The sequence below is a fragment of the Ursus arctos genome, unplaced genomic scaffold, assembly GCF_023065955.2.
Source record: "Ursus arctos isolate Adak ecotype North America unplaced genomic scaffold, UrsArc2.0 scaffold_6, whole genome shotgun sequence".
Lineage (NCBI taxonomy): Eukaryota > Metazoa > Chordata > Mammalia > Carnivora > Ursidae > Ursus > Ursus arctos.
In genome coordinates, this window is record NW_026623078.1 from 35,237,204 (window position 1) to 35,381,382 (window position 144,179).

At 42.4% G+C, this 144,179-nt stretch overlaps 1 protein-coding gene and 1 pseudogene across 3 annotated transcripts; one reads left to right on the plus strand and one right to left on the minus strand.

The window, feature by feature from the left end:
* Window positions 1-382: 382 nt before the first annotated feature.
* Window positions 383-98,931, minus strand: TPD52 (tumor protein D52). Of its 3 annotated transcripts, none has more exons than XM_026495843.4 (6): window positions 98,720-98,931; window positions 25,507-25,622; window positions 19,558-19,706; window positions 17,923-18,024; window positions 6,699-6,747; window positions 383-3,143 (listed from the first exon to the last, which is right to left on the minus strand). In XM_026495843.4, the coding sequence occupies exons 1-6, from the start codon at window positions 98,736-98,738 to the stop codon at window positions 3,024-3,026; spliced, it is 555 nt and encodes a 184-aa protein (XP_026351628.1). In that variant the 5' UTR covers window positions 98,739-98,931; the 3' UTR covers window positions 383-3,023. The 3 variants fall into 3 exon arrangements, with proteins under 3 accessions (XP_026351628.1, XP_026351627.1, XP_057163669.1); XM_026495842.4 differs by lacking the exon at window positions 98,720-98,931 and adding an exon at window positions 37,511-38,131; XM_057307686.1 differs by lacking the exons at window positions 383-3,143; window positions 6,699-6,747; window positions 98,720-98,931 and adding exons at window positions 8,220-8,280; window positions 37,511-38,139.
* Window positions 98,932-104,127: 5,196 nt separating this feature from the next.
* On the plus strand, window positions 104,128-104,502 carry LOC113252655 (40S ribosomal protein S24-like; annotated as a pseudogene).
* The last annotated feature ends 39,677 nt before the right edge of the window (window positions 104,503-144,179 follow it).

Below are 144,179 nucleotides of genomic sequence, written 5' to 3' on the forward strand. Positions count from 1 at the left end.
AGTGATAATGCTTTATATTAACTAACCCAACATGGTCTCTATAATTAATCCGATTACAATGGGACAGTCCTGAATTAATCGCCAAATGTTTCTTTGCTATGGGCAAAAAAATCTGATTTTTCATTTGGGTTTTAAGAGCTATAAAGTAACACACGTGATGCTGACATAGGACCTTATGCAGCATCTCCTCTACATACATAAAGCAAATAGCCACTTACAGTCAGCATGTAGCTTGTTCAGTTCTGATACACTAATTCCATATAGCTACTTATGGGTTGTTGTTTTTTTTCCCATATCTAGGATATGAAGTGTCTGGAGACAAGTTGTAATAATGAACTCACCTCCTTCCTTGACATGTAATACATACAAAAGAACCCATACCCAAATTACAGAATTTTTATTGTTTTCAAATACTATACAAAAAAAAATACAGTGTGCATTTCATGATAAACAGATCCAGAAACAGTGATTCCAAATTAAAGGTGTTTTTTTTCTTCTCTATTTGAGTAACTAAAAGAATAATCCAGTGAATTCTCTTTTCCATTATTTCGACCTCACAAGCATGAGAATTCTTGCTTTATTTTCCATAAACTCCATCAATTGAAGAGATTCCTTTGTAAAAAGGGTTCATTTCAGGGATTATTTTCTTCTGTCACACTTCTTGAACTCTTAAACATCTGAGATTTCACTCTCAAGTTACTGTTTTCTTACAGTGTCAAACACAAAATTCAACAGAGTGACCAGGACCTCTCTGGTGTTTTTAGTAATTACTGTGTTCCAAATTTCTTAAATATCTGTGAGTTCGTAATATTGAATCTTCCACAAAGACTACTTTGAATAATATTTCTAAGTCCATATGTTTGTTTTTCTAAATTCAACCTCTCACTACTTTTTACTACTACTTTTAAGATGCAGAGTACTTTGCAAAAGATTAAATCATTTAAAATTAAGGATAGGTGTGTCTAGAAAAGCGATTCTCCCAATTTATTTCACAACCATCACCAACACCCACACACTCCCATCCGCATTTTCCACTCCTTATGCTATCATTTCTCATTATAAAGTAGAAATCTGAATATATTTCACTCAGCTAAAGTTGAAAGATAGTAACAAGGCAGGACACCCAAGAAACAATGTGATGAAAAGATGATGTTGTGATTTAAAAAAAAAAAAATGAAAGACTAGTTGGAAAAAATAATTTAACAGTTATGATGAGTAACCACAGTATTTTATAAAAAGACAATTTTTTACAGATCCACTCCTCCAGGACAGCGCTTCAACAACTGGGCAACTGCCTTAAAGTCTCTTCAAGGAAATAATTTATACGTTAGTCTGACACCATTAAGCAGTGATTTAAAGCAGACAGTTAAAAAAAAAAGTTTTTTTTTTTGCATAGACACTAGCTGATTATTTAATACAGGTTGTTTCCAGACGACTGGTCTCACAATAAATATTGAGACCTACACTACTGATATACAGAATTTATTAGGCTTTTCACATTTAATAGAGCGTATTTTCAGTTGCGTCTAAAGTGCTATAACAAAAGCTCTAGCAATCAAGAATGGCAGCATGTTACTCATAACAATCAACACTTGTGGCTTTTCAAATTTGGTTTCCAGAAGATAATTTAACCTGAAGTAAATCTAGTCATGCTTTAAAAAAAAAAAAAAAATGCCTCAGGTCACTCCAAGCTTGGCAATTAACATTTGGCATAAACAATACCAAAAACAATCACAATTTGATAAATAACAAATACAACATTATAGGCCATAACCATACACAGAATGAAAAGGGAATAGTGATGAATACGTAGATATTAGAATAGAGTACCTTGGCCTCCATGCAGATACTTCTAGAGGCTTTGGTTCATTCAGCCCTGCCATTTTTTCAAAGTAGGGGGGCAACGTCTACAGTATCATTTTATAATTTCTAACACACTGAAAACAAATTAAGTAGAAAACAATGAGTTTTGATTTTCATTAATGCATTAAATCCTCAGGCATTACCACCAACCCCTTAGTATAAAATCTGTTCAAGTTATATTAGTCATACAACTTTGTGTGCTTATTTTTAAATGGTGCTAAATGAATTAAATGAAGACAGCAACGTTTCCCCTAATGTGATTGATTTTAGCATTTGTACAGCTACTGAGACCTAAAAAACGTGCAGGCTTTTGAATGGAACATGAGATGAGAGTGTTCATACGTCAACCTACTGGTAATGACAATATGCCTGATTCAAAATGTTATTTTCCAACTTACTCTGAAACTAGAAATTTAGTCTCGTGCAAAGTAAGTTGAGGGAAGTGGCATAATAACAAATACGCTGACATGGTTACTGTCACAAATGGTGACAAGGATGTGAGGGTTCCACTCTCAAGTCACCAAGGACTTTGAACCGCTGCACCTGTTGTCACTTACCAAACTGTAACAAACTGCACACAGAGCGGATTGATTTAGTCCGCTGTCTTCTGACACACAAGATACAAGATACCTTCTACCAGAACAATGTTTACTCAAAAATATTTTTGTAGCTCGTCGTTCTTCCCTCAGAGATAAAGAAAATTATGCCAAAACTTTTAATAACCAGGATTCAGGAAATGTTAAAGAAAATTTTAGTTAGCAATCAAATACACAGAGGTTCAAGAAGGAAACAAGAAAATCGTATTGAAGACAAAGATCAAAGTGGCATCCTGATCCAGAGTGATTTTGTCAAGTAGGAAAGCAATTACGATAACCTGAAGCTTCTTAGAGCATGCTAATGAGGATCCCCAGGGATTACGTGTGTTTTTATGACGGTGTCTCCTAAATCAGGGGCCTTAAATGCACAGGAAAGGGTGTTTCCCAGGAACAGAGGTGAAGATATTTTTATTTTGTCCAACCCACAAACTATTTGGTCAAATGAATATGTAAAGCTAAGGAAAAGCACATCTGGTGGAAATTCACGGCAACAACTGTCAACACAATGTGCCCGGATCTTGCTTGCAGCATCTGGCAGTGGGTAGCGGGACACCGGCGAGAAGCTCACGGGCTCGCCTGCGTCTGTTCTGGAAGAGGCTCCGCGGCGCTGGCGCTGGCATTTGCAGTTGAATTCAAGACATCTCCAAAATCCCCGCCGGCTGGCTTGGTTCCCCCTACTTTAGACTTTAAAAAAAGTTCAAAAAGGACAAGACAGCATGAAACAGAAACTCAGCTGATTCTGCAAAAAAGTAACTCAATTGTACTTTGAAGAACACACCAATCAGGAACGTAGTAGCCCCGTGACGGTCAGGTATACACAGAATTCAGTACTGTCGCTGTGTTCTGTGCAATGTAATAGAAAACCGTGCCGCCTCCTCTGCTGAAATCTTCCGATTGGTAGATTCTACCCCTCCTCTTTTTTCCCCACCTGTTCATAATTCTTCCCGGGAAAATCTGTCTGGAAAGCTTCGTAAGACCTATTATTCTAAAATATCTATTGGAAGTCTCTCTGTATTTGGGTAACACTTTGCGTTCCATCAGATTATTCATTCGGCTACACTCATTCAAGAAATATTGAATACGACAAAGCAAAGAAACAGATCCATTTTCCCAGTTACAGTGTAAACTTTCTAACCAGCTGCTACTTCAAGTGTGGTGCAAGGACCCACAGCCTGACTCAGCATCACCTGGGAGCTTGTTAGACATGCAGGCTCAGACCAGCCTCCCCACCTCCATCTACAGAGATCTCCAGGGGCTTCCTAGACAAGTTATAGTTTGTGAAGCACTACTCCAATTTATCTGGCCTGAAATTTTGTCAATAAACATCTGTCTGCATGAATAGGTCCGCCTTACATTTGTGTAATACTTCATGATTTTCAAAACACTTATTATGTCACTTCATCCTTAACAACACTGATATATCTACGCTCTCTCTGTTACATCTCCTTACTGACCAACAGGACAGCCGACTAACATTAGGAAACCGGTCAGTAACTCACAGTGCAACTCACAGGAGGTTTAACTTGACCCCACTCTTAGCTCAATCTTAACTGACTAGCCACAGACACACGATATCAGTTGGAATCCAGTTGAAATTTTCTCTCTTTGGTTTCCCATCCTGATCTTTGAACTGTTTGGAAAATCTGCACAACTCATGTCTACTGTATATTTATTAAATTTATTAAAACACATTTCTTAATTGGAGGAAAATATTAAGACCCTTGCAATTCAACATGTCTCACGCTGAACTCCTCCCACAACTGGTCCCGTCTCTATTCTTCTTTAAGACTTTAAATGGCTGTAGCACCTACCTCGTTGGCCCAGTCAGATCCCTGGGAGTCATCCTTGATCCCTTCCCTATCTTGTGCCACATCCGATCAATCACTGACTTCTGGGCTGTCATTTCTAAATTCTAAATATCGCTCAACTCTGTCCCATCAGCACTACCTTAATTCACTCCATCACCATCTTTGGCCTGGATTACAACTCCTTCCTCCTAACTAGTCTCCCTGACTCCAATCTTCCTCCCCCCAGATCTGCAGGGCACGAGTGATCTTTCTAAAAGGCACAGGATACACTACCCATACTGTTTAAAATCCTTTAAAGGCTTCCCATTGCCCTATGTCCCAATTCTTTATTGGGGCCTACCCTTCACCTTAGCTTCATCTCCTGCGCACAGTGAAGTTCCTGGTATTCCTCAAAAGGGATCCAAAGCTTCAAAAATTCCCCTCAACCTAAAGGCCTCCATGTATATTATTGTGTCCTGGGAGAAGCCCTCTCCTACCTTCCCTCCTAGCCTAGGTCACACATTCCTGCTACTGGTCCCACTGCACCCCCGAGTTTCCCTGTCATGGCACCTTACCTCACTTTATTTTCATTGGCTATTAAATTGTCTACACATCTTGCAGAAACGGTCTGTGTCTCTTGCTCACCACGGTATCTCCATGGCCTACCCCCGGTACAAGGTAAATGCTCGGTAATCAGATCCATGAATCAATCCAAAATCTAAATCTAAGTACACGTAGATCCGATATTTAACTGAATATAAATGTACTTAAGCAAAATCATATCCCGAGCATACAACTATATTGTACAGCCTTTTGGGGGATGTTTCATAAACTTTACTTTTAAAAATTACAAGTTTTTATCTGAATGGTGCCTAGTCATGTTTCAAAAGCCAAGTTTCACCACAATTTATATAATCTAAATATACTCAGAGGGAGGGTATATAGTAAATGACCCGGACATTTCTCCTCACCTTCGGTGTCAAAAGAATACGGTTGTCTCGTTTTTCAACCTGTCATTTCAAAAACTAATGCTTAAGGCAGATCTCAAGGAGAGGCTTACAGTAGACCCCAAATAGTGAGAACTGAATTATAGCAAGCCTTGACTTCTACAACGTACAGTTTGTTTTCAAATACATGACAAGGCATTAAAAAGAATAAAGCAGGTCTCATACTGACCTAGAAGAACAACTAGGATATATATTTGCTCATCAAATATGTATTAAGGAGCTTCAATGTGCCAAGGACTATTCTAGGCCCTTGAGAAGCATCAGTGAGTAAAAAGAACAGGTCCCCATGTCTGTGGGATCATAGAGCATATATGCTAATGGGGGCTGAATGACCAAGTTATAGGACTGTGTGTACAGTGTGATTCCTTTCTAAAAATGTTTACACATTTATGTAGAAAGACAAAAGGTGTGATTCGTGTTTGTGCAAGAAAAAAAGATCCAGGTCATGGGACAGTGTTTGGTTTTCTTTTTATAAGCATCCCCTGCTTCTGCAATTTAAGAAAGATGCAGTTAGAAATAAGTGACTCAGTTACAATTTTGAAAGACTAAATCTGAATATTTGTTTTTAAGCAGATTTCTATAAAGCATTTAAGATAATGCTTTTAATCCTTAAAAATATGTACAGTACTTATCAGATTTAGTTTAAGAAGAAATTAAATAGTGGCTTTGCACAAACTCTGTAGAGAAGGCTGGGCAGTGGTTGGGAACTAGACAACCTTTCTGGTCACCTGTGATCCTAAGAGTTAGTCATTTTATAGTTTTGAAAATAATCTTAAAAATACCATTTACAAATTAATAAAGCTAGTCGTGGAAAATGTCCACCTTCACTGAAATCATAGCCATCAAAAAATAAAACCATGAATCAACGATAATGATCACCATGATATCATCATCATCATAAAAATGCCCAATAACTGAGGACTGAGCAAACAAGATCTGTCATAGGGTACATGCAAGCAACCATTAAATATAATATTGAGGAAGAATATTTAATGACACAGGAAAATGTTTATGTTCTATTTGGTTAATTCTTTCTCAAAGCACAAAGGCGTAGTCCTACTACATACATATCACTGACTCTACGAGGTAGGACCAATTTTTTTTGTGTTACTTTTTTGTGCTTTTGTAATGTTCTTGTTAATTTTCTACAATAAAATTTGTATTAAATTTTGTCCAATTATAAAAGTATTTGAGTTGCATAAAGTTCTCAAGTACTACTGCTTTTTAAATTATACACTTCCTTTCAGCATTTAGCAACTACCATGCTACAACATACACTGAAAAATATTGATTAAAAGAGTACATATCACCCATAATAATGTAGAGAATAAAGTTACTAAAGCTCTTTAAATACTTTTAGAAGGAAAGAGTAATGAGATAATTTACCCGCGGCAAAGAAAATTAAGGTACCAAGCAGCAAGACATCACTATTCATCTCTACTTGCCTTTAAGTTTTCAACCTTTTCTTCAAATGACTTGAAAGTTGGGGAGTTTCTATGGAGAGAAAGAAGAACAAAGAGTTGTTAGAAACATTGAAAAAAAATTCACCAATTTTGCAAACATCATTAGTTGACTGTATTCCTCTTCGCCATTACTCTCAATCAACGGAGAGACGGATGTATTTAACTGTACATATGTGAGCAGGCATACACACAAATCTGAACTATTAGGTAAGACATGACTAGGTAAGATGATCAATTTCTGGTCTAAGATTTCTACAACAATGCTTTCAGTTCCACAAACAGCCCATGTCAGACATATGGGATAACAGAGTCAAGTACGTGTGAGGAGAGGGAACATAGGCAGGTAACATCAATTCTGTCACTTCAACCATCTAGTCGTGCCACTTTAATCCTGGTGAAGGTACTATACTCTAAGACTCGAGTTCAAATTCCCATGTTGCCTGGCAAGAGTCCCACATGAACCCACATCACCAAGCAGGGGTTCCGTAACAGGGATCCTGGTTCCCAGGGAGCAGCATCAGAGACGAGGAAAGAGAGACCGAAAGAAAGGGAGGCACGCAGAAATGTGGTTTTGCCCGCATCACAAAGCTGCCCCAGCTGACAGAGCTCTCTGAGCCCAGGCAAGGCCTCACCCACGCCTTCACATTCACCCAAATTAATTAAGGAGGATCACAGCACCTACATTGTTCACATCTGGGTTTCCGAAACTTCTAAACTATCCATCTGACCTCGAATACCCTTCCTATTTCCTAGATGGAAAAGGTGAAGAAGGGAACAAGGGGTTTCCTCCTTCGCACCATGGTGATGGGCAGCCAGTCCCAAGGGGCGGTCCCCAGATGCGTCAGGAGCTCCTGGGAAGCTGCTGGCAGTGCAGGTTCTCAGGTCCCCCCCCACCCCCCGATGCCGACAGAAACCAGAGCTGGGGCCCAGCAAGCAGGGGGTTTTAACGAGCTCTCCAGGTGGTTCTGATGTACACTAAAGGTTAAGCCAAGCATGTATTGTTAAAAATTCTCACCTCTCTAGAGAGGTTAAGTGCAGTAATAATAATACTACCACTTGCATGTGTTTCCCGATGAAAGGGGATAGCAGAATTAAATCGCAGTTGGCTCCAAATGTCACAGTGGGGTGAGGGAAGTGGAACTGGGAAGGATGGAAGAAAAGTGGGGCAGCTAAAGCTAAGGCAGACAGATGTGGTGGGACGCCTATTAGAGCTGGGAAAGGCAGCTTTATTAGATGAGTCGGGTTCACTTTTTCAATGAAACAGACTAAAGACATGAAACAATTGTAGAGGTTTACAAAAGAAAACAGAGATAATTCTTTTCTTTCAGCACAAATCTTTAATGGCTCTCTTGCACCTATCTTAACATCACAGGAAGAGAGCCCGGGACAACTGATACCGTGGGGCTGTGCAGCTGATTAGAGCTGAACCCTACGTCCCTACTTCAGAACTGTTCAAGTTAAACATCTAAAGGAAGAGTAAGAAAGCAGAAGATCAACTACATTTTGTAAAAAGATACTTTACCTCATAGCAGGCATGCTAATTGAATGTTGAATGGAGCGGATACTAAGAGGCAGCATTAAAAAGAGACAGACACCAAGTTAGTACAGTGATAAGACATTATAAAACCTTGCTTTCTAGGAGCTTATTCTCTTGACACCATGAAGACTTAATCTACTTTTTGAGGTGGAGGGGATCAAAGTTATTCCACGTAATTTATTTTTATTCATGAGCCAATTTTTAAAAATTTTTATATTCTTTTTTTTAGTTTATTTGTTTATTTAAATAATCTCTACACCCAACGTGGGCTTGAACTCCTGACCCCCAGATCAAGAGTCACATGCTCCACCAACTGAGTCAGCCAGGCGCCCCTTCATGAGCCAATTTAACCCACATAGTTAATAGAACTAATAATTCAACCTTGCATTTTATAGCACCTCGAAACGTCTCCAGTGCTTTCCCCTGTATCTGTAGGGCGTCTAGCACCACGGCTCAGATGTTAAATGACTTACCCAAGGTCACAGCAGAATCAAGGCTGGAACCTAGGTCTTCAGGACTCCTAATTCAATGTTCACCGCCTCCCCTCAAAAAACGAAGCACACATACAGGTACACACACACGCACAAGTGAGGCCAGTGAAGGGCTCCAGCAGCTGCCTTTCTCCCACAAATTTGTGACCAGACCAAAATAAATCACCTATTTAACAACTTCAAGTTGAGATTGACAGATTACTCCTTAGTGGTAGTATCAATTTTCTAATAAGAGACACTTGTACTTTACCCAATTAACTAAATGTTCTTGATGGTCATTCAAACAGTATTTGGCCCTTTGTTTTACCAGGACCAACTTCCTTCTCTAAAGCAATGCAGTTCGCTGACCGTTCAGGTTCAAGGTTATCTACTCTCCGCCATCTCCCATAGAGACCACCTCACAAGATGAAAGCACTTTAATTTGGGGGCTCACAAAGTCCCTGTAAGCTGCTCCTGTGGTTGCTGTCCTTGAAATATTCCGACCACTGACACAGCATTTTTGGTAGGGAATCTTTCCTTCGGTTTAAGCTGAACAGCCCAAGGTGTTCTCAATTATATTTGAGTATTGCGTGTGTGATTTAGTTTTCTCAAAAAATCTGTTTTACAAATGACGATGTGTTTCTAGAGAAGCTCCCCCCATCTAGTTTTGCACTAATATGTAATAACATGGGAGTATGATCTTGATATAAATCAAAATATGCTGGCAGTTCACACAGTCAAGATAATTGGTAAAATATTTGGACATCTCCACACTTAATGTCGTACATGACACGTGCAAAGATCCACATAGCTCACCATTCTCTCTAGACTATAAGAGTGGTAGATACCTTGGGCATAAGACTATTCTAGGAGGAATTTGCTAATTCTTTTCCTGCTTGATCTATTGCAGTAGGCTGGATCCATATTTGAAGGATAGAGATGAATAAATATCATCCTTCTTAGTTTACAATTCTAATTGTATTCATTACAGTAGTTTACAATAGTTTAGACCCTTCTAAAGAGTCTGTCTGCATAATCACATTTCCACAGCCACTTTTCATCATCATCAGTGATGACAACTGGATCAGTAGAGCTCCAACCACCAGAACTAACCTCCTGCTTGTCTACAAATTGTTTGGACTGAATGAAAAGAAAAAAAAAAAAGGACAATTAAGGCTCTAATCCTAGGATTTTGTAATTAGGACACTAAGCCACTGGTCAGTTAGCAGCTAAGTACATGAGCTAAAAAAGTTATGTGGGCTTAGATGTTGAGGAAGACCTTTTTTGGGACCACGAAGGGCAAAGCTCAAAGAAAGCAGAGGAAGCCAGTTCCCAAAGAAAGGACTGAATAGAAGCATAGAGGGAGGTAGAGGAAAGGAGGAGAGAGGACCATGTGGGGGTTTGCGGGGCAGAGTGGGAGAGGAGCAATGGTTCCCTTGGCTTCTGGAAGCGATCTTGATGTCTACCAGCTTTCCAATCAGCAGGGCTAGTCTGGGTGGGTCCGGGGCTTGCTTCCTTTCCTCTCCTTGGATTTCAAAAGAACTCTCCTTCCGTGCAGCACATTCCCCTTCTCAGGTCAGCTAATTTACACAATATTTTGTTCCTCATAACCAAGACTCTTTGCTAGAACATTCATTTTGGCAGAAGTTACCAAATTCCGGCAAAAGAAGGAGAGTTATGGCTGAATGTGTGATAAACTGCTTGTTCATGCGACTCACAGACAGTATGGACAAAATGAGGAAACAGGTGGAGAAAGTACAAATTTCAGAAATTCACAGCTAATTCTAGCCACTGTCCCTAAGCACCCGCGTAAACGCTCATTTCCTTCCAATGGCCATTTGGGGAGCTCTGTGCCCCTTGAACCAGCATACAAGCCAGTAAAGAGGGAACAGGTCAAAGGCAAAGTGGAAGAAATAATCATAAAATGAATGATAAATGCATCAAGTTGACCATAGTAAATTCAACATCCGGGGCACTAATTACTTCAGTATTATCCTATGTAAGAAATCAGCCCTGGGGTCATAAAGGTTGAAAAACTGAATCGTAAACATCACCTGGAATTATCAGGGGATGGAGAATGCAAACAAGAAGGCAGTGGAGAGCTATCATGAGTCTAATCAAGGGGTCTCCCCTGGTTAGGTGAGAGATAGAGGGTAGTGGAACCTCAATGCAAGATGTCAGGAAGGGGAAACTGACAAATAAGGTAAATAGGAGAAAACAGTAATATTGGAAATACAGATAATTTTTTTAATGTTTGATTTTCACAGTGTTACTACAGGAAAGGACTTCCTGTCTTCCAAGAAAACCAAGTCAAAAGTTGATAATTTGGGGCACCTAAGTTATGAAGTACCTCACAGGCCCCAATGATTTCTGCAATGTGACTTTAAAAAGAATGTTAAAAATGATCATTCTGAGAAATCTAAGAAACAATGTAGTATCTCTTGTAAAGGACTTTAGGGTCCTACTTGCTAGTGTTGAACTTCCATTAGCAGCAAAGACAAAGTGAAGAATATACACACTTAATGTTTATGTGGGAATATAGATGGAAAAGCAAGGAAGCGATAATGATAAGGTGTTTATTTTGTGATAAATAAACTCACTAAGTTGAATTTGGTGGTGAGCACTTTTCTGTAGGTTTTATATTTCACAGTAAGAAAAATACACCCACCGAACAGAGAATGAAATCAAATTAATTAATTACAGATGCATACAAAGTATAGGTCTCCCTGTGTTTTAGGTAGCCATTTTAGTAGGGAGAACAAGGAGTACCTAGCAATTTCAAGTCCATTCAGTTATCTGAACTTCTCTGTAATCCATATTTAGATGAAATTCCATTTGGTTGGTGGCTAGTTTATAATTCAACTGTAGGGCAGCTGTTCTTGCACTCCTAGCTTCCCTATGGAAAGTTACACAAAGCTTCAACTTGCCTCAACTTACCTAACATCTCCAATTTCACTGAAGTTTAAATATAATATGGAAAACTTCAGAACCAAAAAGCCATGTTGCTGCAGGACCAGAACTATCTCTAATAGATATATTGTGAGGATTAGTTAAAACGATACAGCAAATTTTGTTAACATTTTTCCAGCTTGGTTGGTAACCCTTAAATATGGTAATAAAAGTAGGAATGTAAATCTGGGTTCCTGAAAACACTGACCAAAAAAGAAACCAGACGGGAGCCAGGTTCTCACTAAATGCTTATCCATCTTATATTTACTCCTACTTTAGAAAAGTTATTCTTTTAAAAAGTTGATTTTTTTTTAAAGATTTTATTTATTTCACAGAGAGAGAGAGAGCCAGTGAGAGAGGGAACATAAGCAGGGGGAGTTTGGAGAAGACTAGGCAGGCTCCCAGCAGAGCAGGGAGCCTGACGCGGGGCTCGATCCCAGGACCCCGGGATCATGACCTGAGCTGAAGGCAGACGCTTAGCTACTGAGCCACCCAGGCTCCCCCGAATTGATTTTTTACATTTTCCTTGTTTCTTACACAGTTACTTGATCTCTTCACTCCTAATCACAATTAAGGTGGAGGCATAAAGGGAGGAAGGAGGAGGAAGGAAGGAGTAGGTAGGACACAGAGAAAGGAGGGGAAGTGAATTGTTAACATGCTTACTATGTGCTAGGTGCGCTGTGTATTATTACTCCATTTTGCCCTCATGGTAATTTCTTGACTGAACCTGATAAACCAAGGTAACTGTCGGGCAGTGGTTAGAGAAGCACATTCTTCAACTATCATGGCTTTGGGGAGGTGAAACAATGCAGAGAAGAGGAAGGCAGGCTCCAGAACTGGGGTGCTGCCTGGGTTCAAATCACGGCCTTCAGCCACTTAGCTGTGTGACCTTGGGGAAGTCACTTAATTTCTCTGTGGCTCAATTTCTTCAACTTCTTCATCCCCTAACAGTACCTACTTCGGAGGGACTAGACAGAGCCTTGCCTGGAACATAATTACCCACCATTATACTACAATGGATGACTTTAATGGAAACACACGTTAACAGTTATTTCATATTAGATTATATTCTTTAAAACGTTCACATTGCACCCCTGTTGTTATCTCAGTGCTACGAACCACACCGTCCAGACCAGGGACTGGCACATGGTTAGCATTCCAACAAATACTTTTGAATGAAAGAATGAATGAATGAACAACTGTGGGAACTAAAATTAGGAAATACGGGCATGAGAGGTAGAAAAGTTCAATAAAGCTTCCCAAATTCTAATCAAGAAGTACTCTCTGGAAGAGAAGACGTCATTTCTTTTCCCATTAAGTGGTGGAAATTTTCAGCAAAACAGAGTTGTCTGGAGTAATTTTAATGAGCCCAAAACAAAACATGTAAAGGTTTCTATGAAGAAACACACACATAAAAAGGAGAAACTTCTTTTGGAAATAAAGGCAAAGTTAATGAGCACTTCCTCCTAACTGTATCCAAGGTACGTGGCTAACGAGGCTGAGTTACTGCACTACGCGTTTACACCAAAACTGAGGATCAATACTGGCACCAAAGGGGGCGCCTGGGTGGCACAGCGGTTAAGCGTCTGCCTTCGGCTCAGGGCGTGATCCCGGCGTTCCGGGATCGAGCCCCACATCAGGTTCTTTCACTATGAGCCTGCTTCTTCCTCTCCCACTCCCCCTGCTTGTGTTCCCTCTCTCACTGGCTGTCTCTAACTCTGTCGAATGAATAAATAAAATATTTAAAAAAAAAAAATACTGGCACCAAGGACAACGAGAAGGCTCTTTCAAAGTTTCTCTCAAAAAAGTAAAGGCATGAGTCAATGCTCAGCATGTATGTGTAGAAAAAAAGCCAACAGGAGAGGAGTGGATAGGAAGACACCACCGGGGGGGGGGGGGGGGGTTGGGGGGGGGAGCTGGCTGTCCCTACAGGGCCTCCCAGGAGAGTTCTCATCACCCTGTCCCAGATCTGGCCCCCAGACACCTAATTCTCAGGGCATTCAAAACAGATCTCTCTGTCTCTCTTGTTTCCTCTGCTTCCTCCTCCTCCTCACACACCCACTTGAGGTGTAAGACAAATATCTAAATCCCAAGTGCCAATTTATTAATTGACAACGTGGCATAAAAACTGCTGCCAAGTCTAATAATTCACATCAGCAAATCATCCACAATCCTGTCAAGAGAGTGAAGTCATTGCCTCAAGCTTGCTGGCTAAGCACCGACTCAAAACAAAGGGTAGTTGACAGGATTAACCAACTATTTCAAGCACTTGGCAAAAAAGGCCTCTTGCATCCGTCTCCATGGGAGCAAAGGCCTTGCTGGGATGGAAATCCTCAAAATCTACTGTCTGAGCTCCCTCTTCTTGGACAGTTTCTGGGGCCAGTATTTGCTCCCTTGACTCACTGATGTAAAAGATGTGGGCTTTCTTTATACAGAGTTCTCTATGATGTATTTTTTATGTATTTCTCTTATATATGTTTTCATATATTTTTGATATATGAACACACTAAATCACATTATGATCAAGGCTTCTTGGCCTAGAAATGATTTCAGTGACTTCAGCCAACTTTTAATCGGTGAGAATTATAAAACTTAGCTTCCAGAAGATAATCTCATGTCTCTAATTTCCAAGTTTAAATCAAAAGCCTTACTCTTACCTCCACTTATCGATACATGATATATTATTAATGGAGGATAGTCAGAAGAAAGGCAGGCAGGGGCAAGGGGCCCATCCTAAGAGGATTATTCTACTCCACCCTGGAAAGAGCCCTCCACCCTTCCCACGTGAACAACTACCCAATCAGTAGAGGAGCACAGGGACAAAAACCTGATTGGGTGACAGGTGCAGGGAAGGTTAATCAGATTAAAACAGCCAACAATCTCATAAAAACCCCTGGACTTCGAAACTCTAACCCTCTTGGGTCCCTTCCTTCTTCTTTGGGAGCTTTGTACTGTCCCTCAGTAAACTTTACTATCACTCAATAAACTTGGCTTTGCTGCCCACCACTCTTCGTCCGGCCTACCTCTTCATTCTTCGAAGCAGCATGACCAAGAGCCATGGGCACTGAAGGAAAAGAAATCCTGAAACACTATTAAAAACAGGACTAAACATAGTAGAGAATAATCTATATATATATATATATATATTTTAAGACTTATTTACTTATTTTAGGGGGGAAGGCAGAGGGAGAGAATCAACTAGCAGACTCCCCACTGAGCATGGAGCCAAATCCAGGCTCCATCCCAGGACCCTGAGATCATGACCTGAGCTGAAACTAAGAGTCAGACGCTTACCAAGTGAGCCACCCAGGTGCCCCTCAATTATATTTTTTAAATGAAATGAAAAGAGTGACTGCCTAAGGAGCTAGAAAAGAGTGGCAACACTCCATCTGTTCCTGGTCAATTAATACGACAGCACATACTGACCCATCTTTGCCATGTACCTTTGCTTCATCTTCTTCAAGATATACAGCAAGAACGGGGACATGTACTGATGAATCATTCCTCAAAAGCACTTACATAAATATGCTTAGATTTTTGTTTCTATCACATCTAACATTGTTTTACATAATCCAGTGTTAACAGGGCTCTCCCGCCTTCACTGATTTCTAGTCCCCACTTCCATCCCCCAACTCCATCCGCTCAAAGATTTTAAGGTCCTTCTGTACAAGAACCGTATCTGACTTATGGTTGTATTCTTTGGACCTGTCCACAAAATGCAGTCTAACGTTAGCAGAATGGATCATGTGACTGAATACCTATTCACTCAACTCAACCTTGGATAAAATGGTCCTAACAGTTGCCTAGAGCACTTGGGACATTTTTAACTGAATACCAGAGATACAGAATACCCTCCTATTGTTGATTTGATTTTTTTTTTTTAAAGCATCGTTTTAACTTTAAATAATTCAGCATTTAGAGTTGATTTATCCCTATGATTTCCTCTGACTTCCAGGGCCAAGTGTCACTATGACAGAAAGACCTGAGCTGTAAGTACATGTTTCCTTACTCAAGAAGACAAATGGACTATAGCGAGCGGCTGCTTGAGAAGACAGTTGGCATTCACGGGAACAGAGATGGAGACTACCATGTTGCCTTTCCTGCTTACACTCTAAAGTCCTTCCTCCAACTTCCTTTTCTCTATTAATCGGATAAAACAGTCTGTATGGGTTGGGGCGCCTGGGTGGCACAGCGGTTAAGCGTCTGCCTTCGGCTCAGGGCGTGATCCCGGCGTTATGGGATCGAGCCCCACATCAGGCTCCTCCGCTATGAGCCTGCTTCTTCCTCTCCCACTCCCCCTGCTTGTGTTCCCTCTCTCGTTGGCTGTCTCTATCTCTGTCTAATAAATAAATAAAATCTTTAAAAAAAAAAAAACAGTCTGTATGGGAGACAGAGAAGAGGTTTAACATCACAAAGATTCCTTCTATAAGGCATGGTTCGGGCTGACATCTTTTTAATGTGCTTTTTAGCCTAGCAGACTATTTTTCCTTTGGCAACCATGAAATTTCCTTATATGTACACTTAAAGACTATAACTAGTGTAAAGAAATTTAAAAATAGTGAAAACTATAAGCTAGTAAAACAAGTATTGAAATTAAAAAATAGCAAAAACTAGAAGCTAGTAAAACAAGTACTGAGAAGTGGTATATTTTACCTTATGTATATTTTACCACAATAAAAAAAATATTCAGAGTAACCTGTGTAAGTCGGGAGACTTACATCAAGAGGCAGCACATATGCACTCTATTACAGATACATAATGGGACCCACGTGAAGGAGAATTCCAACATCCTTACAAAAGCACCAAAGAAATTAAAGCATCAAAAACAAACAAAGTCAGACATTAAAAGGGAGGAATTCTGTATGCCATGGTTAAGCTGCTTCTTTTTACCAAAAAAAAGAGTTAAGGAATGTCAAAATCATTTCCATATCCCTGAACCACAGTGTCAAATTATTCTTTTAATTTATCCATTACCCATGGGATACAAGAAAGCCTCCCTTAAAAATAGGTATGCACCAGAGAAAAAGATATTCCAAACGCAAGAAAAAGTACGTAGTGGACAAACACAACCATCCAACGGGTCGTAAGAGTCTAAGTAAGCACACTTGTCTTAGACACGGGCCAAGCTGCAGGGAGGGTTCAAGCTCTCCTTACCTAAAGGAATGTGAAAAGGCTTGCAATCTGCAAGAAGCCACAGTAAGCATTAAAAAAGAAAGGAAGTTCTGGTAAATCTAAAACAATGAAATCACCTGCTTTTTTAAAGTTGTGTAAGGTTTTAACTGGACGCTAACGTGCTATACGATGAAGTCGGCATAAAAGCAAGGAGAGCACCTACGAGATGTATATAAATTGCCAGAAGAATCCCAGTGAGTTATGTTTAGTACACAGTTCTTACAATGATGATAGTCCAGACTGAGTAAACAAGTCATTTGGTTTTTTGGTACAGAGTATATAATATAATTGATTGCTAAACGTGTTCAACCGACAGAATTCTGGTTGTAAAAGCTACATTCCCCACAAATGAAAAACACAAAGTCATGCGATCTGCGGGTTTTGTTGGTAAAACAAAAGAACTTTCATGCTAACAGAAGCACAGCAAATTTAAACCATGTTTGTCACTTTCAGCGCTGTTCTACTCCACATGGGGGGGGCGGAGGCAGGATGGGGGACACACAAAAGCACTGTGAAGTGGTTTTATTGAAATTGCCACAAAAATTCTGCAGACTCATCTAAAATATAAATGCAAAATGAAAAGCAAAGCTCAACACCAAGATTTGGGCCTAAGCGTGGATGTAGAGAGAGCTTACAAATTAGTACACATCAGTCCACAGATGAGCGTGTTGTAATCACACCACAGTACAACAATGTCCCACACAGAACCGAAGGCAGGTCTCAGTCCAAGCGTGCAGTCAGTGCTCCTGGACGTGTCCCCAGCAGGACAACAGGCTCGGCCCACAACCACAGACTTGCAACTATGAGAGACGTACTTACCCTGCGTGATCAGGAAGGACTAAAAGGACAAAAGTACACAGCCAGAATTTCCAACAACCTTAAATGTACTCGTAAGATGATTATTTTGAATGCTATGCCTAGAAGTCGGAAGGCTACAGCTAAGATCATCTAGGCAATATTTCAGGTCCCGTTCGAAGGCGTGGCCGCCTTATCCACAGGCAAAGTCGGGAAATACATGTAACCACGGCATACTTTCATCTGCCTCAGCTACAAGGATCAAGGAAAAATGAGCACATACTTTACGTCTTCCAGCTTTTTGGTGATGACTGATCCAACAGATGAGAAAGCAGCTGATGCCTTCTGTCCAGCTTGAGATAAGGTTTCAGACGTCTTTTTGTATCTACATTGAATTGTAAAAGAACAAAGAAAAGTTCAGCTAACCTTTCCTAACAGCAGTTATTTAAAGCACGATCACCATCTCCTGGAGAGCTCTCCAAAATTAAACAAATTTTGTTTTTGGAACATCCGAACTCCTCCCAACCACCAGGTGGGCATGATCACGTCACCCGATCCTTACCCCTCATTCGGGCGCTGTCTCGGGCAGCGCCTAAGGACGGCCACACGGACAGACGCCGTGGAGCCGGGGGCCAAGGAAATCAGGGTAGGACGGGGCAAAAACAGTCACGGAGAAAAGAGGAAAATGAGCCAGAGGCTGAAAGAAATTATACCCCTTATTCTTTTCCATCGAAGCCAAACAAAACAAAAATGAAATCAAATTCCTCACATGCCTTTTGTAACTTTATCTCCTAAAAAGGGACCAGAAACAAAGTAAGGCCCATGTGTACTTTATTATTCAAATAAATCGTATGGGCTATAAAGAATTTTTTTTAAATTTTGCATGTCTACAGAGCTACCAAATAAGGACTTGAGGACTCTCAGCAGAGCACGTAAAAGGTGCGACACTCAAAGTGACTTCAGTGTGATATTTGCTAGAACATAAAGCTATCATTTACCAGCCCCGCTCTTCCCATCTACCCAGGGATCAGTGAAGGGAAAATAAAAACAAACGAATACGGTAGCCACGAAGAGGTTAAGATCCTCGTGTTAGAGAAAGGGATGCTCAGGCCTTTTTACTTAAACAGAAAGTTTATGGTGATACACAGTCACAGAATAGTTTCCTGGTCTTATGTGGGTAGAAAGTGGCTCAAAGGGGGTGGACACCCTCGTGCTGTCATGTCAGGATGCCGTCAGCCTCACTGCTACTGGTCACCAGCTCAGCCCAGGGGACTAACGACACAGATGAGAAAGAACACACTTCAGAATCTGTTCCCAGAGGCCTGCTCCTCCTTGTGCTGGGAAACAAAACTGCATGGTCGTAATGCCTTATCACAATCCGTGTGACCAACAAGACAAGAAGATTAAGGGGTGGGCCTCTGACACCAGCCCCTGTCAGAGGTGATGAACTAAGAGTCTTATGCTTTCTAGAGAGCAGGCTGAAGAAAGACTGGCTCTGTACTTGGTCAAACCTGAGTTCAAATCCTGCCCCCACATTTTTGAGTTCTGTGACCTCAACCCTTACCTGATCCTGCTTCCTTATCTCAGGCTACGGGCTCACCTCCCACCCTCTTCAGTCATTCTGAGGACTGTGTGACCCGTGTGCATTTCTGGCAAGTCAATATATAAGACTGCTGGGACTTAAATGTTATTACTTCCACTCACAGACGAGGCTGGTTTTCTTTCTATCCCCTAGAACAGTGTGGAAGGCCAGTTAGAGAAGAGTCAGGTACACTTGAGGGCTGGGCGGGGAGAGCCCTGTGTAGTACAAAGGAAAGTTGCAGAAGCATCCTTATCCCTTTTCAATTCTCCTGCCCAGACAAAAGAAGCCAAGTGTCCTTTACATTCTCTAGAAAAATGTATGATCAAGGGAACGTACGCAGATGTTGCTGTCACATCCTGCCAGCCTTTGGCAATGTTCTGTTTTAGTTCCTGTAGTGAATTGATCCCAAGTTTCCGTTTGATCTCTGCTAGATGCTTCTCTTTTGCTGCTAACACCTGAGACAGAGTCTGGATTTCTTCTTCTACCTATGAGGAAGGGGGTTGGGGTAAAAATACAGCAAGAGTCATTCAATAAGTGAAGATTATTAGTGCAAAACTGTACTCAAAATTCTAGAGTCATTTAAAAACATTTTTTGATTCAATTATCTGTCTCTTTTAAAAACAACATATAGCACATTGTTAAGTAAACTAGTTACATGCTGATCTCTCCTTCAGAGTTTCTCTTTCCTCTTCTATTTTATTTTATTTTATTTTATTTTATTTTATTTTATTTTATTTTATTTTTTGGAGAGAGAGAGAGACAGCACACAAGTGGGGATCGGGGGAGGGGGCAGAGGGAGAGGGAGAGAGAGAATCTCAAGCAGGCTCCACGCTCAGCGCAGAGCCTGACGTGGGGTCCCATCTCACAACCCTGAGATCATGACCTGAGACAAAATCAAGAGTCGGACACTTAACCAACTGAGACCCCCAGGTGCCCCTCTTTTCTCTTCTTTATATTTCTATCTTGAGTTGTCCTCAGGCTTCTCCTCTCTCTCTCTACACTTCCTTACTCAGCTATCTCATGGAAGCTTAGGGCTCGAACCTCCACACAGATAATATTCAAATTATCCTACCATCCACTCTTCTGACCCCTGGTCTGCATTTCCAGCTGGACACTTCCACTTGAATGCCCACAGAACTCGTATTTCTGAACCAAATCAAACTACTCCCCACTCCCCACCAAAACATGCACAGCCAAGCCAAAGTCCAACCTTCCTGTGTATTTCATGAGTTTATACTGGAATGTCTGTCCCAGGGCCTGCCAAAGCCACAGCCAGAAATAAATCAAACCGTCTCCCCCAGACAGCCCCACAGAAGTCCCATGTGGACCCCCTGATGCTGACTGACCAGCCTTAGCTGGACGGTTAGAGGTAGGCCCCTGACCCAAGAACAGCCAACCCATCAAGTGGCCACTACCCAGTGACGTGCCTGCTGTTAAAAGAGATGCTCCACTGATCATGGTCTCTCTCATTCAGGAATCCAGTTTGAGAAACTGAGATAACACCGGGAAGACTTGGATAAAGAAGCCCTAAAGTACAGGTAAGGCACAATGAGATTAGGAGATATGGAAGCTTAAATATATTTGAGGCAGCCAAAACTCTAAGCAGAAGCTAGGGAGAACAGAAAACGACTCACAGAGCAGAAGCAAAGCCCGAGTCTGAAAAACAGAGGGCAAGGGGCAGACCCGCAGGGAGAAAGAGAGCTCACTCAGAAGAGACCTTTTGTCCCAGGAAGTTGAAAAAGTGGGATGGTCATTAATATTCAAGACCCTTAGAAAGATGCTTCTCTTGGCTTGTTGCAAAGCCATATTCTCAGCCTCGACCTCACAGTTCAGTGATTCCAAAGACAGCATGGCCTTTGAAAACAATATATAGTGGGGGCACATGGGTGGCTCAGTCGGTTAAGTGTCCAACTCCTGGTTTCAGCTCAGGTCATGCATGATCTCAGGGTCCTGATATCAAGCCCCGCGTTTACAAGAGTTTGCTTGTCCCTCTCCCTCCGCTTCTCCCTCTGCCGAATAAATAATTTAAAAGATAAAATAAATAAAAACAACATAAAGGGTTGTTAAATAAACTGTTTTCACTGATGATTAAATCTTTACGGAACACAAAGTGAAGAAAAATAGTACTCAACAAAAGGAGAGAAGAATAAATCAAATGTGAAGTGGCTAGCAAAACAAACAGTTCTTCTTCATAAGATTTTACTTTTATTTGAGAGAGAGAGAGAGAGCTCATGCGCACACAAGCAGGGAGGAGGGGCAGAGGGAGAGGGAGAAGCAGCCTCCCAGCTGAGCAGGGGATCTGATGATGCGGGGCCTGATGCAGGGCCTGGTGTGGGGCCCGATTCCAGGACCCTGCGATCATGACCTGAGCCAAAGGCAGATGTTTCACCCACTGAGCCACCCAGGCGCCCCAACAAACAGTTCTTAAGAGGGCATTACTTAGAATGTAGGTCCAGAACAAGGATAACCCTCCCTGCTTGTCAGACAGGACCTCTCATTCTGGGCCAGTTTTGGAAGTCACATTTAAGTGGAATATGAAAAGAAAAAGGCAACAATGGATGAATGAGGTTCAAAATCAAGTAAATTAAACGATTTGCCCTAAGTCATCGAACTAATAATGTAGGAACCAGAATTTCAACCCAGGTCTTCAGGCTCCACTTCTCAGTTTACTGGTTAACTCTCATTGCACACTATTTGCTTTCCAATACCTCCTTCTCTATCCCTACTCCAACTTTTCAAATACTCCAAAGAACAGACTTAAAAGATAAATATCCCTTGACACTTCTCTGAAGTTTCCTTTCCCTACTGACAGTTGGGGAGAAAGACCACTATAAATCTTACTGAACAATACATGATCCAGTGCATTCCCCACCTTTGTTGGTTAGATTGTGCTGCCAACATACCCAGCTCAGCACATCATAGCTACCATTCCTTAATGCAACATATATATTACATATTATGTATATAAAATACACATATTTTATCATGTGTCTGTTAGCCATCAGGGAAATTCAAATCAAAACCACACTGAGATACCACCTTGCACCAGTTAGAATGTAAAAAATCGACAAGGCAAGAAATAACAAATGTTGGAGAGGATGTGAGGAACAGGCAACCCTCTTATACTGTTGATGAGAATGCAAGTTGGCACAGCCACTTTGGAAAACAGTGTGGAGGTCCCTCAAAAAAGTTAAAAATAGAGCTACCCTATGACCCAGCAATTGCACTAGTGGTTATTTACCCTAAAGATACAGACATAGTGAAGAGAAGGGCCACATGCACCCCAATGTTTATAGCAGCATTGTCCACAATAGCCAAACTATGGAAGAAGCCGAGATATCCTTCAACAGACAAATGGATAAAGAAGATGTGGTCCATATATACAATGGAATACTACTCAGCCATCAGAAAGGATGAATACCCAACATTTGCATCAGCATGGATGGGACTGGAGGGGATTATGCTAAGTGAAATAAGTCAAGCAGAGAAAGACAATTATCATATGGTTTCACTCATTTGTGGAACATATGGAATAGCAGGGAGACCGGTAGGAGAAGGTAGGGAAAAATGAAGGGGGGGAGGGTAAGCAGAGGGGGAAATGAACCATGAGAGACTATGGACTCCGGGAAACAAAACTGAGGGTTTTAGAGGAGAGATGGGCTAGCCCAGTGATGGGTATTAAGGAGGGCATGTACTGCATGGAGCACTGGGTATTACATGCAAACAATGAAGCATGGAGCACTACATCAAAAACTAATGATGTACTGTATGGTGACTAACATATCATAATAAAAAAAATTAAAAGTACCATTTCAAAAAAATAAAAGAATAAAATAAAATACACATATTTTAAAAATAGGAAAATATATATATATAAAAGAAGGACCTTTAAAGCACAAAGAATATATCTGAGAAGGATCTAGTATCCATAACATATGGATAAAATACTTGGGAATAAATGTAAGGAAATAATAGACTTGTACACTGAAAGCTACAAAACACCGCTAAAGAAAATTAAAGACATCTTAGATAAATGGAAAGATATTCCATGTTCAATGACTGGAACACTTTATATTGCTAAGATGCCAATACTCCCCTAGATCAATCTACAGATTCAATAAAAGCCCTATCAAAATCCCAAGGGCACATTTTATGGGTAGAAAAGTAGATTCCAAAATTCATAAGAAATTGTAAAGGACCCTAAATAACGATTTTGAAAAAGAAGAAAAAGGTAAAGAACTCATACTCCCCAATTTCAAAACTTACTACAAAGCTATAGTCATCAAAATGGTGTGGTACTCTCAGAAGAATAAACACAGAGATGAATGTCATAGAACTGAAGGTACAGAAATAAACCCTTATATCAATGGCAACTGATTTTTCACAAGGATGCCAAGAGCACTCATTGAGGGTAGTATCTTCAACAAAGGGCACTGGGAAAACTAAATATTCACATGCAAAAGAAAGAAGATGGACCTCTACCACAAACCATTAAAAAAAATTAACTTGAAATGGATCAATGGCTTAAATATAAGAGCTAAAAGTCTTAGAAGAAAACATAGAGGTAAATCCTCATGCTCTGAGCTTTGGAAATGGGATTCTTGGATATACCAAGAGCACCAGCAACTAAAGAAAAATTAGATTTCATCAAAATTTAAAACTTATGTGCATTAAGACACTATGAAGAAAGTGAAAAAACAACACACAGAACAGGAGAGAATATTTGCTAACCATATATCTGATAAGGGTCTAATATCCAGAATATGTAAAGAGTTCTTATATCTCAACAAAAACAAAACTAAACCAAAAACAATTGAAAGAAAAACTGGGCAAAGGATTTGAATAGACATTTCTCCAAAGAAGATATAAGAATGGCTAATAAGTATATGAATGCTCAATATCACTGGTCATTAGGGAAATACAAATCAAAATTATAACAACATACCACTTAACACTCACTAGGATGGCCATAATCAGAAAGACAGAAAACAAAAATATTGGCAAATATGTAGAGAAATTGCAGACTGGGATGAAAAATAGTGTCCTTGCTGTGGGGAATAATTTGGTGGTTCCCCAAAAAAGTTAAACATGGAATTGCCATTTGATTTAGCAATTCCAGTCCTAGGTACATACCCAAAGGAACTAAAAATAGGTATTCATACAAGTACTTTTATACAAATGCTCCTAGCTCAGTATCTACAAAAGTAAAAATGTGGAAACCACCAAAACATCCATCAACACACAGATAAACAAAATATGGTAAACACATATAATGGAATATCATTCAGCCATAAAAAAATAATAAAGTACCAGGCACGCCTGAGTTGCTCGGTCAGTCCAGCCTCCAGCTTCTGATTTCGGCTCAGGTCATGATCTCAGGGTCGTGGGATCAAGCCCTGCATAGGGCTCTATGCTCAGCACAGACTCTGCTTGTCCCTCTCTCTCCCCTTCTGACCCTCCCCCTAGATCATGTTTGAAAATGCACACTCGCTCTCTCTCTCACTTTCAAATAAACTAATAAATAATAAAATCTTTAAAAAAACCTGGGAAGTACCAATACACAATACATGCCGTAAGAATGAACCTCAAAAACATTATGCCAAGCGAAAGAGGCCACATACAAAAAGTAACATGAATGATTCCACTTAAACAAAATATCCAGAATAAGTAAATCCATAGAGACAAGACACAAAGCAGGTTATTATTGCCAGGGGACCAGGGGACGAGGGAGGTGTGATTCAGGGTGCCAGTTTAATGAGTACGGGTCTCCCCTGGGTGTGATGGAAACGGGAAACTACACAGAGGTGACAGCAGCAAAAGGCTGCGAACGTGCTAAATGCCATGGAATCCTACACCTCTCAATGGTTAATTTTAAGAAGAAGAGAAAGAGAGAGAAAGGGAGGGAGGGAAAGAAGGTTCGAAGTGCCGACTTACATCCACAACACAGCAAAGGGGAAAACAAAGTCACTGGTGCAGCTGAAATGCCAAGTGCATTAGACTCAGGGCAGCCCCTCTGGCGATATTCACTAGTGCTCCTCTCATCGTTTCGTCCTTCACATCCGACTTCTCACACCCACGTCACTCATTAGATCCCTTTATTCATATAGAAACAAACTGACAGCACGCTCTTCTGTTTCTCCTCCCCCACTCCAGACCTCTAGGACAAGTAAGTGTATGTTGCTTTCTCTCCCCAGGAACGGAGGATGAGATGTTACCATGTGCTTCAGAAACACAAATGATGGTTTAAGCGCAAAGCATGAAGTTCCAAAAGGAATGCTGCTTTACCTTTGCAAGTTCTTTTCTTAGCTCTTCTTGCTCCTCCTCCGATAGGGTCTCTGTGGCACTGATCGTGGCAGCAACATCTTCTCCTTCCTCAGGTACTGGGTCTGTTCTCAGCAGACCTTGTTGGGGATTAAAAAAAAAAAAAAGGTCTGTAAGGTACAAAAGCTAAGTAAAATTCTCCTTTAGGCTCCTCCACTGCCCCAGTGAGAAAAAAACCAATTCGACTGGACCCACGTATCAACTTTCTGTACCTTCAAATGATCTGGCTCTTCCTGCAAAGGACAAAAAGAAAAGTCTGAGCTACCACTAAAAACCACCAAATTATACTCTGCCAAAATATGAATTTAGAAAATACAGCACTCGCGTAGCTTCTGGTCTTTTGCTCAGTCACAATATAGTTACTGCAAAGCAGAAGAGTTAAGAGCCAAGAATGGGATCTTGCCAAGGCTTTAAATGCTAACCTAGTAAATCAGCATGACTAATAATTCACACTAACAAGGAAAGGGGTTTGTAAATGTCTATAGCTTCCTGTGCTAATCAAATCCAGTACTTAATCTCAGTTAAGAACTGAACAAACTCAACACCTACAGAAATTTTATTCCAAAGAAAGAAAGAAAGAAAGAAAGGAATTTTATTACATTTCTTTCCATTGTTAGTGGAGGTAGGAAACCCTTTCCTGAAGTTAAAAAAAAATTATATATATAATCCAATAACCCTGAAAAGTCCTAACGTATACAGAAATGACCAACAGCAACACAGAAGTTTTCCACATTATTTAAGACCAACAAGGCACAGCCACTCCCCTGGAATAGAGTCAACCACTATGGGTCCTTCAGCTTGAAGAACCTGGTACTTCTCGAGTGGCCAGGGAGGGACCTGACCTCCAGCAACTCTCCCCTCTCTTCTGCCCAACCAACCATGCATAAGGCTAGGGTGAGGTCAACGAGCACCCCCCCCCCCGCCCAAATCTTGGGTGCAAAATTTAAGGTGGCACCAAAAACTCAGTATAATTTTAATACTTTAATGCAATATTTTGAAAAAAATCAAAGTTAATTCAAAGAATCTATAATGAACAAAATACCAAAATTTTAAATAGGCTCAGTATCATTGACGTTTCCTTCCGCCTCAGGCTCCAAAATGGCTTTGCACAGTGCCGTTCCTGATCTTGTCTCTGTTTAAAAGTTGAGCATTTTGTTCATCATGCTTTCATTTTAATTTTTCTGAAAATTGCATTAACGTATTACTGGTCTTGATGGCAGAGCATTTTGGTGCCCTCTTCAATTTTACAGCTAAGGCCGGGGCTGCTGGCCCCACTTGCCTTATCCTAGCCAAGTTCTGCCCATGCATTCCCACGTCACAGGGGTCTGGGTTTTCACAGTCTCCTCTGGCAACAGATTTTTTGCGTAGGGAACCAGAGAAAGGTCTCCTCCTTTTCCTGCTCTTCGCCTCTTTCTGCCAGTGGGCACCGCAGACCCCCACCACCCCCACGTCCACTTCTGAGACGTGCTAGTGCAGCCATAGCAGCGACGCGGCGTCCCGCCCAGAGCAAGGTGCCAGGCAGCAGATGCCAGACTTCCCAGGCAGGCGGAAAGGAAGGAGGGGGAGAAAAACCACGCGGTTCAACAAGCAGCCAGCGCCACGGCCAACCTAAAAGAAGTATACGAATCAATGACACAACCTGTATGTCCACTGTGTAAGAGGTACGAAGACACCTGTTACAGGCTCTATGCCATATTAACCGCTATGGCGCTTAATAATTATAACAGCAATCATCATTAGCATAACAGTACCAAAACAGTGCCGACCTGAAAGGTGTTTACAGAACTGTTAAAGGAATAGAAGTAACACAAGTAAGAATTCAAAAACACACAAACTGGAGCGGCACACAGAATATGACTCAGCCTTCTAATGCGCAGACGATATGTGACGGGTACGGTCAGTAGATGGAAAAGCTCAATGAGTAATTGCTTCTGTAGGGCCCCTCTAAAATACCTTGAGACTGCCCAAGTAAGACTTCTGTGAGAGAAATCTGATCGTGTCACTCTCCAGCTTACAATCCTTTCGCGGTTGGTTCCCTGTTGTTTTCCAGACAAAATTCAACCGTGAGGTTTAGCACGCGGCCTTACTGGACCCATCCCCTGCCATCTGCCACCAGAACCTCGAACTCCAACTCCAGCCAAATCGAACTATGGATAAGGTATGTACGGTCAGAAATCACAGAGAAAGGCCCGTGTATGCTTGCTAATGTATCCCCTACGCTAGATTATGTGACAAGAGAGTATGAGATTGAGGATGGGAGAGGAGTATATGGTAACAATCATATAAGACAATATAGTAAGAACCACAACAGAGTTAACTATAAACATTCTTTATTTTTAATGTTTTCTTCAGACTTCCCATCTCTCCAACCAGAACAGGACTCAAAAAAAAAAAAGTCCAACAAAACTCTGGTGCTAAACCATGCCTTAAAAAACAAAGGCTCTTTCATGCTTTTTAATAAATACTAGTTTGCAAATCTGCTTAAGGAGAAAAATGTAATATCTAATTACTAATAATGCTTTATATACAGCTGCCCAATTCCAGAAAGAATCTAGGGGGATTCTGCTACTATTCAAGTACTTAGTTAGGCTACCAGGGAAAATAAATGTCTCAGAAAAGGGGGTCATGTAGTTGTCCACAGGACTTCCAAGATGACCTTGAGATTTTATATTCCTAGTCATTAGTAATTTATTAGTTACAGGTTCTACTTTTTCCACATCAGCCTGTAGGCGGCAGCAAATTATCAACATTCAAATTTTAAGGTGCGGTTTGTTTTAGGGTCATCAAACTGGGGGGGCGGTATGAAAAATGAAGACTACAAAGGAAGAACAGAAAGGCAGATATCAAAATCACTGGCAAAACATGACAGTCACGACTTAAGAAAATTATTAAGAACCACAGCCTCCACCACAGAGTGCACTCTACGTATATTCCAATCTGAACTAAGTGGTCCAAATACATGACATCATTTATGCATACTTTTTCTTAGAGAAATTCCAGGGAGCAGGGAGGACAAAGGGCAAGCTGGAAGCAGAGGGCTGGGGCCTTCTCCCCAGGGGCTTCCAACGTCCCCTGAGGGTCTAAGAACACATGTGGACCCCTGGCTGAAAGTCACGGATATCGGATATCGTTATAGAGCCAAAGTGATGGAAAATTGGGGATAATTTGCTCCTTCTGGTTGTTACCATTTTAGCCACCTCCTCAATTCCTGTAGTTGTGCAAGCAAACAGAGCCGCCTGTCTCCCCTCTGAAGAGTTATGTAGCAGACAGAGCCTGGAACCCACCAACAGGCAAATGGCTGGGTGCCCAGGTGAGAGTCCCACTGCCAGGGGAGCGACAGGGAAGATGAACAGAGGCGTGGGGATCATGCCCCAGCAATCCTAAGACACTTTTTTTTCCCTTTACATTTACAACTTTGAACTCGAGATGCACTCAACAGCCAACTGGTTAAGCAGTCCTTATGGCGTAGTTGTTTGTCACCTGTACACGTGCTCCAAAATGTGCAAAATGGGTGTCAGGGACTGAGAACTTCACAGACCTCTCTTTCGAGAAAGTCTGCATCACACTTTGTGTGAGGAAAATAAAGCAAGACATGGATTATTCCCAGTTGAAAAGCAATTCCAGTAAGTTAGGCCATGCATGGGAAGGTGTTTCAGGAAAACTGTTAACTTGGTTTACTCTAAAAAATAGGCACAGGAGTGTTATGGTCAACATATATGTCTGAGTAAATTGAAAAGAATGTTAATAAGCATAAAAAACTTTAAGTAAAATTAAAGCAGTGTCTTTTAATCTTCGAACTTGTAGCAATTTTTCCCCTTACCGAACAAATACTATAATGGTACACCCTAAAATCCACAGTGTCCTGGAAGACATGAAATGTGATACTCCCCAATTCTGAGAACTTGTTAGTAATCTGAGCAAAACGAAGTGCTTATTGGGTCTTTGACGGCAGTGGAAATGTGTGTGACGAGCAAGCACTGTGGGGAAGGACACGTCCCTAGGTCCAGACTATAAAGTCCTGATGTCATATTCTTATCTTTTCATCTCGGTACTCACGGTGCCAAGAACAGAGCAAATGTTAATGCTGTATTTGAACCGATCTACTGGTTAAAGATTTATTCAAATGAAGTTTCTCTTTACTTTCCCAGGCATGCCCACCTATTTGACGTATATTCCCAAAAATTTCAACAAGAGAAAGAAGCAAAAAAGCCTTTTTAAAATACAAATTTTGAACCTACAGTTAGAATCAAGGCATAATTAAAAGTTCGACGAGGACCATTCTGCTCAGGAGCTAAGGAAACAGCCCATGCCACCCCACCCTGGAGCCCCCACCCAAACACTTCCCTTCGGCTCACCTTTGACCTGTTACCCAATTAAGACCAACTGCTTCTCCTCAAGACTTTCTATAACTATCGTTTAAAAACTTTTTAGCCATTTTCATATAATTTCAGATCTGAAAAAATTTTGCCTCATATTATTTAAACACTTTATTGAATAAGATGAGGAAATAGGAGGCAGACACTTTTTTTTAAAGAGTAGATAAAGCATGAACTTTGAAATTAGATGGCTCTGTAGGTTGACCTGTGTCCCCCAAAAAGAGACATTTCATTTCCTAACTCCTCAGGACCCACAAATGTGTTTTTATTTGGAAACAGGTTTTTGAAAATACAGTCAAGATGAAATCACAGTAAGTGAGGGTGGGCACTGATCCAATGTGTCCTTATAAGAAGGAAAGCCAGATACAGAAACCCAGAGAGAACAACATGGAAACAAACAGGCACACAGCGGCCGAGACTACTCCCCGTGATAATGGAGGCGGAGTGGAGGGACACAGCTGCAACGCACGGCACGCCAGGATTGCCAGCAACCACTAGGAGCCAGGATGACGCAGGGAAGGGTTTCCCTACAGAAGGAACATGGCCCGCTGATGCCTTCATTTTGGACTTTGAGCCTCCGGAACAGAGATAGAACACGTTTCTGTTTGAAGTCACTCAGTTTGGAGCACTTTGTTATGGCAGCCCTAGGAAACTGAGCCCCCCCCAAAACCCATTACATATTTAAAAAAACAACCCGCAATACCACCTGGCTCTCCAGGTTCTTGTAAGAACAGTTTAAAGGATTATGAACATGGAGGGTGGGCACATATTAAGTGTTCAGTAAGGATGTGCTATTGCCCCACTTTTCCATGTGCTCTAAGTCTTCCCAGTTACTTCCTGTCTCCTCCTCCATGACGCACGGCTCACAGGTCTCTTCATTTCCCATCTCTTGTCAACCCCGTCACCTGGCATCCGCCTCCCCTCTTCATCGTCAACATGAAAAAGTTGTCAGTCATGACGTCATGTGACATCTCCAAGGCATCAGCACTGAACCTTGGTCTGGAATCTCCTCTCCTGTGATACCTCCCGGATTTTTCTAACCGCTGAGATAAGGCTTCGTCTCACTCCTCCATTTACTTCATGCCTCCCCTCCAAACTCACCACTCCTGCCTTGACTCGGGGCTCTTGCGATTTGTTGCTCAGATTCTTGCCCCTAAAGCTCCCTAATGGTGTCCGTCCCTCCAGTCCACTCACCACCCTGTCACCAGAGTGAGCTTCTAAAGCCTGACTGCGACCGCGGCACTCCCTTGCCTGAAATCCTTCTAGGGCTTCCCACGTCCCAGTTAAGCTCTTGCTCTGTGCAACCTGGAGCCCACCTACTTCATCTCCCACCACTGCCCTTACCCGCCCTGCACACTCAAGACATCTTCCAACCTGCAGTTCCTACGAAGACGTGCTTTTTGTAAAGTAATATATTAATTCAAAAAGTAAGATAAAGTGCCTCCCATATATTTTTTGCCCATTTTATTTTTTGTGTGGTAAAATATACAACATAAAAGTTGCCATCCTAACCCATTTTTAAGCATACAATTCAGTGGCATGAACATTCACAATGGCGTACAGCAACCTCCACCGTCTCTTTCCAAATTATGCTCTCTCTCTCTCTCTCTCTCTTTTTAATGTCTTTGTACATGTTATTTTCTCTTCTGGAAACCCCCTCCTTATTTCCAAGTCCCTTTCATGTCAATCAATCAGTTTTAAGTGTCTCCAGCTCTTGGAGGCTTTCCCTGGACCCCGTGCGCAGGCCTGGCTCTGGGTATAACACTCTGGAATGTCTACTGTCCTTAGAACACAGCCTGATGGGCTGCGCAACATTTGACCTTAGCACTGTGTTCCGATCCTGCCACTTCAGCCCAGCGCAGTATCTGGTGCACAGCCGCTCATTAGCACTCTCCGAATAAATCGATTACAGGAAGGTACCCAGCTGAGTTGGAGAGAGAAGAATGTAGTCTCCCTTCACTGTCTTCCTTCTATCTTGAGCTTTTTATTTTATATCTCATTCCCACTTTATTGGTTTCACTTACATAGGTTTTTCTATTTAAAACAGACACAAAATTTTTTAATTTTTTAAAATAAAATAAAAATAATAAAACACGTGAAATGACATTTTTCTAAAGAAATACAACTTCCATTTCATACATAATCTATACAAAGATTCTTACATTTGGAGGTCATATACCTTCGCGTTACAAGGTGTGTTCACAATCAAAAGCACCATGCTTTTACGGGGGGGGGGGGGCGCAAGTGATATTACAGAGGGAAGAATATGATGTCAGCTGCTCCCAGGATATGCAGTTAGGAGGGAAGAAGTGGCAGAAGAGGAGTCTAAGATATATGCTATTTAGTTAACACTGGGCCTACTCAAGAGAGAATTTGATAGAGTATAATTGAGCCCTAGAAGTTTCTCTAGGAAATAAAACTGTATACACCTCTCTTACACAGTCTTTAAAGAGACAACAATGGTTTTAGGACCAGGGTATGAATAAGAAAACTTCAGGCTCTAAGAACTGTTTTACTTAAGCACAAGCAAGAGGAAATGTGTGCCTTTTTAAAACCTAGAGACACAAGAAGAGATAACAACATTTAGTTCAAAATGTCTTTAGTGGTACCAGCCAAAAAGATCACAAGATAATAAAGTTATTTTTCCTCTTTAAGGCTGTGCTTGGGGCTCCTACTCTCTGAATCTTCTGTTTCCGAATGCAATAAAATGCCAGCGGACGCAGAGGAATATTTGGAGGTCCCCACAACAAAGGAAGATCCTTCTCTCTTTAAAAAAACTCTAACAACAAAGGATCTACTTAACACAGGGCTTCTCAATCACGGCATGAGGGGCACTTTGAGCAGGTGAATTCTTGTGCTGGGGGCTGTCCCGGGCATCATCCCAGGTGGCATGCAGGCATCTACCCGCTTGATGTCAGTGGTAGTCCCACCCCAAAGCCAACTGCAGTTGTGAAAACCAGAATCATCTCAAAATCGGCTCAAGCTGTGGCCAAAATGCCAGCGAGAGAGGGAGCACAAGCAGGGAGAATGAGAGAGGAAGAAGCAGGCTCCCAGAGGAGGAGCCGGATGCGGGCTCGATCCCAGGACCCTGGGATCACTCCCTGAGCTGAAGGCGGACACTTAAAGACTGAGCCATGCAGGCGCCCCCACCAGTATTTTCAAATGCTTTACTCACCTCCTCCAGAAATTCCTAAACTGACCCTTAAATCTTTTTCTCTTAAAAAAAAGGGGGGGACCCTTCAGTTGATAACTTCAGAACCATCTGTCCTCCCAACCCCAATCAAGTGTAAAATGAGTAACTAGGGCACTCCACAAAAGAGAGATCAAAGGTCAGCCATGGAGAAATTTGGGGATCCCCAGGGAGGAAGTCACTTCCATTCTTAAATTTCCTCTGTAGGAATAAGGAAGTTCTTCGTAACTTCAATTCTGCTCTGATTTTTATTTTGTAAACCATACATTTGCTATTTAAGACCTTCACAATTAGGGGAGCCTGGGTGGCGCAGTCATTAAGCGTCTGCCTTCGGCTCAGGGCCTGATCCCGGCGTTATGGGATCCAGCCCCACATCAGGCTCCTCCGCTGGGAGCCTGCTCCTTCCTCTCCCACTCCCCCTGCTTGTGTTCTCTCTCTCACTGGCTGTCTGTCTCTGTCAAATAAATAAATAAAACCTAAAAAAAAAAAAAAAAGACTTTCACAATTAATTACACCTAACTTTGAAGAAGTAATAATGACTTCCCTAAAAAGAAGTGAGAATGACACAGAGTAGAAACCAAAAAGGGTAATAAAACAGAATGAAAAGAAGGACTCTGAGCTAAGAGAACTCCAGTTTTATTTATTTTTTCAGTGTTTTAGAGTTTCAAATATGATAGCATAAAATTAAAAGGTCAGATTCTTTTTTTTTTTTTTTAAGATTTTATTCATTTGACAGAGAGAGACAGCCAGTGAGAGAGGGAACACAGGCAGGGGGAGTGGGAGAGGAAGAAGCAGGCTCCCAGCAGAGGAGCCCAATGTGGGGCTCGATCCCAGAATGCCGGGATCACTCCCTGAGCCGAAGGCAGACGCTTAACGACTGAGCCACCCAGGCACCCCTAAAATGTCAGATTCTTAAATGGCTCCTGAACCTATTTCCTGAAGTCATTAGAAATAACCAAAGGTGTTTTATACAACAGGGCTGCATCTTTCTGTACATTAAAAAAAAAAAAAATGGTAAGAGGAAGAGTGGGTCTACATTAATAGGGCTTGGGAAATTAACTTTGTAGGTGTTCACCGAAGGGCAGAGAAAATGCAGCAAGGGCCACGAGCTGAGAGACAGCTGTGCTGACCAGCGAGCGCAAAGACAGAATGGACGTACACACCCAAGTGGTACGTGAAGAATCCACACACTCCCTCCACGGTAAAGCCCTTGACGGAGGAAAGACCACACCTGGAATGACGAACCTGTTGTGTAATATCCGTCGCCAAAGAGGCCAGGAGAGTGTGATCAAAAAACAAGAAAACACTGGCTTGAGGACCGAGGGATGAGCGTGAGACCCAGTGGGGCTAACTGAGCTTTGTGATGTGGGGGCTTCACAACATCTCTCCTGGCCTCAACGTTCACATCTGGAAAATGGACTAGAGTGTGAATTAGTTCTTGTCAGTTTCATTTCATTCATCCATTCATTCGCTCACTCATTCATTCATCAAGTATATGTTGAGCCACAGATGTGAAGCACTACTTCGGGTGGTAGGGAAGACCAGTGAGCAAAAAAGACTAACGTCCCTAATGCAATGTACATTCCAGATTCTGAAAAATCCGTTTTTCAAACCAGGGGCTGTGAAATCCACTTAGCAGTACCAAATGAGCATTTTAAAAAGAACAAATGGAATAGTGTAAGATATCAGAGTACATCACAAAGAGTCAAGGTAAGTTCTGTTTTCACAGAATTCTTCGGTTACTGATATTTGTACTGATGAGGGTTGTGGGTCAAGACGTATAAGGTGCTCTGAATGTAGGTTGGTTATATCAAAGCGTTTAAAAATCCCTAATAAAAGACCTCTCTTTGTTCCAGCTACTGGCCCTCATCCTCTGCTTCACTCAGACTGCTTCTTAGGAACATTCTGCCCACAGATTAAATCTCATTACTTTCTCATTTGCCCCATGATGGCCTGGATAAATATCAAAGAATATGTTTCTCAGATCAGTGTTCCCAACCCTTCTGAGCAGGAGCCCTTTTAACATCAGTCCCTTTCGTGCACTACGTGTCTGCTGATTAAGAAAATGAACGGTGGGGGTGCCTGGATGGCTCAGTTCGTTAGCAGTCAACTCTTGATTTCCGCTCAGATCGTGATCTCAGGGTCATGAGACTGAACCCCGCGAAGAGCTCCCCGCTTAGCGCAGTCTACATGGAATTCTCCCTCCCTCTCCCTCTGCCTCCCCCAAACCCAGCTCGCTCACTCTCTCTAAAACAAATAGATCTTTTAAAAAAAAAAAGAAGAAAAGAGAAAATGCACAATGACCAAAAGCCACATGAACTTTTAAACGTATTTATAATATATCCGTCCTAAGAGCTCCTACTTAGAAATACAAAGAGTACAAATGCACCCAAAACTTAGTATTCCTTCCATCCACGCCTCATGCTTGATGTTCAAACGGATTTGCAGGCTTCCTGTGCCCTGAGGGGTCTCCGGCACCGAGACTGCTGATTACTGTTCTAGATCGTCTTTTATTTGGTTATTTTAGAATCACCATGTTCTTACTCAATGACTGCTTCGGGTAGTTTCTGTTTGTTTTAATGCTCGCCCTCTCCTTTTTTCCAATTAAAGCAAACTGCTCAACTTGAGCACTAGTGGGTACATGAGTTTGTTTTTAATTTTTGTTGTTCGCTTGCCCTTTTTTTTTTAAATAATTTTGTTTTTAATATCATGAGCCCGGACTCCTACAGACTGCTACTAAGAACTGGAAAGACAATTATTTGAAATTTGCCTGGAGACATCTCCAACTTTCCAACTGCTTTATTTTTAACAGAAAACATCCAAAGGCAGCAATTACTGCAACTGGGAAAAGTGAAAAGAGGTGAAAAGAGACACAAGGAGAGTGGAAGAGAACTAAAACAAGCTAGGTAAATCTTCCCACAAATCTCGGCCCCTCGCACACTGATCACCAAGACCTACCTGAAGTCAGGTAACTGCAGCCTCTGTTTCCGTGGCCCCTTGTTCCTTGGGCTTTACTCGTCATCGAGCTCAAACTCCCTACTGTGTGTTGCTTTTTTTTTTTTAAGATTTATTTATTTATTTGTCAGAGAAAGAGAGCGCGCACAAGCAGGGGGAGCGGCAGGCAGAGGGAGAAGTAGGCTCCCTGCCAAGCAAGGAGCCCGACGCAGGACTCGATCCCAGGACCCTGGGATCATGACCTGAGCCGAAGGCAGACGCTTCACTGACTGGGCCACCCAGGGGTCCCCCATGTGTTGCTCTTCAGGCATTTTTTGTACGTAGGATTTAGAAGTTAGGATGGATGATGCCACCCTTTTAGGGGCCAGGCATAGGGGAGATCCCCTATATTACGGAGGTCAAAGATGGGCCCCGGGGACAGGGGAAGGGTAGCAGGGGAGAGTGCTTCCCTGCAGACCTCTAATGGCTACCTCCCAGTCCCACTTGCAGAAACGAGCTCTAACCTGGTATCCTCAACATTCTTCCCTGCCTGGAACTCCAAACTAGACCCCAAAGGTAGCCATAGCCGCAACCAATGGTTAGAGGAACGTCTACTGTCAGCAAGTATAAAACCTAAACTACTTAACACCCAGGTCTCCTGCTGTACCCTTTACTGCTTCGTTCTCAATCACCCACTTTGTAAACGTAAAAACAGCACACTGCAACCTATCCTTCATTAATAAGGAAAACATTAACTTCTAGGAAAATCTGCTCACTTCTCTGGCAAGCTACAGCGCAGGTCTTCTAGGGGGTTCTCCAGGCTTTCGCTGCAGAAAGAGAGAACTGGCCCGGATGACTGCTCAGGCTGCTTCCAGCCTCCTGCTGCCTTGTGCGGATAAAGAAGACTCTCCCTGCCCGGTACCTGGCCTGTAGAACGAGTCATACTGGCACCTGTGAAGGAATGACTGCTTCCCAAGGTACAGCAATACTGAGTTCTTCTTTTTAAAAAAAAATCTCTTGCCTAAGTATTTCTGTCTACTATTCTCAGATTCCAGAACAAAATCCAGGACGTCCACTAGCAGGGCCTTAAATGTCGTCAGGGCCTCAGATGCCCAAGCCTCATTTTAACAAAGACAAAACTGGGGTGGGGAGGGGGTCCTTAATAAATTACATATAGATGGCCACAAGCAAAGGCCTTCAGAATCTCCCTTTTTTGTGATTTAGTCAATGAACTCAAATTGATCCGAAGAACTCTAGTGCTCATATCAACCTTTAAAATTAAGGTTCCTGTTTTACGTATAAACATATTCTAACTATTTAACGAGCCACCTCTCTCTGCCTGGATTCTGCAACAGCTTTGTTCACTAGTTTCAACACCGCAACACCATGGTAGCTCTTGACGCTGATCATTTTAAAGCCAAGCAAACCCAGGGTTGTGTCCAAGTTCTGTACACAAATTAATAGTTACCAAATTTCTGAAGAGTAGGTGATCCAGATGGAGACGAATTTCCACTAGGAGACAAGTAAAGATAGTTTTTGTTCACTCCTGCGTCAAAGTCAAATGGGGACTGGTAATCTTCATAAAAATCCATCTGTCTACAGTCCATTCCAGACAAATGCAGAACGCATCGTTTTGTAACCCTCTGGTACTCTTCAGCTGAGTGCCGCTCTGGTCATATTCCCAAGCCACCTTGGGGAAGAAATCAACCCCAGGGTTTGAAGATCCTGGCTTCCAGGCCCAGGTGTGATATTCCTTTCTCACAGCCTTCACGCCCTCAAGACAAGCGGGCCTGTTTAATAAATGACTTATCTGGAGCAACTTCAGGGCTCTATTCACCACCTGCTGTTAATTTCGGTCAGCAGTGAAAGCACCCGCACCGGGGAGCGGAGCTTTCTTTGGTAAATAAAGGAGGGTCCGGTTCTGCCGTATCGCCCAGATGTACAAACAGTTCAAGCAAACGTCAGATACTGGCACAATGACAAGAAACCACAATTTTTTTTTAAACCGGTCAGCTGACCACAGCTACACCAAGGCAGACTTAATCTTCTAGGACAAGGAAGGATTACCAGTCAGTAATCTCCTCCAAAAGCCATCTGGGTGATACTTTTTTCCACCCTGGATTACAACAGAGTCCTAAAAGCCAAGCTTCCTGGTTTAGTGATCAGCTTCCTAAGTACAAGTCCGTATAGAAATAAAGCTGTATTTCCATTATTACTTTATCTAATGTCTGGCTTAGTGTAACAAAAATTTCAGTCTGTCCTCCGCCCTCCCTCCTTTTCTCTTTCTTTTCCCTTTCCTTTCCTGGGAAGATGGTGTTTTAGCTACTTAGGCTGCCAAGAGGATCAGCTCTGAAGGGAAAGCTCCCAGGGAGTCTGGCCCCTCCTGGTTTAAGGCCACGCCCCTGCAAGTCTGCAATGAACCTGCGTGCAAACACACAGGAGCAACACACTGCCCTTCGCAGCACACGCCCTGCAGAGTGCCTGGGTCTCAGGAACCTCGGAAGCAGAATTTCTAAGTCACCAAATTCGCCTTCTTTGACACAAGTCTCTTAGCAGATCCTTTTTTGTTAACCGTGGCCTTTGCTCAAGGGATAGCACTGGAAGGTTCTGCTGCTATAGAATGAATGGCTCCTCTATTACAGAGGTGAAAATAGAGCCCACCCCCTCTCGTAGGTGGGCAATGGTCTATCACCGCATAACAAAAAAAGGTAGTATTCTACCTTCACAAACTGCCCTGATAAAAATATACTCTCCTGGGGCGCCTGGTGTCCGCCTTTGGCTCAGGTCATGATCCCAGGGTCCTGGGATGAGTGCCACATGGGGCTCCCTGCTCAGCGGGGAGCCTGCTTCTCCCTCTGCCTGCCACTCCCCCTGCTTGCGTGCTCTCTCTCTCCGATAAATAAATAAAATCTTAAAAATATATATATCTACTCTCCCTGGATTGGAACACTCCGGGTAGGTCTGAAGTAGGGTGCGGTCAGTGAGAGAAAAGAAGAGGAAAAGCAGTAAAAGGCAGACAGTGCATGTTGGATGAACAGCCCTCGGTGGTGCCTCCTTATAGAGCAGGAATACTTGGCAGTGACTCCTCTGAGGTGTGACATTGGATGTCAACACTGAAGGTCAAGGCCATGGGATTTTTGAGGGATAGTGAGAAGTGTGGAGGTAGCTGTGGCTTACATTGCATGTGTGTCTGTATTAAGTACCTTGTCTTAGTTTGGGCTGCTGTAATAAATTATGATAGACTGGAAGGCTTATACCAACATATATTTCTTTCGCACAGTTCTGGAGACTGGGAAGTTCAAGATCAAGGTGCCAGTTGATTAGATTCCTGGTGGCAGCCCTTCTCCTGGTTGGCACATGCTGTCATCTTGTGTCCTCACATGGTGATGAGAGAGCTAGAGCTAGCTCTCTTCTTACAAGGCCGCTAATCCCATCCTGGGGCATCCTCCTCCTGGCCTCGTCTGAACCTAATCACCGTGCAAAGGTCCCAAAATTCACATGTGGAACCCCTCCCCCAAAGTGATGGCAGTAGGAGGTGTTTTAGTGCTATTTAAAATGGGAAAAAAAAACAAATGCCTACTAAAACTGAATTATTCAAATGCTAAATTTAATTCATGTAATATGAAATTATCAAAACATTAACATGATGATGTAGAAATGTATAGATTTTATAAGAAAAGATATTTTTGATATCATCAGTGAATAAACCAGGTTCCGAAACTGTTTGTACTGTATGATCCATAATCGTGTAATAATCGGAAAGAGGTAAACCAACCAAAAGAAAGAAAAGGGGCAGAAGAACCCTATCCTACAACCCCAGAAAGTGTTTACACTGTACTGCCAGCAGAGGGAGGCCTTGGGCAGCTCAGAAGTTAATTTAGTGCAGCCAGTAAAATGCATACTACAGAACAATAACCCATTAGATGACTCATGTTATTGCAAATAGAAATGGAGTAAGTAAAAATGACTATAAAGAATATTAAGTTTCTACCTGCCTATTAACACTTCACTCAAATATGTCTGGGTAGGTTCTCCCTAATTTTAAGAGATATTTAAGGGAGAGCCTGATGTAAAAGCTACCCCACACATACAGTTCACTTGGAGGGGCCCTGAAGGGCACACAGACAGATGACGTCATTATCAGTAGGAGAGGCAGTCCACGGATACCAGACACTGTGGACATGTCACAGTGACACAGCAGACAGCTGGAAGGAGCTCCAGCTGGCCAAATATACAACAATTTCATCACAACAGAATTAAGGATAGCAGTGGATTATAAATTACTGAAAATAGGAATCCAAGAGTCCATGTGTGGTGCTTAACTTTGTATGTCATTCAGACCGGGCCACAAAAATGCCCAGAGATTTGGTTAAACATTGTTGTAGGTGTCTCTGCAAGGGCATTTGTGGATGAGATTAACATTCGAATGGGTAGACAGGAGTAAAGCAGATTGCCCTCCCCAACATGGACGTGCCTCACCCAGTCTGTTGAAGGCCTGCCCCAAAAGGAAAACAGAAATTCTATGCAGGATGTTACTGGGTCAGTTAGAGAAACTGGAATACAAAGGCAGATTACATCAAAGTATTTTATCAATATCAAATTTACTGAAGTTGAAGCTGAACTGGGGTTATGTAAGAGGATATCTCTATTCTTAGAAAATACAAACCGAAAAGATTAAGGAGTAAAGGCCATGAAGTATGCAACCTCCTCTCAAATGATTCAGAAAATATTATGTGGGGGCGCCTGAGTGGCGCAGTCGTTAAGCGTCTGCCTTCGGCTCAGGGCGTGATCTCGGCGTTCTGGGATCGAGCCCCACATCAGGCTCCTCCGCTGGGAGCCTGCTTCTTCCTCTCCCACTCCTCTGCTGTGTTCCCTCTCTCGCTGGCTGTCTCTGTCTAATAAATAAATAAATAAATAAATAAATAAATAAATAAATAAATCTTTAAAAAAAATATGTGTGTGTACACATACATACACAAACACAAAGAACCATAGCAGATGGGGTAAAATGTTAACAGCGAATGAATAATATGGGTAGAGCATGCAAGTGTTGTTTTTATCATTCTTATTCTTGCAACCTTTCTGCAGCTTTGAAAAAAAATTTTTTTAATGACTGAGAACTCTGTATAGGATTAAACAGCCTTAAGGGGGCCGGAGCTGAAAGGAGCAGGGCCCTTGTGACAACAATGTAAGAGGAAGTGGCGTAACAGGACTTAGTTACGGTCACAGAGTAGATATCCAGGCCCATCCTGGCTCCTGGCCACTTTGGAGAGCTAGGAGGGCTCTCTCCATCTCCCACAGAAGTAGCCGCTGATGGACCCTCTCCTGTACAAGAAGTCTCACCATCGCACCCTTTGCAGGTCACATCTTTCTGGAGGAAGGCCAGGAGGAACTCGCTCCACAGTCAGGATAGTGAGGAGGGAGATGAGAGGGAAGGGAAGAAATGTCAGTGAACACGACCTTCATTCCCCGACTAATGCCACCTAAGCAAACCTGGACCCCAAAGCACACACAGAGAGTACCGTGAACCAAGAACAAAACAAGTACTTAGTTTTAAATGTAAAACTCAATCTAAAATCACAAGGGTAGATGTTCCATTATTTACATGCTTTCTCAAGTAAGCCTCAAAACCTCTGTGAGGTGGGTGTTATGGACTGTGCCCATTTTCCTGATGGGAAACAAAGCAAAGAGAGTTTTTGTAAACATCCACACCCACATAAAACTATTTGGTGAAGCAGCTGGAATTAGGAAACAGGTGGTCTGCCTCCAAAGCCTGTGTCCTTTTCTATGGCGGGGGGGGGGGGGGGGCTGGACTAGAGTTAAGCACCAGATGCTGAGCCAGGACATCACATTCAAATGACCTGAGGGTCTAATTACCAGGCAGAGTCTGCGTCACTAACGGGCTCCAGGTGATGGAGGCTGCTAACACGTGCGATAGGAGAGATACGTATGTAGGCATTCACATGACCAGGTAGGTGCATCTGGTCTTCCACCACAGTTCCTGAAAATGCTTCAGACAGAGCCGTAAGGGTGAAATGGGTATCTCTTGTTATTAAGGAAGGTGACTTCCCACCCAGGGGGACTGGCTGGTTGCCAAAAGGACCAACCATGTGATTAGAGGGTTGGAACTTTCAGTCCCACCCTCATCCCACCCATGCCCACTGGGGAGTGTGAAGGAGCTGGAGGCTGAATCAGAGAATGGCAGCCTTACTCAATCTTGATGATGCAAAGAAGCCTCCATAAAAACCCAAAAGGACTTGGCTCAGAAAGCTTCCAGGCTGGTGAACACGTGGACGTGCGGAGAACGGCACATTCTGAAAGAGGGCGAAGCTCCATGCCCTTCTCACATACCTCAGCCTATTTATCTCATCATCTAGCTGGTGATTCATATCCTTTATTGTAACCTTTAATAAACTGGTAAATGTGTTTCCCTATGTTTTGTAAGCTGCTCTGGCACGTTATTCAAACCTAAGGAGGTCAATGGAACCTCCAACATGTAGCAGGCCAGGTAGAAGCACAGGTAACAGCCTGGGGCTTACGTCTGGCATCTAAAGTGGGGGGGGGGGGTTGGAGTGACTGGAGTGACAGTGTTGCAGGACTGAGCCCTTAACCCCTGGAATCCGACGGTACCTCTGAGTAGACAGCCTCAGAACTTACTTGTATCTTGGATACCCTGCTGGTGTGTTTGAGAACTGCTGGGTGGTGCGTGTGGGGAACCTAACCCACACACTGGAGCAGGGTCTGAGAACCCAAAAAGGGCACAGGACCACACTCGGAGTAACAAAGTGATGGAGGAACTTAATTTGAATGGCAGGCTGAGGAACGTGAAGGTGATTTGTTATAACAACAAAACAACTGGTTTGCATTTATTTCATCCTTACTGCAACATGGAGTAGGTAACTTCCCATTTCCAGATGAGTGAACGCAGGGAAGTGAGAAATGAAAGACGGTGCCCAAAAGCCTCCTAGCAGTAACCCTCCTCACACTGCACCAAATAATAGGGAGCCATCTCAAGTTATTAGCAATGGGAGGGAGCTGGTCAGAGCTGTACTTTAGAAGATCATTCCTGCCTCCATATGAAGATGGATTACAGAGGGGAGATGGAAATCACTGAGCCCATCAGCAGCACCAAGGGTGCTAGGAACTGAGTTGTGTCCCACACAAATTTCATTACGGTCAAGCCCTAATCTCCAACGTCACTGGATCTTCGATATAGAGCCTTTAAGGAACTAATTAAGACTAAATAAGGTCACAGGGCCCTAATCCAATAGAAACTGTATCCTTATAAGAAGAGGCCAAGACACCAGGAAAGCTCGTAGGCACAGAGGAAAGGCCATATAAGGCCACAGGAAGAAGACAGCCATCTGCGAGCGCAAGAGACCTCACCAGAAATCAACTTTCCTGGCACCTTCATCTTGGACTTGAGTCTCTGGTGAGAAAATAAATTTCTGTTGTTTAAGCCACCCAATCAGAGGTATTCTGCTATGGCAGCCTGAACAAACTAATACAAAGAGTACGTTCCAGGGAACAACAGTGGGAACAGAGAAGGAAAGACACACTGCAAGACACCACCAGAGAGGCCATCAACAGATTCTGCAATCCACCTGGAGGACTGGGGCGCGAGGGAAAGACCAAACTCTGTGACTCCCCAGCAGGAGCTGTGAAAGCTGCGGGCTGCATTAACGGGCTGCCATGGAAGGAGGGCGGGGAGGCTCTGGATGACAAAAGAATGACTTCCACTTTGGCAGCTTTGGTTTATAATGCTCAGGAGATTTCTGAAGGTAAACTGCTAGACTCTGGGGCTCAGAAAAAGGTTAGGGCTAAAGAGATCAACGTGGGAATCCCCAAGACCAAAGAGAAGAGCAGTCCTATGAAGTAAGAAAAAAGGCAGGAACACCTGCAAGTAGGAAGCAGGTCAAAGAGACTCCAAAGGGCAGAAAATGCCCTTTGATGATGGGGATGGTGATGATGATGATGATGATGAGGCGGCAGAAACGACAGTTATGACTCATCCCTAGAAAACTTTCACTATGTGCCACTCTTCCTTGCCCTTCATACCAACCCTACGGTGCAGGGTTTTTTTCTTGAGTCATCTTTTTACAGATGAGAAAACTAAGGCACATGGAGTGAATTAACTCCCCCAGGCACATGCTAGTCAACAGTGAAGGTTGGTTTCGAACTTGGGTAGTCTGGCTCAAATGCCCTCTAGAAGCAAAAAGCATGGAAGAAAAACCCAAGTGGCCAACATCACAGGGACAATAGCAGGAAAGAAAGTGGACAAGACCAAATGCTACAGAAAAGAAGCCACTGGACCTGGTGTCCTGGTGATTTCTCAAAGAAATTTTCGCCAGAGTGATGGTGCCAGACAGATAAGGAAGCAGAGGCCAGTGGAGGGGGGAAAAAGGGTAGAACTCCAAGAAGACAAGGTAGGGCTTGTGTATTTGTCGTGTGTGTGATGGAGAGACACAGAAGGCAGTCCAGGGACCGGTCCCCAGATGACAGGGGGCCTTCAATTCTAAATGGAATCATTCTGGCTTTCTTTCACAAACGTTAGCCCTGAGGGGCGGGGGGTGGGGAGGAGAGTAAGCCCTCAGATTAGAAACCACAGGAGAATTTAGGAAATACTCCCCCATGGAATTGCCATTACTCTCCCTCTTTAAACCCCAAGAGGAAAAAAGGCTGTTGTAGCATGGTAGGAGGCAACACTATCCTCTCTGGCACCCTCTCTCCAGAATAAACATGCATAAATTAGCAAACATATTCAAATTATTGAGACCTAAATGCAAACACTCTAAGTGATAAATGAGTTCCTGTAAAGTACAAATCCATGTACTTGACCCACTGACTTGCAAAGAAATTCTCACGTGGCAGGAGCTCCTAATATTCTAGGTGAACATTTTTCTGCTCTCTGAAAATAACTGAAATGGAAGTTCATGTCCAACAGACAAGCCAGGGACCTTTTTTCTTCCTAAGAAATGTTTTTGACATATTAAAAGAGGAGGAGTTACACTTATAATGACAGTGAAAGTTCACTTCCTCTCTCAACCTATTTCCACACACAAGTTCTGGGTGAGCCCTTCACTGAGAACACCACAACCTGTTGAGAAATCTCAAGAATGCCTGAATTCTCTATCAACAAGGAGTCAGAAATTAGACTCTGAAATGTACAAAAAGGTCTCACTCTTTCAAGGAGGTCATCTCTCATCCATTCAGGACGTGTTGCTGCCATTAATGTTCTCAGACTGAAGAGGTTGCATTATTAGCACACCAGAAAACAACACAAAATAGCTCAACATGCGTCATGTAACCCAGATAATCCATTTCTAACGTACAGACTTTTCACTTTATAAATACAGTTTGAGTTAAAGTTTGACGGCCCGTCACAATGATGCGTGGTTTCCATGATTACAGACTCAGGTAAAAGGTCCCCAGCCAGTGCTTCTCAAACTTCCATATGTTCACAAACTACCTGGGGACCACGTTAAACTACAGAGTCTGACTTAGGAGGTCTAGGTGGGGCCTGAGACTCTGCCCTTTGGACAACCTCAGGTGTTAACTGAAGCTTGCGTTAGACAGCAGCTGCTACGTTGGTCTTAGGATAAAAGATGGTACAAATTCGAAATACTTGTCAGGCTACATGGCCCTAGCACTTTCCAAATACACATTTTTGAAATTTAAGAGATTTGGTAGCCAAAGGGGTTTTCCTTTTTGGTGTTGATTTCTGTTTTCCTGCTAGTCTAACAGTGCGCAAAGCAAGCAGGTTCAGACAGAAGACATAACTGGCTGTGTCACGACAGGGTGGACACCCGCCAGGCCTTTTCAAGGGGATAAGTACCTTGAGTCTCGAATTAGGATAGTATAACCAGTCTAGAACAATGGCTCGGTAATAAAGGAATGAAAGGCCATTCCGTCTAAGAGTAAGTACTAAGGATGTATATAAGAGCACAGTGGTCTCCACGGTCAGAGTACTGGAAGATAAAGAGGTTTTGCGCCCAAGCTAAATGTTTCCAATTTGCTGACAGAGTTTAAAGAGAGCTCTGTAGGGGTCTATGAACACAACCGACTGTCACAACCCAAAAGAAATAAATGAACTGGCGGATCAAATTTTAATTTGGAAAAACTTCCACAATGCTTACACGGCTATTTTCAGCAACTAAGAGGCTCAAATGAAACACTTCTCCTTAAGGGAATGAAAGTTGCTTGAGAACAGTAGGCACTTACTGAAAATTAATATTTGAGTATGAACTTCAATCATCAGCAAGCTGGGGCATACCAAAATGCTCAAAATAGCCCATCACCAAGCCAGACATTTAGGCAGCTGAGCTTGCTTCTAACTGAACAGGTTAATTAGGTATATCCGATGGATCAACCTATAAAAGCACCCAGGGGGAAGAAAAGCACACAGCATAAATATTGCCCATGTTTTCCTAAAATTTACCAGGAAATAGTCTTATGCTAAAATGTAGAGCATTTCTATCTGAACCCGCTACTCTGGTGAAGAAAAGCCACCTCCAGTTACAAACTCCACATATTTTCCTATTTAAAGACAACAGAAGAATAGCAATGCTACCAGTAACTCCGAGGAGAGCCCATTATCTTAAAACCAAATCAGTAGCTGGAAGGCTTCTAAAGTAGGCCGGTCTTGTGATAGAAGACTGAGGGCCACCCAGGGAGTTTTTTTTTTTTAAGTAATAACAACCATACTTACTATTGTTAGGGCTTCTTACTGACTTTTCTCGGTTTTAGAAAATGTCATTACCAAACGGGTATTTATCGAAACAGCATATAACTTTATTCATTCCAGTAAGCTCTCTCAGTGGTAAAAGGATAGGATAATTCAAGGTGCAATGGGAAAGGAGCACAGGGAGAAAAATGCTTTCCTAAGAAGTAGCCAGAACTATGAAATCATGAAATTTCTGTTCCATTGTCCCTGAAAGATCAAACTAAAGAGCTACGTGTCCGATTCAATACCTGTCCTTAATACGGCTAAGACTGCTGACTAATCACTGAACAAGCTTCCTTATTCCTGCACACACAGATCATTTCCTACATTGCCTAACTTCCCCTTCCGTTACTTGCGGCCATGTGACTCAGCTCCAGCCAAACGAAAATGGTATTTATCTAACATGAGGGGGATAGAAAGACTGTTGATAGCGACTGAGATCTGGAGGTCTTTACTGCAGCAAAATTTAGAGGAAGCTGAATGATAGAAATATTTTGCCAAATAGAGCTTCAGATGGAATTTTAAAGTTCCTCTTTTAAAACGACCACATCCCTGGATAAAAAAGTTTTAGAAAACAGTGTGACGGTTGCACAGCAGTATGAATGTAATTAGTGCTGCAGAATTGTATACTTAAAAACAGTTCACAGAGGATGCCTGGGTGGCTCAGTTGGTTAAGCATCTGCCTTCGGCTCAGGTCATGATCCCAGGGTCCTGGGATCGAGTCCTGCATCGGGCTCCCTGCTTACCAGGGAGCCTACTTCTCTCTCTGCTTCTTGTTCTCTCTCTCTTGCAAAATAAATAAAAATACTTTAAAAAATGGTTAACAGAAAACCCAAACTTTGTGTTAGACACAGATTTTACAACAATAATAAAAAAAAAGATCACATAACTTTAGGGGTTGAGGCAGTCATTCACACTTTAAATTACTACCAGAAAGACTAAAATAAGAAGTTCGAATTGGAGCAATAGGGGGAGAGATGGGAGCAGAGCAACCATGAGTGAAGAGTATTTGCTCTTAAACGCTTTAAATATTCTTTTCTGAGAACACAATCAAGACCTCTGTCTTGTTCAGAAAATGTTTCCAGTGAAAAATAAGAAGCCCCTGGCAGAGGTAGCCTGGTTAGGCTGTCACAGCAGGGAGGCCATAGTGAGCGAGAGAACAGTCACTAAGGAGCAAGAGCGTATCATTGCCAGGCCAATAACCTGTTTCATATCCTGCAATCATGTTCCCTGGTATTTACCTGGATGAGCCGAAAACTTAGGTCCACGCAGAAACCTGCACATAGATTACAGAAGCTTTATTCATAATGGCCAAAAACTGTAAGCAATCAAGCTGTCCATCAGGTGAGTGGATAAACTATCGTGCACCTAGACACTGGAGTATTATTCAGCAATAAAAAGAAATGAGCTATTAAGCCATGAAAAGGCATGGAGGAACCTTAAAGGCATATTGCTTAGTGAAAAGATCCAGTCTGAAGAAGACTACATACTGTATGGTTCCAACTGTATCACATTCTGGAAAAGTCAGAACTAAGGACGCAGTAAAAAGATCAGTGATTGCCAGGGATTCCGGAGGAAGCGGGGATAAAGGGGCAGAGCACAGAGGATTTTCAGGGCAGTGAAACTACTCTGTATGATACTGTAACGGTGGATAGGTGACCTTATGCATTTGTCGAAACCCACTGAACTGTACAACACAAAGAGTGAACTCTAACGTAAACTATGGACTTTAGTTAATAATAATGTATCAATATTGGTTAAACAATTAGAACATGAACCACATACATGCAAGATGTTAATAATTAGGGAAACTAGAAGGGAGGGTGGTGGATATGGGAACTCTCTGTACTATCTGCTCAATTTCTGTAAACCTACAACTGTGCTAAAAAATCACCTATTAATTTAAATTAAAAAAAACAACAACAAACATGTTTCACCTACTCTGCCATTCTGCCCAAGGGAAAACACCCAGGGCACTGAAACTCACCTGCTCGGACTGTTATCAAGGCTTCATAAGTATCTGAAGGACCACCACATAAAGCACACTTATATATAGTTTCCAGGACAGGTCTGAGCTCATAATAAAAAGAAATGACTTAATTACCAAGCTCCATTATTAATGCAAAGTAAACAATCACCTGAGCAGTCTAGCTAAATTCCTCTTGTATACTTAACAACAATAACAACATAGTGGTTTGACTATCAGCTTCCTAATCAAAGATGCTACAAATTTATGGAGTACTGTCATCTTCAAAGAATCCCCCACCACAGGTGAAGGTGGCTTGCAAACTGGCTAGTGGTCTAATATCTTCCTAAAACTAAACAGAAACAGACAATCTATTCAATACAGAAGTAGGGCACCAAGTTTGAGGCCTACATTCAATTCTCAGAGTCTTTCTTTCTAGGCAAAATTCAGTGAAAACAGACTAGCAAGATGGCAGACCCATCACAGCCCAGTGACACAATTAATGTTGGCAGCCCTTGCTGCTTTCAGTGGGTTTCTAGGGAGGCAAGCGAGGCCCCAGCATCTCCAGTAAGTAGGGTTCTAAACACTTAACCAGCATGTTGATCAAAACAGAGAGCAATTCAAATTTAGATTCTCCATAAGAGGATTTGATTTAGAGAGATAATCCTCTGGGGAAATCTGGCCTCTGAATTTTGAGAAGCAGAAATCAGAGGGAGGGACTGTACAGGGGCATGATGACCCCAGTACTGTCTGATGACAAGCTCAGACAGACCAGACACCATGGTGACACTTTCAACTTCAGACTAAAAATTATCTAAGGCTTTTTAACATATTTTTCCAAAATTCAGCAGCTGAAAACATCAACCAGTCACGATGTCACAGTTTGGGAAGGCCAGGTGTCAGGGAGCAGCTTAGCTGCGTGCTTCTAACTCAGGGTGTCTCATGACACAGCAGACAAGGCATCCGCCAGGGCTGCAACCTCCGAGGTCCTCAGTGGGCTGGAGGAGACGCTGCCAAGCTCTCTCCCGTAGCTGCTGGCAGGGGGCGTTAGCTCCTCCCCACATGGGCCCCTCCACGGAGCCGCTCACAACACGGCAGCTAGCTTCCCCTAGAGTGAGAGATGGAGAAAGACTGAGAGGGAGAGAGAGAAAGCCACAGACTTTTACAACCGAAATCTGAGAAGGGACATCACATATCAGAAATGATGATACCTTCTGGTACCTTCCGGGAGAGAACTATACAAACACTGAATACCGGGCGCACCGGGAACCATGGTGGAAGCTGCCTACCACACAGGGCATGCTAGTTTTACCCACAGTACCGAGACACACCTCAGTAATGAGCTGTGACAGGTGAAACTTGCAAACAGGAAAGCTTCCAGCACAGCTCGTAAAGACAAAATTTTTTTCAATTCTCCATCATGTAGAATGATGCAACTCCCCTTCTACAAACACAGCACGCCCAATGAGGTTTACCTCCAGGATGGCCGCGGGGAGGTATCCGCACAAAGTATATGTTTTCAAGATAAAAAGGCTGAGTACTAGAAGATGATGTTATGGGAAGAGCAAGTGCTCTGGAGTCAGGCAGAGTGGGGACATCAGTGACAATTCCACAGCTCACTGTCTCACCTCTGGCAAGTTTCTTCATCAGCATAAGCCTCAGTTTTTCTCATCTGTACAAGTAGGCTAATATCTACCTCTCTCCCCAGGGATGTTGCCAGCAGAATAGAACATGGTTAGCATAGACACGCAGTAAACAATGGCATTTGTTGCTAAAAAAAACACTCTATCTGGAAATTAAAACATTAATTGTCTCATATTCTAACAAAAATCACCACCTATTATTACTATAGTTTTGGAAGTATTAAGATTATATGCTGTAGCACATGGGCAAATGAACCACCCAAGGTGACTACTGAAAATGAAGATTATTGGCCTCACCTTCAGAGATTACAATTCCATAAAAACAAAAACTGTATCTAAAACTAAATGCTTACAATGTGACAAGCAGTGTTCTAAACACTTTACATAAATTAATGTATCCTCACAGCACTATGAAATAGCTATTATCATTACCACGATCATTATTCCCATTTTACAGATGAGGAAACAGAAAGGTTATATATCTTGCCCAAGATCACTCAGCCAAGTAAGAGACAGATTTAGGATTTGAGCCCAAACAGACTATCTCAAACTTGTGTTCTTAACCATTATCCTACCTCCAAGATCAGTCTAGAAAGGGCTCAGGCATCTACATTTTTAACTTGTATCCCAAGTGATTCTGATATGAATAGTTCATGAATATACTTAAAGAAACACTAGACTACTGGTAGTAAAGAATAACACCATAAAACCGAATCTCTCCTAAACCTAAAAAAACAAAACAGAGCTTATTAGGCTAGTTAACTCCACGACTTCTTTGCTAAGGGACAAAGATACACAACCAAGAGGAAAAGAACTTCCACTTCCAACTGAAGCATGGAATCAGTTCACACAGGTGGTCTTCCTGCCTCCAGACCCTCCACCCCTCTCTCCATTCAGTGCCAAAGAACCTGGCTTCCTAGACTGTTCTCTCTAATGTACTACCAGATTCTATCAAGTACCACCTTCTCATTGAAGCCTACCTTGACTACCCATTTAAAATCCCAACTATGCTCTTTCCCACCCCTCCCCACCCCCACACACATAACGACTCTCCTTGATTCTGCTCTATGTAATGTTTCAATAGCATATGTTAACACTATATAATACACTTACTATGCATAACGATGATTATAGTCAATAATCCGAAAATGAAATTAAGAAAAAAAGCTGCATTTAATAATAGCAGTGGAGGGGCACCTAGCCGGCTCAGTCAGAAGAGCATACAACTCTTGATCTCAGGGTTGTGAGTTTGAGTCCCACGTTGGGTGTAGAGATCACTAAAAAAAAATAAACTTTTTTTAAAAAAGATTTTATTTATTTGAGAGAGAGAGAGTGAGTGAGAGAGAGAGAAGGAGCAGGGGGAGGGGCAGAGGGAGAGGGAGAAGCAGACTCCCTGTTGAGCAGGGAGCCCAATGTGGGGCTGGATCCTAATGTGGGGCTGGATCCTGGGACACCAGGATCATGACCTGAGCCAAAGACAGACACAACTTAACCAACTGAGCCACCCAGGCACCCCCAAAAAATTATCTTTAAAAAAAAGGAAAGCCATTAAAAAAAATAAATAGCAGCAGTAATAATAAATTTAACAAATGAAGTATAAAACTTATACCCTAAAAACCAAAATTTATTGAAAGAAATTAAAGCCAGTCTAAATAAATGGGAAGATATCACATATTCATGGATCAAAAGACTTAATATTGTTAAGGTGGTGATATTCCCCAAGTCAATCTATGGATGCAATGCAATCCCTATCAAATTCATAGGGAAATGCAAGGCACCTATAATAGCCAAAACCATCTTGAAAAAGAAGAATAAGTTGGAAAACTCACACTTTCCAATTTCAAAACTTACTAGAAAGTTATAGTAATCAAGATAGTGTGGTATGGACATAAGGATAGTGTATTAGCCTGCTAAGGCTGTGTGACATACTAAGAAATATACATTTGGTCTCTACCCCCAGTTCTTGACACAGAGCTCCTAAAACCCTTGTAATTTCCTGAGTGATGGGGGTGATCGGAACATCTTACAGTCCACCTTCATCAAATGGTACTGGGAATACTGGATAGCCACATACAGAAGAATGAAGATGGACTTCATCTCAAACTACGACACTTAGAATAAAAGACTTAAATATAACAGCTTAAACTATGAAACTCTTAGAAGAAACATAAACATAAATCTACAGGGCCTTGGATTAGGCAATGGTTTCTTAGCTATGACACCAGAAGTGCAAGTAAAAAAAGAAAAGATAAATACAAATAAAATAAAACCTTTTATGCTTCAAGAACACTATCAAGGAAGTGAAAAGCCAACCCACAGAATGGGAAGAAATGTATGAAAATCATGTATCTGATAAAGGATTTGTAACTAGAATATATAAAAACCTCTCACAGCTCAATGAGAAGACGACCCACTTTTAAAAATGGGCAAAGGATCTGAATAAACATCTTTCCAAGGAAGATGTACAAACCAGCCAATAAGTACATGAAAAGATGGTCAACATCATTAGCCATCAGTGAAATGGAAATTAAAACCACAGTGAGGTACCACTTCAAGCCTACTAGAATGATTATAATCAAAAAGACAATACTAAGTAGTGTTGGTGAGGATATGGAGAAACCAGATTCTGCAAATATTGCTGGTAGGAATGTAAAAGAGTGCAGTCACTGTAGAAGACAGTCTAGCAGTTTCTCAAATGTTAAACAATGAGTTACCAGATGACTCAGCAAATGCACTCCTAGGTATATCTCCAAAAGAAATGAAAACATGGGGCGCCTGGGTGGCTCAATCGTTAAGTGTCTGCCTTCGGCTCAGGACATGATCCCAGGGTCCTGGGATCGAGCCCCGCATCGGGCTCCCTGCTCTGCTGGGAGCCTGCTTCCTCCTCTCCCACTCCCCCTGCCTGTGTTCCCTCTCTCGCTGGCTGTGTCTCTCTCTGTCAAATAAGTAAATAAACTCTTAAAAAAAAAAGAAAAGAAAAGAAAACATACATTCACACAAATATGCAGCAGTATTCAAAATAGCCAAAAGTGGAACTAACCCAAATGCTCACTAACCGATGAATGGATGTATAAAATGTGGTGTATCCCTACAATGGAATATTATTTGAGAGCAAAGAAATTCAGTACTGGTACATGCTACACCATGGATGCATCCTGAAAACAAGCCAAGAGAAAGGGACCAATGATAAAAGACCACATACATATAAATCCATTTTTATGAAATGTCCAGAACAGGCAAATCTGTAGGAAGTAGGTTACTGTCTGCCTATGGCTGGGGCAGGAGGGGTGAAGAGTGACTGCTAATGGGTAGGAGGTATCTTTTGGGTTGACGTTCTAAACCTGTGTTAGAGATTGCACAAGTATATACTAAAAAATACTGAATTGTACACTAAATGAGTGAGTTGTATGGGATGAGAATTTTATCCCAATAAAGCTGTTATATTTTTTTAAAAGAAAGGTAAATAATAATATGTAGTACATACAGCATGACCCCATTAGTATACCTTTTCACCCCTGGGTACGTGTGTGTGTGGAACAGGGACAGAAGTTTCCTGGAGAAAAAAGTCAAGAAATATAACAGTAATTAACAATGGGAAGGGAGACTATGGTGAATGAACTAAAAGAAAGAAGAATTTCAATTTTCATTTTATCCCTTGCTGTTCATTTAAAATTCATTTTACACCATATAAAAGAAAATGTAAACTTTTTAAAATTGAAGGAGTATGAGTTTTGTATTGTACTTAAAACCACACAGTATGGGTGTAAGAATAAACAAACTGATCAATGAAACAAACTGAAGTCCAGAAACATATCTCTGTACACAGAGGAATTTAATATAGGACAATAGTATAGCAGAGAAAAGATAAACTGTTCCTTAACTCACGCCAGAAATTCCAGATCAAATATGCCCAATAAAAATGTTAGAAAAACTGTACGGGGTAGCACTCTACCCTGTAACTATGGACTACTTTCATAATAAGTGATGGCTTCTCTAAAATACAAAATCCAAAAGTTACTAAAAGACTGACAGATTTGGCTACATACAAACTTAAACTCTGTTATGATAAAAGACAGTATTAGTTAAGTTAAAAGATAAGTCATAGCCTGCAAGAAAATATTTACAACAGATGGAAGTTTACACACTTTGCACATACATACAATAAGAATTCAGTTGATGGTACCTTAACATAATAAAATTTAAATTAATATTTTTAAACAAAATGGATGCGTTGAGTTACACGTTCATTGTAAAAGTTATCGATGGGACTTAAATACAATATATGTATACAAGTGAAGTGCAGCTATAATCTTAAAAATGGTTTGTATTTTTATCAACACTGTCATCTGACCCTCTTCAGGGAGCAATACAAAACAATGTTTATTATAATCAGTTCAGCTAAAAAAAATCTAAGAGAAATATTTTTCAGTAAGCAGGTTTTCTTCTATTATCATATGCTTCACAATACAGAGATATACTCATGTGGTGTAAAAGCAAAAAAAACTGCACTACAATAAACATTCAAATTTATGTTGGTTTTCTCCTCCTTTATCCACACAAAATTACGAATATATCCAGCTAAGTACAAGATGATTACCAAGGGAAAAAAAAAAAAAAGATCATTACCAAGATGACTAAGATAGGTACTCTTCTATTTCCCACTAAAAACAAATAATCAATTTAAAACCAAGTGCTATTTTGGGCACCTAGTGGTTCACGCAGTTAAGCGTCCGACTCTCGGTTTCAGCTCAGGGCATGATCTCAGGGTCGTGAGATCAAGCCCCAAGCCCGACTCCACACTGGGCATGGAGCCTATTTGAGATTCTCTCTTGCTCTCCCTCTCCCTCTGCGCCTCTCCTGTACTCTCTCTCTCATAAATAAATAAATAAATAAATAAATAAATAAATAAATACAAATTAAGTGCTATTTAAGGTGAACATAGAAAAACTACCACCCTTCCACAGCCCCAGAAAAGGCACGACATGACAAGAGTCCCAACAATACATGAAGTGACAGCTTCTCCTCTCCCTGGGATAAGAGGTCACATTATTCAATTCAATTCAAAGATTACAGTCACACAGAGTAGAGGTTTTGACTGAATGTTTTTATAATGAGCTCTCAGAAAGTCTTAGGTTTCCTCTTACTTCATGCAGTCATTAATCCTCCTAAACACCTTACTGCAAACACTAACAAATACACGGTATGAAAGAAGCCAACTCCAAACAGACCGGCCAGACGAATCCCCTGAAACTTCCGGAACCCCATGGAAAAATGTAATGTAATAATACACCCCCCTGAACTCTATGTTTGTTACAGGGAGCTCCTACTGGGATTACATTTGCGGTAGAAATCCCTGATTTTAATTTCAAAGCACACCAAGCCCAGACCTAACCATGTTGCCTTAGAGACACAAGGTGTGCACTGGTTGATCACTTTTTGTCTACTTTCAGACAGGCAGCCTGGTTTGCGCACAGGCTCAAGTCTGACTTTAACCTTTTTTTTATTCATTTGGAAGATTTTTACTGGTTTCCAGCTGAGTTCATAGAGTTATGGGAAATAAGACACAGTGAAAAGTTTTCTTTTCAATTATTAGTAATTATATAATAATAAAGGAATTAGGTTTGTCATTGTTCTTATTTCTACTTTACATATTCCCCTTGTGCTTTCAATACACTATCCCACAAAAGCCTTTAAAAACAAAACAAAACAAAACCCTACCAAATGATGCTTTATCACTGATGAGAAAACTGAAAATCAAATAAATTACTTCGCTAAAATCTCACGAGAGTTCTCTCATCTGACTAGGAATCGGGTCTGGCACCATGACTAGGGCTTTCTCTAATTGCAACTCGCTGCATCTCAAAATAAAACAGAAAACAAGATTAAACCAAGTTGGAGCGCTCAGAGGGAATAAGGCATTGACTCGGAAGCAGGGTCAGGGCTGAATGAATGGCAATAAACAAGGACATGACAGTTCTAAGGACAGTAAGTGAATTAGTTAGATCAGAAAGTAAGGTTTAGGGAACCTCTGGACTTTTGCCAAAGGCCAGTGAAGAGCAGGAACAGAGGACAGGATTAAAAGGAAAGCAAGCCCAGCAAGAGGTCAGAAACACCAGCAAGGTCTTCCGGGCAGAAGGGCACCGGCTGGGACTCCAGACAAACAGATGGGGAAATGAGGAGAAAGGAGAGAAAGGAGGTGAGGGGAAAGGAGAGAAATGCTGGTGATGTCCAGGTAGAGAGGTGACAGTTCAGATCTGCATCTTAGATGAGTCCCTCTGGTGACTACGGAGAAGTTTGAGAGGGACAAGCCGAGAGACAGGGAGACCAGTCAGGAGACCCTGCAGCATCCACACGAGGATGAGGTCCTGAGCTAGGGAGCCCCCCGGTTGTTTGTGAAAGAGAAAAAGATAAAGGCTGAGAAATAATTTAAGACATAAGATTTGCAGCCCTTACTAGATGACTGCATGTAGAAGGAGAAAAAGAAAATAAGATGACTCTCAGATTTCTAACCTAAAAATTGGTGCCAAGAGAACACGGGAGGTTAAACAGCTTTGAAAAAAATAAATTCCATTTTGGTCAAGTTCATGGGTTATCCAAGTAGATATGCTGCATGGAAAGGTGGAAATAAGATTCTGATATTGACGGGAATAACCAAGAAACCATTAGCACCGAAAGGTAGCTGGACACTTGAGGCTCCTAAGCTCCCCGAGGAAGAACATGCAAAGTGGCAGGGAAAGTTATCTTTTCTTTAAGTTGTTATTTAAATTCCAGTTAGTTAACAGACAGCATAATATTAGTTCAGGTGTACGATATGGTGATTCAACACTTTCGCACATCACCCAGTGCTCATCACAAGTGCCCTCCTTAATCCCCATCACCTATTTCACCCATCCCCCCACCCCACGTCCCTTCTGATAACCATTAGTTTGTTCTCCATAGCTAAGAGTCTGTTTCTTGATTTGCCTCTCCCTCTCTCTCTCTCTCTATCTCTCTCTCTTCCTTTTGCTCATCTGTTTTGGGGAAACAGGTATCTTTAAGAGATGGACAGAGAACCTAGAGTTTTTAAGCACTGGTCAAAGAGGTATATAAGGAGGAACAGGGGGAAAGTTCAAAACCAGGAAGGAATGGGAAATAGAGTTTCACAACAAGGAATGGGCAAGAGCGCCCAAAATGCAACAGAAATACCCAGTAAAATAAGGAAGAAGAAATCAGTGGCAAGCAGGTGGTGATGGTGACGTCAGCAACAGCACTTCAGCAAAGTGGTGAAAGGAGGAAGCCTCATTACACGGGCTGAACATGATCAAAAGGTGAGGAGGTGAAGACTGCCCACTCTGGACAATCAGCTCCAAAGAGCTGCCCACTCTGGACAATCATGAAGGAGACGGGGAGGCATCTAGACAATACTAGAGAGGAACCTATGAGCAAAGAAAGGGTACAGGCATGTTTCACAGGCTAAGGCAATGGTTCTCAACATCGGTCATTTTTAAAAGCTCCCCCGGTGATCCTAATGTGCAACTGCTAAGAACCACTGGACTCATGGGGCACCTGGGTGGCTCAGTCAGTTAAGCGTCCGACTCTTGGTTTCGGCTCAGGTCATGATCTCAGGGTCGTGAGATCAAGACCCGCGTAGGGCTCCACAGTCCTGCAAAGCCTGCATGAGAGTCTCTCTCTCCCTCTGCCCCTCCCCTCACTCACGCTCATTCTCTCTTTCAGATATTATAAATAAAATCTTTAAAAAAAAAATTACTGGACTCAGCAGTAACAGTTTATGAAGAATGGAAGAACAAAGACTCAAGAAAGAAGCTAAAGTGGAACAAGAATCTGGAAGAGTACAGAGTCCCAGGTAGAGATGAAGACGCAAATTTAGTGCAATTGGAAGGGAGACATAATATTGGTATTCTTGTTCCAAGTAGTTATTAATAAGCAGGCCAAAAGTTCTATGAAATTTTCATTAAAAAAAAATTACCGCATTTCATCTAATCTCAGATGCTACCATGGCACCTATCCCAATTTTAGAGTCCAAAAAATACTGTACTTTTGTAAGTGTTAATTTCTTTTTTAAAGACTATTTATTTGAGAGAGAGTGAGCAAGAGAGAGAGAGCACAAGCCAGGGGGGAGAGGCAGAGGGAGAAGCAGACTCCCCGATGAGCAAGGAGCCCAATGCAGGGTTCTATCCCAGGATGCTGAGATCATGACCTGAGGCGAAGGCAGACGCTTAACCAACTGAGCCACAGAGGAGCCCCATACGTGTTCACTTCCATGACCTTATCCCAATAGCATCTACACCACATCCAATTTTAGTTTCAGGTCCTAAAGACTGCTTAATGATTGAAATTTAAATATGAAATGTGACAATCAGCAACCAAAGTATAAAATGTTTGAAGATTAACTGTTAAACATCACCAATCTCTAAGGCGATCCAGCAAAGTTCTACATAGAACCACTGCTGGCCGCAGACTCTATCAGCTGAGTTAACAAATCCTTTCTCAGAACCGCCATCCCCAGGCCCTAAATATGTCAGAAGGAAAAGAGCACTCTTGGTTGGCTGTCCTGAATGGTCACACCAACTGGCACATACTCACTCTAGGAAACAAGGAGTACTGTGAAGACTACACCAAGTAAACAAAGCCAGCATCAGTACGTGCCACACAATTCAGCTGAGCACAGTTCCAGTAAAATCAAATGTCCACACTCCTACTTAGGGAGTCTGAAATTCTCCTACATGTTTGATGCTTGCTTCACTTAACATTTGTTTTTTGTTCATTTAAGTAATTCTGATGTTGGTTCCATTATGCTTTAATTAATTTCTGAAAACCTAAGCAGTATCCAAGCACAAGATCACAAATTTTATACTATTTTGAGAAAGGGAAAATGTGGTATCTAAAATGCCAAATTTATTATTGTTTCAGGTTTTATTCTTCTCTTCCAAAGGGAAAGTTGTTTTTTTTCTTTAATTTGTTTTGTTTTTTATCTTTTAAAAAAAGGGAGGAGGGGGTGCCTGGGTGGCTCAGTCAGTTAAGCGTTTGCGTTCAGCTCAGGTCATGATCCCTGGTTCTGGGATCGAGTCCTGCAAAGGGCTCCTGGATCATCGGGGAATCTGCTTCTTCCTCTGCCTCTGCTTCTGCCTGCCGCTCCCCCTGCTTGTGCTCTCTCTCTTTTTCTGACAAATAAATAAATAAAATCTTTTAAAAAATTGTTTTTATTTTGAAACCTTTTGAGATTTTTTTTCGAACATCCTCTGTTCATCCTAAATGGATTTTAAATAGTCATTATTTCTTCTAGGCTGAAAGAATAAAATAATACTTCTGCTTTTGAAAGTAAAAGTTTATAATTTGCTTTTAAATTCCTTAGAACATTTTCATTTTAGACAGCACATTAAAAGAAATTTTTTTTAAAGATTTTATTTATTTGAGAGAGAGAGAAAGCACAAGTAGGGTGAGGGGCAGAAGGAGAAGCAGACTCCCCACTGAGCAGGGAACCCGTAGTGGGGCTCTATCCCAGGACTCCAGGACCATGACCCAAGCCGGAGGCAGACCCTCAACCGACTGAGCCACCCAGGCGCCCCTAACAGAAACTTTAAATATAAATAAAAGAATTCACAATTAGAAACCATATCAACTAACAATTGATTCATCAGCTAACTATAAATTCAAAGAGTCTTTTTCAGTACAACTTGAAACATTTCAATACTTGTTGGTTCTCAATTCCAACGTGATAAATTGGATGGGGTTTTTTTTTTTGTTGTTTTGGCTTGGATGCTTTTGATAGATTACATTCCTCCTGCTGATCGCCTGTTCACTTCATTTATATACATTTTGGTAATTTGACAATCATTTCATAAATGCATGAATATAACTGTGAAATGAAATTGACAAAAAATTTGACAGAATGTCACTTAGTCACAAAATCTAATTATTTATATACTAAGAAGATATGTGCAACAGCATGGATAGAGAGCCCTTGGTTCTTTCCCTCAAATTCTGCAACTAAAATTCTCTACTTCAAAAATGGAGCCATGCTAAGCCCGAATACAAATTTTATTCAAATCAATTTCAATCTGCTGCAAACAAATTCATTAAAGGAGTGTTATCAATAATTAAAGTTAAGTTACTGGTTTCCATCAAGATAGCCAACTGCAGAAGCAAAGAAATGACAGTTGATTCAGTAATCACTGCTGGAGACAATGTGCTAGCCATTAGGAAAAAATACATCATAAAGCTTGATCCCTCCACCTCCATAACTCCTCACACTCAAAAATACTCCAGATGGAAGAAATATTTGATTGTACATTCCTTTCATTTACAAAAGAAATTATGGTGGATTTTTTTTCTCATTTTTAAAAATTAATCATGGAATGGAAAGGACTTTCTTTTTTTTTTTTTTTTTAAAGATTTTATTTATTTATTTGACAGAGATAGAAACAGCCAGCGAGAGAGGGAACACAAGCAGGGGGAGTGGGAGAGGAAGAAGCAGGCTCATAGCGGAGGAGCCTGATGTGCGGCTCGATCCCATAACGCCGGGATCACTCCCTGAGCCGAAGGCAGACGCTTAACCGCTGTGCCACCCAGGCGCCCCTGGAAAGGACTTTCTAAAATGACAGAAAACTCATTAGACATAAGGGAAAAGATGGACAAATATTACTTAGTGAAGATTCAAAACTTCTATTTGGAAACAGCTATCATAAACAAAGCCAAAAGTCAAATAACGAATTGAATAGGTATTTGGACTATGTGACAGCCAAAGGGCTAACTTTTTCTCTAAAAAAAAAAAAAAATCATTTAAACCACCAAGAAAAAGAAAAATTTTAAGAGGAATGTTTGATAATATTGGGATGTTAGACAACAGGCACTGTAATTCACTACTGAAGATTTAAACCTACTGCAAATTTTTTGAGGCTACTTGGTTACCATCTATAAAAATGTTAAATATACAGACCTCCAACAACTTTACTTCTAGGAGCTTAGAACTGTCATTCTAGACACATGATATACACAAGGGTATTCCTTTATAGCACTGTTGATTATAATAAAGAGAGGGTGGAAAGCTGTGTCCACTCTGACCCTGCTATAGAATGGAAGAGTCTGACTCCATTTTTATAGTGTGATTGCTAGAAATATCAATATGAAAATATGTTAACATTGTTAAAATAATTTTTTTAAAAAAGCAAAGTTCTATGGCAGATATTTCTATTTATTTACCAAATCACATTTGTTTTTACTCCAGGGCACACAGCTAGACTACATTTCCCAGCCTTCCCTGCAGTAACGTGGGGCATGTGACTAAGGCTAGCCAATAGAAAGTGTGCAGAAGTGATGCCTGCCACTTTCAGGTCCCGCCAATGAAAGCCTCCCTTGTGATCTCTGATGCTCTATCATATCTCCACCAGGGCAAGTAAAGATACCAGATGAAAGAAGCCTGGCTTCCCAAGTTTCCAACTTAATACAAAGCTGCCACGGAGTACCACCTAACCAAAGACACTACACATTGAACCATTCTGTAAGTGAGAATTAAAATGGTATTATGTGAAACCACTAAAATTTTGAGCTTTTACCTGAGTTATCTTATAACTTATAACCTGACAAATACAGGTCACACTGATACATCATATGAAAATATAAAGATAAACATTCAAACTTTAATAGCTGGTCTCTCTCTCAGAAATGGGACTAAAGATCGGGGAAGTAGATAAGGATGCTTTTTGCTTTTCAGTTCGTACTTCTCTGTGCTGTTTGTCAAACAAAAGTGTTTGACTTTTGTTATTGTTGTTTTACATTTATTAAAAAACAGCTCATGAAAATCAGATAGCTGTTGAAAATGTCAAAGGTTATCTCAAATAAATAAAATCTTAAACAAACAGAAGAAACAAGTATCTCACTTATAATGCCTTACATTTCAGCCTTTATTATCTCCCTTGAAATTTCTTTATTTTGTACATATTAGCTTAAGCTAATCTTTTATGGATTTTAAAATTCATAAAATGAAATTTCTTACCTTTAGCTTTTATTATGATTTTTATCTTTAATATTCTCATACTTATCTTTATGCAAAGAAGGAAAATATGTATTATGCCTTAAAATGGTAAATTCCATTTTCAATAAAATACTTGGGAACTAAGAGTACATTCCATTTCTTCTATTTTACATGAATAGATAATAACTTACTGAATGTTTTACCTTTTCTCTCAAAACTTGTAATAATTTTTAAAACAGTCACCCTTTCACCCTTTCATGTTTTCTAAATTTCTCCAGATCATTTTTCTATCTAGATTTTTTTGGGAGGAAGGGAGGACAGAATACCACAAGACTTCATCCTTTGTAATGTTATATTCCAACTATAAAAAATATAAATTATAGGATCCTTTATAAAACTTTAAACCTTTGAGGCTTCCTTGAATGTCCTGTAACTAGCAAGTAAATTTTGGTTGATATGTTCCTTCATTTATTTTTCATAGTTTAAATACATAAATAAGATCCCTGCTTGACACTTCATTCTCATCTCAGTATTTATCTTAAATATACATGAGTTTATTACTAGTGAAAATGTTCACTAGTTTCTACTACTCCTATCGGCTTGCCTCAGAACATGCACTTTACAAAAGAGAACAGGGGCACCTGGGTGGCTCAGTCAGTTAAGTATCTGCCTTTGGCTTAGGTCATGATCCCAGGGTCCTGGGATGGAGCCCCACTTTAGGCTCCTTGCTCAGCAGGGAGCCTGCTTCTCCCTCTGCCTGCCACTCTCCCTACTCCTGCTCTCTCTCTGACAAATAAATAAAATCTTAAAAAAAAAAATAACAAAAAAGAAAAAAAAAGAACAATTTTTAAGTCATTGCTATTATTTTAAAAATTAAACCACACACAAAATATTAAACAAATTTTTCATTAGAGTATGTAATTTGTGTTTAAAAATTTTTAATCATATTAAGTATTATTTTAAAAGTTATATTTCCACTAAATTTATATGAAATTCGCATATAAGCATTACAAAATCTGTTAAGGCACTCACATGAACAAATTACTGTGTACTATAAACAGAACGCCAAACAGATAGAAATGTCAACTCTGGAATTTGTTCGCTGAGACATACCTAAGTGCTCACAGCTTTTCTTTGCTCTTGTACTCTATGTTTTTGATGTTGGTTTGTTTTTCCCTAAGGAAAACTTATGTTCCATAGTTTGCACAGCTGATTTCAGCTCGGGTTGGAAGTGGCAGCAATTCCCCCATATCTCTCGAATCCCAATTCTCTTATGGTATTTCTAAATGCTTTCCCTGGATAAGGATGGCCAGCTCTCACATGCTCTGAAGAGGGAAAGGTCCTTCAGGACCTTACACATGCTATTCCTTCCAGAGCACTCCTCTTGCCTATAGCAGGGATTTCTAGTTACCCCCTTAGGTTGAGATGGACGATATGAAGGCTAGAAATCACAAGCAAGATACTAGAAAAAAAATTGCAAGTTTTTAGCTTGAAGTAACATTCTATAGTATGAGTCAAACATTAAAACATAGAGCGACCAGATGGACTGTTCAGAGATGTCTAATTGAGGCTAGCTGAACCCTGCCTGCCCTCAAGATAGAGTTTGACCTTAATCCAATCCACTGGGAATATTTTCTTACCAACAACAGTCTTTAGTTCATGAAGTATCAATTAAAGGATAGGAAACAAATTATCTGATTCCATGATTCTGTTAACCGAAAAAAGAACCATTTTATCATAAACTATTTTCACCATTCAGAATAAATGATTATTCAAACTAGGTGCTAAAAAAACAAATTTTTTTTTTAAAGAAAGAGATTGGGGGTGCCTGGCTGGCTCAGTTGGTAGAGCATGCAACTCGATCTCAGGGTCATGAGTTCAAGCCCCACATTGGGCCTAGAACCTACTTAAAAATAAACAAATAAAAGCGTTCTTTTTTTTGAAGTTCTAACTTTCAAAGAAAGAAAGAAAGAAAGAAATGGAGAGAGGGGCAAAGAGGGAGGGAGGGATTGAGGAAAAAGTATTTTCCCAAAAGCTCCCCCAGAGTTTTCCCAAGTCCTAAGTGGTTTGTTTTTTTTTTTTTCCTTCCCACTCACATATAGAGTGTCTTCCGGAAACTGCTAAAGGTGGTAAGGGGAAAGGAGTGATACTTTCAGGAATCAATGACTGAATGTCATTTAAATCCATTTAGGGAAGGAGCATTTAAAGAAAAAGTGTAAACAGAAAGGAGAGGAAGGCCAAGAAGAAAGCTTAGTGTTAAAATAATAAGGAAGACTCAGCTGACTCACCGAGATATCCAAAATGGCTTCCTACTGGAGGAGAAACAGGTGACTGACCAGCCCAACAATTCCATTCTAACCTACTGTTATGTTTCCCTTGGTATTACTGAATTATTATTCTGATAAATCTGCTTTGTTAATCCCAGTATACATTTTTCACAGCAAAATACCTAGCACAAATACTAACTGGTCCACTAAGGAAGACAGGCTTGCTTTTAAGTGCTAATCTGATATTAGCTAATATTCAGGTGAAATCCTCTTCTTCTGTCAACAAAAGATCAGGAGGTCTCCAAAATCCTCCATTCCTACTACTCTGGGGCCAGACTCTAGCTGAATTTTACAGAGTTAAATAGCTGGTACTATCAACAAATAGCTTTTGTAACAAGAGTCCTTGGACCACTGTTCTCTCTAAAATAAATGAATAAGTCGTAAAAAAAAAAAAAAAAACGGGGATGGGGGGTGAGTCAGTTAAGCCTCAGGCTCTTAATTCTGGCTCAGGTCATGATCTCATGGGTCTGGGGAATGAGCCCCACTCAGTGGGGAGTCTGCTTGAAGAGTCTCTCCCTTTGTGCCCTCCCCCACTGACTCACGCATGCTTTCCTCTCTCTCTCAAATAGATAAATAAATCTTAAAAAAAAAAAAAAAAAGTCCTTGGACCACTGTTAACCTGTTTATTTTTTTCCAGCCCCACACAACGGTGTTGACATTTGGCTACATCTGATCTTCCTTGGGACCAGGTATCCTTCAGTGATACCTATGAGAAGACTTAACCCAAAAGACCAGGTCCTCCATGCCCAGTCACAGCCATCCATCCCATTACAGCTACTCCTATCCCAGATACCATAAGAGTAGAGATGCATGGGAAAAGCTTTTGTCTGGGGAGACGTTTTGTGTGAACAGGCAATCCAGCATCCTAGTTAAGAACAGAGCTGAAGGTCAGAAAAATCAGGAATGCTAACCCGGCTCTACCCTTCACTAGATGTGTGAAATTCTAAAACTTTATATAACACTCTGAACCTCAAGTTCCTCATGAATAAAACTGGACTAAAAATCTATCTCATGTGGTTGTTGTGAGGATCAAATCTTCCCATGTTTGCAAGTCATTCAGTGCAGGGTACACATTCTATGGTTGATCACGGAAACCATGACGACTACTGTTGTGAGGATTCAGGTTCCTATGGGCAAACTGATCTGCAAACCAGCCTCCACGGTGACACAACACAATGGCCAGGGGACACAGACTAGCACTGCTTGGATGGACAATATGCCATGGTGACGATGGGAGAGGTGCCAAGAGGGAAGGGGAGTTAATGAAGCCTGAGTTTTTAAGGACAGGATTTGAAAGCAGATATTCTTTTAATGTTCTCTGCCACCCCCTACTGATTCAGGGCAACGAGCACAGGTCTCCTGCTTCAGTACCTTTGGGGGAACACTGCCTCAGATACAGTGCCACGTGAGCAAGTCCTCTAGAAACAGAACAAACAATGGGCTGGAAGAAAAGAGGCATAAAACAAAACCTGGCAATTAGTTACCCCGAGTAACTACTTAGTTACCAGCGGTCCCATGCCATTTTTGAGGTACTTTATAGTGTTCAGATTCTAGCAATTCAACCAGCCATACATATGCCCTTTGATGCTCACGGGGAAAGAAGATACATTCATTCATAAAGGTAAGTTCAAATCCTAGCTGCAGCACCTACTTTTTGGACAGCTCACCTGATCTCTCTGGTCCTTTTTTTCTATATTTGTAAAACGGAGGTAACCACGTATGCCGTGTATAGATGCTACGAGGAATAAATGCAACATGTAAAAGCACCAGTCCCTGATGCTCCGTGTTCGTCTCCTTCACTTTTCTTCAGTAAACTATAGGTCCCGCTTCCTGAATCACTGCAGATGTTATCTTAGGGTGCAGCGCGCTCTGGCAAACAAAGACTTTACACCCTGTGCCTGACCTTGAGAGGTTCCAGGGATGGCTGCAAGGAGCAGTGTGGCCAACCACGGGTAACCCATGCACAACTGCCTGGTGGACACCAACCTCCCCCAAATTGAAAACTGAAACAGAATTTTATTTCTTTTGTCTATTGTCTTCCTCCTGACTTATTTTTTCCTTTTTTTTTTAAAGATGTATTTATTTATTTGGAAGAGAGAACGGGGAAGGGGCAGAGGGCTAAAATCCCAAGCAAACTCCCCCGAGCGCAGAGCCTGATATGGAGGTTGATCTCACGACCCCGAGATCGTGACCTGAGCCGAGAACAAGAGTTGGACACTCAACCAACTGGACCACTCAGGGGCCCCCTCCTGACTTCTTATTAATAGTACCACCAATTTCTCTAGTCACCAGGCTTAAAACTTCCATACTTTTTACTTCATTCTCTCCATCTACCAATTCAGCCAGAATCTTCCTTCAGGCTCCTTTGGGCCCATTTCTTCCTTCCATCCCTCCTACCACACCTTAGCCCCAGTCCTCTTCACCTCCTCAATTGTGAATGAAGTACCTGTAGAAACCGCCTCAATTTTCCAACCTGGAGTCCAGGAACTTGACAACACTACTGATGTTTATAAAAAGAAATGGACCCATAGTATTGGTACATTTGGGGGGACCTGGGCAATGAAGGGGGAACAACAGCTAAAACACAGCAAAGAAGAACAATAAGACCACTGTTATTTTTTTAGAACTTAAGTTTCTGTTATCTTGTGTCAGGACAACAGGATGAAGACACAGGCATCTAGTAGTTATGGCTGGAATTGAAATTGGGAGTCATCCAAATATAAAAAATAACAAATGAAAACTATTTCCCTATACGTAATATTCCATACAGTTGACGCTACAGTAGACACACAGGGACCCTAATCCATGGTCATAGTTATTTCAAGAATAGTAACAGCAGCTCTTAATGTGTACTTACTATGCGCCAGGCACTGTGCTATGGGATGTACGGTGTTCTCTCCCTTGGTCCTTACCGCAACCCATGAAAGACATTCTGGCTTCTGCCTTTCTGCCTCTCTGGATCCCACAGAGGGTTGTCCTGAAGACACTCAAGCAGATCCACGCCGGGGTTCACACAGGCAGGAACTGAGGCCTCTGGTCAACAACTATATGAGTGAGCCATCTTGGAAGTGAATCCTTTGTCCATTCAGCCTTCCAATGACCACCCCAATCCTTAACTTCGCCACATCTCCTGCATCTCATGAAAGACCAAGGCCACGCCACCCAGAGAAGCTGCTCCAAGATTCCCAGCTTATTCTTGACATATGAAACATCTGTTATTTTAAGCTGGTCAATTTTGAGGAAATGTGTCATGCAGCAATAGAGAACAATACAACTGCCCAATCCAGAAACCATAGACACAGGAAGGCTGAAGGCCGTCAACGTGAAGAAGCTGGAGAACAACTGGGATGCCTGGAGAGAGAATGAATTCCCCTTTAGCAGATGTAGAGAAGTGTAGGTAGAAGCAGCAGCAGAGAGATTACAGCAGGGATGTCTGTAGAGTAACTTCAAGTAACTTCCAACCACCAGACCCAACAAATTTAATTGTTCTAAAGTGCTCCTCAGTCTAGATACATATACTGGCCTTAAAAAAGCCAGAACGGAATAACTGATGAACTGACTAAAATGGATCCAAAGCCTCCTCACTAGAACTTTGGAAATAACTCAATATTTTGATAGAAAAATGTGGTCACACAGGAAGTTTCCCTGAACATTTTCATCTCTACCTCCTACTCTCCCAGACCGCTGGCTCACCTTCCCAGCCAAAATCCCACAAATGTTTATCTCAATGAACCACGCTCCGTCAGTCCTCTCATCCTACCTGCCCCCAGGAAGAGTTCTAATACAGCTCAGATGAAGAGAACGCTGGAATAGAATCTATTTGTTCCCCTGACTGAAACTGAGAAGTAATTCCTAGGGCACTGACTTTTCAACATTGCTAATGTTTACATTAGAAACACACATACACAGGGGCGCCTGGGTGGCGCAGTCGTTAAGCGTCTGCCTTCGGCTCAGGGCGTGATCCCGGAGTCCTGGGATCGAGCCTCACATCAGGCTCCTCCGCTGGGAGCCTGCTTCTTCCTCTGCCACTCACCCTGCTTGTGTTCCCTCTCTCGCTGGCTGTCTCTATGTCAAATAAATAAATAAAATCTTTAGGGGCGCCTGGGTAGCGCAGTCGTTAAAGCGTCTGCCTTCGGCTCAGGGCGTGATCCTGGCGTGCCGGGATCGAGTCCCACATCAGGCTCCTCCGCTGGGAGCCTGCTTCTTCCTCTCCTGCTCCCCCTGCTGTGTTCCCTCTCTCGCTGGCTGTCTCTCTGTCACATAAATAAATAAATAAAGTCTTTAAAAAAATAAATAAATAAATAAATAAATAAATAAATAAATAAAATCTTTAAAAAAAAAAAAGAAACACACAAACACAATTTACAATTAAAACTGAATTTTCAGAAAACAATGCTCACCATTTATAGCGTGCATAGCATTTTGGTATTACTGTGTTCTACTTCATTTTTTAAATAACAGCTGGTTAGAATCCAGGACCCAATAATGGGTCCCAAAATATACTTTGACATACTCATGAACACTCAGCTACTCCTGAAATCCTCCTACTTGGAGACAAAATGGAAATAATAATAATAATAATAATAATAAATTCCCCTCAATCTTATGTAAATCAGATTTCCATTTCCCCACATGTATAAAACACGCATTAATGCTTAGGTTTCGACCTAATCCAAGATGACCTCAGGCAGTTTCTACTCAAACACAGATAATTCACCAGGCCCTGAAATTCTTCCAGTCCTACAGCCAATGACTGGGAAATCCACAAACAACGTTCACTAAAATCCCCTTCTCACTCTTACCAAGCCTGGCTCAAAGGCAAATCTTCAACCTTGTCAAATTGTTTAAAAGGAAGTAAGAAGGCAGCAACATAAAACATCAGCAAAAATCTAGATTTGCTTGGACAGAGACCTTTAACACATTTTTTTGTACTTCCACAAAATGGACCACTGGTTGCAGTTAAAAAGAGTAAAAAATCAATCTACAGAGACAAAGTAGATTAGTGGTGGCCTAGGGGCGGGAAAGCAGAGTGACTGCAAATAGGCACAGGGCTAATGGAAATGTTCTAAAATTGGATTGTGGTGGTAGATTCACAACTCTGTAAGTTTACCAAAAACTGAATTGTACACTTTAAACAACTGAATTTCAAGGTAAATCATATGGCAATTATTTATAGCAAATTATATCTCAGTAAAGCTCTTTTTATTTATTTTTATTTATCTTATTTTTTTAAGATGTTATTAATTTATTTGAGAGAGAGAGAGAGGGCACAAGCAGGGGGGAGGGGCAAAAGGAGAGGGCGAAGCAGACTCCCTGCTGAGCAGGGAGCCAGAGGTGGGGCTCGATCCCAGGACCCTGAGATCATGACCTGAGCAAAGGCAGACGCTTATCTGACTGAGCCACCCAGGTGCCCCAGTTTTTTGGGTTTTTTTTTTAACTAATAAGGCTGTTTTTTTAAAAAAGAAAGATTTATCCATCGGTGTTAGATGAGGAAAAACATCCAAGAAGATACACGGTAGGTAAAACAATCACAGTGCAGAATAATGTGTATGACATGTGTTCATTCAGATTTTTAAATGGTTATACATTTACCATTACCTACACTGCTTACAGGACATCCAAGGAGCATGATCACAACAGGTGTCTGGGAAATGAGTCAAGGCGGAAGAGATTTGATTTTAACTGCATTCCCCTTTGTATTGTTTGAATTCATTTGCCTTGAACATGTATTATTTTCCATAAACACGAAAGTTAGGGGCGCCTGGGTGGCACAGCGGTTAAGCGTCTGCCTTCGGCTCAGGGCATGATCCCGGCGTTCTGGGATCGAGCCCCACATCAGGCTCCTCCGCTATGAGCCTGCTTCTTCCTCTCCTACTCCCCCTGTTTGTGTTCCCTCTCTCACTGGCTGTCTCTATCTCTGTGGAATAAATAAATAAAATCTTTAAAAAAATAAATAAACACGAAAGTTAGTTGGTTAGGAGCCCTCAGAAGGAGGACCCTCTCAGTAGTTAATGACAGTGCTAGTTAATACCTTCTTTTGAGGAAGGGGCTAGCCCCGTCCTTCAGAATTTAAATATTTCTCAGAAGACCATATTAAGAAGGTGATGGTCTTGAACAATAAGATACCTAAAGTGACAGAAACCTCAGCCTGAAACCTCATTGCATAAAACCCAACAGGAAGATAATTTGAATGCCCTTTAAGGGGCAAAATGTGGTTTCTTAAGTCTTAGTAGTCAGCTCCTGCAGGTGCTGGAACAGAACAAGAGTGGTTTCTGCTTTGCAATTATACAACTGAAAAGGCATTCAATACATTCTGACCAAACACAAGACTACATGCATCTAGAAAATTGAACATATACGCCACAAAATTTATTAAAAATAAAAAGAATACACAAGTGAAAAAACTAGAAGTGAACCCAAAAGGCCACTGAACACCACACTCCCAAAGTCTGTAACCAGATCTCTGGTAGCTGCCCAGATCCAGGCCAGGCTTCTCTGCCTTCCCGCCTCACCTCATTTCTTGGCTTTTGTTCGTCCGAGTACCTGATCAGGCTCTTCACCTTGCTACTCAAGGACACGGACGCTCTGAAAATTAAGAATCTGTGGCTCCCTGAATCCCCCTCTGCCCCACTTTCCCAAAATGCAGCCATCCTCTGGCCTTAAGCCACTCCATCACCACAGGGCTTCCTGATTTAGAAGGCCAAGGTCACCAGAATTGGGACCACAAAATACTCGCGTTCCCAACTTCACACCCAAGACTCCATCTAACCTGCATCCAAGATTATTTGCAGCCCGTCCCACGCCAGAGCCTCACTTGCTTTTCCTCTTCCTCCCTCCGGAGCCATGCCTGACAAACATCCACCCGCACGGCCAGATCTTGCCACAAGCCCCCCAACTACCAACCAAACCCCCCTCCGCCCCTCCCTGCAGAGCTCGCCCCCTGGAGTTCTACCCCCACCACTGCAGCCCCTTTTTCTACCCTCATCTCACTGTGCTACTTGGATGATCTCGACTATATTATTCAACATTCAGTCACTTACACGGACCTGCCCGCTATGTCCGGGACGCTGGCAGGGAGGGAGGAAGTGATGGGAGTTTTGTAGGTAACATTTAGGACGGTGTTTTGTTTTTTAACAGCAGCTTCGCTGACACGTAATCCACATACAATCAAAACCACACTTTTTAAACCACACTTTTTAACATTTTTCCTATATTCACAGCTGTGCAACCATCACTACAATTTAATTTTAGAACTTTTCATCGCCCCCAAAAGAAGTCTCGTGCCGATTAGCATCTAGAGTAGTGGTTCCGTGAAAAAAAATGTTTTTTGAGTTTCAGACTTGCAAACTTTTAGAACATTGAAAGTGATAAAGTGCTCATGCTATCTAAACACTGTACAGTGTGTATCTAGATTAATTTAGTTAATAATTACCCACTGTCGGGGCCATGCAGTTGAAAGGACAGAGGTAAAGTTTCCCCTTTGGGAAAAAAATCAGCACAACTATTAAAATAACAAGCAACAATGAAGAGCCCTTTGTATTTGGATAGCGCCTCGTGGCTTTTAAATGCACTCAAACACAATGGCTTTTTTCTATCCTTCCAAGCCTCTAACTAGATAAGCCTACAGAGCTTTTACAAGAAGGAGCCTGAAGTTCAGGGACATGCCTGACCCACACGGTCACCTAGGCGGGTCCCCCAGCCCAGTTCTCCTGACCCTCTGTCTTCTTCCTGGAGCCACACTTTCTCACTATTCTGTCACGGGAGAAGTGCAAGAGCAGCTCGCTGAGCAGGCTGTGTGTTACCATAAAGCAATTTCAATTTCATATCTGACTGGGAAAAAAAAAAAAAAAAGAAAGAAAACAAGCCTATTTATGCTCTCCACACAACAAAACATGCCTTTGTTTTATGCGAAGGCCCTGGAGATTTTGCCAGCACTGGTCCAGCTGTGACACACAGACGTTGGTTCAATGGCCTGTGTAAATGCTCTTTGTTTAGCGGAGGGAACGTGAGCCCTCTCTAACCCAAATCCCAGGTGCTCCTGAGGTCACCCTCAAAGTCAGTAATGGAACCCCACTGACAGGTAGCTCTGCCTTGCTCAACGGTTGGGAAGACAGATTAGAGCTAGAAAATTTTAATTAAAACGAGGTAAAATTCTAATTACTTAACAGTTGTCTCCAGAATAACATCGCTTCTTACTCACCAAGCGCTTATTATAGCCTGAACCGTTGGGAACACCCGGCTCCACCTTGTTAACCAGAGAAAACAGCTCGCTTTTTCCAGGAACATTAACTCTTTTTTCAGACATCAGGTAGTATTTAGTGGGTTTACTCGTTAGTCACTAAGCCTTTAACGGCCTTAAAGAGATTAACGAATTCTGAAAAGTAATCTGTTGTGGGTAACAATGGTGAAGGCTTCCCTATGGCTACAGAAAACCACGACAGTGCGGGACATACAACACTGATGCTCGGACACACTACACACACACACACACACACACACAAATACAATCCCCCACAGGTACTCTATTTTTATATGTACTGCTTACATATAGTAACAAATTTATACGACATAAATAAAATGGTTAGTGCACTGTGCTGTAAGAAATTAAACATTTCTACCACCCTCCATTCTTGCTCAAAAATAGAAAAAAGTGGGGCGCCTGGGTGGCGCAGTCATTAAGCGTCTGCCTGCGGCTCAGGGCGTGGTCCTGGAGTTCTGGGATCGAGCCCCACATCAGGCTCTTCCACTGGGAGCCTGCTTCTTCCTCTCCCACTCCCCCTGCTTGTGTTCCCTCTCTCACTGGCTGTCTCTCTCTGTCAAATAAATAAATAAAATCTTAAAAAAAAAAAAATAGAAAAAAGTTGGAGGGATCAACACTAGCAAACCAACTAGTGAAAATCACCTCAAAGTTAACCTTAAAATCCAGTATTCGTTACAGGTTCTGTCATCCTGCCAGGAAGAATAAACCAATGAAGAGGTTAACAGCAGTCCACAGCATTATAAGGCATAGATGAACCACACGACCTCACCTCAATGGGAGCAACACCTGGACCATTTCCCTCAAACACAAACCCCACGTCTCCTACAAATCTGACTCTGCTCCCCCGCTAGCAGTAACCTCTGAACTCTCATATTTATAACTCATACCTCTGTATGCATTTTGCCTTCCACCTGGGATCATACTTAGGTACAAAATGTAACTCTCCTACTAGACTAAGCTGTTCGAAGGTTAATTCCACATCGCACTCATCTCATGCAACTCACACCACAACAACATCAACCTCACCTCTCAGATATCACTCCTCATTGCCGAAGTTCCAGGTACAGAGGCTCTGCACCTTTTCTACACACACTCTACACACCAGGTCATCTCTAGGGTGATCCACAAGATGGCCTCCAAGATGGCTTCACTGATTGCTTGTAGTCACACACCTGTACCAGGGACCATCTCTACGACCAATAAAATACAACTCCTGGGTTCTCTCTCTGTAGGATCAATGAAAATTAGGTCACTGGCAGCCTGATGGAAAGGCCCATGGAGTAAGAAACTGATACTTCCTGCCAAAGACTACCCAAGTCAACCTTTGAGATGACTAAAGCTCCAGCCAACAACTTTCCTGCAAACTCATGAGAGACCCTCAGCCAGAACTATGTAGGTAGCCAGTCTCAGATTCCTGACCTTCAGAAACTGTATAAGGTAACAGACGTTTGTTTGTTTTTTTAAGCTACTAAGTTTTAGGATAATATATTAGACAACAAAAAAATACATACGAATTTGTTACCATATGTAAGGCAATCTCCATACCACCTTCATCTAGAATATTCTTTTTTTTTTTTTTAAAGATTTTATTTATTTATTTGACAGAGATAGAGACAGCCAGCAAGAGAGGGAACACAAGCAGGGGGAGCGGGAGAGGAAGAAGCAGGCTCATAGCGGAGGAGCCTGATGTGGGGCTCAATCCCGTAACGCCGGGATCACGCCCTGAGCCGAAGGCAGACGCTTAACCACTGTGCCACCCAGGCACCCCCATCTAGAATATTCTTTCCTAGGCCCACCTATCAAAATTCTCAAGGCTGAGATCCAGTGGGGCTTATCTTTCATGAAAATGCTTTGGATTCTCCCTCACCAGACTTATTTACTCCTTTCCCTTAATTCAAATTATGTGAGTCACTTTAACAATGAGGTCAGTCCGTCTTATGGTGCAGTAAAGGCTCAGAGACTTACATCCCATATAAGCCATTACCTCCTCAAGGCACAAATTAGGTCTCTATCTTCTCATTAACACCGGTCTGTCCTAGTCAAATCAAGGATTCTCAGCCATCCCACATCTGTGTACACAAAAAACTAGGGAGTGATATTACTGGACATTAGCTAGGGTTGGGCTGATCCCCAGTAATAAAGACTTGATTAACTGTGGAGAGGTCTGCTGTAGTCAGGGATCACATTTGGAAAACGGGGACAGTCAGAGTAAGAGGAAAAAGGAAAAAAAACAAAAAACAAAAAACAGACTGGTGCTGGGCAGAACTCAACTTGTCCTTCCTTTCCCTACCCCTACACTTTCTCTTGTAACCCCACCAGAAGAGAATGGAGGAGGAGGAATAATTGATGGAAACAGGTGTTCACACATTCACAAAGGAAGTGAGATAAAGCAGGTGGTTCAGGAGTGAACAGAACACCACCGTCCGAGTCAGCTGCAGCGCCTTCCAGCAGCTGATGGTAGTGGTCACAGAGCAGAACCTGGGAAGCAGACTGATCTGGGTTTGCATCTTGATTCCACTTTTAGGAACCATAAGACCAAGGAAGGAAGCATCCACTTCTTGGGCCTTCACATCTCCCACCTGTAAATTACTACAACTTACTAAGGCAGCTTTTGAAAGGACTAAATGAGACAATCTACAAGTTTATGTGAAACATCTAGAAAGCTGCTTATTATCTCATCCCCTTTCTCTTCCCCTCACTGGAGCCAGCCTTCAGAAGCTGTGCCCCAAATAGGAGGATCTAAACCGTAACACGAGAACCCAAAGTCAAGTCGTCTCTATTTGCCTTTGTTGCTATAAATCCCAAAAGAGGCCCTAGGTGGGGCACCTGGGTGGCTCAGTCAGTCAAGCAGCCGACTCCTGGTTTCAGCTCAGGTCATGATCTCAGGGTCCTGGGATCGAGCCCCACATCGGGCCCCACACTCAGTGGGGAATTTGCTTGAGGATTCTCTCCCCACCCCCCACCTGCCCCTCCCCCCACTCACACTTTCTAAAATAAATAAATCTTTAAAAAAAAAAAAAGAGGCTTTAGTGTTGGAAAGACAACCTTCAAATTCACTTATATACCATATACAGCCCCAATTTAAAAGTCTGGTTACTTTGGGGGCACCTGGGTGGCTCAGTTGGTTAAGCAGCTGCCTTTGGCTCAGGTCATGATCCTGGAGCCCCAGGACTGAGCCCCACATCAAGCTCCCTGCTCAGCTGGGGAGTCTGCTTCTCCCTCTGCCTCTCCCCTCTCACTCATGCTCGCTGGCTCTCATTCTCAAATAAATAAATCTTTAAAAAAATAATGAAAAGTTTGGTTATTTTCAAACACACATTTGCCCTTTGACCAGAACTCATTAAAACTTAGCAAGAGGCCACCCATAAGTACAGTCCGGGCCAATTCTATTTTTAAGCTTCATAGTTAGTAATATCCACCACATTAAAGGCAGCCAACTGATGAATCAACTAAAAATTATCATTTCTAGAATTTACACGTATCACAAAAACCTACTCTGGGGACTAAGAGTACATAAAGATTAAAAACCTACCAAGGACTGGATAGTTCCACTTTCAACATGAAGCACATGTGTTAAATGTTCATTAAGATTCTAGTACCTTCCACTGTATTAGGCACAAAAGCAGACAAAAAAACAAAACACTTTTCAAAAAATGTTATTTATGCTCTCATAACATTCATGAAATATACATATTAAATCATTAATCATGAAAGTCACAGTTTATTTGTAGACTAATCTGTAAGGTGAATTCCAAGGAAAAGACTTCAATACTTAAGTTAAATAATTAGCTTTAAAGAAAAAAAATTCAAGGAACGGTCAGAATACATCAGGTCATTTATGCTTCTTCAAACCAAAGTAATCCTTGTCAAGCAAATGTGTTTTACAGTATTTTGCCCTTTCCTCTGTTATTAAGAATATCATGATAACAGGGGCGCCTGGGTGGCACAGCGGTTAAGCGTCTGCCTTCGGCTCAGAGCGTGATCCCGGCGTTATGGGATCGGGCCCCACATCAGGCTCCTCCGCTATGAGCCTGCTTCTTCCTCTCCCACTCCCCCTGCTTGTGTTCCCTTTCTCGCTGGCTGTCTATCTCTGTCGAATAAATAAATAAAATCTTTAAAAAAAAAAAAGAATATCATGATAACAATACAAATAATTAGTAACTAAATTACATCCTAATTTTACCAACATACAAGGCGAGGATTCTGCAACAGGAAGCCAAATTCCAAGTAAAATAAGTACTTTAAAAAATACTGAACAGTCAAAAACAGTAGACAGTTTACAATATAGGAGGCCATAAAGAAACAGATCGATACTCATCAGAACCAACAGGGCTCTTCCAGCTCACTGAGGTTCAATGACCTTCCGCTCCTGCTCCCCTTCCTGAAGGGCCTGCAGTGTCTCAGTCACACAGCTGAGACCAGCACCAGCTTCCCCCACAGCAAGCCCTTTAGCGCTGGGAAAAGCATCAGATGCCTCCCCTTCTATTAAATATTTATTAGGTTTCAGGATAGTGGTCTTGGGGGGGGAAGTTTATGGGACGCACACATGGTCTAGAGCCTACTGGCCTTTCTTCAAAATACCTTTTCTATCAGATTCACTGAAATGAACCCACACCGGGTTCCTTGAGGCTGTGGAGCTGCCTTCCTCACAGTGTTCAGTGCCCATTTTAATCAAACCGCAGGGTTTTCAAATTTTTTAGGTCATCTCAACCCCTTCAGCATCTCATCCAATAAGTCGTAACAGAAAAAAAAAATCTAAGAAAGCACTGTATCTATTTAAAACCTAATAAGCCCCTTAGATCTTGGTTGTTTGGAAAGAATTAACACCGTAATGAGTTACTCTGTGGGTTATTTTTTAATTTGTTCCCACACACCCCATGAGGTTCCAAATGCACAACTGTCTCAGGCTCTGCTGAAGTTCTCCGAGAGGAGGAGGTTCACTCTGTTTGGGGGCGCCCTGCTGTTAAAATCAGCACAAATTTTACTATCATTTATTGGGTATTTTCACATCCCAAAGCAGAAAAGCACAGAAGTTACAGATACTCAGGTGTCCTCACAATAGAGTTTCTTGGCTTTAAAAGGAGATGCTCCCGAGAAGCTCAGAGATACAACAGCAACCTTGTTTAAGCACAGCTTGTAGCCCGAAGTGACCAATCCAAGGAGATTTTGACGGCAAGTGATCTCTGAGCACACACAGTAGTTGTCATCATAAAACTCTGAACACGTTTTCATGGCAAAGCAGTTTGCACGGTACAGACGAAGCAGGACTCTCAGGGAGCCGGTGAGATGCAAGGACTCCTTCATCTGCTTCTTTTTATCTAGAACCTCACTCAATGCCTGGCGCCCAGCACGTGCTCAAAGCATGGGAACAGGTGACCAAGAATCCTAAGGATTCTTCTCCTTCAGGAGAGCTGCAGAGCAGAGGACCGCCCCACGTCCAGCAGTCGCTTTGGGGAGCACCATCATAGCATGACAAACTAGGAAAGCTCGTGCAGACATCACATTTTTTTACTCAAGGAATGGTAGGTGCCTCCATACACTAGGACCAATCAACATTTTCACTTGCCGCAGACAAAGGAGAAAAAAAAAATTTTTTTTTGAAATTGAACTTAAAAGTAATGTCCTTTATTCTCAGATTATGTCTTTCCTGATTTGGAAGGGGGTAGAGGGGTGTTAAAAATCGAGCCCCACATCAGACTCCTCCGCTAGGAGCCTGCTCCTTTCTCTCCCACTCCCCCTGCTTGTGTTCCCTCTCTTGCTGGCTGTCTCTATCCTGTCGAATAAATAAATAAAATCTTTAAAAAAAAAATCGTACATATATACAAAGATGGTGGGGCTTTATGTTGGTTGATTTTAATGACTTGGAAAAACAAGGAAGTGACAACCCCAGAGTGAGCTCCCCACCCCTAATTTTAATTTTACCCATCTATTAAATCAAACGTATTAGCAGTGGTAGTGCTGAGACGTAACGCCCATTTACTCTGCCCCACCTAATACCTGCCAGACTCACTCACATATCACTGCTCGGAGCCGAATAGAAAAAGAGGAATAACTGGTTTGGAAAGTGGAGGACACATGAAATGCTACATTTGCTTATCAATGTAGAGTCTGACATGAGGGAAGAACATCCAGAATGGAGAAGTTGAACAATGACTTCACATAAAAAGATACATTTGGACCTATATCCTCTAGAAACTTGACTGTGAGTTTGTGAGCCATTGTTACTGAGAGCAATTCTTATCCATCCAGTGTATTGCGAGCGGAAAAAATAGCTGAATATCCGTTTTAGGAAGTCTACAAAAAAGGAAAAAAGATTGGCCAGTAGCCCAAGGCCCATTTCAGGCTCAATTTCCAAAGAGCCCAATCAGCACATTTTTACAATTTCCTATCAACTCTGGGTTAGTCCCAGCCTAGAAGGGTAATAAAACAAATTACTCAGAACTAGGCGTTAATGTGGTGAACACCATGAAGAGTCAGGGTGACATTATCAGTCAGAACAAAAATAAAATAAAATATATACATGCTCAGCAATTTCACTTCTCCGTACTACCCTAGGCCAACACGCTTGCCTAAAGGAGGAATAAACAAAGACATTCAGTGCAGCATTTATTTATAACAGTTTAAAAAAACACTGTAAAGAACCAAAATGCCCATTAATAGAAGTTAAATGAGAGCATATTTATACGCTGAAACACTATGCAGCATTTAAAAAGAATGAAATGATCACGGGTGCGCCTGGGTGGCCCAGTTGGTTAAGCGTCCAACTCTTGATTTCAGCTCAGGTCATGATCTCAGGATCGTGAGATCAAGCCCCACATCGGGCTCTGTGCTAAGCACAGAACCTGCTTAAGATTCTCTCTCTCTCCCTCTTCCTCTGCCCCTCCTGACACCCCTCACACTCCCTCTCTTAAAAAAAAAAAAAAAAGAAATGATCACTACATAGCACAGAAAGCTCTCCACGGAACAGAGCAGATGAGAAATACAGAAGTGCACGGAGTATGGCAGTATTTGCCTTTTTGAAAGTCACACATAGGCAAAAATCTATTCTATGAGGGCTCCCAATGTGTGGTCCCTGATCCAGCAGCACTGACATCACCTGGGAACTTGCTAAAAATGCAAATTCTCAGGCCCCAGCCCAGACCCACTGAATCAGCAGTCTGAGTAAAGCAATATGTTTGAACAAGCCCTCGGATGCAAGCAAAAGCTTGAGCACTGCTAGTCTACACAGGTCTGTATTCCGGTCCCTAAGGAAAGGACAGGACTCTCACCAACTGAGGTCTCTGAGCAAATATCTTTATCTGCATTCTCTCACCCTCCCACCCCACCTTTTTTTGACAAGGAGAGTGTATTCACGCATTGCTCCCATAAATTAAAAGTAACTTTTTTTAGATACTAAAGGGACTAGGAGGGGATTGGAGAAATGGTTGAATAAGCAACTATGGTAGAGGAAAAGCTATTGGAATAGGAGAATGGAGGTTCCCTGTGAGCTACTGAAATGTTGGAGGTCATAAAAAATCATGAAAAACAAGCCAAGTAGGAATTTTACTCCAGAACTCTCACTACCGTCTCAGTGGGTTCGACTGATCTCAGAGTGTGCGCGACAGTCAACTCTAGTACGCTGGACAGCCACCTACCAAAGAATAAGAGAAGAATAAAGCAGACATTGTTTTGGAAAAGCTGAAGTATCACAAAGTCTTCTGTTGTCCTGTTTTGTTGATTCCTTAGCCCAACAGTGGTTGATTCCTTAGCCCCACTGCAGTGGCCAATACTGCTCCCAGCCCCCACCATCATCTTATATTTGCTGGGCTGTTTGCCTGGGCAGCAGGGAAAAGGAGACAGGAAAGAGGGCTTTGAAATCTAACAAATGTTAGGAACAAATGATAGTAGCTACTATCCCTCGAAGCCTTCACATCTCCTTTCCGAGTTGTGGGGCCTAGAAATGCACACACACATACACACACATACACACACACACACACACACCTGTATTTTATTTTTCATTAACTTCACAGAGGTAAAATCAACCATTACTGCCAATATTTATGAACATAAACGCTCAAGTGTAGTCTGGAATCCACTTTAAAATAAGGTAATGGAAACCTGTAATACAAAAATAGGATTAGCTATATTTAATTTTCAGCTGAGAGATGACAATAAGAGATAACCTTTTAATCTCCCTATTATTGCTACAAGCCATGTTCCAAACCAGGAATAAAAACAAGTGGTTATTTTATAAAGAATTATGGATTTTCCACTTCTGAATTTTTTAAGCGAGAATATAGGTGATCTGATGTCAAAAATGCAGCAATTGCCCTTGACACACATCCTACAACAGCTTAAAAAGCCAACATCTAAAACAGCCTGGATATTCTTACCTTAACTGTGCGATAAAAGATCAAGTAGAAGTTTCACTCTCTATAACAAGTACTCTTCAAGTTTCACTGAAGAGAAAAAGCAGAATAAGAGTACATTTTCACTGCTGGGTTCTGGGAACATCAGCTTCTTCATTTTCAAGCTTTATTCTCTTGGATATTGCGAGGTCATCACAACCCACTCGTTCTTTGACACAAGCAAAACCCCATGCTCAAAGTGACTGCAGACCTACAAAGAAACAGCTGTGTGCCATTCAATTATCTGGGCCATGCTTCTCCATGGTACAGAGAAAAATCATCTCTTTTTAGCCTGAAAGCAAGCACAGTTTTCCCTCTCATTTCCCACCATTCAGCCATTTTTTTTCTTCCTTTAACAAGGCCAAATTTTTAGCTGTATCCATTTAAGAAACTTGGGCTCTTTAGCTAGAGAAGATGAAGCTTAAAGTTAAAGCCTCATATAATAGAAATATCCCTTTTTTTAAAAAGACAAGATTTAACACTACATCAAGAGTAATAAAGAAAAACATGATTTACCTCTAAAGAGAACAGACTTAAAACTTGAGAAAAAGACCACAGGGTAAGGTGGTAAGACATATGAAGAGATTGTTTTGTAATATGCCCCCACCGTAACAGCTCCATTCCTAAATGAGTTAGGAAGCAAGTTAAAAGCAAGACAGGATAGAATGGCCTTTATGTTAATACGGGTCGGAGCAGGCCTGAGCATTGACCAAGCCCTGCACCTCTCTGTTAACTTCGATAACAGAATGCTGCAACCCCAGGAGGCCTTCACCTTCCTGGGGAACCTTCTAGAACAGACATTTCTGAATACTCAGGAACTTGCCTCTACCTCCCCCACGGCTGCACACCTCAGAAGCAGGTCAGTCCTGAACGTTTTTCCTCCCCCACTCCCCGCCCCAGCTCCATCAGGAGATGAGGGGCCAGCCTGATCTTCGGGGGGGGGGGGGGGGGCGGAGGACCAGGCCAGCCTGCAACAGTGACTGACAGAATCACGCGGGCAGAAGCCAACTCCACCTGGGCTGCCATGGAGGGACCCAAGGCAGCTGCAGCACCAGGTCGAGGTCCGAAATGTTGCTGTGAAAACGTGCTTCCTCAACACGCACCCCTCCCCCCCAACACCAACTACATTTAATATCCAAAACGGTGACTGGTAAATCCAGCTTTAAAGAAGATCTCTTCTCTGAAAGAAGTCAGGCACAAGCAGGTCTCGGGTTCCCTTTGAACAGAGGAAACCTGATATCCTGAAGGCCTGCCAAAGAAAGCAGCCTGTGTTTCAAGTACATGCTTGTGCTTAAGAACCTGAATAGTGACTGGACAGGGTGTGTGCAGGGGGAGGGAGGGGGGAGGGCCAGCAGACAAATATTTGTGAATACAGGAAATGAGGTCTGTACTTGGGTTTTTACTTTCATTAAAATGTGCTTATGCTTCCCTTAGTATATCTGTCCCTTAATTAACAGGTATTTTCAAAGGATGATACTGAGACACAAACAAATAAATGTGCGGGAGGGGTGCTTAAGATGACAGAGGTCTCTAGGCCTTTTTACTTAAAAGAAATGTTTTATTGCTTTGCTTTCATACACGTTCGCCCACTAAGATGATGCTTAACTTACAGGGAAAAAATGGTAAAGAATTCCTGCAAAACGGGGCGCCTGGGTGGCTCAGTCGTTAAACGTCTGCCTTCCGCTTAGGCCATGATCCCAGGGTCCTGGGATCGAGCCCCGCATCGGGCTCCCTGCTCGGCAGGAAGCCTGCTTCTCCCACTCCTACTTGCCCTGCTAGTGTTCCCTCTCTTGCTGTGTCTCTCTCCATCCAATAAATAAATAAAATCTTTAAAAAAATAAAAATAAACACATGAAGTACAGCTGCTTGAACTTCAAGATGCCAGGTACTGAAGGAAGTGAGTGACGGCAGTAGCCACTTCCCCAAAAGCCCCAGGGGCGCTGCCCACTGGCTTCTGCTGGAAGGAAAAAATGAATTCCTCAAACGGTGTTCAAGTGTCCTCAGGCAGGCCAGACAGGTTAGGGAACGCTTCTTTTCCTGCACTTCCACATCTCGGCGTGCCTTCTAACCAAAACAGCAATCGCAAGACTGTACCTGCAGACCCAAAGACTCTGCTAGACTGGCATCCAAACGTTTCAGTCATCCGTGCTGAGCACCAGACTCGCAGGCAAAATTCCGTACACTGGAGACTCGGGATTAGTAAATAAATCTGCTCCATGTTAGCAGAGTTATGTCTGTAACAAATGCATTTAAAATAAGGTCTCTCAGGGTGCCCGGGTGGCCCCGTGGGTTAGGCATCTGACTCTTCGTTTCGGCTTAGGTCATGATCTCGGGGTCCTGGGATCGAGCCCCGAGAGAGATGCTCTCTCTCCCTCTCCCCCTCCAGGGAGTGCACATACTCTCTCTCTCAAAATAAAAAAGTTAATTCAAGTAAAATAAAATAAGGTCTCTCTACATGATTGAGAGGTGGTAAATATTGTAAACTATAGGATATTGGGTAGTTCTTTAAGCCCCCCACACTTCACACTCCCTCAGCGGTAAGATGGAAAAGGAAGAGTACCTCCGAGCAGAGCTGAAGAGAGACTCGAATAAGGCATTTGCTGCCCGGACTTGCTTGGCTGGGGCCAGGCCCAGGGGCTCAACGAATAGACTGTGAGCACCACTGCCAAATAAAATTCCTCCTTCCCACACGATACAGGTTGAAAAGAACTAAGAATTTCAAATTCTTCCAAAGCTGAAAAGCCCAAACCATCCCCATCTCACCTTCTGCACCCTTCCATTCACTGTGCCAACCTCTAAAGAAACGGGCAGAACTACCACACTCCCTGTGGCAGGGCACACACCGTGAAGGGCCCGGTAACATTTTTCTTTTGTTCAGCACAGAAAATACAGATGTGAGGTAGTGGTATTAATAAGAAAATGAACACATATTAAAAATTGCCCAGGGGCGCCTGGGGGCCTCAGTCGGTTGAGTGTCCCGACTCCTCATCTCAGCTCAGGTCTTGATCTCAGGATCGTGAGTTCAAGTCCCACAAGGGGCTCCACGCTGGGTGTGGAGACTACTTAAAAACAAAAACAAAAATCCCCCAAAACTGCATTTTATTGCCAAAAGCAAAAGGGTGACTGGGTGAACAGGCCCCAGGGTCAGGAGAAGGAGAGTCAGAGTGCCTGGGGGTTCCCTGTTACGGTGCTGTATGGGCAAATGTGCATGAAAGCCCCACGGAGCCCAGATGGGAGGGGTACCCACCCCACAGCCTCCTCCTCAGCTCAGGGAGCTGGAGCACTTGCCGGTGGCCACCAGGTCCAAGGATCCAAAGTGGAAGTGACAATGTGACAATGTCCATGGTCTGGGATAGCATAGGATTAGAACAGCAATTGAATAACCACTCCTTCAATTCCTTTAATTGATAAATAAAAATAAAAAATTCCTCTTCCAGTAAATTTTAAAAATTATGCAGCCTCTAAGTTTCTACTTTGCCCAGAATCCATACAGAGACCCAAAGAGTTAAACAAATAAAGTATGAGTTTTGAAAATTCCCAACTAATAATCTGAAATTTTTTCTAAGGTTTGAATCATTACACACTTGCTGAAAGAGAAAGACCTAAATTAACATCACAATAGCAATGAAATTAATTAATAATAAATGAACAAACTAGGAAATCTGCTTCTAGCGTTGTTGTTTTTTTTTTTAATTTCCACAGGAAAAAAGCTAACACTAATAGGAAACATAAAATAATGTTTAATGTAATACTAATAGGAAACATAAAATAATGAATAAATCCATGAAATCCCTTAAGTAAAAGCAAAATAAAAAGAATAAGAACAAAACTCTTGAGTTCCATTTTATGGCCCAAAATGGGGAAAGATAAAAAGAGAGGACGAAAATGAAAATTCGGTGGAGAAAAAAGACAGGAAAAGAGAGAAAAGCTAAGGGAAGAAGGAATAGCAAAGCTGGATGACAGATGCACAGAAAAATGCAGCATGCCAAGAGAAAACTGAGAGCAGCTGAAGGAGAGATGTGTGATTGGAGGTTTACGCTTCACTCTGGATTTTACGGAATTATCAAAGTTCTCTAGTGCACTTTGAAAAGTTGGTTGTTTCAGCAGAGTTCATGGCTTTTCAAATTTAACAGCTACAGTTGCCATTATAAATAGAATAATCAGACTAGGAAAACATCATCAGACCAGCTGCAGTGACCACAGCCCCAGCCAGAGGCAAATCATCCAACCAGCAAGACTCCCAGGACTGGAGTCCCTTCTGGAGGTTAAAAAGAGGAAGTCTGAGAACAGATTATAATTCTGGGAAAAATAAAAGCCCCTAAATCACGAGAAATCTGTCATGTTATCTTTACTACTAGTCAAAATGTTCATTTACTCCCTGAAGCAATGAACAATCCATTTAAAAATCACCAGAAGAATCGACGAAAGGTATGTCTCCCTCCCAACAATGACCCGAGAGAAATAACTGATGGACTCCAGTTTGGGACCTGCCACTCGGGACTGAAAATCATTTCTCAAGAGAAGCTGGACGAGCATATTTGACAAATCCAGACACGCTGCAGACATGAATCCCACAGCCAAGACACTCCACGACGGAAGTGAACGCTCACAACTTCAGATGTGCCCTGAGAAATCCCCAGTTTTAAAAAAATCATAATAATAATCGCCGCTTCACGAGGATTTGGCTCAAATGTCACCTCTAGGCAAAATTGCTTCTCTGGCTCTCACACCACCCAGAGAATGTATAATACTGCACTTTCATTTTGCAAATATTTAATAAGTACTTATTCTCTGCAAGGCTGTTACCATTAAAGTGAATTATTGCTCGCGGACTTGAGCTCCTTGAAGGTCAAACTCTAGGATATGACTATTAAAATACACTTTGCATTAAACGCATCTTAACTAAAACCAGGGACATACAGAGTAATAGCAAAGCTAGTTACTCTCCCCGGCCTCTGGTTTCTTCCTCTCATTTTACAAACACGCACAAAGGTCAAACTACCACCCTCTCTGCACTCAAAAACAAAACCAACACTCAATACAGGCAAGCAAATCCCACCCCACCCCACCCCACCCCACGGAGCCTGAATCTCTCAGCACTACGTACCATGGGTACTCAGCACCAGCCAATATCTACTCTCTCTGCCCAATCCACTTGGGCTCCCCACAGCCTTGAAAGCTGAACTCCCTGTGGCTTAACTTGCACCTTCCTCTCCCTGCCCTGAAACGTTCACCTCCAAGTTCTGCTCTCCTTTTACTCCACTTTTTTTCCTGGGCCATCTCAGCAACTTAATAGCTTCCACTATCACGTCTCCCAAACCTCGATATCCTGCCCCGCTCCTTCTCTTGGAGATCCGTATTTCACTCCTGAACCTACCCACATAAACGTCTCAGGTGACATGTTTAAAGCATGTGCACGCAGTCACGGACACTCTTCCCACCTCCCTCTCCTTGAATATGGGCTGGCCTTCAAGGCACATCTCCAGCAGGAGGAGGAGGAAGTAACGCCGGAGGCTAGGTCATACAAAGCCACACAGCTTCTGCCTGCCTCTCTCTCAGGAGTCACACCTTGGGCGCCCTTAGGCCACGTTACAAGGCTGGGCACCCTGAGGCTGCCTGCTGTTGGGTCTACAGCACAGTCTCCGGCAAAAAGCAACACTGAACACAGGCAAGCAAAGAGCCATCATCAAACAGACTCACATTGGAGACCATGCAGAGACAGGTGCCAAGGACCCCAACTGCTTGGGTCTTCCCAGTACAACTGCCCCTCACAGGAGTGAGTAAGCCTTCAGATGATCCCCACCTCATACTTCAAGTCGCCCCAGCTGAGGCTGAGCAGAGACAAGCTGTCCCCACCAAGCCCTGTCCAAATGACAGATCTGTGACCATAATAGAGGCTGTTATTTTAAACCACTAGGTTTTAACATGGTTTGTTATGCAGCTCTGGACAACCGGAAAGACCTCAAATGTGACATAGCCCAAACTAAATTCATTATCTCCCTCCCTGCATCTGCTCTTCTTTCTAGATTTTCTATCCCAGTTCCTGTTCCATGCAATCTGAAAGCCCTTCTCTACTCTTCTCTACCCTCAGATCCCCTCCACCCCTGACATCTGACACACTGTAACCCAGTGGTCTCTCAGGAATCCAGCGCCCCCACCTCTGGTGTGAAAATTAATAAAGGGAAACCTCACTAAAATGGAGTTGGGAGGGTGGGCAGGGAGAACTCTCTTGCACTACCACTCTTCGCAGTCAACTGCAGATCCAATAGGAAGAGACAGCACCGTGCACAGAGATACTCCTTTACTATCCCAGCAGGAAGAAGGAAGGCTTCCTCCTGCCCCAAGAGCCCAGCCGATGAGAGCCAGTCCCAGCTTAGCCAATGAAAAGCCACTATAACTTAGAACTGCCAGTTCAGGGGCGCCTAGGCGGCATCAGACTCCTGGCATCAGACTCAGGTCATGATCTCAGGGTGGCGGGTTCGAGCCTAGTGTAGGACTCCATGCTCAGGGCAGAGTCTGTTTGAGATTCTTTCCCCTCCCTCTCCTTCTGTTTCTCCCCCTGCTCCCATGCATGTGCAAACGCTCTCTCTCTCTCAAATAAGTAAATAAATAAAATCTTATTAAAAAAAAAAAAGGAACTCCCAGTTTACCCAACGGACTTTTTGTTTATGACAGTCTTCCCAGCTTCCCACTTTCTTCTACAAGAGCATTCCTCTCCTTTGTTTGGTGGACTTGCCTATGGTTTTGCCACAGTTTACCTGTCTGGATTGCAATTCTGTTATTCCCAAATAAACCCATCTTTTGCTGGTAAAATAACTGGCAGCTTTATTTCTTAAGGTTAACACTGGCTAGGAATACGGTGACGCTCTTCACCTGGTTTGCTAGTACCCTCTACTCAACTGCCAAAATAATATCCAAAAACCTAACTCCCAGCACCTGACCACCTACTAATCGCCTACAGAACACAGTCCGGATTTCTGCTCCTGGCACACCACTGCCCCTCCCCCACTCAGGTGACTACCTGAGACTCTGGATCTAGGGGAATTCTGAGGATTCACAAACACCGTTTTGCCCTTTCATGCCACAGCACCGTTGCACGTGTTGACTCTCCTCCATGAATTCCCTTCCTCATCCTTCTTTCTCTCACCGCTGACAAAGATTCCTGCTTAGCCTTCCAGTCCACGTTCAAAGGTTATATACTTGGAGAATCTTTTCTGATGACCCAACCGGACTTGCTCACTTCCTCCTCCATCAGTTATGCAAGCCCTTACAACAGCCACTTCACTATACTGACCTAGTTCTCTGTTTCTCGGTCTGGCCTGTGAGCCTCATGTTTGCCTCCAAATAAATTAAATGTTTGATTTGAACTGGAAACCATTAAGTGAGTCTCTTACAGAAACATCTTATATCCAGTTTCAGAATCAATACTATTCGGCACCAGAGCCAGTCACAGATTTTAACTTAATTTTCTCAGATACGTAGAGTATTACTAGCTTCAAGGAGGTGCAGGGCCTTACCCAGTGTCTCAAAACCAGAATGATGATGAAGCCAAATTCTGAACCCAGATATAAGTTCGAGTCCAGCACTCTTTGCCCTAAACATTTACAATCAGTGCTTTGGCACAGGGACAGACACACGGCCATATTCTGGCAAAGATATACCCCTTAGTGGCCCCACTCCCACGGCTGCTCCCACAGCATGCTGCTCTTCTGAACCACACCTTTGAAAGGAAAAGAAGACTGCACGTAACTTTTAGGTAGTATCACATGTTGTGTAAGGACATGTATTCTATAGCAAAATATCCCAAATTTAAAACCCAGATGTGTCTGTATCAAGCTGTGTGCCCCTGGAGAAGTTTCTCTTCCATTGCTTTACACCTGTTTCTTCATGTGTAAAGCAGGGATATTAAGAGCACTGCTCATGGGTTTCTTGTGAAGGTATTAGAAAAATGAAACATGAAAAGCATTCAGAATGTAACGTGGCATATAAAATACACTCAGCAAATGCTGTCTCTGGTATTAGGAGTTGGAGGAGTATTTCTAAAAGGGACCCAGTAAAAACCCCAGCTGGAAAAGTTAGGGAATTATAATGCAGGGCTGAAGCTGTGTCCCTTCAGATTCCAATTTTATTTTAATTAGTTGGGGGAAAAAAAAACCACCAACATTTCTAAGACATATGAAGTACCTGCAGGGCTTTAAACTGGTGAACAAACGTAGCTTCAACTTTTCTGGGGCTCCTGGTGCTTCTCTTAGAGACAAGAGGCGTGGGACACAGTTTCTGTAGCACTCACCACATCTGGCACAGTATGTATGGGGAAGTCATGATCAATCAGCTTCTGTTTCCTCATATATAGAATGAAAACAATACCCGTCCTATCACCCACCAGCATTAAAAGATTCAAATGAAATAATGTGTAGAAAAATGGATAAGAGTTGTGCAAAAGCCAGGTGGTGGCATCACCATCATCACCAACAGCATTCTGAGTCCTAATAAAGCGATATACCAAAAGTGATACACTCACCCGACACCACAACAATAGGTGGGTCATTCTTTTGCTAGGTGCCCCAACGGCCAAAATGTTTGCATTTTTCTCTCTTTGCAGAATTTTCATTCTGGTTTAGTAGCATGTACTTTCCACCACTGTCAACACACCCCTTGCCCTTCGCAATCGTATTCAAAGAGAACTTCTAAAATGTATTGAGACCATTCCTGCCTCCTAAGCTCAGCACACATTCGAAGCAAATCACTAACTTTGGTAGAACCACATAGGAAACATATTTATGGAAGTATTTATTGAACACTACACCAACATGCTTTAGAGACCAGAAACGTAACCCTCACTGTCTCTTCCTCTGTCTGTGTACGTATACACACACAGTCAGCATAATACTTCAGAAGTAAAGTGCCAATCTGGCTTCTATTTACAGATTTTCAGTGATTTTATATAAAACTATAAGCACATTTGGAACATATATTTTTGTCTCTCTGCCAAACCATTATCCCTCCCTAATTCTTACCCATTCTATCTAATCCCATCTGACTCTCTCTAGGCTAGAAATCTTTCCAATTAATTATGTACAATAGGACACACACTTATAGAGTGCCTGCTATATACACAACTGACTGAGTGCTAGAATACAAATTTAAGAACATTCTTCTGTTCTAGTGACACTTTATCTCTAGCCAAGTACAGATCCCAGTGCGTTGGATAAACTACTATCTTTATTCCTATAGTCCTACTGATTGTACCATATGCTCCCTTTCACACTGCAGTGCCTCCAACAAAGCTCAGAATACAACCAGCGAAGTTTGATCCTAACAGTAAACTCCCAATCCAAAACTTTATCAAGGTCACATTTTATGTGATTTTTTTAACCTGACATTTATGTTTGCATAGCTGTAACATGAACTACACCATGCCTATAAGCCGAGGCATGTAAATTAACAGTCCTGCCTAAAACCACTATTTTTAGTACTGACTAATTACAAAAGTGTCCTAAGACAGAAGACTTAAAGACACAGAGAAGGAAGAACTGAAAGCTACTCAGAGCCATGCAAATTACTCCAAAAAATGTCAGCTAGAAACTATTTGCTTACTACTGTATTTTGTTAGTAAAAACAACATTATAAAGGTCCGACATAACCAAAATGAAAATAAAAACAGGAAAAATAGGGGCGCATGGGTAGCGCAGTCGTTAGGCGGCTGCCTTCAGCTCAGGGCGTGATCCTGGCGTTATGGGATCGAGCCCCACATCAGGCTCCTCCTCTGGGAGCCTGCTTCTTCCTCTCCCACTCCCCCTGCTTGTGTTCCCTCTCTCGCTGGCTGTCTCTCTGTCACATAAATAAATAAAATCTTTAAAAAAAAAAAAAAACAGGAAAAATAAATATGTGCCACACAACACAAAGGTTTAATAAGGGCATGAGGTGGGGATGATGAGAAGGCCAAGACACACCAAGATCCCAAAAGTGAGTAAGTAACAATTTCAAGAGGAGAAGAAAAATGGTTAATAACATATATAGCCTCTCTAGTAAATGGAGAAATTTTAAATGAGAAGAGATGACACTTTTCCCCTATAAAGTTCACAATACTTTTTTTGTTAAGGCAATGACATCTGTCCAGCAAAGGAAACAACCAAGAGTGAAACAACAACCTACTTAATGGGAGAAAATATGTGCAAACCACTTATCTCATAAGGGCTTAGTATCCATAATATAGAAAGAACCCCTACAACTTGACAACAGTAACAAAAACAAATAATCCAATCAAAAAACGGGCAAAGGACTTCAACAGCCATTTCTCTAGAGAAGACATACAGATGGCCAACAAGCATATAAAAAGATACTCTCAGTCACTTGTCATCAGAGAAGTGCAAATCAAAACCACCATCAGCTATCCCCTCACACCCATTAGGATAGCCACGATCAAAATAAATAAACAAACAGAATAACAAGTATTGCTGAGGATGCAGAGAAACAAGAATCCTTTCAACCTCCCCTGTCCATTTTTTGCTCCCCGCCTCACGCCTTCCCTCTTCCCTTTAAAATAACTGTTGGTGGAGAGCACCTGGGTGGTTCAGTCAGTTGAACAACCAACTGCTGGTTTCAGCTCAGGTCACGATCTAAGGGAGATCAAGCCTTGCATCAGCTCCCCGCAGGGTGTGCGGCCTGCTTAAGATTCTCTCTCTCTCCCCTCCTCTGCCCTTCCCACCCCTTCCTCTAAGAAAGAAAGGAAGGAAGGGAGGAAGGAAGGAAGGGAGGGGAGGAAGGGAGGGAGGGGAGGAGAGGGGAAGGGAGGAGAAAGGAGGGGAGGGGAGGGGCAGGAGGAAGGGGAGGGGAGGAGGGAAATGGGGGATGGGGATAGGGAGATAGAGAAGGAGAGGGAGAAAATCCATGCTAACAGGATTTCTGTCGAATTTTCACCAGACAAATTGATTCTAATGTTCATTTGGAAATGAAATCTGGCAAGAATAGCTAGGGAAAAAAAAAAAATCTAACAATAAAAAGAAAAACAGAGCGGCACCTGGCTGGCTCAGCTGGTGGAGCATGTGACTCTTGATCTCAGGGTCATGAGGTCGAGCTCCATGATGGGCATGGGACCTACTTAAAAAAAAGAAAAAAGAAAAATAGAGTAATCAGGGGAGACCAGCCCCTCCAGGTATTTTTACACATTATGAAGCTACAATAACTTAGTTTAGTTGCTGGGAATGCACAGATAGATAGATCGATGGAAAATAAAAGAAAACAGAAATTTGGTATATGACAACAATAGTATTTCAAATCAGTAGAGGAACAATCCATTATTCAGTGACTGGTATTGGGCAACTGAGTAGCCAATGGCACGGGGGGGGGGGGGTTAAGAGTCATACCTGATACTTTTTATCAAAATAAACTCCAGATGGATGAAAGATTTAAACGTGAAAAACAAAACCATAAAAACAGAAACTCAGAGTGAGGATGGCATTTCTAAGAATGATACAAAAGCTAGAAGCTAAAAAACGAAAACAGCCATCAATTAGTATTTCTACTTGGAAAAAAAAATCACTACCAAGTCAAAAGAGTAAAGACAAACAAGGAAAAAAAAATACATTAGCAATTCATGTCGTGGACAGAGGGCTACATTCTGCAAATCGAGGGGAAAAAAGAACAAAACAGAAACTGGGCAAACTATATGATCTGACATTTCACAGAAAATGAAATACAGATCTTAAACTTACCAAACCACCTTCATATTACAATATATATATAATAAAACATATGCTAAGAAACCCCTCTTCCCGTATAGGACAAGCAGAGATGAGAAAGTGTGACAACACCTAGGCCAATGATGGAGGGAAGCAGATGCCCACACACTGCTGGGGGAGTCGAACTGGCATCACTTCTACCCAGCAGGATTTTGCACTATCCAAACTGAACAGTCATATTCTTCTAAGAATCCTTCCTACAGACATACTGGCACATTTATCGAATGACTTGCATACAAATTCATTTGCGGCAGATTTGTTTTAAAAGCAACATATCAGGGGAAACCTACATGGCCATCAATAGGGAACAAGTCAAATATCACCAATTATGATACATAACACGGTACACCTACAGACAGTCATTAAAATGAAGCAGCTCTATATAACACTATGCTGAATAATCTCTAAAACATATATTGTATTTAAATGGAGAAGTCAGAGGCTAAACGATTTGTATGCTACAGTTAATATATATACCCACATACACATATATTCAAATATAAGTGTATGGATACCTACATGCATAGAATCTCTCTGGATGGAAAGAGAAGAAACTGCTACAAGGGCAGCCTTGCTATCCTCGGGAAATAACCCCTCCCCCAACTGAGACAGGAACTGGAGGAAGATTTACATTCTGCAACTTTTTAGTCCGTTTGAATTTTAAGCATATGCATTAATTACCTGGTCACAGTAGTCAAAATGATGTTAGAAAAGTATATTTTTAAAATATATTGAGCTTTTTTTTTTTTTTTCTCAAAAGGAGTTCTAACAGGACGCCTAGGCGTTCAGTCGCTCAGTGGGTTAAGCTTCTGCCTTCAGCTCAGGTCAGGATCCCAGAGTCCCAGGATTGAGCCCCACACTGGGCTCCCTGCTCAGCAGGGAATCTCCTTCTCCCGCGCTCTCTCACTCTCTGACAAACAAACAAATAAAATCTTTTTTAAAAAAAAGGGGGAGTTATAAGGGGTGTCTGGCTGGCTCAATCAGAAGAGCACGTGACTCTTGATCTTGGGGTCGTGAGTTTGAGCCCCATGTAGGGTACAGAGATCACTTAAATATATTTAAAAGCTTAAAAAAATTTTAAAAAGGAGTTATAAAATGAAATATTCAATAAGAAATTATTTTGTGACTTGTTTAAAAGGATAGACAGATGTATGGATGCATATAAACCAATATGCTAATAATGATTTTTCAAAGTAGGATTACAGGTGATTTTTTCTTTTTCTCTGTATTTTCTGATTTTTCTAAAATGAAAAATGATTCACAGCTACCAAAATGTATTTTTAATTTAAACATTTTTTTAACTTCAACTAAACACTAAATCATTTGATCCCTTGGATATTTTTCTAATAAAAATATATTGCTAAGATTATGGTTTCTGTACCATATGCAAATAAAATCTGGGAAAGACTTTGCATCAGACAACAATTAAAACAGAAATAATGAACCCCGCCTACAACAAAAGGATTAGAAGCACAGAAATTCATGGGATTTTGCTGTTCTTTTTGGTTTCACACTGGGAGTATATCTGCTTTTATTGTGTGCATAGATTATTCCATTTTGAGATCCTGCTGAGAGATCACAACCCCTCCTACCACTCAGCTTGTGCCCTAGAGACCGGGCAGGGCGCTGCATAAAATAAATGCAGGACGTGAATTCCAACGACAAAGACATCAGCACGGTACCGAAAGCGGGACTTGGCTAAAGAAACCGAGAACTGGGGTGGGTCAGTTCCTGACATCTGTGAGCAGACCCTCCATAGCTTTATCCGTTCGTCTCTACATTTGTTTTACTTTTAAAGAAGTGACCTCTCACCACTCTATTATTTCAAAGGCATAATTACAATGCTGAAATTACAGAGACCTATCATTGTGTTACTTTTCTTGCAGCCTTCTCCTCTCCCAGGTTGTTGGCTGCAGCAGCCTTCCCTCTCTCCCTGAAAAAAAAAAGCTTTGGGGTGTGTGTGTGTGTGTGTGTGTGTGTGTGTGTGTGTTGTGTGTGAATTCAAACACAGATAAAATGCACTAATGGTTAAGGTGACTGCCACTTCAATATAGTGCTAAACTACAGGTTATTGCTAACATAAGACACTACTCAAGTATAAACATTTATTTGCACCCTAAAAGGCAGCCAGGAGGGGTTTTTTTACACATGTATGCTCTGGTTAGCATGCCACACTACACTTTCAAAGTAGGAAGCGCCACACACGGTCCATGTGCTATGCTTCTGGTGAGAAACTCGTGAGAGGTACTATGCACTTTATGGTATGTTTTTCTTTATTTGTTTAAGGTGTTTTAAATCAATTGTGTGGACTGAGCTCCCAATATAAGCAGAATATCATGTACAAAGTCTGGGTACAGGGGAAGGTGGGGAAAACAGAAGAATCTGAGCCAGATACTGAAGAGTATTAGAATACAGCTTATAAAACACAAGGAAAACTGTTCTAAAACTTTATAGCTCCATTAAATAAAAACAGTAGCAAAGAACAGACTTTGACGACTTCATATAAGGAAGGTGCAAGGACACATTTTCAATAAAGAAACACAGTTAAGACAAGAAGTAAGGTATTTAATTTTACATCTAGAGTTTATGGGGTTTTTGGGGGGGGGACAGACAAATGCAACTCCATGCATACTAAAAAGTAAGTTAGATAAATCCTAAAATGTCCCTGTGTGGCTTTAAGTACTTTACAAAAATCACAATTCAAGAGACAATCACAGAGTTTCATAAACTTTCTTTCAGCCAACATTGTTTGGTAGTGAACATGCAGGTTTACAATCCCAAATTCCTCTTCCTTTAAGCCAGAAGTCTCACTATGGATTTGATGAAGCCTGAGCCATCCACTCTGCTAGCTCAAAGACCTTCCACGTAAACTTACCCTCCCAGTCCAACACAGCCTTATTAACAACTTTCTCTGCCTAACCACAGAGTTCTGCTCCTTTAAAATATGAGGGGAAAAAGAACGGGAGTAAGTGGGAACCAAGGAAGGGCATCAGAGGTTCCAACAGCCGGAAGGTGCTCGTGGTCACTTTTCCTTTCCATCCTTGGCAGTCCACAAACACTTCTGAGCACCTACTCTGTGCCATGGGAACATATAGGTGAAAATGCAAAAGAGATAGGCAGATGGAACCAGAAGCAGAAGGAAAGGCCACGTGGTTGCAACACAGCAAAGCTGAGTGAGCCAGCTGACCTTCCCAAGGCCGGTGACTCATCTTTCATTCTGAGCTGAGTGTCCAGACTCCCCACTTGACGAGGATGGATTTCCCTTGCCCTCGAGGAATAACAATTAAAAACAAGAACTAACACGACTACCCGAGGAAAACATCTGAAAGTTAGAAACAGAAAGACTCCTCTTATAAGCCAAAGAACTTACAAAATATGTCTTAGACACACGCATGAAAAACTAGTCCTACAAAAACCACACAAGGTGCCATCAGCACTGATGACTGTGATTCTCACCAGCCAAACTAGAACTAGAACACCAACTCTAATAAAATTAGTCACTCCATTCACCTAGTCAAACAGCTATTTACTCTAGTTTGTCAAGTACCAACCACAGCTACTCTAACATCACCATCGTGTTAAATATGACAATGTAAGGCAGATGCAAATATGCATGCTCACGTTTGACAGCCCGGACACCCTCACTGCAAGACAGACAGAATAATACCGCATTACATGGTGGCTCCTAGGCCTTCTCCTAACAATACATGTAAGATCTGAGATAAGCCTTCTGACTCAAACATTTAAATATCTACATGTTCAAATCACCATGTTACCCAACCATGGACAAAGATGAAGTACATGCTTCTAACCTCAATAAGCTTAAAATCTAAACAACATGGGTGTGTATATAATATATATAGGATACATTATTTATTGTACATATATACATATATAATATAAATTACATATTGTATATAATGTTTACAGTATAAGCACTCATATGTTAAGTGTGAGATCAATTTGAGGGGTGGGGAGAAAGGAAGGGTTGAAAGGTTCCAAAGATCCCTACAACTTATCAAAAGTAAAATAAAAATAATGGGCGCCTGGGTGGCTCAGTCCATTAAACATCTGCCTTCAGCTCAGGGCCTGATCCCAGAGTACTGGTATCGAGCCCCACATGGGGCTCCAGGCTCCACTGGGAGCCTGCTTCTTCCTCTCCCGCTCCCCCTGGTTATGTTCCCTCTCTCGCTGGCTATCTCTCTCTCTGTCAAATAAATAAATAAAACCTTAAAAAAAAAATAATATGTATGGAATATGGTTTCATTTACATAAAAAGTATACATAAAGCTAAATGCAAAAAGTAATAAGCAAAAATGAAAACTGTTGTGTTTGAACTCAAAATAAAAGCAATTCGTATCCCCACTTCCTACAATTTACCTTAATATTGTTACTTTTTTTTTTTTTTATCATTTATGTATCTTTTAAAAGGCGTGCCACGCGGGGGCCTGGGTGCTCAGTCGATTAAGCATCCGCCTTGGGAGCAGGTCATGATCCCAGCGTCCTGGGATGGAGCTCCGAGCCGAGCCCAGCCCAGCATAGGGCTCCCTGTTCAGCGGGAGTGTGCTTCTCCCTCTTCCTCTACCCCTCCCCGCCCCCGCTCGTGTGCGCGCCCTCTCTCTCTCTAATAAATAAAATCTTTAAAAAAATAAAAATAAAAAGCGTGCCACGCACCTGTATTACAGTTACTGGTTTATTGTCACAAAGATGAAGCAATATTTAAATATTTAATATTTAAATCTTTAAGCCATGCCCTTGTTTACATCTCTCTTAATAATTCTAGGGGAGACAATTTCACTTGAGATACTGTTTTCAGAAACAAGTGCATCCAAAGCAGTAGTAATGAGACTATGGGGTTTCATCTTGATGAGTAAAAGACGCCCCTTACTATGAAAAGCTCCCTTCCCCCAAAATAAACCCATAGACACCAGGACATAATTTAGGGACACCTCTCATATTACATATATACGTTCAAAACCATCGCCATAGGATGAGACACCACCAAGAATTCTAACCACGTTAACAAGAAGAGGGCAGAAAAGTCTCAATATTAGGGGTGGGGGGACGGAGTCATGTTCCCATCCTGAACGGAGAAACGACCCACTGTCGTCAGTTCCTCAGTCTCCACCAGTTACAAGAGCTAGCTGTACAGTATTCCCTTCTGGCTGCCTTCTACCCAAAGCGCATCACGGTCCGCAGCCCCGGCTCCGCGAGCCTGCCGCCAACCCCTTCGCCGCCACCCAGAACCTTCTTTCCTTCTCTCCCTCCCCACCCCCGTCTCTGTCTCTCTCCCTCTGTCTCTCTGTCTCTGTCTGCATCTCTCTCTCTCTCTCTCTCTCTCTCTCTCTCTCTCTCTCTCTCTCTCTCACACACACACACACACACACACACACACTCTGTCTCGGGCGCGCGCGCGCACGCGGCCCCATCAGCCCGCTCCGCCCGCCGGAGCCGCTCCCTGCGGCTCGGCCCCACCAGGATGCCAGAGCCCGATACGGAAGATGCAACTTGAAGAAGGCTCGGCTCCCGCTCGGCCGCCGGCCTGGGACGCCGTGCACCTGCTCGGGCGCCGGGCCGCGCGCAGCCCAGCGCCGCGTCCGACCCCGCGCCCTCGCCCATCCCGGAGACGCCGCGCCGGCCGTCCCCGCGCCCTCACCTTGCTCGCCGCGGTCCATGTCTCCCGCCCGCCGCCTCGCGTCCTCTGCGCCTGCCTCCGCCGCCTGCAGCCCGTCCCGCTCGGATCGCACGCCCGCCCGCCGCTCCGCACCGCGCCGCGCTCCTCCTCGCCTCCGCCCGCGACTCCCGCGAAGTCCCCTCCCCCGGAGGCGTCGGGCGCGGCGGCGCCGCCCGCCCTCGGCGGGGAGCGCTTTCCCGGGGCGTCACCCAACCACCTGACCCGGCCGACCTGTGCGCTGGGCCACGTCGGCGCGGCGGGCGGTGCCCGGCCAGGAGGGCTGGGCCGGCCGGCTCGCCGCGGGAGGAACTCCGCCGCCGGGAGCGAAGAGCCGGGTGGCGAGGAGGTGGAATCAAGCATGGAGGCTGCGTGGGGACGGCTCGCGGACCCGGCTGGCGTTGGCGTCCCACCCTCAAGTTATTTATAATATCAAAAGTTTCCTCTGAGGCATTGCAGATGCCCTTTCTCTGCCTCCGCGAGCACCTGCTCTTGTGTACTCACTGAGTAGAAAACACAGGAAGGTTCCTTAGAAATGCCAATGGCTCTTTTCCTACTGCCCAAACAACATCCTCTGATAGCTTCAATAACGAGCAAAACAAGCAAAGGGGGAAATTACAAAGAATCTCTTTTCACAGACAGTGCGGGTTTTTTTCGGTGACAAATCAGGAATGTATTTTGAGGCTTAAGAGTCACTGATCGACAGACAGTTCGAAGTTCCTGTAATAATACAGTTATTTATTATGATCAGCCCTCTATTTTCAGAGTGGTTTTTGCATTGCCTCATTTTCCATGAAGCCACTTTGAATATGTCCTTCTGAGGTGGTACCTCAATTTCATAAGCCGTCGGTCTGCGAGTGGAGGCAACCTTCCATTTGTGTTACGTACCTGGAAACTCTGGCTTGACCTTCATCTCAGCATAGCATATGGTACTCCGCACACACTAGGCTTTTATTAATATGCTTTAAAATTATCCGTAGTTACCCGAGGCGACTCCACGTTTCCTGCATGCCATTGCACTGAAAGTCAAGGGCAGCTCCTTCCTGCCTGGTAGTTTATAAGCTAGAGAAGGTCAAGGATCATTTCGGTCATCTTCTCATCCCTTTAATTATACCATGCATTTAATAAACATTTTAAGCACAGCTTTCAGGTTTAAATTTTAAAACAAGGTATATTGTATGTACTAACAATCTAGTGTTTGTAACAAAGAGGTGCAATAATAGGCTTTTTTTTTTAAATGATTTTTAAAATGTAACAGTAAGGTGAATTTTGGCTTTGGCAGAAAATTCTATAATGTGGTAAAGAATTTTTAACTAACTGCTGTTTAGATCTATTGCACAGAGATAAAAATCTGGAGAGATAATGTCTCAACGTAGAGACTAAGCTGTAGACACATAAATGGCACTTGAAAACTGTGTTGGTTGAAAATAGTATTTATTCATTTGTATCTATTTAATTTGCTAGATGACTTTAATTGTATGTTGGAAGGAAAAAATACCTTGGTTGTTTTGTTTTTTTGTTTTGTTTTTTTTTTTGAAGAATTTATATGCTTGCTCACATCTGTGGCAGAGATGGCTAATAGCCTAACCAATGTTCAGTTTTCCCATTTTCCTTCCTAAAAGAACCCAGATATTGTTTGGGGTAGCAACGTGTCCAGCTGAAACACTGGTCACTTCAGGCTCCCTTGCAGCTGGTCATGGCGCTCTGACACATTAGTGACCAATGAGATATGAGCAAAGTGTGCTAGCTGGAACCTTCAAGAAATCACTTTAAAAGAAGACAGGCTTGTCTGCTTTTGCTCTTCACCCTCCCTAGAAGGGCAGCAGCCATCTTGCAAGCATGAGGAAGAACGCCACAAGCAAGGATGGCAGAGTAGAAAGGCAGAAAGAACGTGGGTCTTCAATGGCATGGTGGAGCTGCTTCTTACAGGATTAAAAAAAGTGCCTGACTTTTTAAAGCCATTTTAGTTGATTTCCTGTTACATGGAGCCAAAAGCAATCCTAACTGATGCAATGTGCCATTTACAAATCCCTGTCTGGCCTGTACCAACATAGGTGGGTTCATGCAATCCTGAGCCTTAGGCAAATATTAACTTAATTTTCTCTATGAGATTAAATAAGCACTGTTCGTACCATAAACAACCCAGTACATGATATTTCCACAGAAGCCTGCTTTTCTCTTGTGTCTTCCTTCTACTTAATTTTTTTTTTCCCTGACAAACAGAATCTGCACTTACAACTCACACTGTGTTACGTCTGATATAAACAGAGCTTATGTTTTAGCACTCTGAGGAATCTCTGGAGAAGAGCTAGCCATTCAACAGAGCACCTGGGTGCATTTAGCTGAATCATCCCTTAAAAGGCTCACTCTATACAGAGAAGAGACACTAGATTCACTTTATAGTGTTCTTGTTAATGGTGATGTGAATTTTTTTAAGTTTTTTTTTTCAAATACCCATCCATTGGTAAAATTTATACTTGCCCAAAAGCACATGAATTGAAGCAAATGAATATATTGGAAAGGATAGAAATAGAAGCTCTACATTATAAGTGGAAACTTCTACACTCTGCCCTCATTGTAGCCATTTCCCATCAGATAGCCAGCAGAAAGCCCACAAAATGTATGGGTGGTCAGATGCTCTCTGCAGACCCACTCTTCACACTTGTGGGGCCTGGAGTAAGGGTACAAATGCAGGGCCCTGACTTTCTCTTCCGGCTCTGTCTTTTCATAAAGGGCTCTGTCCTATATCCATGTGGGCCTGGCATGCTTCTCTGTGTGAGAGCTTAGCCACATATCTCTTCTCTATCCACACTTTCCCATCAGCCACCACATGGTCATACCTCTGGACTAGGTTGAACTCAAAAGGACTGTCTTGGGGAAAAGGCCAAAGGCCCTGGAAACATAGGTTTAGGTGGGAGATTTTGAAGCTGCAGGTACACAGTGCATGGTCTATAAACAGGTTGCAGGAGTGGAAGGATATGTCCACTTGGCACCAAGGACTCCTTACCCTGAGCTGAAGCACTGGTGGGCAGTTTCTAAAGCCCAGGGCCCAGTAAGGGAGTCCCCAGTCACTTGGGTCTAGTGTTGCCAGGTAAGATATGGGACACCCCATTCAATTTGAATTTCAGATAAACAGCAAATAATTGTTAGTATAAGTATATCCCCTATAATACTTGTAACATGCTTACAAGTATGTTTTATACTAAATTCTTTATACTAAAAGAAATTATTCATTATTTATCTGAAATTCTTCATGGGGGCCTCTTTTATTTGCCAACTCTCTCAATCCAAAGTGTTCCTAAGGGCAGTTCTGGCTCCCTGATTAGTCATATAACTGAAGGCATATGACACCACAACTTTGAGAAAGGGATCATATTCCAGCAGAAAGACAGACTCTTAATGCTTGAACTGTGCAAGTAAACTAGATACATATACTGGGGGAGGATTCAGAAGCCCAAGAAATAAAAAACAAGTTTTGGAGAAATATTGATTTAATGTCTGGTAATTAATATTTAATTGCTTCAGAAAATATCATGACCATCTTGTCTTCTCAGCCATGTAAAAGACTGACTGTGATTATGAAATAAACATCTTTTAAAATGTGTAAAAATGGGTATTGGCAGGAAAGAGTGCTTCATACTAATGGAAGGTAAACGTGTAAATCCCTGAATGGTAATAGAAAGTGATCTCACTTTATTGATTTGGGCTATGTTAAGAAAAGCCATAGACCACTTACTCTTCCTTATTTTTTTAAAGCCGTTTCGAATTCTGTGTGTTTATCGAATTACATCATGGGAGCTGGGTGGTGAGGGAAGCACGGGGGGCCACAGCCCTTTTTGCCCTGGACTGTCCACCATCACTGTTCTCAAATATGTTCATCTATCCTTTAGACTATTGTACGGTATAAACTGTATCAATGATATCTAGGTTTAATAACGAAGTGACTAGCAACGTTCACACATTTTTCATCTGGCCTCTGACTCAGTGACTCACAGGCCATTTCCCCCCTGCAAGAATGGTTAGTTTTCCAGAGCACCAGTGCCCCTCTTGGAGAAATGATGTAGGCTAGAATGGCAAGTGCCCAAGGTCAGGGCCGAGGAACCAAAGTCTGTGTCACTGTCACCAAAAACACAACTCTGCAAGGCCAGATACCACTCAGAACACCTGAGTGGATGTAGCTGAACTCTCACTTAAAAGTAATCACTTAAAACCATCACCATTCTGGGCTTCTCAGGCTCACTAGTCACACCTCTAAAATTAGGAGGCACACATTGGGAGAAAGATGGCACAGGGCACACATTCGTTGACTTCAAAATTTTATTTTTTTGAGATATAATTTACCTACCATAAAGTTCACCCTTTTAAAGTACATAATTCAGTGGTGTGAATAAACATTCATTCATCCTTACTTCCTCCCCATGCTACTAAAATTACAATAAAGGGATAAATCCATAAGGACCAAGAGGATTTGAGAGATTACATAATGATAATTGATATTACAGATCTGAGAAAGCTGGTTGCTAAGCTAGCAGTGGGGAAAGCCAGGAAGAACCTAATTCCACCTCAGAGCTTCCAAACCCACAGGACTTGGCACCAGGTATCTGTGGGTATAATAAGCAAAGTTCAAACCGGGAAGATTGGTTGAAAGTCTACCTAAAAAGGAATTAGGTAGGTCAATTCCCTCCCCAGCTCTGCTCTATAATTCGTTAGCTGTTCACGTCATGAATGGTAAGGTTTCCTACCTTCCCCTTCCTTGGTTCCCAGAATGTGGACAGCCAGGCCTATAAGAGCAGGAATACCTAGAAAGCAGGGGATTGAAAGATCCATCTCCCAAGAACTTGACCAACCCAAGAAAAACAAAACAAAACTAAAATGTTGATACTGAGTAAGCCAGATCACCTTACCCTCAAACCCAGGACCTACAAGTCTTGTGGAACCCGGGGAGACCAATCAGCTGCTTAATGCCCATAGCAGGCAGCCCCAAACCAACAGATAATTTCACAATGGAAGATAGGGACCAAAATAAACACACAAAAAAGCAACTTACGAGAAACAAACTACACAGGGAAAAGAAAACAAACATTTTTTTTAAACTATCATTATTACATTCAGAGAGAGCAGTAAAGATGTCCCAAACATGAAACAAAAATCTGCTATACAAAAAAGAACAGGGGTGCCTGGGTGGCTCAGTTGGTTAAGTGTCTGCCTTCGGCTCAGGTCATGATCCCAGGGTCCCGGTATCGAGCCCCACGTTGGGCTCCCTGCTCACTGGGGAGCCTGCTTCTCCCTCTCCCCCCTCATTTGTGCTCCCTCTAGCTATCTGTCTCTCTCTCAAATAAATAAATAAAATACTGCCTTTTTCCTCCCCGGCTTCTTGAAGCTCAGCCGCCATCATGAACGACACAGTAACTATCACCAACAGACTACTTCGGCGGAAACAGATGGTCATTGGTGCCCTTCACCCTGGAAAGGCAACAGTACCTAAGACAGAAATTCGGGAAAAACTAGCCAAAATGTACAAGACCACACCAGATGTCATATTTGTATTTGGATTCAGAACCCATTTTGGTGGTGGCAAGACAACTGGCTTTGGCATGACTTATGATTCCTTGGATTATGCAAAGAAAAATGAACCCAAACATAGACTTGCAAGACACGGCCTGTATGAGAAGAAAAAGACGTCAAGAAAACAGTGAAAGGAACGCAAGAACAGAATAAAGAAAGTCAGGGGGGCTGCAAAAGCCGGTGCTGGTGCTGGCAAAAAGTGAGCTGGAGATTGGACAACAGTAGGAGTGGCTTTATCTGTGGTGATTGTGCAGATTTTTCATGAGAGGATTAATAAACTAAGAACGTTAATAAATAATTAATTAATTAAAATCTTTAAAAAAAGGAACCAAGAGTTCTTGGAAATTAAATATATTATAGTGGACATTGAAACTCCTGTGCTAGGCAGAGTCAGGGTTCTCAAAGATGTCTACGTCCTAAACCTAAACAAAAGCTTGGGATTAAGGTTAGGGATTTTGAGATGGGGAGATTATCCTGGATTATTAGGTGGGGCCAATCTAGTTACATGAGCTCTTAAAAGCTGGGAACTTTTCCGGCAGGGGACTGAGAGATGCCAGATAGAAGGAGAGGCAGGAGAGATTAGAAGCATGGGAAAGACTCCACTCACTGCTGCTGGCTTTGAAGATGAAGGAAAGAGGCCATGAACCACGAAATGTGGGTAGCATCTAGAAGCTGGGAAAGCCCTTAACTGACAGCCATCCAGAAAATACAGACCTCAGCTCTATGACCTCATGAAACTGAACTCTGCCAACAACCTGAATAAGCAAAGAAAGATTCTTCCCAAGATCTCCAGAAAGGAAGGTAGCCCTCCAGATACCTTGACTTTAGTTCGGTAAGACTCATGTTAGGCTTCTGATCATCATAAATGTAAGATGATACATTTGTGTTAAGTCACTCCATGGAGTATAAAGTCAAGTGAATTTCCTAGAAAGTAGAACAAAAAATAAACAGCTGGAAAATAAAGGAGAAAATACAAGAAAATTAGAAATTGGATTCCAGCAATCCAAAATCCCCCCCCCAAAAAAAGAAAAAAAAGAGCTCAAGAGAGAGAGGGAGGAAACAGAAGGAAATCACCAGGAAAATAGGAATTTCTCCAAGCGGAAGGACATGATTTTCTGATCTGAAAAGCTCACTGAGGACCCAGAACATGGCACGTATTTATGAAACACAGAACACTGAAGACAAAGATCCTACAATTTCCAGAGACGAAAAAAATTGGGTCACACTTTAAGTAAAAGGAATAAGGATGATTTTTTACTTCTAAACAAGACTAGAGGACAATGAAGCCTTACCTTTCATTTACTGAAGACTCCCTGCTTCTGTGAACAACCAGGGCAATGTTTCCAACAAATCCAAGGGAATTGTATAAATAAAAAAGACTGTAAGAAGCATATCAACAACTCTGGCAAAAGTTAATAATCATATCACCTCTGTCCTTGATGCAATACACATCAGTCACAACTGTTTGGCACAAGTGGAGAGAGACAATAGTATAACTCTCGATTCGCTGTTGTGTAGGCATGGGGCCATTTGTACCATCGTTAATACTTCTTGCTGCACTTGGCTCAATAAAGCAGGCAAGATACATAGGCGCTGCACCCTGTGAAGGAATAAAGCTACTTGGCTTTCTAAGATTGATCCTCAAGGCCTATGAGATTTGTTCTCGTGTCCTGAGTCGGGCAACTGGGGTTCCTGGTATTGAAGCATCTTACAAGTAGCAATAACTGTTCTTGTTTTTGTCAGAGTGGTCATGATATGAATTTGCCATATTTTCTGTGTTTTAAATGCATCTTCTTAGTCACTCTCTTGCTAGATATCTCTCAATACACTTGGCTATGGACACAACTGGACAATTCTCTCCTGGAGATGGGGTAAAGATCTGGATCTCAAGCATTCCCTGAGTTGGCTAACGTCTCAAAAGTGAGGGAATGACCAAAAGAGGGGCCTGAGAGACTGAGTATAGAAATGGATGATGGTAGATGACATATGACAATAGAACTCTGAATCACAACCAGTTCAGGAAGCCAAATCACAACCTCTAAAGCAAACAACACAAGAACAGTCAGGATTTGGTCAATGACTGCCAGCTTCCCTATTTTTTTTGTCACTGCTTCCAATGCAGTACCAACCAGAGAAAGCCAAATATGCTGACCATATCAATCATGTGATGGAAATCTTTCAAATGACTGCACACGGCTTTCAATGTTTAAACCCTACTTCTTAGCATATCTTGTAGGTTTCCGCTGTATTCATCACTTCTCTTCTAATTGCAAGTGATAGAAACCCAACTTGAGGGGTGCCTGGGTGGCTCAGTAGGTTGGGCTCCTGACTCTTGATTTAGGCTCAGATTGTGATCTCAGGGTTGTGAGATGGAGCCCTATGTCGGGCTCCCCGCTCAGAGAGGGGTCTGCTTGGGGTTCTTTCCCTCTCCCTCTCCTCCTTCTTGCTCTCTCTCTCTCTAGAATAAATAAATAAATCTGAAGAAGAAAGAAAGAAGGAAAGAAAGAAAGAAAGAAAGAAAGAAAGAAAGAAAGAAGAAAGAAACCCTACTCGAGCTAGTTTAAGTAAAAAAGGTAATTATGGGTTCACATAACTAGAAATAATAGGAATGAAGTAGAATTTGGGTATAATTGAGTCCCGATTAAGCTAATGAGTTTTGGGCATGGTTCAAGGAAGGGAAAAGAAGCCAATGTGATCTTCTGGCTAGGACCCTTTGGGCTACTCAATGTACTGCTGTGTTTTCCAGTGACGCTGTGTAAGCGGTATGGATATTTCACCTGCCTGTACTATGAATGATCTCAAAGGTCAGAGGAGATTATCTTGGTAGAGAAAAGTCAGACATACTAGTTCCCTTGGAACCCCACAACCCTAATAACAACCTTCTGCTGTACATCTCTTTGATGATTTCCCCAGTGGCAGCCTTTAACAAAAGGAGCCAGCCTCTTTGTGAAGATACCCCTTTGGTCTTGGAATTGTTGCCCCTCTGACTTGAAGCAACTGGAAGCAATTACTTGGCTCCTATAGAAACTGAATGCCTGACCTATCGAGGCCTTGGGACTCTTCCCCTGATATCTTTCATTTTGAGGAGGGTCAACGTGGACTCAATGACTAACGATGTAGGAAGGACCCAACAAGACTCACTGATGAAATGCAAATGGTGTATTCAGAATGCAGCCAGCCTGGCCTTAGTAGTATCTTGACTTTACACCAAAAAAGTGGTAGCTATCTCTTTGGATTGACACGGCTTAGATCATAGGGTTAATGACCACTTGTTCGAGTACACTGCTCATCATGTCCCCTACATTAGACATGTGGACCAGAATAGGGACATAATGGATCTCTGAAAGTTTTGAAAAATTTACTTGTAATGAGGAAGGCTGTGCATATATGGGGGTAAGAGATCTATGGGAAATCTCTGTACCTTCTTCTCAATTTTGCTATGAACCTAGAACTGCTTTAAAAAACAAAATACTCGTGTCCTTCTTGCATCTGCCCTTTCCGGATGAGAGGTCTAAATACAAGCAGAGGATGATTTAATAAAGGCAAATTTGTAGCTACTAGAATGGAGCACATTGATTTTTTGGCAGTGGAGGGAACATCTTAAGATCCAAGGGGCATAGGAGAGAAAGGACATTAATGGTCTTTATGTTTCAGAACTGAAGCCTTCCTGACAAAACCACTCCCAAACTTTTGCAGGTGTCATAAATATAACTGTTGAGTCTAACATCCTCCCCCAGACAGCTCTGACCACTATCCGGGCACCCTTTAATCCTGTCAAGAAGTCTGTTGGAAACAGCAGAGGATGGCTTCAGTTTCTATACCTCCAGGCAAGAAAGCCCTGTCAACACCTCTGGGTGTCTCTTCCTCACTCCCACTTCTAGAGTCATCACTCCGTCATTCAGTGGGGCAGAAGAATGCCGCTCAACTGGTCGTATGAACAAACTGAACAGGCTGGACTGACTGCTCTTGGGCAGTCCCTCCAAAAATAATGCCTAGATTGAACTGAACTGGGAACCCCAAAACCCATCAGACAGTTGGGAAGCCACCCTGGCTGCCCTGTCAGCCTGTGCTCCTTGACTGGTGTTGGTCCCACTTAGGGGTCTCAACAATTATACACAAAACTTTCAGGGCGCCTGGGTGGCTTAGTTGGTTAAGCATCTGCCTTCGGCTCAGGTCATGATCCCAGGGTCTTGGGATCAAGTTCCACATTGGGGTCCTTGCTCAGCAGGGAGCTTGCTTCTCCATCTCCCTCTGCCCCTCCCCCCTGCTCATGGTCTCTCTCATGCATGTGTGCTCTCTCTCTCAAATGAATGAATAAAATCTTAAAAAAAAATAAAGTAAAAAAAAAATTATACACAACAGTTTCTTTCCAGGAACACCCTGTGTGCCCCTGGGACTGTGCTTCCTATATGGAAACTAGGGGTTAACTTGCCACTCTCCAAAAAAACTTATTGACTTGCATATTAACCATAAGAGACCTGTAAGTATGTAAGGAAACACCATACGTAGATCATGTATCCCTCAGACAACAGCAGAGATCTCTCCAGAATAAGGCTTTGTAACTTCAGGAAAATTTCCAGAGGGTTAACTGACTTATTACTGATGCGGTCTCTACAATGCAAGTCAACCAACTAGAAAAGGTGATTCAAAGTTTGTCCTTGACTCTGGCTGAGGTGATCACTGACACCAGCTTGACCCCTGGAAGCATTCAGGTTATCTTCCGTTCAATGGCCGGGGTTGTCACTATTGAACCGCCCTAGATGTCTTCTCTACAGATCAAGGCAGAGTCTGTGTGCTGTCTAGTACTGTACCTGTATTAATACCTCAGGCCAAGTGGAAAAATCAATACAGAAACTAAAGGAGAAAGCCATAAAGCTATGTAGGATACCCCCTGATGGCCTTTGGAATTTGTTCAGCTAGTCGAATCCAGGATCCTAGGGGTATGAGTGTGGTCAATACTGCAGACTGGCCCCATTCTGCTGCATGGAATGCTGTGGACTGCAGCCTTAATTAAATGCTGTGTGAGGTAGATTAAAGGGATTCAGGGGCACCTGGCTGGCTCAGTCAGTAGAACGTGTGACTCTTGATCTCGGGGTTATAAGTTCGAGCCCCATGATGGGTGTGGAAATTACTTAAAACTAAAATCTTCATTGGGGCACCTGGGTGGCTCGGTCGGTTAGGCTTCTGACTCTTGATTTTCGCTCAGGTCATGATCTCAGCGTCGTGAGATTGAGCCCTGACTCAGGCTCCGTGGTAGGCCCAGGGTCAGGCTCTGTGTCAGGCTCCATGCTTAGTGGGGAGTCTGCTTCTTCCTTCTCCCTGTCCCTCTGCCCCTCCCCCTACTTGCACTCTCTCTCTAAAATAAATAAACAAATAAGTAAATAAAACCTTCTAAATAAATAAATAAAAACAAAGAAACGAATGGCTTCAGCCCTCACCTCTGTAAGTGAGATTAATCAGAGCGGCTGACAGAGTCATCGGAAACTTCTCGGTGAGTCTCTCATGTTTCTGCACATCTTGTTCCACACTGTCCTGTCAAAGATGATTGTATAGTGAGCCCTCCTGGAAGACAGAGAGTTTTTCCTCTGAAGCAAAGGGCAGGTTTGCTTACAGCCTTGTAAGATAGATAGTGTTTCCTTGAAGGCAAAAGTCGGGCAAGGTTACCCCCATATAAGATATGGGTGCCCCGAACTCAGGTTCCTCTCCCTGTAATGCCTCCCACTGTCCATGCGGGACTCTGATGTCATCCGGTGGGAATCCAGACTCAGGCTGCTGCCACTGCTGAAAAAAAGTAAATGTCAGTGCTGTGACTACTGTTAGTCTGAGAATAATAAAGCCCTTGGTCTCTGATCCAGGAATATTGTAAGACCGGCCACGAAACTGTGGCGGGCTAATCTGCTGGCTTGTAAGCAGGAGAAAGTCTCATAGCCTTCACAGTTCTTACTACCATATTATCTAAATTCTAGATTTCCTTCTCCTGTATTCAATAATGATTCTCAAGGAGATTATCAGTAGTAAGACAGCTATGATGTATCTACTGGACTAGAGGAGCCAGGAGGGCATCCAAGTGGAGGTGACCAACGAAGAGTTGGATATGGTGGTACTTGGTGTATGAGTGATCTTCACGGCATAGACTTGGTAACGGTTGCCCTGAAGAGCACGAAACGTACGCGGTGTGCCTGAGCCAGCTCACATCTACTCACAAAAGCCGATTTTGTCCATATTTTCCTAACTCCGTGTTCAGGGACTTCACCTTGGTAGCTTGAAGTTGGCCATATGAGAGTATTAATGCCATGGAAATGAGCAAATGCTACAAATCAAAGCTTTCCCTCCCACTCCTGCGAGAGCTAGTTATCAGCACGCCACAGACTATGGGGTAGATGGTAAACAATGGAGGGCAGGTTCCTTAATCTATGTTCTTCTTCTGTGAAGTGTGGAGAATAATTTGCCCACGTCATGGGATTGCTTAGGAGGATTGAATGAGGGAAAGCGTGTAGAATAGCATTGGTATATATTGTATTTAATCAAATCTAAAATGCTACCAAATTAAAGATGCAGCCTTAATGATGTCATTCAGCCAAGACAGAAAAAACTGTGCTAATTACGCTACGCTTTCTTACCACATGATTGTAAGACATGTCTCAATTTCAGTAACGGTAAAATGTGAAAAAACTCTGTCTTAGAATGAATGAAACACAGTAGCTTGTTTATAAAATGCTTCACTAATGGTGTATTATGGCTGTGACTAGTTAAAATGTAGGGACACCTGGGTGGCCCCGTCAGTCAAGCCTCCAGCTCTTGGTTTCAGCTCAGGTCATGATCTCAGGGTCGTGGAACCGAGCCTCGCATCGGGCTCCGTGCTCAGAGTGGACTCTGCTCGGGATTCTCTCTCTCCCTCTCCTTCTGCCCCCAACCTCAAATAAGTAAATAAATCTTTAACATAATAAATAAATAAATACATAAAGTGTGTGTATATGTAGTAAAAGATCATCTAATTCTACCATTTTAATCATTAATTTATTCAAAACTCCTAATAATAAAATTGCTGAGAAACCAGGTAGTTTGTATTAATGAATGCACAACATATAAGTAGGAGGGGAGGAGGAGAATGGAAATATGTTTATTTTTCAAAATAAAATAAAACACAACATTTAATTAATTTTGAATTTCAAAATAGTTTTTTCTTAGGATTTTATTTATTTGGGGGGGGTGGGGCAGAGAGAATCTCAAGCTGACTCTGCACTGAATGCAGAACTGGGGCTCGATCTCACGACTCTGCAATCATGACCTGTGCCGAAATCATGAGTCGGAGGCTTAACCGACTGAGCCACCCAGGTGCCCCACAAAATAGTTTTGTTTTTTTTAATGAAGATTCAAAAATAGCAGAAACACTAATGGGACCATACAATACTTACAATCATAAATAAGTGAATGCAAAATTAGGAGTCCTCTGGACAATTTTTCTGCATTTTAGAACAGCATGTAAACTTAGATGAAAATGAGGGGAGTATTAAGTGTATTATTTGACTAATTATGTGCATCCTGAGAAAAGGATAGGGAACTGGTAAATAATTACATAGGAAGGGAATTGTCTAAAGTGTAATTATCTCAAGTCCGTGGGAATGAATTTATATTGTATAAAGAAAAGTTCCTGGAAACAAATGAATCAGGCTACCAAACTTGGAGACAGAAGAGAGACTACTGTGTTTGCACAGGAGAACTTCAAAGAGAAATATTGGTTATTTTCTTTTTACACCATTGCAACTAAAAATAAACTATAAGAGCCTGCCATAATTAAGTGAAGAATTTATAGCTATTACACAGAATACAGAGTTTCAAGCAGACTATAAAAATACAATGACCTTCAGCAAAACTTTACTCCAATTCCCTCTTTGGAAGCTTAGTGTTCAGCATAAGAAGATCTGGCTTTTGACCTCAAAATAACTCCAGAGCTCAGCACACTGTTTCCGGACTCCTTGCCTAAATGCCTGCTTGCCAGCTGACCGCAGCTGAGGCGGTCTGCAGGAAGGAGTTTGCAAATCACTTTTCGGACCGTGATGGGCAGGACACTCCCAAAGACCAGTGTAATGGACATGGCATGACATTCTCAATCAGGAGACATGTTTCTGGTATGTCACTTTGCCTTGGGCAAAGCAGCCTGTCACACTCAGACTTCTTATCAAAAGGAAATAGTAAGACCTGCCTTTTAGGAATCATGAGACTCCTGAAAGAATCTACATGTATTTTTTGTTTATTTTTAATTTTTTATTTTTTTTAAGATTGTATTTATTTATTTGAAGAGAGATAGCAAGAGAGAGCACGAGCAAGGAGGAGAGGAAGAAATAGGCTCCCCACTGAGCAAGGAGCCCGATGCATGACCTGAACCAAAGGCACATGCTCAACTGACTGGCGCTGTTTTCATTTCATCCTCACACAAGGCGACTGACCTCTGTTAGTTTACCGTTATGGTAACAAATAACCAGAACTTCAGTGGCTTAAAGCAACAAAAACGTATTCTCTTACGGTTCTGAGGATCAGAAGTCTCAAGTGGGTCTGCAGGGGCCGCGTTCCTTCTGGAGACTCTAGGGGAGAACCCATGCCCATGCCTTTTCCAGCTTCTAGAGAATACTCACTCTCCTTGGTTTGAGGCCCCCCGCCTCAATCTGACCTTTGCTTCTGCTGTCACTTCTCTCACTTTCCCGCCTCCCTCTTTCCTGTGTAGGGACCCTAGTGACTACATCGCACCCCCTGGATGATCTCCCCCTCTCAAAACCCATGGTCACAACGGCAAAGTCCTGTTTGCTGTGTAAGGTAACATACTCGCAGGTTGCTGGGATTAGGAAGTGGACCTCTTGGAGGATCATCATTCTAGCTACCACACGTGCCTGTTTAACAAGTGAGGGAGCGGAGGCTTCTCTGCTCGCGCTTCATAACCAGAACCCAGGTTCTGAATCCTGACAGCAACCTCCACCTCGACTGTGTACCCAGAAGCAACGTGGCCATTGGGTAAGAGCAGGTGTCTCATTTTAGGTGGGGTTATGACAGTGGCTGCAGTGACAACATTTGACAAATAAGGATCAGACGTGAGTTTATTTTGTGCATTGTCCTGAGCCCAGAAGCCATATTTATTATCTACCATCTCACTGATCAGCTTCAAGAAAAATTTAGTATGGGGCATCTGGGTGACTCAGTCAGTTAAGCATCTGCCTTCGGCTCAGGTCATGCTCCCAGGGTCCTGGGATCGAGCCCCGCATCGGGCTCCCTGCTCCGCGGAGAGTCTGCTTCTCCCTTTCCCCCTGTGCGTGCTCTTCCGCGCACTCTCTCTCAAATAAATAAAATCTTAAAATAAAAGAAAAGAAAAATGTAGTACCTAGCTGGCATTGTACCATTTGTTACAGAGAATTAAACAGAGCCCAACGCATTTTGTCCCTGAGGGAAGTTCCAAGACCAACAGTATAAAAGCACAAAAGTCTATGTGTCCCACGAAGCCCGGCGGGGGTTGCTGCCCCCACTGGGAACCATAGTTAGCACATTCAGTAATATGGAATTCTTTCGTGAGCCTTGTAATGGAGTTGTTGACTGACTCCAGTTATCCTAGCTTATTTACTACCAGCTCATGAAAACATTGATTGAGGTTGAAACTTTGCTTTAGATTTTTAAAGTTTGGAGGTTCAGCCTACTTACAGGAGTTCAAGCAATAAAGACTGCGGTGGATACGAGTTCTGCTCAAGCAAGTCATCCACATTTTCCTCACAAAAAACTGATGAAAACATTTCCCTAAGATCGGAATTTAGAGGGACACATAAGCGAGTCCCTCAATAATGAGTATGCTAAGTCCTTAAACATTACCTCTTTTCAATGCTTGCTTTTGCTGGATTTTAAAGCAGCGTTCTTTCTGGTGCAAATGCTGAGGCTATTTATGTCTTGTGTGGAGGAAACCTGGAGAGGAAAGGAAGAAATACCGGGATTTGAGGTTTCGACGACTGCCGGACCTCAGGAAAAGGAAAGAAGCTGAGAAAGGGAAAGGAAAGAGAAGAGGGAGAAGGACATAGGGAGAAAGGGCTTGGGGGTGGAAAGGAGCAGAAGGAAGTCCCACAGAACAGCAGTCACTGCCACTTTCCGCGGGTGTGAACGAAGGGATCACAATTTCAATCCTCTGTTGAACACTTTTGATTTTTTTTTTCAATTTAGAAGGAGCTAAAATGAGACATTTGTAGGTGATCAGGTCCTAGGGTGGTTTGTCACTGGTCACACAAGGCAACTGACCTCTCAGGCGGCTCTCTGCAACTCAAGTTAGGAAGAGATTATTCTTGGAGACAAAAGACGGGAGGAAGTGAGAGAAGGCGCAGGAGAGGAAGAGAGGGAAGAAAAGACTTTGCCTTGCTGGGGCTGCTGGTGAGGTACTGAACTGGCTGAGTGGCCTCCAACCTTCGAGAACAATTTGAACCACCGCTCCCACACCAGTAATGGTGGTTGGTTAGGAATGTTCGGATGGCACGAAGTACCTGCAGATGTGGATGGATATGTGTCTCTTTGACCTGGGGCTCCGAAACCATGTGTCACTCAGGGAATCAGGAAACTGAACCCTAGACCAGGGAGAGGAACTGACCCTCCGGAAGCACCATGAGTTCCTGTCAATGCCAGTGCTTGGCAGCACCGCTTCGGGGGGATTTGGAAAAACACCACATCTCAGGGCTGGAAGGGGTTAGGGGAAGCCACGTGTGAAAAAGAGAAAGTACTCTTTCCTGTGCAGGACATAAAATGAGGCCATTATTTGTTTATCCGGTTGAAGCTGAAGCTTCTCTCTCTCTCTCTCTCTTTCTGCTGCTTTTCTTCTCCAGTTTATCCATGCTTATGGCTTTGAAAACAATTAGCGCCCTACTCCAACGCCAACATGACGCTTCTGTGTATATACGTCCCGCACTGCAATTCTATATTCATAATTCTGTTAAGGTATTTGTACCTGGTCAAATTTTTGCTTCGCCCTTCATATAATTCAATAGTAATATATTATCTATGGAAAAACAGAGGAGTGACATAACCAACAGCCTTCCTTTGGATGATTACCTTTGCATGTTGCCAGATCTTAAGTGTCCATCTTTCAGTCCTTTCTCTCTAGGACCACAATAAAGTGCTCCAGAAGGATTAGCTAATGGCCCGCTGGCTTCACTTAATTTCCTTTGAGAAGATTTATCTTTATTTACGTCTGTGCCAGTGACCGGATGGCACTTACAGTTTTGCGGAGCCCTCTTCTCTTAGGTACCATTAACGCAATGAGTAAAGAACAAAACGGTATCATTTTTCTCATGTGTCATTGCCAGAAATGAAACATTTGTGAGGTATTTTACAAAGAGAATTTTTTTACTGAGAAAAATCATAAACTATGGAAATGTAATAATCAATACACACCTTGTAAAGGAAATTTTCTTTTAAAACATTTTTGTTATTCTGTTTGTTGACATGTGGTCAAGAATGGATCTTTTATTTATTTCTCTCTTTAAGATTTTATTTTTTAAGTAATCTCTACGCCCAGCATGGACCTTGAACTCACAACCCCGAGACCAAGAGTCACGCGCTCCACCGACTAAGCCAGCCAGGGGCCCCAGGAATGGATCTTTTAAATTTAAGTATTAACCTAGTCCTCTGAGCTAATTAAAGATTGTGTTGGCCTTTCAGGGAGAATCTTCCATGAGCTCATGTGAGGCATTGAAGATTTGTCTCCTCTGTGTCAGAGAAAGAACCTTTGGTGTGACTCTCCTCCATTCATTGTGCCTTCTCAGGAGGTTTTTCAGGAGAAGTAATTTGTAAGGTAACCACCATTCTGAGGCCTGCAGCGAGCCGGCCCGAACTGCACTACACCCTGTACCTAAGTGACTTGACCCCTCATAGCAATTCTCTGAGGTGAATAATACCCCTACTTTACTTTTATTTTTACTTATTATTTTAAGATTTTATTTATTTATTTAAGAGAGAGACAGCAGGAGCCAGAGCGAGCAGGAGGTAGGAGCAGAGGGAGAGGGAGAAGCAGGCTCCATGCCGAGCAGGGAGCCTGACGTGGGACTCGATCCCAGCACCCTGGGATCATGATCATGGGAAGGCAGACGCCCAACCCACTGAGCCACCAGGCGCCCCACCCCTATTTACTTTCAACTGATACGTTCAGACCCCAGCGGTCTTCCACCGAAAATAAAGCTGTAATTTTAAATGCTCCAGTTACCACACTTTGAACCCCCCTGACTGGGAGCAAGAAACGACCTGCGTCGCACTGTCCCCGGTACGGGGTGAGTTTCTGGTGAATGTCTTGGCCCTGGAACAGCCCCGGCGCTTCCGCTCCAGCTTCCCTGTAAAGTCACCCACCCAGGCGTGTGCTGTGTCAGTCCCTGTGGGAGTTCCTAGGACTCCATTGCTGCTAGATTATAGTCATCGATTTATTGCCAAATACACGCTCTTAAAATACATGTTGTTTTCTAATTCTGCCTCAGAGTAGTCAGAGCCCATATAAATTCTATCCAACATGATTGTCTTCCTGTGCTCAGGCTGCCATAACAAACATCATAGACTAAGTGGCCCAAACAATAGACATTGATTTCTCACAGTTCTGGAAGCTGAAGGTGCCAGCTCGTTCAGTTCCTTGCTGAGGGCCTCCTTCCGGGTTCATAAGAGGCCATCATCCCACTGATCCTCCTATGGCGTGGAGAGAGAGAAAGAGCAAGCAAGAGAGAGAGCGAGAGCGAGAGAGAGAGAGAGAGAGAGAGAGCTGTACCTCTTCTTAAAAGACACAAATCCCATTGTGAGGCTTCACCCGCATGACCTACTGAGCTCCCAGAGGCCCTACTTCTAAGTATCATCGCACTGGAAGTTAGGGCTTCAGCCTACGAATTTTGAGGAGATAGATGCAGTCCAGAACCAAGATGAGTAAAGAAAACTATTTAACAAGAGATGTGTATCTTCCTTCACGTCAGAACTGTATTGTCTTCTACATTCTTACATCTGGGTATATGTTTAAATACCTTAAATATTAGCAAAGTGAATTTGTTCTAGGGCTGATTAAATGCCCTGGTTTCCCCAGTACAGATTTGGTGAGTGCCTGCTGTCCTGGTGGAATTACTAATAACATCCCTTCTCACTCTCTCAAAAGTGTCCTGGTTTGAATAATAAATTATATGGGCATTCTTTTTATTATCAATATTTCAAAATATTTGCAGATTGGAAAGTTTTGACAGTTTTTGAAGCTGGGCGATAGGTATATGAGGATTTATTTAATTTCCATACTAAAAAGTCTTATGTTTATTTATAGTTAAGTTTTTATAGTTATGGTTTAAACAAATATGGAGTATTCATCTATTTTTAAGTTCAGATAATTATATCTCTCTTTCAAATCTAAAAATATCATTAATGGAGCAGTAACTAATAGTTCTCTTTTCCTATATAAAAAATTGAATTCCTGAAGAGTTGTTGTAACTGAAAAGCATGCAAATTGAACTATTATAATTGAAATGTTTTGGAATGAATTAGAAGTATTTGTTGTATTAAAAGATTAGAGGGAATCTTGTCACTTGATAAAGAATCTCTTTATAAAAGGATAATTTTTTCAGAGGGTAGGGGGAGGATAACACACACAAATTTTCTGAAGGAGATGACACTTGAACCGAGGATTATAGGATGAATAAGAAATGGTGATGTGTAGGAAATACCAGCAAACCACGTGCATTAGAGACTTCTAGAAATTTAATGACGAAAAAATGGACATTGAAAGGTTGTTCAGTTTAGGAAGAGCTGACTCTTGAGCATGGAGGTGGACTAGAAATACGACTTTGAGAATTGAATTAGAAGTGAGTTAAGTGGAGACAGCTAGGGGAAATTATCTAAAAGCCAGATCTTTTTTCTTTTTAATTTTATTTTTTATTTCTATTTTTAACATGACTTGCAGAGTCCTAAATATGGCCTCTGCTTTATTTCTTTTTTAATTCCAGTATAGTTAACACACAGTGTTATATTAGTTTCACGTGTACAATATAGTGATTCAACAATTCCACACATTACTCAGTGCTCGTCGTGATAAGTGTGCTCTCAAGCCCCTTCACCTATTTCATCCACCCCCCACCTACCTCCCCTCTGATAACCATCAGTTTGTTCTCTACAGTTAAGAATCTGTTTTTGGTTTGTCTCTTTTTTTCTTTGTTCATTTGTTTTGTTTCTTAAATTCCACATATGAGTGAGATCATATGGTATTTGTCTTTCTCTGACTTATTTCAAATGGCAAGTGTTGCTGCAAATGGCAAGAGCTCATTCTTTTTTATGACTGAGTAATATTCCACAGTATATATGCACCACGTCTTCTTTATCCATTCATCTGTTGATGGACACTTGGGCTGCTTCCATAGTCTGGCTATTGTGAATAATGCTGCAACAAACACAGGGGTGCATGTATCTTTTCAAATTAGTGTTTTCGCATCCTTTGGGTGAATACCTAGTGTAAAAGGATTGTTAATGTCCTCATTTTCATTCTGTGCAAGCATGTATAATTTATACAACTCAAGAGGCAACATGGTTTACAGTTTTCTCATCTGTAAAATAAGAAAAATGATACTGCCTACTTAGAAAGTTGTTATGGGGCTGCTGGGTGGCTCAGTCGGTTAAGTGTCTGACTTCGGCTCAGGTCATGATCCCAGGGTTCTGGGATGGAGTCCTGCATGGGGCTCCCGTCCTGCATGGGGCTCCCTGCTCACCGGGGAGTCTGCTTCTCCCTCTGCCCCTGCTCTGCCCCCCTGTTCATGCTCTCTCTCTCCTTCTCTCTCTCTCACAAAAATAAATAAATAAAATCTTTTTTTTTTTTTTAAGAAAGTTGTTGTGGAGATGAATTTTTTTTTTTTTAAGATTTCTTTTTTATTTTATTTATGTGACAGAGAGACAGCCAGCGAGAGAGGGAACACAGCAGTGGGAGTGGGAGAGGAAGAAGCAGGCTCCCAGCGGAGGAGACCGATGTGGGACTCGATCCCGGAACGCCGGGATCACGCCCTGAGCCGAAGGCAGACGCTTAACGACTGTACTACCCAGGCGCCCCGTGGAGATGAATTTTTAAATTTCATGTGAACAATAAAGCTCATTGCCTGGCCAACAGTAAGAACTCAATAAACATTAAAATTTTTCTTGATGGGAAGGTGATGTATTATTTCAAGTAGAGTGTTAACTGATAGCAGCAACTAGCCTTCTTGGAACATACTACTTTTTACTCCCCTACTTCTCTTTTGTAATTGAAGACAGGGAATCAAAATTTTTAACATGTCTAACTGGGCAGCGTGGAAGTAAAAATTATGTCAAAAAGATACTTAAATTAGCTTTGCACTCTCTCATTAATTCAGCCAGCCAGTCAGTCATGAACCACATGCTGAATGCCCAGTACGGGCAAGCTGGGACCTGTGCGGTTAGAGCAGGCAAGGTGTGCGATCTGAACACGGGAAGTAGCAGAAGACCGATACGGTCACTATATTACAGTCAAGGTTTGCTTCGTGGAATTAAGAAATCCTGGCTAGGGGCGCCTGGCTGGCTCAGAGCATGCAACTCTTGATCTCGGGGTTGGGAGTTCAAGCCCCACATTGGGTGTAGAGATTTCTTTTTCTTTTTTTTAAAGATTTTATTTATTTATTCGACAGAGATAGAGACAGCCAGCGAGAGAGGGAACACAAGCAGGGGAAGTGGGAGAGGAAGAAGCAGGCTCATAGCGGAGGAGCCTGATGTGGACTCGATCCCAGAACTCAGGGATCACGCCCTGAGCCGAAGGCAGACGCTTAACCGCTGTGCCACCCAGGCGCCCCGGGTGTAGAGATTTCTTAAAAATAAAATCTTAAAAAAAAAAAAAAAGCCTGGTTAAATTATAAATCTCATCATTAATCAGTAGTATACCTTTCCACTCTGGCCATAGAGCTATTTTCCACATGTTTTAACAAGGAACAAAGATGTCTCTGACGTGCTTTTCACTTGTACATTTTCTCTGCCTGGAGGCTTCATACAGTCTACGAAAAATCTTTCTTTTCGAAAAATCTTTCTTTTCGTTCTTTTCATTGTCCCTCAAAGCCTCAAGCCTTAGGGCCTATGAAATGAATCAATACTGAATTCATTGACTTAGGCATTCCAACAGAACAAAGAGAACTTCAGAGACTAGACAAAGTATGAAAAACATTTGGAATATTTTCTTCCCGGAGTGCCCACTTTTTTCTTACTGGAAAGCAACAGCTAACAGTATTCCTACAGCAGAAACTGTCACTGCTTTGCTTGCAAACAAACTAAAAACCTTGTCATTTGTCCTCTTCCCAAGTTAGTTTTGTAAATGACAAAGTTAGCATTTCACCATTGAAACTAACTAGCTAACTAACTAACCACTAGTTAAAAAAAAAAGAGGTAATGATAAAATGCCTAATTTTATATAACCTCCTTTCACTCTATGTTTTGAATAGTTTTCAGACAAGATAGGTACTCGAGTACACTACAAGCTAAGTAGTATTTGGGTCATTAAAAATATTTAACAAGTGTTCCTGAATATGCAAAAACACTTTGACCTATTCCTGAAAAGCTTACACCATTGCAGAAAGCAGAAGGCAGGAGAAAACAAGCGTGCACCTGCAGGGCTCTGCGTTCAGTAGCTTGGGCTTGCTACATATTCTCTTCTGGCTTCCCAATCAATACACAGTAGGAAGCACCGTCTATTAGCGTATTTTCAGTTGCAAGACAGAAAGCCCAACTCAAACTGCTTAACAATAACTAGAACTGGCTAACAATAACTAGTTTAAAGATGAGATAGCTTTTTTTTTTTAATGTTTTTTTATTATGTTAGTCACCATACAGTACATCCCCGGTTTCCGATGTAAAAGTTCGATGATTCATTCATTGCGTATAACACCCAGTGCACCACGCAATACGTGCCCTCCTTACTACCCATCACCGGCCTATCCCATTCCCCCACCCCCCTCCCCTCTGAAGCCCTCAGTTTGTTTCTCAGACAGCTTTCAAAATGGGTTGATTTAGCAGCTCTAAAAGAACCCCGTTTGGGAAAAACTCAAATGTCACTTTTTTCTTTTTCTTTTCTTTTCTTTTCTTTCCTAGAGTCTTACTGTCATAATAGATGCAATCCCATAGTGATACAGCCTGTCTAGAATCAAGCCTACCGATAGATGATATGATTTCCAGTAAATGCTCAAATACTGTTAGCCTCAAAAATCTCCCTCACTAACCTATTACCCTTAAAATAATATTGCCTTAATAATACCTTGCTCAAAGAAACTTTGCATGATAAGGGGAACAAAGAATTTGGTATCAGAGGATTACTTCTACTACCCTACGGCATAATTATGGGATTTATGGCAAGCTATTAACCTCAGTGCTTTTCAGTTTCCTAATCTGTAAAACGGAGCTTACAAATAGCGTGTTCCTAGACTTTATAAAGAATATTTGACAAGATCCTATAGCAACCACATTACTGAATGATAATACAATAGGAGCATTATTTGAATGTTTGTAGTTGAATGTCAAGTTCTTTGTTTATCCTTTGCCAGAGTGGGGTGGCTGTAAATGAAACTCAATGCTTGCAATATTTAATATCTGGCCCTGTGGGAGAAGTTTGCCAAGCCCTCCCTGGAACAGGAAGGCTTTCATACCAGAGTTGTACCTTTACAGAGCCTTGTTTTTCTGGATCACTGGGAAAGAGGGAGAACAATTTAGGAATATCCAAATTCTTACCCAAAAGGTATGAGTCAGAGTCCTAACGAGAAACAGATGGCCATTTGAACAAGGTACTTTGAAGAGGGTTTATTTAAAAAGGTATGAATTTAGGAGCTGGGCTTCACCACTGAAGGGGTGAGGGAAACAATTGCCAGGAACACGGAGAAGACGACTGTGTAGAGTTAGTGGCCGTGAGAAAAATGGGGACTTCTCGTCAAGGGACACAGCCGACTCCAGGAGACCTCGCAGGGAGGGAGACAAGGAAAGAAATGCCCTGACTTTGCTTTCCTCTTCTCTGTTCTTACTGGGACTCCTGACTGGTGAAACCCAACGAGAGTGACAGAGGACTGAGAACACATCATTCTAGTCCATACCAGTCAGCCTCCTGCGCAGAGGGCAGGGGGGAGAAGGCTGTACACTGGCTAGAAAATATCTGGTTCAGAGAGCTATCTTGGGAGTGTCCTTGAGCAAAAGGAAGAAATGCAGCAGTAAGACAGGCTGCTGCCCAAGCTTCTCTTGGAGGGTCTCTGGGTAGAATGCCATCCTGGTGGTAATGGGTATACTTCGCGTCCGCATCTTGGTTTCTAGATATCCTCCTCCAATAAAAAGGAGCTAGTGCCCTTGGAGAAATGTCTTGCTGGGACACGTAAATCTGGGACAAGGTAACTACAAGATGAGTGTGGAGTATCTTGTTTTGCCGGAGTGAGGAAGCGCTGACACAGGACACGGGAGTCAGCTGAGAGGGCGTCCACTGGCAAACTCTGAAACAACTGGAACATCAAATACTAATAGCTCGGATTGAATTTCAGGCTAAACTAGGAGGACATGAACACATCACAATATAAATAATTGGGGAGAAAGGAAAGTTCTGCCTTGTAGTAAAAGTCTTAAAATATATCCTTGCAAAGTACCTATTAATTACTTATTAATTAGTGAATACAAAGTACTCATTAGTTAACTTTATAGGGGAGAAACTTGGCAAACATCACACTGAACAAGTGACAAATGTTGTCATCATCAATAATGAGACAAATCGGGGTGCCTGGGTGGCTCATTCGGTTGAGCATCCGACTCTTGGTTTTGGCTCAGGTCATGATCTTAGGGTCGTGGGATCGAGTTCCGCATCAGCTTGAGATTCTCTCTCTCCCTCTCTCCCTGCCCGTCTCCCGGGGACAAATCACGTGCCCCTCAAATGATGCAATTAGGAAAACCCAGCATCACTTCTATGGTATTCTTACAAATGCGTGTAAATCATGAAGAGATATCAGACTGACCTAAACCAATGGTTAATTAAATAATTACTAGCCTGTATTCTTTACAAAATGACGGGGTTTAGATTTATTTATTTATCTTTAAGTAAACTCTACACTCAACATGGGGCTCAAACTCACAACTCTGAGATCAAGAATCACGTGCTTTACCAACCGAGCCAGCCAGGCGCCCCGAAAAATGACAGGTTAACTAGAGACAAGGAAGGTCTGCAGAACAGTCCCTTATTGAAGGAAGCTGAAGAAGTGTCATAACTAAGCCCAACACGTGACCTGGGGCTGGATCCTGGACCTCTAATGAAAATAATGGGGACGATATTCAGAATACGAAAGAGGGTCTGAGGATTAGGAGGCACGTTTGAATCTTTTAATTTTCTGATTTGATGGTGGCACTATGGCTATAGTCTTTGCTTTCTTAAGAAATAAACACCGAAGTAGTAGGGGTAATGAGACAACGTGCCTCAAACTTAACTAAGGGGGAACAAGGAATATGTGTGTGTGTGTGTGTGTGTGTGTGTGTGTGTGCGCTTGCAGGTGTGTGTTCTGCGGGGCGGTGTAGAGGAGAACCATATGGCATATGCGGGAAAATGCTAACAACAGGCGACTCTGGGAGGAGGGTATACAGCGCTTTGTATACGATTTTGTTAACTTTTCTGTACATTTAAAATGATGTCAAAATAAAGAACTAAACGTACTGGAAAATGCTGATGCCTAGACACCATCCAAGATCAGTTTAGCCAGAATTTCTGGGGGTAAGGCTTCCAAGGCTCCCCAGGCGAGTCACGCCAACTGCCGGGGGGGAGCTCTGTGCGGCTGGGGCACCCCTTCTCCCAGCAGCAGTTCGGGCTCCGCAGCTCACAATAGCAGCAGCAAGCACTTCCCGTCGCCTTCTAAAGTGCCAGGCCCTGGATCAGGGACCGAGGACACAGAAAAGAATGGCATGACCCATATGGTCCTTGGCATACGGCAGCGGCAAAGTGTACTGGAAACGGGCTGCTGTGGGCCCTCTGCCTGTCCAAATATGCACGAGGTTGGAGCTGTGGAACCGTGAGCCACGAGGCTTTTCCCCGCCCTCAAGAGCAGCACCTGCCTTCAAAGTCAAGAGTGGCACCTGCCTTCTGACGCACGTTATGCTAGATACACGCTAGGCTCTGGGCCTTGTCGCTTCTTCTGCACAAGGCTTGGGCAAGCCTAGGTGTTCTCAGAGGCTCCCCCTCTGCCCCCAGGAGAGCCATTTACCCGGCCTGTTTCTCCTCTTCTTTGTTCTTTTTGTCTCCACCCGTGAGTCTACCATTTTACGCATGCCTTTTAATTTCATCATAATTTTATATCCTTTAACGTCAATTTTTAACCTTTTACCCAACTGACTTTCAGCATCTTTACCATACTAAATATTTCTACTTTATTTGATTTTATTTTTAATATATCTTTTTTTCAGATTCATGTTCATGGTTATGTAAAAATTAAAACTGAGATATATAATGTAGAAAGCAAACTTCCCCAAATCCCATCTGCAGGGATTATCATTGTTAATAACTGATGTACATTTCTCCAGATCTAAGCATATATATACATATATGTGTAAAGATATTTTATTGACATTAATAGTAAGAGAAATGGTACTTGATTTTACACATCATATAAAAACTTCCCCTTTTTTCATTTAAGCATATGTCATGGGAAATGTAACCAGAATATTGAAAAGATACCTGCATCCTGTGTTTATTGCAGCATTATTCACAATAGTCAAGCCATAGGAAAACAACCTAAATGGGGCGCCTGGGTGGCTCAGTTGGTTAAGCGTCTGCCTTTAGCTCAGATCATGATCTCGGGGTCCTGGATATCGACTCTCGGCATCAGGCTCCCTGCTGAGCAGAGAGCCTGCTTCTCCCTCTCCCTCTGCCTGCTTCTCCCTCTCCCTCTGCCTGCTGCTCTCTCAGCTTGTTTTCTTTCTCTGTCAAATAAATAAATAAATAAATAAATAAATACAATCTTTAAAAAGTAAAAAAATAAAAAAAAGAAAAAAACAACTTAAATGTCCATCAATGGATGAATGGATAAAGAGTGTGTACTTAGTAATATCACATTGTATTTTATGTATATATACCACATATCACGTATACATTAAATTATGCAGCCATTGGAAACAAGGAAATCCTGCCATTTGTGACAACCTGACCTTGAGGGCATTATGTTAAATGAGATAAGTCAACCAAAGAAAGGTAACTATTCTATGATATCACTTATATGTGGGATCTTAAAAAGCTAAACTTGTAGAAACAGAGAATAGAATGGTGGTTGCCAGGTAAGTGGGGGTGGGTAGAGGAATTGGGGAGATGTTGGTTGAAGGGTACAAACTGGCAATTAGAAGATGAGTAAGTTCTCCAGAACTTAATGCACAGCATGGTGATTATAATCAATAATACTGAGTTAGGGGGTGCCTCGGTGGCGCAGTCGTTAAGCGTCTGCCTTCGGCTCAGGGCGTGATCCCGGAGTCCTGGGATCGAGCCCCACATCAGGCTCCTCTGCTAGGAGCCTGCTTCTTCCTCTCCCACCCCCCTTCCCCCTGCTTGTGTTCCCTCTCTCGCTGGCTGTCTCTCTCTGTCAAATAAATAAAATTAAAAAAAATAATAATAATACTGAGTTATATACTTCCAAGTTGCTAAGAGACTAGACCTTAAATATTCTCTTCGCAAGAAAGAAAGAATCACATGATGTGATGGAGGTGTTAGCTCACACTACAGTGTTATATTGCAATATATAAATGTATCAAATCAACAGATTATATACCTTAAATTTACACAAAGTTATATGTGAATTATATCTTAATAAAAGTACACATCTTTTTTTTTTAAGATTTTATTTTTTCAGTAATCCCTATACCCAACATGGGTCTCAAATTTACAATCCTGAGATCAAGAGTCATATGCTCTACTGACTAAGCCAGCTAGGCACCCCAATAAAAGTATACATCATGAAAATTTTCCCATGGATTCATTCAAATCTTATGTTTCATACAAATATAAACATATGTGAAGATATTTATTAGTATTAATGTTACTGGGACTTGACTGTACATACCATTTTGAAGCTTCCTTTTTCCTTCATTCGGTTAAATATAAAATGTGAAAATTTTTCTGGCATTCATTCAAAAGATACTAACATCGGGATACCTGGGTGGCTCAGTTGGTTAAGCATCTGCCTTCAGCTCAGGTCATGATCCCAGGGTCCTGGGACTGAGCCCCACATTGGGCTCCCTGCTCAGCAGGGAGCCTGCTTCTCCCTCTGCCTGCCCCTCTCTCTCCCCCTGCTTGTGCTCTCTCTCTGACAAATGAATAAATAAAATCCTAAAAAACAAAAACAAAAAACTAACAGCTACTATGTAGCAGGCTTTGTTCTACACACTAGAGAGGCCACAATGAAAGAGATGACCTTCTAACCTTCACATACATGAGTAAAAGGGGGATTAAGAAAGTAAACAAGTAAATAAATGAGTGGTAAGTGCCACAAGGAAAATGAAATCTAGTAAGAGCATAGAGATAATGGGAGAAGTTTTATTCTCATTGGTCACAAGGGAATCTCTTCAAGAATTTTAACTGGAGCAAGTAACTAAATGATAAGAAGGTCAGACCACATGATGGGCTGGGGAAGAACATTCCAGGTAGAGGGCAGAGCTGGTGCTAAGTGCCAGGGATAGGAGCAAACTTGGCTTGTTCAAGGAACCCAGAGAAGCCCAGTGGGGTTTAGAATGGAGCGAGCAGGAAGGGAGAACAGTGGCTGGTAGGAGAGGTCCCTAGGCGCCATGGTGAGAGGTTTATAATTTATTCTAGGTGCAACAGAAAGCCCTAAAAGGTTTTAAGCAGGGATGTGATATAAACTTATCTAGGATGTTACCAGATGACTCTGACTACTAAGCGGCTAATGGGTTATAGGGGAGCAAGAACAAAAGCAGGGTGATCAGATAGGAATCTATTCCTGAGAGCAGCTCTAACTCCCTGAGGTTCCAGGAATATAGTAAGGAAGGGTCAGGTACAGGTTTTATAGTAAATGTTGAACTGATGGGATCTGCTGATGGATTGAATGGGAGGAAGGGTGACAGTAAGGGAGAAAGAAATCAAGAACGACTCTAGACTTCTGGCAGGTGTCATCTTTCACATTTGGATGATTGGGGGTGACATTGGCTGAGGTGATGAGTTTTGAGAGAGACATGCAGAAAAAATGGCAAACTCTGATTTGGATACATTGGGACTGAATGTGACCTATTAGACATCCAAGTAGAGATAGTGAGTAGGTGGCTGAGTTCTCCCAGGGGAGAGGAGAGGATTATCCGGTTTGGAGATACAGATTCAGAAGTCATCAACGTATGGATGTTATTTAAAACCATGGGAATGGGCGAGGTCATTTTTGGAAGAGAATACAAATACCGAAAAGGAGAGGGCTTAGATGAGAGCCCTCATCTAAAGGTTTCCAACATTTAGAAGAGAGAAAGAGCAGGAAAGTGGTGAAGAGGGAGCAGTTAGAAATGACAGGAATGTGTCTCATAAAAGTCTCCTCAGTCAAACTCCTTTGATAGGGTAGGGTGAGGATTAAGAATTGTTACAGGATTTGGAAAGATGGAGTTCAGTGGAGACCTTGACCTACAGAGAGTGATGGAGATAGAAACTTGAGTTGGGTGTTAAAGAGAAAAGGAAAGGAGAGGAAATAGAAATATCTGGAGAGGGACGCCTAAGTGGCTCAGTCAGTTAAGCATCTACCTTCGGCTCAGCTCACGATCTCAGGGTCTTGAGATCAAGCCCCATGTTGGGCTCCTGGCTCAGCGAGGAGTCTACTTCTCCCTCTCCCTCTGCTCCTCCCCCCTGCTTGCTCTCTCTCCTGCTCTCTCTCTCTCTCTCTCTCTCAGATAAAGAAATAAAATCTTAAAAAAGAAATACCTGGGAGAGAAAACACTTTCAAGCTAAGCAGAGAGATGGAGCAATTGGAAAAGGACTAAGTCAAGGAAGAGTTTTGGTTCTTTGTTATCTAAATGACGAAGACGACATCATGTTTTATAAGAAGGGGAATGGTCCAACTGAGAGGGAAATATTGATGATGTATGAGAGGATAAAGGCAGGAGCAAAGTCCTTGCAAATGTGAGAAGGGGTGGGATCTCAGGCATGCATGAAGATGTTAGCCTTAGCAAGGGGACTTAACTGGCACTCAATAAATCTTATAGGAATTTAGGTGTGTCTAAATTTTAGTTTTTAATGTAATACTTTGAGGACACCTGGCTGGTTCAGTCAGTGGAACATGTGACTTGATCTCAGGGTTGTAAGTTTGAGTCCCACGTTGGGTGTGGAGATTACTTAGAAATAAAATCTTTTGGGGCGCCTGGGTGGCACAGCGGTTAAGCGTCTGCCTTCGGCTCAGGGCGTGATCCCGGCGTTACGGGATTGAGCCCCACATCAGGCTCCTCCGCTATGAGCCTGCTTCTTCCTCTCCCACTCCCCCTGCTTGTGTTCCCTCTCTCGCTGGCTCTCTATCTCTGTCTAATAAATAAATAAAATCTTAAAAAAAAAAAAAGAAAATCTTTTAAAAAAAGGTAATACGTTGGATATCCTTGTACATTTATCTTTATACACTTATGTGACTTACTGAAGGATAAATTCTAGTAAGTATGTTTTGTGGTCAAAAGATATGAATAGCTTAGGGGCGCCTCGGTGGCACAGCGGTTAAGCGTCTGCCTTCGGCTCAGGGCGTGATCCCGGCGTTACGGGATCGAGCCCCACATCAGGCTCCTCTGCTATGAGCCTGCTCTTCCTCTCCCACTCCCCCTGCTTGTGTTCCCTCTCTCGCTGGCTGTCTCTATCTCTGTCAAATAAATAAATAAAATCTTAAAAAAAAAAAAGATATGAATAGCTTAAATGTATAAGATATTGGAAAATTTCCTTCCAAAATATTTCATTTTTTAATTCTTTAAGCTGAATTTGGAAATATTAGCTCTAACCATCTGATCTACTTTCTTTTTAGTCTCTTACGGGTCCCATTTTAGATATTATTTGTTTTATCTATTTAATTTCTGTCCTCTTCTTTATATTGCTTCATTTCCCCCTTTGTTTTTCCTATATTCCTTTTTGATGATTCATCTTTATACTATTCGGCCAGAACCTGGGCCTGGAGGAGTATGAACCATGGAAGGTTCACATTATAAACAAGAAACCTTCTCCCAGCTGCTCAGCCACCGGCTCCCTTGGCCTCCCATGAAAACAAGTCCTCTGGTACAGTTTCTAAGATTCTTTCAAAAGAATTTCCTCTGAAGAGACAATAAACTTAAGGGTTAAGTCTCTCCAGCACCATAAATTCCACTGTGAAGATGACATATTTGAGTTCCTTAAAAAGTGTTATTGACATGTTATTGACATATCACACGATCTGGCATTTATATTAAAAAATTGCTTGCCATAAAACCCATGGACTCCAGTTGGATTTTAGGCAAATAGTCAATGCTAAGCCACAAGACAAAAGGTGGGGATGGCATGTGGGAGGGACTGCTCCACTCATGACCTGGATTTTGACCCTCTCAGGAAGCACTTGCTCAGGAAGCAAATGGTGGTGAACATTTTGGGAGACTCTTGAAATGAGGGGAAGGAAGTAGAGAAGGATGCAGCCAAATTATTGGCACCACTTCGAAACCAATTGTCTTTACCCTTTTATTACCACAGTGACTTCCCTCCCTTCCCTGCAAAATCACAGGAGGGTTCTCTTAAATGATAGGCGTTTCCAGCTCGCTTTTCTAATCTTAGGGACCAATGAGAAGCTGGTTATCACTCAAGGGTATTTAATGGGCTCATTGTTCTTTAGGGGGATGGTTCTTTTCATCTGACAGATTCTGTATCTGGCTCTTTAGAATGATCTAGAGGGCAAGTTTTGAGGAGGAGAGACTCCCTCTCACTTTCTAATCATTAGCCATGGTTCCGCTCTAGAACGTTCTTGAGATAGGGGGACATGGCTGCTGTTGCAGTGTTAAAATTCTTTGCCCATTATTTAAGAAAATATGATGATCTCCAGGGTAAGTAGAGTCTCTGAAGACAGGTTGAAACAAGTTTTAGGATCTAGGCCGTACTGAATGTCCCTGATATTTTATAGTTGTCTCCCCACAGATAATTTCCTGGGTGCATTAAGTAAGAATTTTCTAACTAGTGTACCCCAAATGGGTTAACCTCAATATTGAATTCCTCTGCCCTCAGAGTAATCGAGCACAATCTGAATCAGCCTGAGCTCCCAAGATGGCCATCTCTGGCATTGAGTAGCATCTTCGGTTTATCTAAATGTGTTATTTTTAAAAAGATTTTATTTATTTATTTGAGAGAGAAAGAGGGAGAGGAGAGGGAGAAGCAGGCTCCCTGCTGAGCAGGCAGCCCCATGAGGGACTCGATCCCAGGACCCTGAGATCATGACCCAAGCAGAAGGCAGACGCTTCATCAACTGAGTCACCCAGGCGCCCCTAAATGTGTTATTTAATGAGTGCAAGATGTGGAAAAATTTAGGAAGTTCTGCCTTTAAGAGTTCAGCCTTTCACCTGGTTGTCTCTTCATGTGGAAAAACCCAACAAATTCACTCTAACTTGTTCCACAAACGTCCTGGAAGCTGCTCGCCTTCTTCTGGAGCTAGACCTCAGGCAAGTACTCTTGATCTGGGCCACATGGCGATGGCTGCCCCCACAGCTCATGGCCCTGGAATCCCTGTGCTTTGTTGCTACTGGTTAAGCTTGAGTCGGTGTAGCTGCCCACTGAAACCCAGGCAGCCTCAGGGATGTGGCTCAGACTCTTGTCCAGCTCTGGGCTCTGCTGATGCTATTTCTGCTCATTCTTTTGCGCACTACAGTCCCAACTTCCCATCGCAACCTCTGTTAAACATTCTCCACCCCAGGGGGTGCCTGGGGGGCTCAGTCGGCTAAGTGTCCAACTCTTGGTTTCTGCTCAGGTCACGATCTCAGGGTTGTGAAATCGAGTCCCACATCAGGGTCTGTGCTCAGCACGGAGTCTGCTTGGCTTTCTCTCTCCCTCTTCCTCTGCCCCTGCCGCCTGTTGTTTCTCTCTCTTTCAAATAGATCAATAAATCTTTTAAAAAACAAGAAACAAAAAAAGATTCACCACACTGAAATCAGCTTTCAGATGCACTTGAATAATCTTTTCCTTCAGGCTCAAGCTTACCACCAGTTTGTCCCAAACCCAGACCAATAATTGTCCCTTTCCCCCTCCAGACCACAGTACAGAAGCCAGCCCACTAGTCTTTTCTCCTCCCATCCTAACGGCGAGTTATCCCTTTAGGATCTAGTCATCCGTTCCAGCTCTCTGCCTAGCGCAGTCCAGACTTGGACCCTCAAAGAGAAAGTGTGTGCGTGTGCGCGTGTTCGCGTGTGTGCTTACAAAGGAGCAATGAGATCTTCTTAAATATGTTTGCTCTATCATGAATATTGCTATACCATTTGCCATCACCTGGAAAACAAGTATTATTGGATTATTTGAGCTTTGAATTTTTTGGGCCTTGGCTTCTGACTTTGGGTTGGGGAATCTGGTTTAGGTGAAACAGCATGTGGTCCTGTTAGAGCACCGTTAGTCGATGATTGTACGGAGCTGGAACTGCACAAGTCCTGTGAGTTTTGATATCCAAGAGGAGAGCTTCTTGAGGAGGTCCTCTGATTTTCCAGTGAGTTTTATGTTTTCTCCCTCCTTCCCTTTCTTCTACTTCCTTATTTTTTAAGCCTTTTTTGTACTGACTGATAAGGAGTTTTGGAGAGGCTGGACGCATGTCTATCTTCTAAAGAAACCAGAAAGACAGGTGTTCCTCCATTACAAATACTATCTGGAAATATAAGTAACCCGAAAAGATAACTGGCCTATCGGGTAATTATTACCAGAAAGGAACATTAGAGCTCAGTTGTTCTTGCTTTCAGCTTTCTCAACTTTTATTGCTTGCCATAAATGGTTGTTTCACTTTTAACTGGTTTATAAGTAACAATTCCATGTTTTAGGTCTCCTCATTGATCTGCCTTGGAGTCCATTTTTCAGGGAGTTCATGGTAAAAGAAATGCCAGGAAGCAGCAGTACTCAGTGCAGGGTACTGTAGGAATGGTTTACTAAAAGCAATTCCTTGTTGTCGACAAGGAGGTTTGGATACAGTTGCTTTAAAAATTGCCCAGGCTATAAATATGAACTAGACCTCTGGGGATTGGCTGCCCATTCTTCTGTCCAGTGGGTATGGGTTGGCCTTCTGGGAAGACCCAACACCCTATTCATCTCCTCAACCTTCACAAAACCCTATCTTCAGGCTCCCTGTGTCTTGGCAAAATCAAGTCACTGTAGGGCAGGTGGTTGCCAGCGGCTAACTATACAGCAGGTGCGAGCTCATTATCACTCAGCAGTGGAGAAAATCAATATTCTTGCAGAGCTGCTTGAAGAAAACACAGTCCATTCACTCTTTCTGGAAGTCTACAATTTATCCGTGGACCCAGCCAGACCAAAAGAGAGCTGGGTCCCATCAGGTTGATTAACATGAGGCACGGAAGGCCTCTGCACAAAGGAAGATCCCTAACCCAGATTCGAAATGGGGGAGGGCAAGGTCTTCCTGAGGAAGTGATGTCTAAGGCAAGACCTGAAAGATAAGCAGGCATGGTAGCAAGGCAAAGAAAGAAGATGCACAAGAGAGCGTAGAGCTGAGAGAGCGCAGCGCACGGACAGGTGAAGGGACCGAGGGCAATTCGGTGTGGCTAGAGTGTGGAGTGTAAGGGAGGACGTGGCAAGAGGGCAACCAGGCAGGCAGGAGCCACGTTGTGCAGACACATGAAACTACGTTAAAGGTCTGAACTTTGTACTAACGGCAACGCGAAGCCACTGAAAAGTTTTGTGCAAAGGAGGTGACAAGCTGAGAGATGCCTGTTTGAAAAATCATTCTGATTGCGCGGCAATGATAGAGGGGACCGTTGGGAAAGCCAAGGCTGGAAGCTGGAAGACCACCCGGGGAGTGTCCTGGCAATCCAGGGAAGAGGCGAGAGTAGATGGAGAGAAGTTGTTCTGGGGGCCCAGCCGCTCCTGCAGTCACAACCTCTCACTTGGCTGCACCTGCTTTTTAAAAATAAGATCACTCAGAGCGGTCTTTTTTTTTTTTTTTTAAGATTTATTTATGTATTCATTTGAGAGAGCGAGAGAGAGCTCATGTGAGAGTGGGAATGTACACCCAGGAACAGGGGGAGGGATTGAGGGGGAGGGAGAGGGAGAGAGAGAATCTGGAGAGGACTCACAACCCGTGAGATCACGACCTGAGCTGAAACCAAGTTGGAAGTTCAGCCAACTGAGCCACCCAGGTGCCTCCAGAGCGATCTTTTAAAAAAACAAAAGCCCCAATGCTTCGAGATCACACAAATTACAGGCAACTTAACTTTGTTTGTTAGGGATTTTTGAGAAAAGGAAACATTCCAGTTTCCCATTTTATTTTTTTAATTGGGGTTCCCCTTTAATCAGTATCTACATGACACCTGAGGTATACACAGGTGCCATAATTTGACGACTTAGGAGCCACGTTTGATTCCTGTCTATCCTTATCCCTTTATCCATCACATCTGAGGAATCACTGAGTCCTGTAGACTGGGTGTCACACTTCCTACTTTCTTTTCCACCGCCCAACCCCCCACCCCCTCAGCCTTCACCACTGTAGTCTGGAGCACACCATCTTTCACTTCAAAGGCCCCCCAACTGGTTTTCCTTTCTTTGCGTTGCTCTCTTCTATCCACTTTCCTCCATACAGTCAGTGGTCCTTTCACACGTAAACCAATCGTGCCCCCATGCCCCCCATCAACCTTTCAACGCCCACAACGTCTCCTCATTGCCCTTGAGATAAAAGTAGGCCCTACCTGGCATCCTTCTCTAGACTCAACTTTTACCACTCTACTCTTGTGCTCTCTACTAAAGGTTTCTGATCTTTGTTCTCTTCTTATGGCTGTACCCCCATCCCAGGATTCACAAAAGCTATTCCTTGAAATGGCTTGGCATGTGGCGTATTATCTCTTTTTCTGGTTATCTCTGCTTCCTGCCCAGCTCTCAGTCTGAACCTCGTCCCTTTAGTCCATCTTTCGTAATTCCCAGATTTGGCTAAGTTTCCCTGTTATGTTTTTATTAGTATCTTTAATCGTCCTATCACAATCTCCATCACATTGTTAATTGTTCTCTAAGTGTGTCCTTCTCCTGGCTGGCCAATCCTGTCTTGTTCCCTTCACATATTTCCTGGTATATAGAACAGAAAAGCATGTTTCAAACTAAAAAACGAATTATAAAACAATCCTGAAAAAGAACAAAGTTGGAGGACCCACACTTCCCAATTTCAAAACTTAATAAAGTAATGGTAGTCAAGACATTGTGATCCTGGCATAGGGATAGATATATAGTTAAAAGGAACCCAATTGAGAGTCCAGAAATAAACCCGTGAATCTACGGTTAATTGATTTTTTGACAAGTGTGCTAAGACTATTCAATGGGCAAAAAAAACAGTCTTTTCAACAAGTGAGGTTAAGACAAGAGGATATCCACATGCAAAAGAATGAAGTTAAATATCTACCTCACACCATATATAAAATTTAACTAAAAATGGATCAAAGATATAAATAAATATAAGAACTGAAACTCTACATTCTTAGAAGAAAACCTAAGAGTAAATCTCCATGACCTTGGATTTGGCAATGGTTTCTTAGATATGACACCAAAACCATAAGCAACGAAAGAAAAAATAAACAGGACTTCTTCAAAATTAAAAACTTTTGTGCTTCCAAGGATGAATGAAGAAAGTGAAAAGACAACACACAAAATGGGAAAAGATTTTTGCAAGTTATATATCAGATGAGAAACTTGTATCTAGAAAAAAAATATATATATATATTCTAAAACTTCTTATAACTAAATAATAAAAAAAAAACCCAATTTTAAAAATGGGCAAAATAGCTGAATAGGCATTTTTCGAAAGGTGATATAAAAGTGGCCAATAAGGACATGAAAAGGTGCTTGATGTCATTAGTCATCAGGAAAACACAAATCGAAAACCACAATGAATTACCATTCAGTACCCACCAGGATGTCCATAATCAAAAAGACAGATAGGGGTGCCTGGTGGCTCAGGTGGTTAAGCATCCAACTCTTGCCTTGGCTCAGGTCAGGATCTTAGGGTCGTGAGGCTGAGGCCCATGTTGGACCCTGCACTCCGTACAGAGTCTGCTTGGGATTCTCTCTCTCTCCCACCCTCCCTGCCCCTCCACCTGTGTGCGTGCATGTGCTCCGCCTTGCTCTCCCTCAAATCAATCAATCAATAAAGAAAATCTTTTTTAAAAAAGACAAAGGGGTGCCTGGGTGGCTCTGTTGGTTAGGCATTTGCCTTCGACTCAGGTTGTGATCCTGAAGTCCCAAGATCCAGCCCCACATCGGGCTCCCTGCTCAGCAGGGTGTCTGCTTCTCCCTCTCCCTCTGCTGCTCCCCCTGAGTGAGCTCTCCCTCTCTCTCTCTCTCTCTCTGTGTCAAATAAATAAATAAATAAATCTTTTAAAAAATGAATTATAAGTGGAGAAATGAAAATAACATACAGAAAGGAAATGGAAAGGGGCCAGAGGTCAAAGGGAAAAAGAGGAAAAAATATGAGGAAGAGGGAAAAAAAACAAAACAAAACACAAGAAATGAAAAGTCAGAGTGGAAGAGAAAAAAACACCAAGAGGCACAGCTGGAAAAAAGACAACAGGAAAGTAGTTGCAAGAAAATATCTGAATGAGAGGGAGAGAAATTAATTTAGCTTTTTAAAGGCCTGTATGGAAGTAAAGTGACCTTTTCCCACCTTGCTATACAAGCGACCAATGACTGCCACTGTCCTTTTAAACTTAGCTGTTATTAGCCACCCCTCTCTGGTTGGTCGCCTTACTCTAAATAAGTAGCCCACAGCACCCCACAGCGCAACATTTTCCCCTGGGCTTCAGCTCCTATAGCCAGAGCGGTATCTCTTCATAGGGTATTTGCACAGGGCTGGTGAGGCTTTCCCTGGCTGTGTCCAGACACCCCTTCACGATTTGCTTATTTAAGAAACCCTCATTTGGGGCACCTGGGTGGCGCAGTCGTTAAGCGTCTGCCTTCAGCTCAGGGCGTGATCCTGGCGTTACGGGATCGAGCCCCACATCAGGCTCCTCCACTATGAGCCTGCTTCTTCCTCTCCCACTCCCCCTGCTTGTGTTCCCTCTCTCGCTGGCTGTCTCTGTCAAATAAATAAATAAAATCTTAAAAAAAAAAAAACCCTCATTTAATTGGCAACACTTCAGCTAGACTCTTGGCCCCTTCTCCCCCTACTCAAGACATCACCAGGAATAGATTTTTCTTCTAAGCAAAAAGATTTAAGAGAAGAGAGTTCTGCCCTGACAAGACTTCGGAGGAATCACTCTTCGCACCCCCCCCATGTAATGGATGCTGAGATATACATAGGCATATCCCTTCCAGATTGAAGGACTTCATTCTCCATTGTTGGGAGTTACACTGACTGATAGCTTTCAGAGGTCAAATCCGTCTAGGGATTGTCCTTGATAAAGAGCACCTCCTTACCCATGGTTACACCCCTTTTCCAGTGGCAATCATCAACCAATGACTGGTCAATGCAAGTATATAAAGGCCCTACCCCACCGCCCAACTGCAGACAATGAGAACAGCTGGCCCAGCTTCAGAGCTCCCCGTGTTGTTGACTGAGGCCTCTGGTGCGACTGCATCGCAGCCAACTCCCCCTTGGCCCAGGTCCGCTTGCTTCACTGCCCTCCCAGATGCGGTTCCCAAGCCCACTCCAAGCAACATCTGCATGCTCTTCTCCACCTCAGTGTCTGCTTCTCTGTCATGTCTGGGTCTCTTTCTATTGATTTCCCTACGGATCATGTCTCCTATTTCCTGCTTCTTTTCATGAATGATAATTTTTGATTGGCTCCTGGTTGTTCTGAATTTGTGTTGCTGGTATGACGGATTTTGTTACAGTCCCTTAAGGAGTTTTGAACTTCGTTTAACGTGCAATTAAGTTGCTTGTGGATCAGGTGGCATAGGAAGGACTTCTGGAATAATGGATATTGTTCTTCTCTTTTTAAACTCTGGGTGCGGGTTACATGGGTATGTTTATTTTGTAAAACTTGCTGAACTTGTGGCTTGTGCATTTTTCTGCATATATGGTACACTAACATATAGCCCACTTTAATAAGCTTACTTAAAAAACGTAGTGGGAAGAGAGCATCTGCCTGTTTATTTGTCTTCTACTTGACACTCCCCAGATGGTGATGAGGGCTTCCTTGTTTGTGAATGTGAAGACCTGACTTAGCATGGCTCCTTTTTTAATTCTTCTGGGTGACTGTGGAATGATTGTATTTTGGTCCATTTTTCCACTTCTGTCTTATGGTAAATATCGTGATTTCAGGTGTAGCTTGCCTTTTAAGAGGCCCATTCCTCTCTCCCCACTACTGGAGCTCAAGGCACATGCACTCAAAGGAATGATTCTGAGTGAGTTTTCAGAATCTCTCCCAGGTGAAGTCATCCCATGATCTAGGCTTGGAACAGACTGGATTGTGACCAAAGATTCAAGCTAATGTGGTTGATTCAGTTTTACCAGTCACGGGATGGATAATTTTATCTCTATCTGCCAGACTTTGATGTCTCTTTCTTTATTGGTTTGAAACTCATAAGGTAAAGAGAAGAGTACTTTATAGAGTGCCTAGCAAACCCCAATAAGACCTAAAATGCAAATCAGACATTGAATTAAGAAATGAGATTGACATCTTTGACCCCTCCATATGACTAAAATTTGAATTTCATTTTAAAACATGAAAATAATGATGTGTCTTTTTCTGAGCCACCGGAGTTGAAATTTTACACATGGGTAAGTTTCACTGATTTCACATGATTAACTGCTCATTAAGCTGGTCACCTTAGCAACTACTACATCAAATCCCAGTTTTTACAACTTTGACACACAGAGAAACTTCTTCAAGTAACTCAGTAGCATTAAGTAAAAGGTGATACCTTGGGGGACCAGGGTGGCTCAGTAGGTTGAGCATCTGACTCGTGGTTTCGGCTCAGGTCATGATCTCAGGGTTGTGGGATCAGGCCCCACGTGGGGCTCTGTGCTCGGCGGGGAGTCTGCTTGAGATCCTCTCCCTCTGCCTCTCCCCCAGCTCGTGCTCTCACTCTCTCTCTCTCTCAAAAAAATAAATAAATAAAATAAATCTTAAAAAGCAAAGAAATAAGTGATTTCTTTATAAGCTACTAAAATCTTTACATATCAAATAAAAATTGCCTATCAAGTACAAAATTCTCAAAACTGTAGATGTGACACACACAGCATAGAATTATCCTCTATTATAGCTGAATGGGCGGCTCTTATGACTTGTGGCATAACATCCAGATTTTTTTTTTAAAGATTTTTATTTATTTATTTGACAGAGATAGAGACAGCCAGTGAGAGAGGGAACACAAGCAGGGGGAATGGGAGAGGAAGAAGCAGGCTCCCAGTGGAGGAGCCTGATGTGGGGCTCGATCCCACAACGCCGGGATCACGCCCTGAGCTGAAGGCAGACGCTTAACTGCTGTGCCACCCAGGCGCCCCAACATCCAGATTTTTTGTTTGATCTTTTCTGAACAACAGAAAAAAAGGATGCTGTTGACATAAACATGCAATTTAAACTTCGATAAACATGCTGTCAACACAACTCCATTTCAATAAACATCTATTTTGCCAATCCACTGCTAGAATTTTGAGATATAAAACTACAAAGGAAAACATGGCCCAACATCTTAAGAAATTTGCAGTCAGGTTGGAACCATTCACTTATTCATCCATTCAACAGATATAAAGCATTACATTGTGCCAGGTAATTTTCTTTCTTTCTTTCTTTTTTTTTAAGATTTTATTTATTTGACACACAGAGAGAGCACAAGCAGGGGGAGCAGCAGAGGGAGAGGGAGAAGCAGCCTCCCCACTGAGCAGGGAGCTGATGTAGGGCTCGATCCCAGGACCCTGGGACCATGACCTGAGTGGAAGGCAGTTGCTTAACCAACTGAGTTACCCAGGCGTCCCATGCCAGGTAATTCTCTAAGAGAGGAGGGAGGGAGGAGTGCACAGTGAACAGAATGAGCACAAATCCCTGGCCTTCTGGGAATTTATATGCTAATGGAAAAAAAGAAATAAGAAGCAAATTTTAAAAATAACATATTTATCAAGTTATAAGAAGTGCTACTGAGAAGAACAAAGTAGAGAAGAGGAATAAGGTGTGTGTGTGTGTGTGTGTGTGTGTGTGTGTGTGTGTGTGTGTGTTGGGGGCGCACAGTTGTAATTTTTTTCTTGGGTCACAGAAAACTGTAATATAATGAGTTGGACTCCATTCAAATGATCTCAGTTTCCCTGGCAGCATTGAAAGCATCATGGTAGGTCTAGGCTCAGGTGTGCCTTCTCCCCTCGTCGGGGTGTTGACCTTGGCCACATCAGGGTAGGAGAGCTTCTTCACAGCTTGCTGGATCTGCCCTTGACAACACTGTGAGCACTCTGTGTTGTTGCTCTCCATTTCTTCACGACCCCCTCAAAAATGAAGGGCAACCTGATGGTGGTGTGGTGGTTAGGCTTATTCTTCCTGGAGCACACTACTGAAGGGACACGGCCCTCCTGCAGAGTCACAGTGTTCTGAGCCACTGGAAGGTGGAAGAGGTATAGATCTTTCTCTTCTTTTAGCTGTCAACTTCTTTCTGCATGGATTTCTTGGACCCTTCTCTTTTGCTTCAGTTTTAGGAAAGCTTCCTCTTTCCTTTCTGAATCATTTTTTTTAGAAGGGATAGTTGTAATTTCAAGTAAGGTGTCAAGGAAAGGTTCTAGAGAATATCGTATTTAAACAAAGATTTGGAGGAGGTGAGAGAGGTAGGCATGCAGATATGTGGAGCAAGTGCAAAGGCCCAGGGGTAGAAGCGTGCCTGGTGTGTTGCAGATATGTGAGGCAGATATAAACACAGACTTAGGATAAAATTACTTACGGTAAAAAAGCACTCCCAAGAAAAGAACGCTTAGACTTTACTTTGAATAGCTAATGCATAAAAAGTACTTTTACCTTGAGGGTCTCAATTACATTTATAAACAGTGATTACTTAACCAACATCATAAGGTAGACATGTTGGGGCACCTGGGTGGCTCGGTCAGTTACGTGTCTGCCTTTGGCTCAGGTCATGATCCCAGGTCTTGGGATCGAGTCCCACATCAGGCTCCCTGCTCAGCAGAAAGCCTGCTTCTCCCTCTCCCTCTGCCCGCAGCTCCCCCTGTTTGTGCTTTCTCTGTCAAATGAATTTTTAAAAAATCTTTTAAAAAATTAGGTAGACATGTTTATTATGTCCATTTTATGCATTTGAGGGGAGAAGATAAAGAAGAAAAAAATTAAGCAATATGAATAAGAGCATAAGCCTGAGTTAAAAATCCCAACTTTGTATTGGGCAAGTGACCTAACTTCTCTTTGACTCAGTTTCCCTCTTTAAAATGGACATAATAATAGTACCTCTGTCGCAGGATGATAACGGATCTTGAGTAAGATGATACACGGTAGAGGGTAGAGGAGTGCCTCTGAAACGTTACTGTGCACACAAATCTCTTTCAAATGCAGATGCCGGGTGCCCCCTGAGCTTCTGCACGTATAACCATCTCCCAGTGACGCTGGAGGTGCTGGCCCACAGACCACACCTTCACAGTGAGGGTGTAAAGCACTTAGAACGATGCCTGGTGTTAGTAGGCACTAAATAAATTTGGCTATTATGCTTTCACGGCATTAAGCGGGCAGGGAAATTAGATGAAAAAGCCAACAATTTTCCCTCTTTTTCTATCAGCTGTTTCCTGACAACACTGCATCCTTGGATAGAATTCTACTGGATTCTGAGTTCAAGTGATGAATGTGGATATGGATAATATGGTTTTCATCTTTTAAATCTGTCAAGAGCAGCACTCAAGTGTCTCTTTGGATTTATAGTTTAAGCTGTATCAAAGTACTCTCCATAGTAAGCATTAAATAAACACTTACTGGATGAAAGAAATGTCCAGACTGTCTATATAAATCATCCCTCTAGGAATTAACAGTGCTGCTGGAGTTTGGTTTTATTTTAAAACAGTGGCATGTGTGCCAAATCATTATTTCAAGATTCAAGAATGTGGCAATGGTGTTCTAAAATCCCAAGTATGTTGTTCCAGTCTCAGAGCATCAAATTCTAACGCCCTGCAGACTAACTCAATCCTTCAGGCTTCTGTGCCCAGACTTTACGTGCTAACAGCGCCCTCTACTGCTCAGTAGCAAATCTTTGCTCCCGAATCCAATCCGTAGCCCTGCAAATCTGAATTCAGAAAACTGGATTTACAGGAAAGTAGCTTGCACTTGCCTTTAAAGGAGAGAGGGTGGCGGTCCGCAGCTGTCCACGCCAGGAGGAGCTGGTCGCTAGGTCGGCTGCTAGACAGCCCGCCAAGACCCGCGGAGAGGAGAGAAGAGCTGGTTGCTGTTCATTGCCAGATCCCTTTCCTTCCCTAACAAGCACTAATTTACCCTACTCACCTCCCTTTTCCCCACACTAACCTGACGTTCATCGTCCTCCTCCCTCAAGGTTAGTTGCACTGTCCATCCTTTCCACCTGCCCCCTCTTACACCTGCCAAGCCATGATTGTCCTTCGGGGAACTACGGAAACAAGCCCGTCCTCAGGTGAAAGCCTCCTGCTTTTCCTTCCTGAAGCTCTTCCTTCAGGGTGATCGGATCCTTTCATTTGTAGCAGCACCTTAACCTGTTTTCCATGACTTTAAGTAGATTCACAGAGCTGTTAACTGTCACCATAATCTGGTTTTAGAATATTTTCATCATCTCCAAAGGAAATTGCTCACCCATTACTATCCGCTCCTGTTTCCCCCATGCCCCTCAGCCCTAGGCAACCATAAATCTGCTTGCCGTCCATCAGTCTGACTGTTCTACACATTTCATACACACGGAGTCATACAATACGTGGACTCTTACCGATGGCTTGGCTCACTAACATGGTTCATGCTGTCCCGCTGTAGCGCGTGTCAGTTCCTCAGTCCTTTCTCCTGCTGAATAATATTCCATTGTATGAATGTACTGTCTCTTACCCATTTGCCACTTTGTGGCCATTTGGGTGGTTTCCGCTTTGGGGCTATTCTACACAAGGCTGCTCTGAATATTCATATATTTTTGTGTGGATGTATGTTTCCATTTTGCGTGGGTAGACCCCTAGCAATGGAACTCCTGGGTCATATGGTAACTTCATGTTTCACATTTTGAAGGACTGCGGAGTGGTCATATTTCTTCACCTTCACGTGCAACTTCATAATCCACCCCCACCTAAGAATAAAGAAATATTAGTAAGGGGGGAGTTTTTGTTGACTTGACAGAATGTACTAGAATTATGAGCTGGAGGTTTCTAACATACAAATTAGTCTTGATTCTTGAGGAGCAAAAGCCCAAGTCTTAACCCAGAGACTTGTCCTTCTATATTATTCACCTCCTGAGACTGTTTGATCTTTTCTTTCTTGACAGTTCTGAACATGACCACCAACATAAATGTTTTCACAATCCTTTGAAGCATTTTTTTCTGACCCACCACTTTGAGTTACTACCACTTGGAATTGTATGATTTCTTTTTTCTTTTTTTTTTTTTAAAGATCTTATTTATTTGTCAGAGAGAGAGAAAGCAAGCACACGTGAACACAAGCAGGGGGAGAGGCAGGCAGAGGGAGAAGCAGGCTCCCCACTGAGCCTGATGTGGGGCTCAGTTCCAGGACCCTGGGATCATGACCTGAGCCAAAGGTAGGCACTTAACAGACTGAGCCACCCAGGAGTCCTGGAATTGTATGATTTCTAGGCCTTCCTGGAAGCAAGCAGGGTAGTCATTCCCAGTAGATGATTTGTGACGTTTGGATTTATTTTTATTTATTTATTTATTTATTTATTTATTTATTTATATAGTTTTTCAACACAGGGCTTGAACTCACAACTCTGAGATCAAGACCTGAGCTGAGATCAAGAGTTGGACACTTAACCGACTGAGCCACCCAGGCGTCCCTAGTGATGTTTAGTTTTTTAAAGCCATAATATCCATTTAATCAAATAATCGAGAATTTCTTGAGCATTTACTCCCCGTGCAGGAATGTGGGGACAACAGAAGAAAGATGTCAGAATTTCTGTTTTGGAGAAGTTTACAGTCTGGTTGGGGAGGAAAATAAAAATAACTCAAAATATCACACAAGTGCCCAATAATGCATTGGCTATAGGGCAGTGACAGCCAAACATTTCCAAGTCACGGCAAACACAGGGATAAATGTGTTTGGACACTGGCATGTCCAGGCACCCCAGCCTCCCTGACTGTGGGGCACGCCAGTGAGATAGCATGCTTGTGGGAAACTTTGGCCTTTAGGATAAATTCCAAACGTTTTTGCTCGGCATTCAAGGCCCTCAGCAAACTTGGCCTTAACCTACCTTTCTAACCATTTCTCCTACGGGCCTTCAGCATCTCACAACCTGCCGAGCTTGCCGCCTTCAGAACGCTCAGCGCACCCCTGAGAATGTGTACCTTCTCCAAAATGAGGCCACGGTAGGTATTTCTTGATGGCCTGTTTCTCACCCCTACATCTTCTCTTGTGATTTGTGCCAACCACTCGCACCTTCTCCATGCCATCAAGTCCCCACTAATCTCCCTGTCCTTGGAGACCTTCCCAGACCCTCCGGCCCACAAGGTTGCTTCTTTCTCTGCAGGCCCAGCTCTTTCTGTTTTTAATCTACATGTTTGACTCGTGACAGTACGTTGCCTCGTAGGTACTGAACGACGTCGGGCACAGAACTGCGGTCTCTCGG

What these genes read in the sequence shown, in the direction of transcription:
- TPD52 (XM_026495842.4), bottom strand. Translation starts at nt 37,649, where the DNA reads ATGGACTGTAGACAGATGGATTTTTATGAAGATTACCAGTCCCCATTT. An exon ending in GATGTGACAGCAACATCTGC is followed by an intron (nt 18,025 to 19,557) that starts GTACGTTCCCTT and finishes AATTCAATGTAG; the next exon opens with ATACAAAAAGACGTCTGAAA. An exon ending in AAAAAGCTGGAAGACGTAAA is followed by an intron (nt 6,748 to 17,922) that starts GTATGTGCTCAT and finishes TTCTCTCCATAG; the next exon opens with AAACTCCCCAACTTTCAAGT.